This window comes from Sorex araneus, chromosome 1, assembly GCF_027595985.1.
Source record: "Sorex araneus isolate mSorAra2 chromosome 1, mSorAra2.pri, whole genome shotgun sequence".
NCBI classification, from domain to species: Eukaryota; Metazoa; Chordata; class Mammalia; order Eulipotyphla; family Soricidae; genus Sorex; species Sorex araneus.
The window spans coordinates 5,064,957-5,200,640 of record NC_073302.1 but is presented as its reverse complement, the minus strand read 5'-3'; the positions used below and the strand labels follow the sequence as shown (position 1 = coordinate 5,200,640).

The 135,684-nt window shown below is 61.6% G+C and overlaps 6 protein-coding genes across 11 annotated transcripts; 3 read left to right on the top strand and 3 right to left on the bottom strand.

Annotated features, from left to right (window-relative positions):
- Positions 1-19,001: 19,001 nt before the first annotated feature.
- Positions 19,002-78,321, top strand: STXBP1 (syntaxin binding protein 1). Of its 2 annotated transcripts, XM_055126967.1 has the most exons (20): positions 19,002-19,198; positions 49,131-49,180; positions 50,025-50,106; positions 52,394-52,470; positions 53,152-53,230; positions 55,086-55,189; positions 58,623-58,771; positions 59,961-60,045; positions 61,072-61,202; positions 61,327-61,434; positions 63,272-63,332; positions 64,005-64,070; positions 64,792-64,872; positions 67,428-67,566; positions 67,729-67,838; positions 68,585-68,686; positions 70,181-70,266; positions 71,134-71,288; positions 72,596-72,719; positions 76,935-78,321. In XM_055126967.1, exons 1-19 carry the CDS (start codon positions 19,162-19,164, stop codon positions 72,703-72,705), a joined length of 1,812 nt encoding a protein of 603 aa, XP_054982942.1. In that variant the 5' UTR covers positions 19,002-19,161; the 3' UTR covers positions 72,706-72,719; positions 76,935-78,321. The 2 variants fall into 2 exon arrangements, with proteins under 2 accessions (XP_054982942.1, XP_054983001.1); XM_055127026.1 differs by lacking the exon at positions 72,596-72,719 and having other exon boundaries at positions 19,003-19,198.
- A 2,532-nt stretch (positions 78,322-80,853) lies between these two features.
- Positions 80,854-86,697, top strand: CFAP157 (cilia and flagella associated protein 157). Its single transcript, XM_055137622.1, has 8 exons — positions 80,854-81,129; positions 83,686-83,957; positions 84,649-84,802; positions 84,954-85,221; positions 85,448-85,578; positions 85,662-86,153; positions 86,232-86,424; positions 86,565-86,697. The coding sequence occupies exons 1-8, from the start codon at positions 80,963-80,965 to the stop codon at positions 86,634-86,636; spliced, it is 1,749 nt and encodes a 582-aa protein (XP_054993597.1). The 5' UTR covers positions 80,854-80,962; the 3' UTR covers positions 86,637-86,697.
- Positions 86,535-88,313, bottom strand: PTRH1 (peptidyl-tRNA hydrolase 1 homolog). The gene is made up of 5 exons (XM_055137656.1): positions 88,066-88,313; positions 87,547-87,766; positions 87,272-87,371; positions 87,139-87,184; positions 86,535-87,047 (listed from the first exon to the last, which is right to left on the bottom strand). Exons 1-5 carry the CDS (start codon positions 88,177-88,179, stop codon positions 86,865-86,867), a joined length of 663 nt encoding a protein of 220 aa, XP_054993631.1. The 5' UTR covers positions 88,180-88,313; the 3' UTR covers positions 86,535-86,864.
- Positions 88,314-88,583: 270 nt separating this feature from the next.
- TTC16 (tetratricopeptide repeat domain 16) lies at positions 88,584-100,730 on the top strand. Its single transcript, XM_055137612.1, has 14 exons — positions 88,584-88,722; positions 89,119-89,291; positions 89,815-89,905; positions 90,032-90,175; positions 92,183-92,283; positions 92,374-92,503; positions 93,463-93,677; positions 94,804-95,048; positions 95,209-95,350; positions 96,264-96,429; positions 97,398-97,540; positions 97,628-97,766; positions 98,645-98,732; positions 99,380-100,730. Exons 1-14 carry the CDS (start codon positions 88,705-88,707, stop codon positions 100,564-100,566), a joined length of 2,982 nt encoding a protein of 993 aa, XP_054993587.1. The 5' UTR covers positions 88,584-88,704; the 3' UTR covers positions 100,567-100,730.
- A 222-nt stretch (positions 100,731-100,952) lies between these two features.
- TOR2A (torsin family 2 member A) lies at positions 100,953-104,362 on the bottom strand. Of its 2 annotated transcripts, none has more exons than XM_004613307.2 (5): positions 104,134-104,362; positions 103,368-103,633; positions 102,625-102,800; positions 101,511-101,638; positions 100,953-101,337 (listed from the first exon to the last, which is right to left on the bottom strand). In XM_004613307.2, the coding sequence occupies exons 1-5, from the start codon at positions 104,288-104,290 to the stop codon at positions 101,093-101,095; spliced, it is 972 nt and encodes a 323-aa protein (XP_004613364.1). In that variant the 5' UTR covers positions 104,291-104,362; the 3' UTR covers positions 100,953-101,092. The 2 variants fall into 2 exon arrangements, with proteins under 2 accessions (XP_004613364.1, XP_054993615.1); XM_055137640.1 differs by lacking the exon at positions 104,134-104,362 and adding an exon at positions 102,916-103,018 and having other exon boundaries at positions 103,368-104,094.
- Positions 104,363-106,773: 2,411 nt separating this feature from the next.
- Positions 106,774-133,456, bottom strand: SH2D3C (SH2 domain containing 3C). 4 transcript variants are annotated; one of them, XM_004613303.2, is made up of 11 exons: positions 133,341-133,456; positions 125,533-125,572; positions 117,680-117,808; positions 116,287-116,744; positions 114,164-114,288; positions 111,434-111,951; positions 109,801-109,916; positions 109,129-109,300; positions 108,734-108,845; positions 108,311-108,517; positions 106,774-107,233 (listed from the first exon to the last, which is right to left on the bottom strand). In XM_004613303.2, exons 1-11 carry the CDS (start codon positions 133,382-133,384, stop codon positions 107,058-107,060), a joined length of 2,097 nt encoding a protein of 698 aa, XP_004613360.1. In that variant the 5' UTR covers positions 133,385-133,456; the 3' UTR covers positions 106,774-107,057. The 4 variants fall into 4 exon arrangements, with proteins under 4 accessions (XP_004613360.1, XP_004613361.2, XP_004613362.2 ...); XM_004613304.3 differs by lacking the exons at positions 125,533-125,572; positions 133,341-133,456 and adding an exon at positions 121,274-121,466; XM_004613305.3 differs by lacking the exons at positions 125,533-125,572; positions 133,341-133,456 and adding an exon at positions 121,280-121,466.
- Positions 133,457-135,684: the final 2,228 nt, after the last annotated feature.

The following is a 135,684-nucleotide window of genomic DNA, read 5'->3' as shown; positions in this document are numbered from 1 at the left end:
CTGATGGCGGGGGAGCTGGGGGGAGGTAGGTGAGGCGGAGAGGAGGCCCCTAAGGAAGCCGGGGTCCTCCTGGGCCCAGAGGAACTGTGTCCCGGCTGAGACCCAGAACCGCCATCGCCCCCTGGTGGTGGAACTGCTCCTCTGCAGGGCAGCAGGGACCGTTTCCCACAGGTGCGACCCTCCCCCAGCGGTGCCTCTAGGCTTCCCCGAGACCACCTGAGCTGCCGTTTCTCTGCGCCTTTGGTGGAACACAGTTCCCCCCAGGCTGAACCCCTCAACTTCATCCTTGTTTCTCCCAGCCGGCTTCTCTGCCGTCCACTTTGGCTCACTGCAGTCTCCACGCAGCTGGGGAGATCTTTTATTCTTCCTTTCTATTTTTAAAAAAGAACTAAGTTTATGATGATTTTTATAAAGTAGGTTTTATAACAGAACAGAGCACTGCACTACAAAAATGTTTTGTATTGGGGCTGGAGTGATAGCATAGCAGTAGAGGCGTTTGCCTTGCACGCGGCCGACCCAGGTTCGAGTCTCAGCATCCCATATGGTCCCCTGAGCACCGCCAGGGGTAATTCCTGAGTGCAGAGCCAGGAATAACCCCTGTGCATCATCAGGTGTGACCCAAAACAAAAAAATAAGTTTTGTATTAGAAATTGTGTACAAGGTCCAAGGTCCTATAAAATGTGCCTTAACTTTGGCACAAATACAGAGATTTGTTTTGTTTGGGGACCATCAGAGCTTACTTACTTTGCACGCAGGGGTCACTCCTGGCAGGGCGTGGGGAACCATGTGGGGTGCTGGGGATCGAACCCGGGTCAGCTGCAGGCAACACAAGCACCCTTCCTGCTGTACTATTGCTCTGGGCCCCAGAGGGAAAAAAATTTAATTATTTCAATTTACTAGATTAGTATATTCTTACAAATGTGTAAGTAAGGGAGCTAGGGGGGCAGAGCGATAGATAGCACAGCGGGGAGGGCGTTGCCAGGTTCGAGTCTCAGCATCCCATAGGGTCCCCCGAGCACTGCCAGGAGAAATTCCTGAGTGCAGAGCCAGGAGTAACCCCTGAGCATCGCCAGGTGTGACCCAAAAAGCCAAAAAAAAAAAAAGAAAATAGGGAACCAGTTCTGCAGTGAGGGCATATGCCTTGCATACACCCACTATATAGTGGGTGTATATAGTTTGTAAATTGGAGGGTGGGCAGAGAGATGGTGTAAGGGCCGAGACACTTGCCTGGCACCCACTGACCCTGCTCAATCCCCAACACTGTGCATGAGCGTGAACACACACATACATACACACACATACACATACATACACACATACATATGCACACATGCACACATACACACATACATACACACATACACATACATACATACACACATACATACACTCACACATACACATATATACACACATACACATACACACAGATGCACATATACACACATATATACACACATACATACATACGCACATACGTAAACACATACACATACACTCACACATACACACACACATACATATGCATACATATATGGCCCACTGAGCACTGCCAGGGGTTGCATTTTTGTTTATACCTTGTTAAACTCTCTTGTGTGTCTTTTATTATTATTATTATTATCATATAATATTATATAATTATATATTATAAGTAATATATTATTATGGGGCTGGAGCAATAGCACAGCAGGTAGGGCGTTTGCCTTGCATGCGGCAGACCCGGGTTTGATTCCTCCGCCCCTCTCGGAGAGCCTGGCAAGCTACCAAGAGTATCTCGCCCGCACAGCAGAGCCTGGCAAGCTCCCCGTGGCGTAGCAGATATGCCAAAAACAGTCACAACCAACCAGTCTCACAATGGAGACATTACTGGTGCCCGCTCGGGCAAATCGATGAGCAACGGGACGACAGTGATACAGTGGTGCACCCACTCAGGGGTTGATCCCGGCACTACAGGGTCGCTGAGCACCACTGGGTGCAACCCTGGAGGACTCCGAGCATTATCAGGGCTGCAGAGCCTAAGCACACAGTACCCCCGGGCCCTGGCAGTGAGCCACAGCCGGCTGGCAGAACTGCATCGGGCCCCTCAGGCTGCCTGACCTCCAGTGTAAATCAGTGCCGAGCAGACATGGTATTTTCTGGTCCCTGAGCCCTCCTGACGTCACGGCATCACTGTACAGAGGCACTCCTGCTCCCCCGTTACTCTTCTCATCATTCACTCCAGTCAGACGCAGGGGAGGGGTGAAGCACGCCCAGCTTGGTTCCCACGGACACCGCACAGACATCAGGATGCCCAACACTTCCAGCCTCCGAACCTGCCAGAGCCCCGGAGCCCCGAGCCCCCCTCCCTCCCGTGGGAGCACCCGTCCGTCCGCCCACTTCTGCCCCAGGGCCTGTTGGTCGCTGGGCCCGTTGCTCGAAGGCTCCAGAAGGGAGCTGGTCTGAGGCGGAGCCCCGGGGCTGCTTCTCAGGCTCCGAGATTGACCCGCAGGGAGGCCTCGGCCACTGCCCTTTCTCCACGGGGGCAGGATTCCAGGGCCCTTATCAGATCTGTTCTTGATTTACGGTTTGCTTGTTTCCAGCTTTGGGGCCATTAAAAATGAATAGCGGGAACTGGAGAGATGGGGGGGGGGTGGCACATAGACCAGCTCAGCCAGCCTGGTGCCGTCCTGGGTGCCGAGCCCGTGCCACCGCGCCCCGCTCCGAGACCCAGCCCCCTCTTTAGTGGGGAATTAAACAGTGCACGCACCCTCAAAAATAGATAAATAAATAAATAGAAGCTTTGATCTCCAGCATCCCACTGGGTCCCCTGAACCCAGCCAGGAACGAACCCTGAGCACAGAGCCAGGAGTAAGCCCTGCAGAATGAAAATAGAAATGAGCAGCGGGGTGGGCACCTCTGATCTGAGTCTCTGGTGGGCACAGTCTTGGCTGTCTCTGGGGCGCAGGGTCCCAGGAGAGATGAGGTCAGCAGACAGAGTGGGGCCAGAGTGATAGTATAGCCGGGAGGGCGTTTGCCTTGCACGCGGCCAACCGGGGTTCCATCCCCGGCATCCCAGAGGGTCCTCCAAGCCCTCCTGGAGTGACTCCTGAGCGCAGAGCCAGGAGGAACTCCTGAGCACTGCCAGGTATGACCCCCAAACAAAACAGAAAAGGAGCCAGAAAGATAGAGCGATGGATAGAGCACTTGCCTTGCACACGGCAGACGTGGGTTCAATCCCGTAGGGTCCCTGAGCCACACCCAGAGAGATTCCTGAGCAGAGCCGGGAGTACCACTCTCTGTGGCCCCAAAACCACAGAAAGAAAGAAAAGAATACATAATACACACAGCGTGGGAGCCTATATACACCTATACATTAAATATTCGCGTGTTTATCTGCATGCATGTTATTTTTTCTGAATCCTGTGTGTGGACTTTATGTATCATGGTATTTGGGGGATTTTTTTTTTCTTTTTGGGACACACTGGGCAGAACTCAGAGTTTGTCCCTGGCTCTATACTCAGGGATCACTCCTGGCAGGCTCAGGGAACCATATGGGATGTCAGGAATTGAACCCGGGTCAGCTGTGTGCAGGGCAAGTACCCTACCCACTGTACTATGGCTCTGGCCCTTTTTTTTTCCATACCCAGTGATGCTCAGGAGTTATTCTTGGCTCTGCACTCGGGAATTACTCCTAGCAGTGCTCTGGGGACCATATAGGACGCCGGGGATTGAGCCTGGGTCTGCTGTGTACCAGGCAAGCAAGCACCCTACCTGCTGCCTTGCCCACTCCGGCCCCAGTTTTGAGGGATTTCTTCTTTTTTTTTCTTTTTGGGTCACACCCATCGATGCTCAGGGGTTATTCCTGGCTCTGCACTCAGGAATTACTCCTGGCGGTGCTTGGGGGACCCTATGGGATGCTGGGGATCGAACCTGGGTCGGCTGTGTGCAAGGCAAGCGCCCTCCCCGCTGTGCTGTCGCTCCAGCCCCAGGGGATTGCTCTAGACCCCTGACATTTGCCTGTTTATTTCCTAATCCCAGGGATCTTTTCTTACAAAATCCCTCACCCTGGCATACCGGAAGCACCAGTTTGATCCAGCAGTTTGAGTGAATCCACCAGTCTGTTGTCTTATGAACTGACGCATCCGCCAAACTCCTCTCGGGCAGGAACTCTGCTCCTCCCCGTGTCCGCATGCCCCAGGGCCCCCCTCCCCCCGCGCCCCCCCCCCCCCCGTGTCTGCACGCCCCGATCTCCTCCGGCCGGAAACTGCCACAGTCCTGCCCCCTTGTCTGACTGAAGCAGTTTTCCTCAGCTGTGGAATTTGACCTCTGGGGACCATGTCGAGCCACGGGGCCTGTCAGAATCTCTCCGACGCAGACACACATCACTGTGTCAGACAGCTCCCGCCACAGCCACGGAGGCTGCAGGATGTCGTGACCCGAGGCTGGCGTGCTGTGGGCTAGAGGACCCGTCTCAGCTGGTGGGGAACTTGTGGACCCCCAGGATGTTCCAAGGGGGGCACCGGCATGATGCTAGGGGACCGACCGGGAGGGCAGCGCAGGCAGAAGGGGACCTTGGTGGAGAAACACTGGCCTGATCTACTTTAGGTGTATGTATTTTTTTGGGGGGGGCCTACACCAGGCAGTCCTTGGGGATTACTCCTGACTCAGTGCTCAGAATTTGCTCCTTGTGGTGCTTAGGGGACCCCGTGGTGCTGGGGATGGAACCTGAGCCCCCCAGGTCAGCGCACGGAGCTATTTTAGAAATGTAGATGTGAAGTGTGTACTGTAGTTTGGGCCAGAAGGATTTGTTTAAAAAAGCGAGGCATGGGGCCGGACAATAGCACAGCAGGTAAAGGCTTTTGCCTTGCATGTGGCTGGCCAGGGTTCGATTCCCAGCATCCCATATGGTCCCCAAGCATGGCCAGGAGTAACTCCTGAGTGCAGAGCCAGGAGTGACCCCTGAGCATCGCTGGACTTGACCCAAAAAGCAAAATAAATAAATAAATAAAAGGCGAGGCACCGGGCCGGCGAGGAGAGTGGGTATCGCGCTTGCTCTGCCAGCAGCTGACCAGGCTCCGTCCCAGGTACCACACATGGTCTCTGGGCCCTTCAGGAGAGATCTCTGAGCACAGACTCAGCACGGCCAGGAGTGACCCAAGCACGGCCCCCCCGCAACCCCAGAAAAAAAAAACTAGAATAATTGGGAGCTTATTCCTGGCACTGCCCGGAGGACCTTAGGGGGCTCGGGGTCAGTGGCACGCAAGGTAGGGGCACGTGCCGTGTGCCAGGGGTACCCACTCACCAAACCCGGCTGTGGCCCCTGGAACAAAGGACTTTCCCCTCGGCCGGGGGCCTCATCCGCAGAGAGGGTAGGGGCGGGGCCTCTGGCCTCAGCCGCCCTCAGTTCTCAGGAGCAAACGTGTATGTGTGGAGGGGGGGGTGGGGGCTGGGCTCAGAGCGAGGCTGGGGTTCAGACACGGGAGAGGGGAAAGGTCAGGCTGGGCACAGAGCCCAGCCACACCCCTTCCTTCTTGCCCTTTTCCTCTGGGCCGGTTCCGGCCCCTGGAGCCCTTGGTTGAGTGGCTCGATGTCTCGTCAGTGGCGAGCACCTAGGAGTGAGTTAGCCCGGTGCACTGCACGTCACACCTGGCAGAGGCAGCTGGGAAGGGCCGGAGCGACTGTGGGAGCGACAGGGCCCCCCCTCTGGAGCCACAGTGCAGCAGGTAAGGCGCACCTAGGCTTGACCCCGAGCATCACACATGGTCCCCCGAGCACTGTTGAGAGTGACCCCTAAATGCAGTGACATGAGTAGTCCCTGAGCACCACCAGATGTGGCCCCCCAACTCTCCCAAATATATATATTTAGGGGCTGGAGCCATAGCACATCGGGGAGGGCATTTGCCTTGCACACGGCCGACCCAGGTTCGATTCCCAGCATCCCATATGGTCCCCTGAGCACGGCCAGGGGTAATTCCTGAGTGCAGAGCCAGGAGTGACCCCTGAGCATCGCTGGGTGTGACCCAAAAAGCAAAAAAAAAAAAAAAAAAACCTCAAATATATATATTTATATCAACATTTATATATTTATATGCATCTATCTATTTATGTATATAGTTTTTTGGGGGGCCACACACGGAGATGCTCAGGGGTGACTCCTGGCTCTGCATACAGGAATCCTTCCTGGCAGTGCTCACGGGACACATGGGGTTCTGGGGATTGAACCCGGGTCAGCGACAAGCAAGTGCCCTACCCACTGTACTATCTCTGCAGTCCTCCCCTCAAATACATTACCCATTTATTGCTATTATTTCGGTGTTTGGCCCACGCCTGGCAGGGCTCAGGGATCACTCCTAGCAGCGGGGGGGCGTGCGTGGGGCCGGGCAAGGACGCGCCTTACCGTCCGCACTTCTCTCTGGCCCCATTATCTTCCTGTGGGCGTTAAGCCATGAGTGGGATGCTTCTCAGTGATAAAACCCAAAAGTCAAAATAGTCTATGGATTTCCTTTTAATTTGTTTTTATTGATTTGTTGGTTTGGGGGCTTACTCCCGGCCTCTGCTCAGGGATCTCTCTTGGTAGGCTCAGGGGACCTTCTGGGGTACCAGGAACTGAAGCTAGATTAGACCCTCTGAGGCAAGCCCCTGGCCGCTGTTCTACCTCTCTGCCCCCTATCCCCTTCCTTTAAAAAAAATTGTAGGGACTGGAGTGATAGCACAGCAGGGAAGGGCGTTTGCCTTGCTTTTTTTTTTTTTCTTTTTGGGTCACACCTGGCGATGCACAGGGGTTACTCCTGGCTTTTAACTCAGGAATTACTCCTGGTGGTGCTCAGGGGACTATATGAGATGCTGGGGATTGAACCCGGGTCGGCCGCGTGCAAGGTAAACACTCTACCCATTGTGCTATTGCTCCAGCCCCGAGGGTGTTTGCCTTGGGGAAACAGCCGACCCAGGTTCGATTCCCAGCATCCCATATGGTCCCCTGAGCACCGCCAGGAGTAATTCCTGAGTGCAGAGTCAGGAGTGACCCCTGAGCATCGTTGGGTGTGACCTAAAAAGCAAAAATTGTACTTTTGTGCTAAGTTAAAGGTTTAGTGGATTTGAATTTTTTTTTTCTTTTTTGGGTCACACGCAGCGATGCTCAGGGGTTACTCCTGGCTCCACACTCAGGAATGACCCCTGGCGGTGCTGGGGGACCCTATGGAATGCTGGGGGTGGAACCCTGGTCAGCTGTGTGCGAGGCAAATGCCCTACCTGCTGTGCTATCGCTCCGACTCTGGATTTGGAAATTTCTTTCCCTATTTTTCATTCTATTATAGAATCAAATCATTCAGAGGAAGCTGGGGCACCCATATTGGTGCTCAGGGACTATTCCAGGCTCTGTGATGGGGGAACCAGGTACGGTGCCAGGTTTGGCCACAAACAAGACAAGTACTTAAAGTCTGCTCCAGGACTGACCTAATTTTTTGTTTGTTTTGGGTCACACCCAGCGATACCCAGTGTTGACTCCTGGCTCTGTGCTTAGCTATTATTCTTGGCAGTGCTTGGGGGACCATATGGGGTGCCGGGGATGGACCCTGCCCGGCCACAGGCAAGGCACACGCCCCCCCCCCCCCCCGCTGTGCTCTCGCTCCAGCCCCAGGAATGACATCACTCTGAAGGACTAGAGAAGGCTCAGCTGTAAAACCATCTGGAGCCGGTGCCTCTTCCTACCGCCAATTCAATTTTTAAAACTTCAGGATGAGAAAAAAATCTGAGCCTGACCCTCCTAGGGCTGTGAACAGCTGTTGTCACATACCCTCTCTCTCTCTCCCTCTCTCCCTCTCTCTCTGTCTCACTCTGTCTCTGTCTCTCTGTCTCTGTCTCTCTCCCTCACCTCTCTCTGTCTCTCTTTCCCTCTCTCCCTCTCTCTCTGCTTCTCTCTCCCTCTCTCTGTGTCTCTGTCTCTCTGTCTCTGTCTCTGTCTCTGTCTCTCTCTCTCTCTCACACACACACACACACACACACACACACACACACACACACACACACACACACGTGCTCTACCTTGTCCTCTGCCAGCTAACCTTCCTGGAACTGACTTTCCTGAAAGTTCTTCTGGCTGCACCTCCCGCCCACAGGAGCGCCGGCGCGGGCAGCTCTCTCAGGCCCCTCGTCTGCCAGAAGGCCCTGGGCCCCGCACGGCCGGCTCCGCCACCTGCTCCAATCCTCTGCGCCCTGGGGTGCACTCAGCCCCCTGGCCCAGGCCGGGAGTTCCCCCCAGGTGCCCGTGCCCCAGTGTGGCGAGGGGGAGAGCCCGGCTGGCGGGCTGAGCCAGGGCGCTCAGGGCTGGGGCTCGGTATTTATTTATTTATTTTTTGCTTTTTGGGTCCCACCCGGCGATGCTCAGGGGTTCCTCCTGGCTCTGCACTCAGGAATCACTCCTGGCGGTGCCCAGGGGACCCTGTGGGATGCTGGGAATCGAACCCGGGTTGGCCGCATGCCAGGCAAACGCCCTCCCCGCTGTGCTGCTGCTCCAGTGGGCTGTGGCTCAGTGGCAGGGCTCCTGCGAGCGTGAGGTCGTGAGTTCGCTCCCAGCACGGTGCCACAGCACTGGGTAACCGCCAGCACACACACACGGTGCTCAGGGCTTGGTTCTAACTCCATGCCCAGGGCTCACTCTTAGGGGAGCTGTGGGGCCCCTCAGCGGTGTCAGGGACAGGGTCGGCCGTGTGCAAGGGAAGCGCTTGACTCGCTGTACTGTGTCTCCCACCCCCTGGCGAATTCTGTAAAAAATTAGAAAGTAGAGGGGCCAGAGCGATAGCACAGTGGGGAGGGCGTTTGCCTTGCATGCAGCCGACCCGGATTCGATCCCCGGCATCCCATAGGGTCCCCCAGCACCGCCAGGGGTAATTCTTGAGTGCAGAGCCAGGAGTAACCCCTGAGCATCGCCGGGTGTGACCCAAAAAGAAAAAAAATTTAGAAAGTAGAGACTGGGGAGGGCGCGGGCACGCAGCGGGCAGAGCACATGTGCAGCGTTCACTCCACTCTCAGTCAATCCTCAGGCACGGCTGGGTGTGGCCCCCGTACAAAGAAAACAGAACAGGAAAACAGAAGGTCATTCGAATGGGGCAGAAGGGCAGGAGGAAGGTGGTACATTAAAAGGTTTAGAAGGGGCTGGAGAGATAGTACAGCAGGTCAGGCGCCTGCCTGGATGCAGCTGGTTGGATCCCGGGCACTCCCAGGAGTGGTCTGGGCACCACCAGGTATGGCCAAAAAGCTGAACAAAACCAGCGGCGGGATAGCACAATGGGCAGGGCATGTGCCTTGGTTCCATCCGTGGCATCCCATGTGGTCCCTGGAGCCCAGCAGGGACTCCTGAGTGCAGAGCCAGGAGGAACCCCTGAGCATGTAGGGTGTGGCCAAAAAAAGACCAAAACACACACACAAAAAAATCAGAAACAGGGGCTGGGGCGATAGCATAGTGGGTAGGGTGTTTGCCTTGCACATGGGCAACCCGGGTTCGAATCCCAGCATCCTATATGGTCCCCTGAGCACCACCAGGAGTAATTCCTGAGTGCAAAGCCAGGAGTAACCCCTGTGCATCACCGGGTGTGACCCAAAAAGCAAAAGAAAAAAAATCAAAACAAACCCCAAATTAAATAAATAAAATAAAATGGAAATTTAGGGGCCGGAGCAGGTAAGGTGCTCACGGTGCATGTGGCCGACCGGCTTTGATTCCCGGCACTCCTGTATGGTCCCCTGAGCTTTCCCTGAGCACAGAGTCAGGGGGAACCCTCAACACTGCCATGTGTGGCCCCAAACCGAAAAGCAATTGCACTCAGGTGTGCCTTTGGCCCGGAGAGGCAGCCCCCTGTGAGTGACAGAGGCCTGGCTGGGCGCGCCCGGCGCCAGGACCACCTCCCCCGCGGGCACAGAGGGACCACACCTGCAGGAACCGGGAAAGGAGCGCGGATGTCTCGCACTTGGCCCACCTGGGCTCAATGCCCGGCATCCCATATGGTCCCCTGAGCACCGCGAGGCGTCATTCCTGGGTGCAGAGCCAGGAGCAAGCCCTGGGCACAGCCACTGCTAAGGTGCTCGCCTCGCATGAGACCAACACTCATTTGATCGCTGGCTCTGCGGGTGGCCCCCTAAGCATTGCCAGGGGGTCACCTCTGAGGAAAGAGCCAGGAATAGCCCCTGAGCACTGCCAGGTGAGACCCAACCTCTCCCCCACCAGTAATAAAATAAAGATGGATTAAAATAGGAGCTGGAGCGATAGATAGTACAGTGGGTAGGGTGCTTGCCTCGCATCGGCCGACCTGGGTTCGATCCCCAGCGCCTCGGAGGGTCCCTGAAGCACTGCCAGGAGTAATTCCTGAGTGCAGAGCCAGAAGTAAGCCCTGGATATTGATGGCTATCACTGTATCACTGTCATCCCGTTGTTCGTCGATTTACTCGAGTGGGCACCAGTAACGTCTCTATTACACTCAGCCCTGAGATTTTAGCAGCCTCTCCTTACTTGTCTTTCCCAGTGATTGGAGGCTCTTTCAGGGTCAGGGGAATGAGACCTATTGTTACTGTTTTTGGCATCGAATACGCCACGGGTAGCTTGCCAGGCTCTGCCGTGCAGGCGGGATACTCTCTGTAGCTTGCCGGGCTCTCCGAGAGGTATGTATATATCTGTTACTGTATTTGGGATACGAATACGCCACAGGGAGCTTGCAAGGCTCTCCCATGCGGGCAATAGACTCTTGGTAGCTTGTCAGGTTCTCAAAGAGGGAGAACAAGGCTATTACATGTCCAGGCGCTTGGCCTTATAGTCTCTGGATGTTGGCCGTTGGTGGGATTATACAGCGCCAGGGGCAGTTTGTGAATGTGGCTGCCAAGCTACTGGAAAATGGGGGGTCTGGGTGTGGCCAGACATTGATGGGTGTGGCCCAGAAAATAAAACAAAAAAATTTTGGAGTGTGACTTCTGTCACTGTTAACCCGTTGCTCATTGATTTGCTCGAGCGGGCACCAGTAACGTCTCCACTGTGAGACTTATTGTTACTGTTTCTGGCATATCAAATACGCCACGGGGAGCTTGCCAGACTTGCCATGCGGGCGAGATACTCTTGGTAGCTTGCTGGGCTCTCCAAGAGGGGTGGAGGAATCGAACCCGGTCAGCTGCATGCAAGGCAAATGCCTTACCACTGTGCTATCGCTCCAGCCTGAAACAAACAAACAAAAAAAATAGATTAAAAAAAATACAAAGAGGAAAAAAATACACAAAACCCAGTTCCACCCTAACCCAACTGTACCACCCGAGGGTGGCTGGTGGCCCCGAAGGGGAAGTGTAGGGATGAGGGTGAGATGGACGCGGCAGGCAGCCGGCAGGGAGGGTGATGCCACTTTCTTTTCTTTTCTTTCCTTTTTTTGGTTTTTAAATTTTGGGCCAACTCAGCTGTGCTCAGCTCTTACTCCTAGCTCTGTGCTCAGGGAACCCTCCTGGCGTGCTCAGGGGACCATGTGGGGTACCGGGGATTGAACCCGGATCAGGCGCATGTACCCTCTGTACTCTCTGCAAAGCCCTGCACTTTGGGATTTGTTTTTGGGGGGTCACACCTGGCTCTGCACTCAGGAATCAGTCCTGGTGGTACTTGGGGGGGCACAGGGGAGGTGGGGGATCGAACCCGGGTCGGCCACATGCAAGGCCTTACCCACGGTGTTATCTCTCCAGCCCCTAGCCCCGCAATTTTTTTGGTAACGGGAGCAAGTACAATGGTCAGCAACAGAGTGATGGGTAGAGATGGAGCTTCTGAGATCCATCTTCCAAGTAAGACGGGGCTTTATTTTTCCATACCCCAACCTCTCCCCCGCCCCCCTCCTCCCCCCCACCAACAAATCAAAGGAAGAGCCAGAGGACAAAAGCTAGCAGGAACCCAGAATTCAGGGCCTCTCTTCCTCTCCCCAGACAGGGCGACTGGAGACAGAGGGGGTGTGGGAGCCTTATAAATACGCTCAGCAGCTCTGAGGGCCGCATCTTCGCCCCAGAAGGCGGCAGGCATTTATAGGCCCTGGGTGGGATGGAGCGAGCAGATGGCTCAGGGGGTTGCCATCCATTGAACAAAATCGCTGCTATTTTCGTTTTGTAGATTAAACATCTGCTCAAGCCGCCCCTCCGTGTACACGGGGCGGCACTGGGGTGTGCAGGAGGGGGTGGGGGCGGTTGTCGATCCCTGGGGAAGGGGTTCCAGGCTGCAAGGAAGGGAACTCCAAGCGTCAGAGGAGGGGAACAGGAGTTCCTGCGAAGCGGGGACGGAGGGTGAGAAGCTGAGAGGGCCTCACATCTCGCTGACCCATTTCTCTGCCTGCACCGCCTATTTCCCCCAGGCACCAGCAGGGGTCACTCCTGAGCGCAGAGCCAGGAACAGCTCCGGGACCCCTGGGGGGACTATGCAGGTGAGTTCTGAGCGTGTCCGCAGTCAGACTCAGGACCCAAAGGACAGGCATCCCAGATTCCTCCGGGGGTCTGGGGCAGGAGGCCAGGAGGAGGCTGGCCCCCAAGAGAGGGTGGGGGGATCCCTGCCTCCTGGTCTAGGGCAGAGCCAGAGACCCAAGCACCATCCCAGGACCCAGGGTCCCCCCAGGGGTGCACGTGGAAGGTCACCCCGTCAGAGCAGGCCAAGGCCCGAAGCTGGGGGCCAGGCTCGTCTCTGGGGGCAGCGGGAGGCTGTCAGTCCCCCCTCTGCGGGGGGAGGGGCGGGGCGCTGCTGTCACGGGGGTGCGTGGGGGGAAGTCAGCAGACAGAGGTGCGGGAGGAGGCAGCGGGGCGGCAGACAGCCTGTGTTTAGAGCAGCCTTGGGGGCGGGGGCGGGGGGGCAGCCCTGCTCCCTCAGGAGACTGGCAGGGCCCGGGGCTGCGGGTGGGGTCAGGGTACTGCTAGGTCCGTCTCGGAACTCGGTGCTGGGGGGCTGGAGTCACAGCACAGCAGGTACTGGTTTGCCTTACAACGCAGCTGACCTGGGTTTGATTCCGGCACCCCGTGCGGTGCCCTGAGGCCTGCCATGAGTGACCACCGAGCACAGAGACAGGAGTCAGGCCCGAGCACTGCCGGACGTGGCAGGGCAGCGGGGTGGGGTGGGGGGGAAATGGGCGAAGGAGCGGTTTTCCTCCCAGCTTCCACAACAGGTAGGTGGGGGAGGCTCAGGGACAAGGAAATGACCAGCAGAAGTCAGTCTGAGAGGGACGGGTGCCCACTCACCTCCGTCCCGCCCCTCTCTGCTTCCTCCGCTCTGTCACCCTGGTCCTGCCACCTCCCCAGGGGGACATGGGAGCAGCTGGAGCTCAGACAAGAGACTTGGGGACACCTGGGCTGGAGGAGCCCTGGCCCAGCCACTTCCTGTGAGGCCTGGGCCACTGCCTGTCCTCTTGAGGCCTCTGTTTTCTCATCCGTACAATGGGGGGAGGGAACAGTAAAGGCCAAGTACTATAAGCACCTGCAGGGGGCGGAGGTGACCGTGGGGGCCGGAGCACCTGCCCGAGGTCTGGAGTGCCACCCCCAGCCCTGCCCCTCATGTCATGCCAAGCGCCAGCATAAAGCGTCTGCTTTTGGGGGCTGGAGCGATAGCACAGCGGGTAGGGCGTTTGCCTTGCATGCGGTCAACCCGGGTTCGATTCCCAGCATCCCATATGGTCCCCTGAGCACCACCAGGGGTGATTCCTGAGTGCAGAGCCAGGAGTAACCCCTGAGCATCGCTGGGTGTGACTCAAAAAGCAAATAAAATAAAATAAAATAAAATAAAAAGCGTCTGCTGCTTGGGACCCTGGAGCTACTGCAAAGAACGTCAGCTCTGGCCGGCAGCGCAGCGACACTGCACACAGAGTATGACTCCGGGGTGGCCCAAATACCCCACAGTCCTTAATATTATATATTCAGTAATATTCTATGATTCTTTTCACAGAAGCCAATGAACGACTGTTAAAGGGCCAGAGCCATAGATCCATGCATTGATGCCCGCGGGTCCCCTGAACAGCCTGGCAGAGCAGCAAACAGACCTGTACATCCCCACCCCTGTTTCCTCACCCCACCCTAAGCCCAGTCTAAAGTATTGAGTTCAGGAAAATCCTTGGCCCTGTCAGGTGTTTGAAATCTAAATACTTGGGGCTGGAGTGATGGCACAGCGGGTAGGGCGTTTGCCTTGCACGCGGCCGACCTGGGTTCGATTCCTCCGCCCCTCTCGGAGAGCCTGGCAAGCTACTGAGAGTATCCCGCCCGCACGGCAGAGCCTGGCAAGCTACCCGTGGTGTATCTGATATGCCAAAAACAGTAATAAGTCTCATAATGGAGACGTTACTATTGCCGCTTGAGCAAATCAATGAGCAACGGGGATGACATGACAGTAATATAATATTATTGAATATATATATTTTAGGACTGGAGCGATAGCACAGCGGGCAGGGCATTTGCCTTGCACGCAGCCGACCCGGGTTCGATTCCTCCGTCCTTCTAGGAGAGTCCAGTAAGTTACCGAGAGTATCCCGCCCACAGGGCAGAGCCTGGCAAGCTACCAGTGGCGTATTGGATATGCCGAAAACAGTAACAAGTCTCACAATGGAGACGTTACTGGTGCCTGCTCGAGCAAATCGATGACGGGGTGACAGTGCTACAGAGCTCTCTATATCACCAGCAGTGATCCCTGAGCACAGAGCCGGGAGTCAGCCCTGAGAACTGCTGGGATTGGGCCCCAAAACCAACCAAACAAAAAAGTGGAAACTGAGGCTCAAACCGGTGTTGTCGCTTGGCTCTGGGTCTCTTTGCTAGCTTTGCCCACTCCGGAGCAGCCCGCGTTCTCTCTCTCCTCTTTCTAAGTAAGTTTAAATGAAAACTATGTTTCTTGAGGGCTGGAGCAATAGCACACCGGGTAGGGTGTTTGCCTTGCACGCTACCAACCCAGGTTCGATTCCCAGCATCCCATATGGTCCTCTGAACCCCGCCAGGGGTGATTCCTGAGATGCAGAGCCAGGAGTAAACCCTGAGCATCGCCGGGTGTGACCCAAAATAAGCAAAAAAACCCAACTATGTTTTTTAATTAGGGAAAAAAAAATGTTGCTGAACCCACTCAGGTGAGGACGGAGGCAAATGCAGAGGGGAGGGAGCTGAGCCCAAGCCCCACAGGCCGGGGGCGAGGACCCCAAACCCGGGTGGGCAGTAGGCTCGGGGGGGTTCGGAGGAGGAGCCGGCGCCTGGAGGTGGCGTGTCCCCCGTACCCCCCTGGCGGGCACTCCCGGCCTCCGCTCCGCATCTGCCTTCCCGCCGGGTTGGCAGCTCCCCTGTCACGTGACCCGAGCGTGGCTCTCCCCCCTCCCCCCCACCTCCAGGCGGCAGCCCGAGCCCCGCGCCGCGCCGCAGAGGCTGCAGGCCGCGCGTGCGCACTCGCAGACACACCTGCGCTCCGGGCGGGCGGGCGGGCGGGGCTGCCCACGCGCCGCGCGCATCCTCCCGCGACGCGCCCCCACGGGGCTGGGGTCCCCGTGCCTCTCCTCCGCTCGTGAGTTGGCCACACCACGGTGGCGCTGCCCCCGCACCCCCTGAGATCAGGGCTTTGGCTGAGCCCTGGGACTGGCCTTTCTCCTTGGGCATTCTGAGGTCAGAGTCCCAGCTGGGCTCCCGCGACCTTGGGACGTGACCTCCCCGCCCAGGACAATGTAGCATCCACCTCTGGGCTGGAGTGAAGACCCCTTGTGGGGGGGGGGCCACATCTGACGCTTAGATCCAGCAGCAATGATAAGGAATGCAGTGATAAATACTGAAGAATCGGCTATGCAAGGAAGGTGCCCTTCGGGTGGGGGGCCTTGCAGACTCTCGGACCCGCCATCCCCAACCCCCTCTCCCACAACCTGGAAGCTTTGTCCTCCGTTTGACCCGTGGAGGGGGGGAAATCGAGGCCGGGAGGCGGCGTCCAAGCAGGTGCTGGAGTCCCCATCCAGAGTGATTCCATCCTACCGCTGCCAAGTCGGGGGGTGCGGAGGGCCTCGCTGTCTGCCGCCCCCCTTCTCACCCTCCAACTTAACACCACACCGTGCTGACTCGGAGGGAACATCTCGGGTACACAGACACAGGAAACAGGCTTCTTTTTTCGGCCCCCTGCTGCAGAAACCAGGAACTGTGTTACTGGCCGCCTCTGACCTTTGAGGAGGACCCAGCCTTCTGCTCCCTAGTTGTCCCCTCGGCAGCGTCCCCTGGAGCTCTCCTTCCTGGACAGCTCCCCTGTCCCAAGTCCCTGTCCTCTCTGCTCGCGCTGGGCCGGCCAGCCCGGACACACTCCCGGACCTCTCTTCCACCTCGGCCCGCGCCTGCCGGTGTACACCCAGCCAGAGGGCCTTGCGCCCCTCTCCCAGCTCGGGGACCCGCTGGGCCTTGACCAGAGTGGCAAGCCAGGGGGTGGTGGCTCCCCGGGGCCCGTGTGATGTCCCAGCTGGATGAGGCTCTTGCACGGAGGTTGCTCTCCGTGGCTGGCGCCAGCTGGCTAGGGAGAGAGCAGGTGGCATCCACATATATCCGCGGTCCTCTCCTGTTTGCAGACGGCCCCCTCCTGCTCCGGTGCACCCGGAGCCTGTCAGGGGAGGCAGAGAAGAGACTGAAGAAGGGGCTGATGAATATACAGGGCTGCCATATGGGGGTTCCATGGGGGCAAAGCGGGGTGACAGGAAGAAAGAGGGTCCGATCTGAAACAAATGAGCCAAAGATAGCAAACTCTTTATTTTTTTTAATTTGCCTTTTGCGTCATACCCAGAGATGCACAGGGATTACTCCTGGCGGTGCTTGGGGCAGGGTGGGGGGTGGGGGGAACCATATGGAATACTGGGATTGAACCGGGTTTGGTCTCATGCAAAGAAAATGCCCTCCCTGCTGTACTATCACTCCAGCCCCAAGAATAAACTCTTCAACGGTAAACTCAGCAAGCGGTTCCCAGAAGGGAACAGGAGGGATGGGGGGGGGAAGTGAATAGGAGGGAGGGTTTGGGCAGAGCGGAGGACAAGCACAGATGGAGTGTCCATGCCACACACGGGCACCTAGATAGGGATTGCTTATATGGAATGTTAACATGCAAAGATGTGTCATGTGAACATGAAAGGGGGCTGGAGAGACAGTACAGGGGTTAAAGTGCTTGCCTTGCGAGGACCAGGTTCAGGTCACCAGCACCCCCTGAGGTTCTTCTGAGCACCAACAGGGGTCACTCCTGAGCACTGAGCCAGGAATAGTCCTGGAGCCTGACTGCGGGTGGCCCCAAAGCCCAGAGCCCGTCCAAGGATGGAGCTGAAAGGCTGAGGCCAGGCTACTCCGGCTTGAGGCCCTGAGTTTTATCCCTGCCACCCCTCCTCCTTCCCCAGTGAAGTGACCAAAGCTGCCCCTGGAGTTGGTGTCTGCGCTCCTGAGGCCTAATCCCTGAAGGCAAAGTTTCCTTCCAGACCTGGGAAACCTTTTTAGGAAGGTTCTCTGCTCAGGGCGAAGTAACGGTTCACAGATTGCAGAGCTGGTCCTTTCCTTGGTCATAGCAAAGCACTTTTATGTCCTTGCCTGCGAAATAACTATTTCGTGTGGTTTAGTGTTTTCGTTTTTGGACTCTGGGCTCAGGGATCGCTCTGCGGGGGCTTGGGGGGCCATATGTAGTGCTGGGGGTCAGATGCAGGTCAGCTGTGTGTAAGACACTTGCTGTGCAAGCTCTCCCGCCCTTACATTTCTTAACAATCTGGATGAAAGGACTAGGCTGGCAGAAAGTGTTCCAACGACAGAGTGAGTTTAGCTACTGATTTTACGACTAGCTCTCCCATCTTTTTTTTTTTTTTAACTTTTAATTGGCTCAGCGAATTTCTTTGATTAGGTTTTGTTTGGAGGTCACACCTGGAGGTGTTAGCCAGTTGCTGGGGGAGCAAACTCAGATCTTTTGCTTGTCAAGTACGCATCCCAACCCTTTGAGCTCTCTTTCATCCTCCAACTAATTTTATTAGTCAGAAATGAGGCCTGCCTGTAATTTAAAAGTCTTCCTCCTCGGGTCCGAGCGAAAGTACAGTCAGTGGGTAGGGCACTTGCCTTGTAGGTGGTCCACCCAGGTTTGAGCCTCGGCATCCCATATGGTCCTCCATGCACTCCCAGGAGTAATTCCTGAGTAATTCCAGAGCCAGGAATAACCCCCAGAGCACTGCTGGGTGTGCTCCCCCCCAAAAAAATAGTCTTCCTCATCAAGAAAGGAAGTCCAGCAAGAACTGACCTTGGTAATTATAGGCTCCAGGAAGTCAGCCTTGTATACATAACAGTCTTTGAAATACCCAGAAGAGTGGTTTACATGCAGTACAGGAAGAACAAGTATCTGCTAAGGAAGGATACACAGCCTGCGGGCAGACCTGGTGGGATTCACGCACGCTTCCTTGCTGTGTTCAGGCCTCACCCGTGCGCCACGGGGAGCGCCCCGCTGCTGAGACTCAACCCCAGCCCCGGGGCTCAATACTTCTGAACCTCAAATATTTTTCATCCGAAATGGGAATCAAAAAAAAATGTCCAATTATTCTGGATGACTTAATGAGACAGGCGTGTGCGGTGCATAGTACGGAGCCTGACACGTTAATCGGGGCGTAATGAAAGGTGATTTATGGATAGGCACCGGAGAGACGGAAATAGCGTCCGTACGTTGTGCTTGGGAGTGGGGGGGAATCGAAAGCTCTCGAGACAGAGAGGACCGTCGCGGGGGCTCAGGAAGATGGAGCGTGTCAGTCGACTGCGGTCAGTGATTCAGGTGCGGAGGCGACAGATGGGACTTTGGGACCCCGTAGCCCGGGAGCGCGCGGCGGGCGCGTTGCGGCGCGGCGCGGCGCGGGCGGGGTGAGGGGGGGAGGGCGTGGCTTTGAGCCGCCGGCCGCCCAGCCGCATCCCGGAGGGCGGGGCCTCGCCCCCAGGACGCGCCGCGATTGGCGGCAGCGCGCGGCTGACGCTAACGGCAGGCGCGAGGCCCCGCCCCCGGCCCCGCCCCGCGCGCGCGCCGGCGAGTCGGCAGCCTCGCTCCGGCCCGCGCCGCGCCCCCGCGCCGGGTCCGCGCGTCAGTCGGTGCCGAGCGCGTCTGCGGGGCGGCGGGCAGCAGCCGGCCGAGCGCGCCCACCCGGGGAGGCGGAGGGCTTCGCGGGCGTCGCCGCGGCAGGCTCAGAGCCCGGAGACTCGCGCTGCGCCATGGCCCCCATTGGCCTCAAAGCCGTGGTCGGAGAGAGTAAGTGGAGTCGGGGTCCGCCCCGCAGGCCCCGCGCTGCGGCTGCCCGGGAGGGGCCGGCGCCGAACCTGCCCGCGGCGCGCCCCCGCCCCGCCCGGGCCGCGGCTCCGGGCCCCGAGGGTCCCGTTATCACGGCGCCACCCGCGCGGGGAAGTCCCCCCGGGCCTCGGCGCCCGCTCCCCGTCTCGTCGGCTCGCAGTCCCGCATTCCCCCGGCACCCCACCGTCCCTGCACCCCACCCTCCTGCACCCTCTCTGCACTCCATCCCTCCTGCACCCCACCCTCTCTCCACCCCACCTTCCCTGCACCCCATCCTCGCATCCCTTCCCTCCTCTCCCCACCCCTGTTTTCCCTCCATCTCCACTCCCCTACCCCCGACATCTCCCTTCACCCCGGTTTTCCCCTCTCTCCACCCCTTTGTCGCCCCTTCTGCTCGCCCCCTTCACTCCCTGTCCTCTGGCTCCCCTGCAGCCGCGGTACCCCGACCCCTCTCCTCGCCTCTGCCCTTCGGCACCGCATGCCCCTCCCCAGCACCCCGGTCTGCACCCGCATTTCCTCCCCCCCTCCCGCTCCCCTTCCTTGCCCTCTTTATTCCCTACGGCTCCCCGATTCCGCTCTCTTTCCTTCCCCGACCCTCCCTCTCTCCCACCCCCTCGGTGAATCGTGACGAGCGAAACCGCGGCCGGCACCCCCTCCCCTTCCTGCTTCCTGGGGCGCGCGGAGGGGGGGTGGGCGCCGCGGTTGCGGGGCTGCAGAGACCCACCTAAGGAGGGGCCCTGGGCGCGGGGGGGGCGGCGGGGAGGGGTGAGAGGGGCCCTCGCTGCTCCCCCCGCCCGGGTGCGGGGGCAGGGGGCTCCCAGGGGCCGGTCCCGGCGTCTCGGGGGAGCAGGGCCGGGCCCGCAGCGGCGCGGGGCGGGACGCGCGGCGCTGCAGCCCGCGGCCGGGTGCGCGCGGGGGAGGACGCGCGTCGGCGCGGGGTGGACGCGGCCCGGGGGTCCGCTGCGGCGTCGGGCACCGGACTGCGGCCTCTGCGGGCCCGGGCGCCGCCGGCGCCGTGGGTCTAGCTCGGGGCGGGGGCGGGGGGCCGCGTCCTGCGCTCTCTCCTTTGCACCGAAGGTCCAGTTGGGTTTTTGTCTCGCGCGAGGCGGCTGGGGAGGGAAGGGGACCGAAAATGGTGGAAATCGCTGCCTCCTGCGAGTCCCTTATTATAGCATCGCTCGCGCGCCTCCTCGCCCCCTCGCGCGGGGCTCTCCCTTCCTCCCTCCCTAGCGGACGATGTTTGGGCTGTGCGGGGAAGAGGGGTCCTGTGCCCCTCCCAGCCGTCCTCCCCCGTTCCTGCCCCGGATCGGTAGGAAGCAGCCCACTTGTTGGGCAGCCCTGCCCGACCTGCCGCATATCCCATCCCGAGGAACCGGTGACGGAGCTGGAGCCTGGCTGGCATCGGCCGGTGGCCAGGGGGGGGCCCGGATAAGCACCTGCTCTGCCTGTGTTGTAAAGAGCCCCCCCTCTCTCCACCCCCTCACACACACAGACTCACAGACACACACACACACACACACACACACACGCGCGCGCGCGTGCCAGCGGTGTTCAGGTCTTAACACCTGGCTCTGTGCTCGTGGACCACTCCTGGCCTGGCTCTGGGGACGCGAATGGGGGAGGGGGAGACGGGGATCGAACCCAGGTCAGTTCACATGCAAGGCAAGTGCCTCACTCACTGGCTTTACAATCTCTCCGGCCGCAGGATTCTGGTGTTTTTTTTTTTTTTCCTTTTTGGGTCACACCCAGGGATGCTCAGTGGGTTCCTCCTGGCTCTGCACTCGGGAATTACTCCTGGCGGTGCTCAGGGGACCCTATGGGATGCCGGGGATGGAACCCAGCTCGGCTGTGTGCAAGGCAAATGCCCTCCCCGCTGTGCTATCGCTCTGGCCCCAGGATTCTGATTTTGGAGGAGAATCACCTGCTTCAGGCTGGAAAGACCCAGAGGAACCACAGACGACGCCCTCCCTGACCCCTTGGGAAGGAGCTGGAGGCTGAGACCCGGAGTGCTGCCCCAAGTCAGCTCATTTGGAACCTATTTCTTTAAGTTTTTCGTTACTGTGGGGGAAGGCCCTGCTGGGCAGTGCTCCTGAGGCTGGGCTGGCCAGTCCCTCGGGCTGGGAAGGAACCCCGGGCTTTGCCTGTGTTCTTACCTCATGAGCACCCACCCGCTCCAGGGCATTTTATCCAAACCTCCTGTCCATTTCTTTGCAATTTTAGTAAACAAATAACTGTCTTCATTATTCTGTGTTCCATTTCCTTCTTAAAAGGTTACAGGATGTTGTATATTGCATTTTTTTTTCTCCTATTTCTTTTTGGTTTTGGGACTGTACCAGGCAGTGCTCAGGGCTTACCCCTGGCAGTGCTCAGGGGACTCTGTGGGGTAGCAGGGATTGAACCCAGGCTGGCTTCCTGCAAAACAAATGCCTTACTTTACAGTCTCTTGGCCCCTGGAAGTGTTTTTTTTGTTGTTGTTTGTGGTTTTTTTGTTTGATTTTATTTTTTGAGGTACACCCGTGATGTACAGGGCTTACTCCTGGCTCAGGGATCACTCCTAGAGATGCTCGGGGGACCATATGGGGTGCCAGGGATCATACTTGGGTATGGTCGCATACAAGGAAGTGCCTTACCTGCTGTACTATTGCTCTGGCCCTTTCGTTAAAAAATGGTTTTTATTGAAGTAACATCACATTATAGGGCTAGAGCGATAGCACAGCGGTTGGGCGTTCGCCTTTCACGCGGCCGACCCGAGTTCGATTCCTCTGCCCCTCTCGGAGAGCCCAGCAAGCTACCGAGAGTATCGAGCACAAGCGGCAGAGCCTGGCAAGCTACCCGTGCGTATTGGATATGCCAAAAACAGTAACAACAAGTCTCTCAATGAGAGACGTTACTGGTGCCCGCTCGAACAAACCGATGAGCAACGGATGACAGTGAACATCACATTATAACACCCAGGTTATATTTGAATGCTGCGCTTATAAACAGAAGCCTCGGGTGTTTGTAGTCTTTCTCCAGGATTCTTGTTCCCGCAGGAGGTTCCTTACTCATCCCCCTTGCTTGCCACCCCCCACATCTTTTTTTTAGCAGCAAGCACACAAATTTTAAGAAGCCAATACGTAATCTGGCCAGAGAAATACAGGAAGGCCACGGTGATGAGAATAAGGCTAGACCAATTGAACATGGAATGTACCGGGCAGCCTCCTGTCCCTGTACCCACTGAGTTTCTTGTACATTTTGGGAATTTTTCATTGCCGTCCTCCTTAGTCAATGACACAGGTTAATTTTAGCACCAGATTTTGTATGGGGTTTCTGACTCTGCAGTTTTTCCCCCTCCAAAAATAAAAGCCAAGGCATTCCTTGAACTAGCCAGTGTGCACCAGATGAAATGGCACCTTTGCTGCTAAGTGTCACCTTTCTTTTTTTTTTTTTTGGGTCACACCCAGCAATGCACAGGGGTCACTCCTGGCTCATGCACTCAGGAATCACCCCTGGCGGTGCTCAGGGGACCATATGGGATGCTGGGATTTGAACCCGGGTCGGCTGCGTGCAAGGCAAACGCCCTACCTGCTGTGCTATCACTCCAGCCCCCTAAGTGTCACCTTTCGATGGGTCTTCTCAGCTGCCATCAATTCCTGTCTTCATCGTTTATTTCCCTCATTTTCTTTTTTTTCTTTTTCAGTAGGCCAGATCTGGCGCTACTCAGGGGTTATTCCTTGTTTTTGTGTTTTTGGTGTTTTGTCACCCAGCAGTGCTCGGGTTACTGCTGGCTCGATACTCAGGGATTACTCCTAGTGTGCTGGGAACCGTGTGGGATGCTGGGGATCAAACCAGGATCAGCCGCATGCAAGGCAAGCGCTCTGCCTGCTAGACTATCTCCCCAGTCCCTAATTTAATTAATTTTTTGGGGGGTTGTTTGTTTTCGTTTTGGGACCGCACCTGGCAGTGCTCAGGGGTTACTCGTGGCTCTCCACTCAGAGGCTGGCTGTGCTTGGAGACCATATGGGATGTCGGGAATCGAACCCGGGTCAGCTGGGTGCAAGGCAAACACCCTTCTCTCTGTACTGTTGCTCAAGCCCCCATTTAATTTTCTTTCTAGCACTTAAAATGATTGGAATAATCTGGCTCAGTTTTGGGGGGCTCAGTCCGGGGTGGAGCGGGTCTGGTCATGGTTCCATGGTTTCACCTGCTCCGATGTTGCGTGCGGGAGAGCGGGGCCTTCTCTGCTGTCTTGTTGTTGTTGTTGTTGTTTTGCTTTTTTGGGTCACACCTGACGATGCTCAGGGGTTCCTCCTGGCTCTGCACTCAGGAATTACTCCTGGCGGTGCTCGGGGGACCATATGGGATGCTGGGAACCGAACCCGGGTCGGCTGCATGCAAGGCAAACGCCCTCCTCGCTGTGCTGTCGCTCCAGCCCCTTCTCTGCTGTCCTAACCGCGAGGGAAGGGTCGGGACTCAGTGTGACCAAGTGAACGGTCAGCCCCGCAGAGCGTGGGACGCGCCATCCGTGCAGTGGCATCTGCCTCCGGCCCTGCCTCTCTCCTCGGAGGTGGCGGTGGGGGCCACACTCAGGACTCTGTACTCAGGGGTCACTCCTTGCAGACCTGGGGGGCCCTCGTGGTGCTGGGGATCCAACTGGGTCGGCCACGTGTGGGGCGAGCGGCGCCCCCCTGTCGCTCAGGAGCGCGGGGGCGCTGGGTCATTGGACCGTGCTCTGTTGCGTGTTGTAGCCGTGTTTGTCGGGGCCCACGGGGAGCACCTGGGGGACAGCAGGATGGTGAGATAGGGGGGTGGGGCGGGAGAGAGAGCACAGCAGGGAAGGGCTTGCCTGGCACGCAGCCGACCCAGGTTTGGTCCCGGCACCCCTTAGAGCCCCCAGTCCCCTGTGGGAGTGACCCCTGAGCACTGTTGGGCGTGGCCCCCAAACAACAAGAATAGGGCGATGCTCTCACGCTGTTGGGACAGAGACAGCCCTGGAAGGCTGATCGTCACCCGCCCCCTCCCCGCCCCTCTCCCCGCCCCTCCCCGCCCCTCCAGCCCCTCTCCCCGCCCCTCCCCGCCCCTCTCCCTGCCCCCCTCCCCGCCCCCCTCCCCGTCACTCCCCCGTCACTCCCCCGTCACTCCCCCCCGTCACCCTCCACATATACTTAGGGTGACCTTCGATAATGCACTTGTCTGGGTTGCCCAGCGAGACCGGCAGTGCCGCCGGGGTTGTGAGGCTGGTCTGCGGCGGCCGCTACCGGGCCCGTTCTCACCCCCAGCGCTTAGCGGAGTCCACGTAGGCTCCCGCGTGGCGCCCTGCCAGCACGTGCTCGCTGGCGGCTTCGAGTACCAGAGCCTTTTGGTAGTGGGGGTGCGGCACACCCAGTGGTGCTTGGAGGCAGCGCCTGGCTCAGAGCTTGGGGTTCACTCCCCGCACTGCCCAGGGCTCCACCCAGGGCCTCTACATGCAAAGCACGCACTCCGGCCCAGAGAGCTGCCTCTGTGGCCCATGCCGCTACCTTTTCATCTGTAAAATGGGTCAATGCACCACGTGGAGTTCTGTGGGCAGCGTTTAGCGCAGTTCTGGCAAGTCAGTCAGTATGGTTAGGAAGAGATCCCCATAGTGGCCAGACAGAGGGATGCGACCTCCAGCAGAGACGGAATACTCTGTCCTGTGAAGACAGGTAGACCCACACAGTTCCCGAGAGAAACGCCAATGGCCAGGGAACGGAAGAAGGTTCTGAAGGTCGTCTGACCCTCTTCTGTTGCCATTTCTACCCCCTGTTTGTCCCTTCCTTCCTTCCTTCCTTCCTTCCTTCCTTCCTTCCTTCCTTCCTTCCTTCCTTCCTTCCTTCCTTCCTTCCTTCCTTCTTTCCCTCCCTCCTTCCTTCCCTCCTTCCTTCCTTCCTCTCTCCCTCCCTCCCTTCCTCCCTCCCTCCTTCCTTCCTCCCTCCCTCCCTCCTTTCCTTCCTTCCTTCCTTCCTTCCTTCCTTCCTTCCTTCCTTCCTTCCTTCCTTCCTTCCTTCCCTCCTTCCCTTCCTTCCTTCCTTCCTTCCTTCCTTCCTTCCTTCCTTCCTTCCTTCTTTCCCTCCTTCCCTCCTTCCTTCCCTTCCTTCCTTCCTTCCTTCCTTCCTTCCTTCCTTCCTTCCTTCCTTCCTTCCTTCCTTCCTTCCCTCCTTCCTTCCTTCCTTCCTTCCTTCCTTCCTTCCTTCCTTCCTTCCTTCCTTCCTTCTTTCCCTCCTTCCCTCCTTCCTTCCCTTCCTTCCTTCCTTCCTTCCTTCCTTCCTTCCTTCCTTCCCTCCCTCCCTCCCTCCCTCCTTCCTTCCTTCCTTCCTTCCTTCCTTCCTTCCTTCCCTCCTTCCTTTCCTCCTTCCTTCCCCCTTCCTTCCCTCCTTCTTTCCCTCCTTCCTTCCCTCTTCCTTCCTTCCTTCCTTCCTTCCTTCCTTCCTTCCTTCCTTCCTTCCTTCCTTCCTTCCTTCCTTCCTTCTTTCCTTCCTTCCTTCCTTCCTTCCTTCCTTCCTCCCTTCCTTCCTTCCTTCCTTCGTCCTCCCTCCCCCCTCCCTCCCTTCCTCCCTCCCTCCTTCCTTCCTCCCTCCCTCCCTCCTTTTCTTCCTTCCTTCCTTCCTTCCTTCCTTCCTTCCTTCCTTCCTTCCTTCCTTCCTTCCTTCCTTCCTTCCGTCCTTCCTTCCTTCCTTCCTTCCTCAGACACCACATAAAATGCTGGGGTTGGCCACATGCAAGGCAAGCACCAGTCCACCTCCACCTATTTTTTTCTTTCCGTAAAATACGGGTGTGGTTTTCCCTGCTCTCCTCGGAGACTTAAGAGAAGGGAGAATATCCTTTTGGTGCCCTTCATACCTATTTTATATTTACAAGTCATGTTTCCATTACAAAAATTGTGTCCGCTGAAGTTCTGTCAGTAGCAATTCCTCCTCCCGTTGGGGTGAGGAATCCCGTTCTTCCGGATGGTTCCTGCCGTGTGCCGGATATGCCCCTTCTCCCGTGGGGTCAGGCTCTAGCAGCTGAGCACTTGGACTGGAGTTTTGTTCATTCTACATTGTGTGTGTGTTTGGTTTTGGGCCACTCCCAGTGATGTGCAGGGGTTCCTCCCAGCTCTGCACGCAGGAACGAGATGCCGGGGATCGAACCCAGGTTGGCCTCATGCAAGGCAAGCCCCCTATCCGCTGTACTAACTCTCCCGCCCCCATTCTAGACTTTTTTTTTTTTTTCTTTTTGGGTCACACACCCAGCGATGCTCAGGGGTTACTCCTGGCTTTGCACTCAGGAATTACTCCTGGCAGTGCTTGGGGGACCATATGGGATGCCGGGGATTGAACCCAGGTCGGCCGCGTACAAGGCAAACGCCCTACCCGCTGTGCTATCGCTCTGGCACACTTTTTTTTTTTGAAATTTGAAAAACTTTGGTTAGCATTCAAATAGCTGAAGTGTATTTTGAAATACATTCAATACGTGTGCTGGTCTTTTTTGTTTTTTAAGTTAAGGACAATTCTCACTCAGTAAAACTCACCCTTTTTGGAAGTTTGTTTTGCTTTTTTTGCTTTGGGGCCACACTCGGCAGTGCTCAGGGCTGACTCCGGGCTCTACACTCACTCCTGGCAGTGTTTAGGGGACCACATTGGACGCTGGGAATCAAACCAGGTTGACTGCTTCAAGGCAAGTGCCGTACTTGATATACTATTGCTCTGGCCCCAAAATTCACCCTTAGAAAATTTTTTTTGAGTTTATTGGTTATTTGTTGTTCTAGGGCCACACCTGGCATTTCTCAGGCATTATTCCTGCTGGGGCTTGGGAGACCACATGGGATGCCAAGGATCGAACCTAGGTCTGCCATGTGGAAGGCGAAGGCCCTGGGGCTTGGGGGACCACATGACGTGCCAAGGATTGAACCCGGGTCTGCCAGCTGCAAGGCAAGGGTCTATCTGCTGTGCTGTCTCTTCAGCCCCAGTGCACCCTTTTAAATGCATAGTCTTCAAACGTGATGTTCCGGATAGGAACAGTCTTCATCCGAGTCCAGAGGAGCCGGGATGGAGAGCCAGCACAGGGGAGCCGGGATGGAGAGCCAGCACAGGGGAGCCGGGATGGAGAGCCAGCACAGGGGAGCCGGGATGGAGAGCCAGCACAGGGGAGCCGGGATGGAGAGCCAGCACAGGGGAGCCGGGATGGAGAGCCAGCACAGGGGAGCCGGGATGGAGAGCCGGCACAGGGGAGCTGGGATGGAGAGCCGGCACAGGGGAGCCGGGATGGAGAGCCAGCACAGGGGAGCCGGGATGGAGAGCCAGCACAGAGGAGCCGGGATGGAGAGCTAACACGGGCTGAGACACGTCCCGGGCCCCATCCCTGGCCCCACAGCTGGTCCCCCCAGGTACCACTGCGAATACACCCTGAGCACTGCTGGGTGTCGGCCAGCCACCCCGCACGACACACCTGTCATACAGCCCGTGAATCCCGCTCTAGGTTTGTCCTGGTCCCAGCGACATGTTCACACGAATCCCAAGTATGAATTATAGAAACTGTGTAGACGCATTTGAAAGCGCCAGGAAGTGCGAACAATCCCGCAGCCCTATTGCAGTGTGGGTTAGCAGAGTCCCACAGGCACACGCAAGGGGAGCCCTCACTGGCCCCGTGGCGCCCAGCACTGTGTGCTGACTCTGAAGATGCACATTTCAGAAACAGCAGTCAGGGGCTGACGGCGGGGGCAGGGAGTAGCTACAGAGGGGCTTGGGGGGGCATTTAGGGGTGTGACACTCCTAATGTTGGCAAAATAGGTTTTTGTTTTATTTTTTGTTTTTTGCTTTTTGGATCACATCCCAGGCATGCACATGTGTTACTCCTGGCTCTGCACTCAGGAATTACTCCAGTCGGTGCTCGGGGGACCGTATGGGATCTTGGGGATCGAACCCTGGTCGGCCGTGTGCAAGGCAAATGCCCTCCCCGCTGTGCTATGGCTCCAGCCCTCAAAATAGATTTTTTTGGGAGTGGTCCACACCTAGTGATGCTCGGGGGTTACCAGGAATCACTCCTGGGGGTGCTCGGGGACCATAGGGGATGCCGGGGATGGAACCCGGGTCGGCCAGGTGTAAGGCCAGCGCCTCCCCGCTGTGCTGTCACTCTGGGCCCCCCAACTCAGGCTTGTATCTAGCAGAATATGTTCCGTATCTGCTTTTGGAAGCCACAAACTACTGATGAACTAAACAGAAGAAGGCTTATTAAATCAACACAGAACTATACCATGTTCATTGGCTGGAAGAATTTCTTACATTTGTTCAATTTAATGAAATTCGCGCATTTTGCAGAGCCAGGGATCAAGCCCACGGCCTCACATACGGAATGCAGATGCTCTCCTGCGGAAGGGCAGCCCGGCCTCTTTAATTTTTTTTTTTTTTTTTGCTTTTTGGGTCACACCCAGCGATGCTCAGGGGTCACTCCTGGCTCTGCACTCAGGAATTACCCCTGGCGGTGCTCAGGGGACCCTATGGGATGCTGGGAATCGAACCCGGGTCGGCCGCGTGCAAGGCAAACACCCTACCTGCTGTGCTATCACTCCAGCCCCGTAACTCTGAGTTTTTAAGGAAATGCCAAAGTATCCCAAAGTGCTGCCATGTTTTCCATCTTCACCGCAGTGTGTGAGGGTTCCGAGGTCTATTATTTGTCTCGTTAGTTGAACAGTCATCCTGTTAGGTATGAAGCGATCTCCTTTGTTTTGTGGCTTTTGGTTTTGTTTTTGTCTTTGGGCCACACCTGGCGATGCTCAGGGCTTACTCCTGGCTCTGCACACAGGGATCTCTCCCGGCGGTGCTCGGACGAGACCATACGGGCTGCCTGGGGATCTGCCGTGGGCCGGCTGCATGCAAGGCAAACACCCTCCCCCCCACTATCTCTGAAGTGATATCTTACTGATACCTTACTGTGGTTTGCAGTTGCATTTCCCTGATGGCTAACGATGTTAAACATTGTTCCTTGTACTTCTCGGCGAGTGTGTGTGTATGCATATATATCATAGGTTTTATAATACTATATTATGTAAATATGTAATATTTATATTTATGTGTACTATTACTCCAACCCCTCTGTGTGTGTGTGTGTGTGTGTGTGTGTGTGTGTGTGTTTAGAAATGTTTTTACAGATCCTTGCCTTCGGGGTGGTGGGGATTGGAGCAGTATGGGTGACATTTAGCAGTGCTCAGGGCTTACTCCTGGCTCTGTGCTGAGGAATCATTCCTGGAGGGACTCAGGGGACCTTCTGGGGTGCTTGGGATACAACCCGGATGGGCTGCTTGCAAGGCAAACGCCCTCCCTGCTGGACTCTGGCTCTGACCCAGTGAGGCATTTTAAACGTTACTGAAGTTGATCCCAAGTCTACCTTCCTGTTTAATTCCTGGGGAATTCTCACTTCCTCCAGCATCAAGCGTTGGATGGTTTTCTAAGTAACTGGTATTATATTTCAACAGTTTCTTTACGGAATGATCTTGGCGTCTGCGCGCTAACTCGGGCTTGCATTGGAGGGACTCGAGTTTTCAGTCCGCCTCATTTCCAGCGTGTTAGCTGCTTATTGGGAGAAGCAGGGCACTCCTTTTGATTTTTGACTCTGTTGTAAGTGTCAGAGACGAGCATGTGAGTGACTCGTGTGGTACCCGATGGGGAGTCCGTGCTTGGCTTGGGGTGCTCAGGGTTTTTTCCAGGCTCGGCTCAGGGCTACTCCTGGCAGTGCTTGGTGCCCGGGATGGAGGAAACTGGGTCCAACACGTGCGGGGCAAGCCTGAGAGAGCTTCTAAGTATACTCAGGGTTGCGTAAAGCCCCCTCTCTCATTCCACGACCCCGCCGATCTGTTAGGTTCACCCCATTGTGATGCCCCCTGCCTCCCCGAGCCCCTGAGGGTCTATTTTTTGCGGGGGGGGGGGGTGGAGGGCTCACACTTGGCAGTGCTCAGGAGTTATTCCTGGCTCTGCAGGCCGGGATCACTCCTAGCAAGCCGGGGGATCAGACGGGATCCCAGGGATCGAGTCCGGATCAGCCGCGGGCAAGGCAGGCGCCCTCCCCTCTGTCCTGTCACTCCGGCCCCGTCTCAGCAGATCTCGGTTCTCTTAGGACTTCGCATCTGACTCTTTGCGCCGTGTGGTCGTTTGGTTTGGGGGCCACACCATGACCCCGGTGATGCTCAGGGGGTACTCCTGACTCTGCACTCAAGGGCCTTTTCCGATGGGGCTTGGGGGACCACATGGGGTGCCAAGGGATGGTGCCTGCTGTGCTGTCTCTCCTGCCCAGAGCAGGGTGGTCGTGTGCCTGATTCTGTCGCCGTGGTTACCCCCCCATTCAGTCCTCCGCCCCATGCAGGGGCCCACACCTTTTGTTCACCCACTGCACAGTGGGGGGACTGGGTGTCTGCACTTGGAATTTAGGTGTGTGTGTGTGGGGGTGCCAAGAGTGAAACCCAGGGCCTCACACAGGCCAGGCCGGGGCTGCGGCACTGAGGGTCCCTGAGTCCCGTCCCCGGCCCCCGGCTCCATTTTGTCTCAAAGCGCCCGAATGTTTGTGCTGTTGTTGGCGTGTGTACCTAGCAGTGGAATTTGCAGGCCCTGTGGAAACAGCTTCGAGCTTGTCAAGGTCCTGCCAAACTAAAGTGACTTCTTTTGGCCCCTGTTTGGGCTCAGACAGGACTTTGGTCTCTGCACTCCTAGCGGGTGGCACAAAGGGGCCTTCCAGGGCCTGGTGATCTGTGCGGTGACGTAGCCGGTGTCTCCGCCGAGTCAGGACCGGGCCGGGAATGGAACCCAGAGGCCTGACACTCCCTCCCGTGCACCCGGCCCTCCCTCCGCATACTTGCGGGAATGGTTTCCGCAACCGCCCATGCCGGGGGGCACAGGTTCGAGGCCTGGGGCGGGCGTGTGATTCCCGGGTAATATCAGGCCTCAACCGCACTCATGCAGAGCTAGCTCCTGGCAGCAGCAACAACAACAACAACAATTGTTGTCGTCCAGGAGCCAGGCCCAGGTCTGTGAAGACCATATGGGATGCAGGGGATCGAACCCGGGTCGGCCGCGTGCAAGACAAACGCCCTCCTCCCTAGTCTGTGGTTCTGGCTCCGCGAATGGTAGGAATTGCAGAGGAGATGTATCGTTCCTGGCCAGCCCCGAGAGGGACTGCAAAGGCCGGGGGGACACCAGGGCCTCCTGCAGTCCCCGTCCCCCGTTTCCCACAGCTGGTGGGTGCCAGCTGAGCCCCGTCTCCAATGGAAGCTCTGCCCCCCCCCCCCATTTCCGCCCCTGCCTCTCAGATCGGAGGGGAGAATGGGGTCAAGGGGAGGAGGGGTGCGGGGAGGTGGTCAGACTAGAGAGTGGTGAAACGGGGTCGAGGGCCGGCTGGTGGCAAGGAAATGACTGGAGGGAGTCCGGGATGGGACGGTTCTGAACTCCTGGGAAGTGTTTGGACTTGGAGCCCGAGAGCGGGTGGAGGCAGGCCACTCCCTGACGAGAGAAGGAGCCGGTCCAATAGTTAGAACTTTCAGAGGGGGGCGGGAGCGATGGCACAGCGGGTAGAGCGTTGCCTTGCACGCGGCAGGCCCGGGTTCAGTTCCCAGCATCCCATAGGGTCCCCCGAGCACCGCCAGGAGTGATTCCTGCGTGCAGCAAGGAACCCCTGTGCATCAGGTGTGATTCAAAAAGCAAAAACAAAAAAAACTTCTGGGGCCGGAGTGATAGCACAGCAGGTAGGGTGTTTGCCTTGCACGCGGCCGACCCGGGTTCGATCCCCGGCATCCCATATGGTCCCCCAAGCACTGCCAGGAGTAATTCCTGAGTGCAGAGCCAGGAGTAACCCCTGAGCATCGCTGGGTGTGACCCAAAAAGCAAAAAAAAAAAAAAAACCCAAAAAACAAAACTTTCAATGGTGTTTGTCCAGAAGGCGGGTGGGGTGTGTGTGTGGGGGGGATCCCGGGGACGTCAGTGGACGGATTGGAGTTAGGACATCGCATGCCTGAAGCCCAGTTGTCAAGAGCTGTGTCAATCACAGGACCTGAATGAAAGGAAGGAAGGAGGAGGGAGGACAGGCCGCAGGGGCACGGGCTGCCGGGCCTCGTCTTCTAGAGGGACAGCTGATGCCGCGGCTGGACGTGCTGCAGGCCTGGCCCCGGGTCCCGGAGGCCTGGGGCGACGGTACTGTGGACAGGGCACCTGCCACGCGTGCGGCCGACCCTGATCCCATCCCTGCATCTGGACCCCTGAGCACTGTTGGTGTGGCTCAGAAACAAACGGAAAAAGGGGGCAGAGGGATCTTTCCAGCCGCCCATGTAGCAAAGTCTAGCTGGTCCTGCAGAGACACCGCCTTGCATTATGCGCTTGAGTTTTGAATGAATCTTTGCTCACTGGCTATTCAGGAACCTTGATACTGTTCCCCCAACTTTTTGTGGCCCCCATGTGCAGTTCTGGGACTCCTGCAGGGGTCGTGGCCCTCAGTTTAAGAAGCCTGGGCCTGGTGGCTGAGGAACGGGCTGGCTCCGAGTATAGAGGGGGCAAGGAGGGGGCCCTGGGTTCCTCCCGGCGTGTGTCCGGCTGGCCGGAGGGTAGGAGGGGAGAGGCAGGGGGAGACGGCGTCTGTGGTCCTGGGCTCCCGATGCTCCGTTAAACAGTGAGAGTAGCCGAGAGCCTCTCCCTGACGGGAAGGTCTGGCAGTGGGAGACTGCCGGGGAGTCAGTCAAAAGGCCCCAGGTTCAATCCCCGGCATCCCGTGTAGTCCCCCGAGCACCGCCAGACGTGACCCCCTAGGGCAGAGCGAGGAAGAACCCCTGAGCATCACCACGTGTGGGCCCCAGACAAAACCTAAAGGCAAAACTCTGAGCCTGTGGCTTTCATGCTAAGTCACGAAGCTGTCATCTGTTGAATCTCAGGGCCAGGGGTGCGGGGGCAGCAAATAAGACGCTTCCCTTGCACGCAGTAGATCTGGGTTCGATCCTCGGCACCACGGGCCTGTGGTCCCTGGAGCCCAGCCAGCAGTGAGCAGGGCTGAGCACAGAGCCAGGAGTTCAGTCCCGACTCTGCCGGGTGTGGCAGGAATCGCGTGGGCCATTTCCTCTGTGACTGTCGGGGACAGGCTGGTATTGTATGTCCCAGGTCTGGATTCTGGGTTACAAGCGTCAGCTACTAGGAGGGAGGCAGGAAGCTCGGGGCCACGCACAGGTGTATCTCGGGCAGGAAGGAGGGGCAGGGCGGCTCCTCTCTCCCACCCCCCTGGGCCTTGGCGTACCCCAGAACTAGGCGGAGCCACCCCCTGGGGGGACACCCTAGGATTTTCGGCTCCCTGGCAGACCCCGCCGAGGGTAAGAGCGTTAGGATCTGACCCCGACCTACATGAGGCCCCTGAGGGTTCCTTCTTATTTGTTTCAGGGCCACGCCTGGAGGTGCTGGGGCGTTGTGCAGGGCGGGTGCGGGGAGCCCCCTGTTGATATCAGCCTGCCCACTGAGCTCTCCCTGGCCCCCTGGAGGGGCTCAGGATTCTTTCCAGGCCCCTTCCCTGGCTTCAGGGCTCTTCCTCTGGCGGCTGTTTCCCTGCAACATCCCTGCAACATCCTTGCAACAAAGTAACAACAGCTGAAGCTCCGCACAGCCCTTCCTGCCTCGGGCCCTGCCTGTTTCAGCCTCTGTGGCTCAGAGGTGTCGCAGGCCAGGGCTGGGGAGATGAGCGAGAGACAAAGACCCTTCCCGGGCCTGATTGGGGCTGGGTGTGTGTGTGTGTTGCGTTTTTGGGAACCCCACTGCGAAGATCTTTAGATTTTCTGACCTTGGCCCCAGACCCAGCCACCCCCCCCCCCAAGCCTCTCCCTGTCTCGGGCCTGGGAGATCAGATGTGGCAGGTAGATTCTGGGGGCCCAGTGGACGGACAGGGCCAGAGCTTGGGGGGCTTCCAGACAGCCTGGGTACCTGCGTCCCCTCACCCCTCTGTTTCCAGCCTGGACTCACCTGCCTTGGCGCTGGCCACCCCCCCCCCCCCCGGGCCTCTGCCTGTGTCTCCCCTCCCCCAAGAGGAAACAGCCCCCGGGGTGCCACTTTGGGGGGAGAAGGGAGTCTCCCCGCAAAGGATGGGGAGAAGGAGCCCGGCCTGATGTCGGTGCCGCCCACCCGCCTCTGCCCTCTCCCCTCGGGTCGGCGGTCTCCTCGCAGCCGCTCCTGACGCTGTCGGCACGGAGGCTGGGGCCAGGTGCAGCTCGCTTAGGGCCCGGCCGTCCAGAGACGCCCACAGCCCCGAAGGGCCGGGGCAGGCCTGGCCCGTTATCAGAGGGGCGCTCAGGAAGGAAGGCGGGGCGGGCCCCCAGCCGGAGGCTCTGGGACCACCACACCCGAGTTTCTGGAGTTTCTGAATGTGGCCAGACCATCTGCTGTGCTCTGGGTTCGTGCTGGCCAAGAGGAACAAGTCCTGAGGGTCAGAGGCCAGTTGAGCCCCAGCCGCGAGTCTCCGCGAGTCTCCGGAAGCAGGCGCGAGGGCCCCGCGGCGTGGGGAGGCGCAGGCGCAGGCATTTCCCTCTGGGTGGGCTTGGTGGACGCAGGAAGTTCTGTTCCTCGGGGTTCTCTGTGGCCCGTCCCGAGCGCGTCGCCCCTGGAACCCCGTCACACAGTCCGGGGAGCTTCGAGGGGCCAGTCAGGGGCAACGGAGAGGGGGCGGCCGCGGCCGAGCCGGGTTTGGTTTCTCAAACCCTGCCCTCGGTGATCCCTGAGGGCAGAACTAGGAGTAAGCGCAGCCAGGGACGCGCCAAAAAGTAAAAATAAGTGGAAATGACCAGTCAGGGGCCGGAATGAGAGGCCAGAGGGTGATGGTTGTACGTGGCTGAGCCCGTGCCATCTCTGGCATCCCGTACAGCCCCCCGCACCCTGCCCAGGGCGGTCCCTTTGTGCAGGGGCTGAGCACTGCCAGGGGTGGCTCTGAAGCCTAAAGAGAAATAGAGACCAGTCCGGGCCTGCACCCAGCCCCTCGCTGAACTGGGCCAGGGCCCTTTCGCCCCCACGCCCCCAGCCGACTCCCGGGGGCAGGAATTTGCAGGCAGTGGCAGGAGGCCAGGGGAGCCCCCCTCCCCGGCCCACAGTTTGATAGAAATAGGTGATCAGGAGGATTCCACTGCTACCCAGCCCCAGTCAGGGAGACGGGCAGCGAAGAAAACATCTCTGGGGGAGCCGTATGAAGGTCGGCGGGGGAGAGGCACAGAAATGTGGCAGGGGGCTTCGGTGCACACGTGTCCGTGAAGGCCAGCTCCGAGAAGACGGCCCACGGGGTTTCCAGACGCAAGAGTGGCCGGCGGCAGCTCCTGTGCTGGATGCCAGGGGAAGGCGGGGCACGGGCTGCTGGCAGGGGGACACGGAGGGGACGGCCCCGCCGAGCCTGTCCTCCACCTGGGCGCTGGGTGCAGGCGTCCTGTGCTGGGTGGGAGGCAGCTGCCCCCCCCCCCAGCCGCTCTGGGGAGTCACCTCGGGCGTGGCCGAGCTCTGGGCCGCACCTTCTTCCTGTGCTGGCGCGGGCTGGGCCCAGCAGGATGTGAGCCTTGCCCCGTGTCCGCGGGGCCGGTGCCATGGATTGGGAAGAGGAAGCAGGCCCTCCTGAAATCAGGCCTGTGTGTGCACACGTGTGTGTGCCTGCCACATGTATGCATGTGTGTGCATGCGTGTACCAGCATGTGATGGGGGGGTTCCTGCTCCTGGCAGCTTCCGGGGGCTTTTGCTTCATGTCTGATACCCGTGGAATGATCGATGGCATAGAAGATTCACGGGGGCGGGGGGGCAGGAGGGGGAGGCGGAGAGAGAGTACAGCGGGAGGATGCTTGCCTTCATGTGGCCCCGGCGTCCTGTACGGTCGACACCGCCAGGAGTGATCCCTGAGTGCAGAGCCGGGAGTAACCCCTGAGCATCGCTGAGTGTGATCCCAAAGCCAAAGAATAGAAGATTCAGAGGGTCTTCTGCCTGTTGCGCGGTGTGGGAATAAGCTTCCATTTATTGAAGTTTCTGGATTATTCTTACAGGTTAGGGACTGGGTTTACAGTAGTGCTCATACCTCAGCACCAAAGGGCCCGAGACCCCCCCACTCCCGTCTTGTCACTTCTCATCCTCTTCATTGCCCGGCCCCCGGCCCCTTCCGACCTATCTGGCAATCTCAGATGTTGTAATCCATGGCTAAGGCATGAATTTCTTTCTTTTCTTCCAATCTAAAAATGTGGAGCATGGGACTGGAGCAATAGCACAGCGGGGAGAGCGTTTGCCTTGCACACGGCCAACCCGGGTTCGATTCCCAGCATCCCATATGGTCCCCTGAGCACCGCCAGGAGTAACTCCTGAGTGCAAAGCCAGGAGTAACCCCTGTGCATTGCCGGGTGTGACCCAAAAAGCAAAAAAAAAAAACCAAACGTGGAGCAGGTCAGCTTTTAGAGTAAAACTGATTGGGTTGCCGCCATGGGGACCAGACAGACACCCCTTTCCTTTCCAGCAAAGGTGGAGACCCCGTTTCTTCTCGCTGAGCGCCTCAGCCAGTGCTGTAAGCAGACGGTCCTTTTTCTTGCATACTTGCTTGCAGAAATCCGCCTGGCCGTGCTTGCAAGGCCTTTCCTTCCTAGAAGCCTCGCTCACCGTGTTCTGTTTTTTTTGTTCTGAAATAGGAACTAAAGAACATTTACTTTTCTAAGCTCTTTCTGGTTTTGTTTTGGGGCCACACCCAGCAATGCTCGGGGATAACTCTGCACTCAGGAATTACTCCTGGCAGTGCTGGGAAGCCACAGAGGGTGCTGGGGACCGAGCCTGGGTCTGCGGCGTGCAAGGCACGTGCCCTACCCTCTGTGCTATGGCTCCGGCCTGCTCTGAGCTCTTCTACGAAAATAAGAGTAATCTGCTTTCTTTTTTTTTTATATATGTATATTTTTTTTATTTCCCTTTTAATTTGGTGTTTGGGATGCACCCGGCGGGACTTAAGGCTCACTCCCAGCGGGGCTCAGGGTGCGCCGGGCCGTGTCGGGGATTGAACCAGGGTTAACCACGCGTGCCAGGCAAGGGCCCAAACCCCAGGCCCGTCTCTAGCCGAGGGCGCTTCCATATCCAGCGGGGTTTTCTCTGCGTTTGTTTGGTGACGTCCAACGTGTCCGTCCATGCTGAGGGAGAATGAAGGAACCGCGGGGCCTCCCGGTGTGGGCCCAGGTGCTGGGTGGCAGCGCCCGCTCTGTCCCTCCCCAGTTTAGGTCCCGGGTCGGCCAGGTTTCGGCTCTCCTGCTACTCGGCTTGTGGACTTGCAGCCTCCTGGAACCGTCGGGGAAATAGACGGAAATTGAGGCAGCGAGCAGCTGTTTCAGGGTCGGCGGGGAGGACGAGGGCTCTCCGACATCAGCTCCCGCCCCGCCGACACCCAGGACAGCTGTCCCGTGCGAGCAACTGTCCGTCCGTCTCCCCTTCTAAAGCCGGGCTGGCCCCGGCCGCCCCCACGGCAGCCTAAGGAGGATTATCCGATTATCGGAGGTGGAGCAGGTGCCGGCGCTTCCCGGGGCGGCCGTGTGCTGGGCGCTTGTTCGCGCCTTCCCTTGAGCAAGTGTAATTAGACCATTGGTGATCGGTCTGGATCCCTGCGGGGGGTTGCGGGACGGTGCCTGTGTCCTCGGAGCAGGACACCACCGGGTCCCTTCTGTGCCAAGCCAAGCGCAGGGGGCTTTATGCTTGAGTTTAAAGCCTCCGTGGGAGATTCTCTGATGCTTTGGGTGTTTCTGGAGACACCCCCCCCCCTTGGCAGTGCTGGGAGCGAGTCCCAGAGGCGCTGCTCAGGGCCGCGTGCAGGGCCCACCCCAGCCCTAACCGCCTCCGGGCCCCCTCTGGTGCTTTGTGGCTCTTGCTGTTTCCTTTCTTGGCGGTGCTGGGAGTGGAACCCGGGGCCTCACACGCACGGGGAGTGTTCTGCTGCTCAGCCACGTGCCCGCCCTCCAGTGACTGGGGAGGGGCACCTGCTGGCGCTCAGGGGCTGCACGTGGCGGTGCTTGAGGCACCGTGTATAGTGCTGGGGGCAGAGCCGTCGACGCGATGGCCAGACACAGGAGCCCTCACCCCACTCTGGTGGCTTCGCCCCGGCGGTCTCAGATGCAGGCTCCCACCCACGGGTGTCCCTCTCCAGGGTGCCTCAGGATCCCGCACCTAGCGCCAGCCGAGAGCTTGGACCACCCCCAGAGAAAGGCGCCCTCAGATGTCTCCCCTTGTCCCCGCCCACCCTCACCCCCACCGCAGCCCGCACTCATCTTCTCTCTAACAGCTCTGCCTCTGCTGGACCTTCCTTCCTTCCTTCCTTTCTTTCTTTCTTTCTTTCTTTCTTTCTTTCTTTCTTTCTTTCTTTCTTTCTTTCTTTCTTTCTTTCTTTCTTTCTTTCTCTCTTTCTTTCTTTTTTTCTTTCTTTCTTTTTTTGGGGGGAGGCTCTTTGGGTCACACCCAGTGATGCTCAGGGGTTACTCCTGGCTCAACACTCAGGAACTACTCCTGAACCTGGGTCAGCCATGTGCAAGGCAACCACCCACCCACTGTGCTGTTGTTCCGGTCCCCCTTAGCTTGCATTCTGCTTCACTTGTCATGATGTCGTGCTGCCCCGTCCCTTTCTCTGGCTGCATAATATTCCTTTATCTGACTGGGCTTCGTTTCTCCCTTCCTCCAGCCGGCAGCGGTGGGCGTTCAGGCTGGTGTTGACTACTGTGGGTGTTCGTGTGGATCTGTGGCTTCTTTCCTCGACCAGACCCCATAGTGGGGCTGGCGGGGGCTTGGTAACTGGTTCAGCTGGTTCCGGGAGTGTGTGTGTGTGTGTGTGTGTGAGTGTGTGTGTGTGTGTGAGTGTGTGTGTGTGTGTGTGTGTGTGTGTGTGTGTAGGGTGAGGGCGGGGTCACTTTCTACCATCACTGCAGGGGCAACATCCTGTTTCTCCAGCCACCTCGTAACTCCCTGGCGGTCAGGATGTTGATCCTTCCTCTTCTTTCCGGCAGTCTGAAGAGGTTTCCTGGCATCCCCGGTGTACTGAGCATGTGCGAGACTCGTTCACTTCTCTGGACGCCCGATTCCCCCTGGGCAGATGGGAGTGATCCCATCTCAGAGGGTCCCGAGGAGTCTTCGGGATGGCATCACTGAGGTGTCTGGGCAGCGGCTGCCCGGAGGAGGCAAGGGAGGGCATTTGCAAGGGAGGGCATTTGCCTTGCACACAGCCCTCCCGGGTTTGATCCCCGGCGTCCCATAGAGTCCCCTGAGCACCACCAGGAGTAATTCCTGAGTGCAGAGCCAGAGGAACCCCTGAGCATCGCTGGGTGTGACCCAAAATTGGAAAAAAAAAAAAAAAGAAGTAGCTGAGACACAGGTGGGGAGAGGACAGAAGTTTGTATCATTGCAATGGGCCCAGGGGTCGGGTCACGGGCTCCTAGCCCCTTCGGGGGCGCTGGGGGCGCACTTATACTCCAAAACTGCTTTCCAGAGTGTCGGTTGCATCATACACAGTGAACTGCAATTTTTACTGCTGTGTACATCAGAACCAAAGCAAGTTCCCCATAGCCTAAGGACTGGGAGTCACAGGAGATCCGGTCGTCTGCATACACCAAAGTGCAGTTACAGCCAGGCGGCCGCGGTGCTGGGGAAGGGGTGGGGGGGGACGATTTCATGGAGGGAGACCCAGACCCCGGGAGCGAATGGTCCTTCCCGCTGCTCGCCCAGCCCGTGGGCACAGGTGTTTGCTGCAAACGCCACTGTCGCACCAGGCCCGGCTCCTGACACTCAGGACCAGCAGCGTGTGGCTTCCTCCACTCAGTGAAGTCTCAGAGAATTGCAGCAATTCCAGCGTAACAGTTAAAATAATTTTGGTACAGAGCACTTCCTGAAGTGGAGTTACTGATTTTTTTCTTTTGGTGTTTTTTGATTTTATTTTTTTCTGAGGGGTGTGAAACCCAGTGATGTTCAGGGGTTACTCCTGGCTCTGCACTCAGCAGTCACCCCTTGCAAGACTGGGGGGACCATATGGAGTGCCGGGGATCGAACCCGGGCCAGCTGTGTACAAGGCAAGCACCCTACCTGTTGTCCTACTGCTCTGGCCCCTAGTCCTTTATTTTGACTCTTTATTGATTGAGAGTCTGTGATTTGCTGTTAATGATCGGTTCCATGGACATAATGCCAACACCACAGCCATCACGATACACTCACCTGCGTCCCCCCTCAGCCCCGACCCCCTAAACTCCGTGTGTCCCCTCTGGTCCTTTGCTGCTCCCTGGTTGTGTATCCTTAAGTCCCACGTGTGAGCGATCGTTGTGTCTCCCTCCCCTTCCTGCTGCCGCACTCGGCATGCTTGGATTTTGTCTTCTAACATAAGCTTTTAACAGTGTTTGGGCGAAGGTCACTCCCTCCCGAAGACCCAGCTCAGACAGGGCTGGAAAATTAGGGTTGGTGCGGGGCAGGGATGTGCTTCACATGGCAGTGCCCGGGCCTTGCGTGTGAGCGTGTGAGGGCCCCGAGCTTGATCCCTGGTACGGGGGGGGGGGGGGGGGAGCTTGGTCGCAGCAGTAGTGAGTTGTCCCCTGAGGATACAGCATTTCTCTGGAGCAGGAGAAATGCACAGTGGCAGAAACTTCCGGTCTGAGGTTTTGTTTTCCTTTTTTTTTTTTGCCTTGTTTTTCTTTTTGGGTCACACCTGGCAATGCTCAGGGGTCACTCCTGGCTCTGCACTCAGGAATTACTCCTGGCCATGCTCAGGGGATCCTTTGGGATGCCGGGGATCGAACCCGGGTCAGCCGCATGCAAGGCAACGCCCTCCCGCTGTGCTATGGCCAGGCCCCTGTTTGTTTCGGGCCACACCTGGCAGCGCTCAGGGCTTCCTCCAGGCTCTGTGCTCGGGGGTCCCTCCTGGTGGGCTCAGGAGTCAGATGTGGCTCCGGGGACCAGGCCTGGGCCGTCCTGTGCAAAGCACGTGCCCTCCCCGCCGCACTGTCACTCCCACCCCCGTCGGAGCGTTTTCCTCTCCACGTTCACACGAACCTGCACAGACCTCCCTGGATCTGAGGGAGGCAAGTTCAGGTTGTTTCCAGATCCTTCTGGCTTGTTGTCGGACTGACCAGAGGAGAAAGGTCAAGAAGGGTCCCGGGGGGGCTGGAGGAATAGCACAGCGGGTAGGGCGTTTGCTTTGCACGCGGCCGACCCGGGTTCGATTCCCAGCATCCCATATGGTCCCCTGAGCATCGCCAGGGGTGATTCCTGAGTGCAGAGCCAGGAGTAACCCCTGTGCATCACCGGGTGTCACCCAAAAAGCAAAAAAAAAAAAAAAAAAAAAAAAAGAAGGGTCCCGGGGTCAAGAAAGGGTCCCCAGGCCCTCCTTTAGAGCTGTGCTCCTTGTTTGTTTGTTTAGGGTCACGCCCAGTGATGCTCAGGGCTTCCTCCTGGCTCTGCACTCAGGAATTACTGGTGGTGCTCAGGGGACCGTGTGGGATGCCAGGGATTGAACTCAGGTCGGCCAAATGCCCTCCCCGCTGTGTGGTCGCTCTGGCCCAGAACAGGGCTCTTTAAAGGGGGTCCTGGACCCCAGGGCGTCTGTCTGTCTGGCCACTCCTGGGGGTTGGGGGGGGCGGGTATTTCCCAGACCGCCTGCTGCCGTCCCCTCCCATCCTCCACCCCCCCCCCCCAGACCTGCCGGCTTGTCCCCAGCCTGCACGGCGCGTTCTGCTGCTCTCAGCGGTTCATTCATTCTCACATGATTTCGCCTTTGCTAAATCATGATTTTTATGGCAGATTCCAGAGACAGGGCGGGGAGTTGTCAAGTCTGAAGGTGCATGAATGGGGGTTAGTGTTCTCGGAGCCGAGTGCCGGGAGTGACGTGTGACGCGTCCCAGACCGAGCGAGATTCCTGGGGACCTCCCCGAGCACCCCCGCACCCCCCCCCCCCGCGGCCTTGCTCCCTTCGGGGACCAGCTGTCCCGTCACGGTCCTGTTTGGAAGACTCTGCTCCTGCTCTGCTGGGGACCCCCCTCCCATCATCCCAGCCATAGTGTCTCCTCAGAGGACCCTCCCCCAGGCTCTCCTCTCCCGAAGTTGAACCTTCTCCCTCTGGGAGCACTGAGCACGCTCTAGAATGGTCTCGGGCACTTGCTGGCCTTTCCGGCCTGTGCCGCCCTCCCCCGGGGAAGTGCCTGAAGGGCAGGTGTCTTGTTCCCCGGGTTCTTCTGCTTCCGGAAGCTGAGTTTCACCCGTCCCCGCTGGGAATGGAAGCAGGTAGACAGGAGGAGCCCCATGGCCAGCTCCAGGGGGGACAGGAAGAAAGTGACCCTAGACAGCCCGGGTCCTCCTGGGGAGGTCAGCGTCCACCAAAAACGCTGGTGATGCCGGTGGTGAGAGCCGGTGGCCCCGAGCTGAGTGCTGTCCACGCAGGCCCTCACTGACCGCTCACGGACAGCCCCACGGGCGGAGGCAGGTGCTGGGCAGGAGGCTGAGGTCACAGCTCTGGACCCTTCATCGTCTGCCCCCCGAAACCCACCCTGAACCGCGTTGCCTTTTTGTGTCAGGGTGAAAGGACAGAGATAAAGGGGCAGCAGTCCAGCGGGGAGGGCATTTGCCTCGCATGCAGCTGACCTGGCTTTGATCCCCTGCATCCCGGCGGGTCTCTGAGCCCCTCTCGAGGTGGGTGAGCCCTGAGCACCACCGGGTGTGGCCCAGCAAACAAGCCTAAGAGGGTGGGCCCTGGGCCCCCGAGCTGTAGAATAGGGGTAGGGAGTTTGCCTCGCAGCAGCCGGCCCCGCCCTGGTTGAGGCTGATGGCTGGTTGATCTCCGCATCCCCTATGGAGCACTCCCGGGAGTGATCCCTGATTGCAGCCAGGGGTCAGCCCTGAGCACCACAGGGGAGGGCGGAAAAAAAACAAACAAAAAAAGGGGTGGGGCTGGAGCACGTCCAGGTATGGCTCAAAAACAAACAAAGGAACACCCTGCTCAGCGCCAGGGTCTGCCTGTGCCCAGCCCGAGCCCAGGACTCGCCCCGGGGTGCACGTGGCTGGGGCATCGCGGGTTCCTGCCCAGTGGGGGGCCGTGTGTGTTTCGCAGGAATCACCTGGTCCGGTATGATCCAGGAGACTGGACTCGGTGCCATCAGCTCGGGGAGTGCCCGACCCCGAGGGTCTGCACATACCACACCTGTGCCCGTCTGTGCCCAGGGGGCTCTGGAAGGGTGCCCCCCAACTGCCGCTAGTCGTTTCCCCCCAAACGCAGAGAACAAGGAAGTTTCTCTTCTTTTTTGGGGGGGGGTCACACCCGGCGGTGCACAGGGGTTACTCCTGGCTCTGCACTGAGGAATTACCCCTGGCCGTGCTCAGGGGACCCTATGGGATGCTGGGAATCGAACCCGGGTCGGCCGCATGCAAGGCAAACGCCCTCCCCGCTGTGCTATTGCTCCAGCCCTGGAAGTTTCTCTTCTTATTTACCCAGTTCTTCTGTGTGTGTGTTGTGTTGTGTTGTGGACCACACCTGGGGATGCCCAGAGTTACTCCAGGCTCTGCACTCAGGAACTGCTCCTGGGGGTGCTGGGGCAGGAGGGTGGGGACTGTGGGATGCCAGAGATCGAACCCGGGTCATCTGTGTGCGAGGCACACGCCCTCCCCGCTGTGCTTTCGCTCAGGTCCTATATCCAGCTCTGTTATCTGAGCTTTAATCACTAGAACACGTCATACGGCTCAGGGACCCGGTCACACGCTCTGCGTGCAGGAACCCTGGACCGCTGAGAGTGACCCCTGAGCACTGCGGAGGGAGTTCCCTGAATCGGGGGAGCAAGAAAAGAGGGTAGAGGGACTGGAGCGATAGCACAGCGGGGAGGGCGTTTGCCTTGCACGTGGCCGACCCGGGTTCGATTCCCAGCATCCCATCTGGTCCCCTGAGCACCGCCAGGAGTAATTCCTGAGTGCAGAGCCAGGAGTAACCCCTGAGCATTGCTGGGTGTCACCCCCCCAAAAAAAAGAAGGCAGAGTTGAGACCTCTGAACCTCATCCCTTGGGAATGGAGGTGCCCGACCGTGTGGCCTGTGCAGAGAGGGCCACGGAGCCCCGACAGCACCAAGGTGCCCAGGACGTGGGCACTGGCGCCTGTTTCTGCTGCCAGGGCTCAGGCGTCCCACATGTGCCCTGCTGGCACCGTCACCATGCCTTGGCCGGGCTTCAGGGGAGCTGAGGCCTCGGGGGTCCCTGTAGCTGCCTGGGGCCCCGGCTGCAGACCAGGTGCATCTGCTGTTTATCTTGGTCCCTTGGGTTCTGCCGGATGGGAGAGGAAGTTGTGGCTCCTGGGGGAGGGGTCCCCGACCCCCTGCAGAGAACGACCCACCACCTCCTTCCCTCCTCGTGGCATTGTCCCCCCCCCAGGTCCTTGACTGGACTGACGGCCACTTGCTGCCGTTTCTGCCGTGTCCGCCTAGGTCGGGGGTGGGGGGGCATGAGTGTCCCCAGCAAGTGGCAAGTCCCCCCGGGACCCACAGACAGGGCCACAGAAAGCACTTCCGAGAGGACAACACCGGGGTCAGGGATGACCCTGAGGCTGCCGCCGGCTTCCTTCTCGGTGCTAAAACGGGCGCTAATCCGTGTTTCCCAGGCGGAATTGGATTAGGAGAATGTAGGGCAGGATTGGCGGGGCCGGCCCAGAGCCTGGCGCCTGAGACCCGAGTCCCGTCGGTCCTCTTAGGGCTCGTTCCCCTCTGCCCCGTCATCCCTCTCCGGGATTCTAAGTCAGGCACTTATGCGCGGCTTCGTCTGTGGCTTTGGGGAAAGGAGGGTGTTTCCAGTAGCGTCTGGGTCACCGGGTGCCAGGGCTCTAACCCAGGGTCCCACACACAAGCGTGTGCTTCAGTCCTGGAGCCAGCTCCCTGTATGTGTCTTTATGTATGTATCTATTCGTTAAATGAATAAGTAATGTCGGTTTCCTGGGCCACACCGGGCAGTTCTCCGGGGCCCGTGGGGCGCCAGAGATCAGACCCAGGTCTCCGGTCTACAAAACCCATGCTCTGACCACTGAGCAATCTTTCTGGCCCTCCTTGGCCTTCACATCAGTAAATTTAAATTAATCGCGTCTCGTGGAACAAAGGTAAGACAATGAGTGTTCGTCATATCCCAGGTTCAGAGGAAGACAGTGAAATCCACCCGTTTCTGCTCCCACGTCGGCAGAGACTAAAATTAGCCCCAGGTTATGCTACTGCAGCGAGCAGCACAGCGCGCTGTGGGGGTGGGCATGAGTCACACTTCTGAGAAAATAACGCAGGGTTTATCTGGAGCCCAGGATGCTCATACGTGTCATGTGTCACGCGTCTCCCTGCCCAGACAGGCCTCCTGACAGAGTCGTGTGTGCAGAGAAAGCCCCACCCGGGGGGCGCAGTCTCCAGCCAACGCTTTCCCTTCCTTTACATGACAAGCTTGTGCAGAGGTCCTGCGGCCACGGGCAGACACAGGGAGGGTGCTCACGCGGGCACAGGGATGGTGCTCACTGCCGGGCACAGGGAGGGTCCGGGCACAGGGAGGGTCCGGGCACAGGGAGGGTGCTCACGCCGGGCACAGGGAGGGTCCGGGCACAGGGAGGGTCCGGGCACAGGGAGGGTCCGGGCACAGGGAAGATCTGGGCACAGGGAGGGTCTGGGCACAGGGAGGGTGCTCACCGGGCACAGGGAGGGTCCTCACGCCGGGCGCTGGGAAGCAGAATCTCTGCTGAGTTCTCAACACATCGGGCCTTTTAGCGTCACGCAGGCAAGACATGTGCTGGGCCCCACTCCCCCGCCCCGCCCCTCACACTTGGGCCATCCTGTGGGTCCATGGAAACGCTTGTCAGGAGCCACATGGCTGGGGTTCCCCTCCCCCCTCTGCTTCCTGGACTGCCAGAGCCAGGTTTCCCCAATTTAATCTCCTCTCTCTCTTTCTTTCTTTTCTTCTTTCCTTTTCCTCTCTTTCTTTCTGGGGTTCTGAGGTCACCCCTCCCTCCCTCCCTCCCTCCCTCCCTCCCTCCCTCCCTCCCTCCTTCCTTCCTTCCTTCCTTCCTTCCTTCCTTCCTTCCTTCCTTCCTTCCTTCCTTCTTTCCTTCCTTCCTTCCCTCCTTCCCTCCTTCCCTCCTTCCTTCTTGATGGCTACACCCAGCAGTGCTCAGGGGTCTCCTGCTCTGCACTCAGGAATCACTCCTGGCAGTGCTCAGGGGACCCTATGGGATGCCGGGGATAGAACCAGGGTCAGTGCCCTATGACCCCAAGGGCTTTGTTGGTTTTGTTTCGGGTCACACCCAGTGTTGCTCAGGACTCGCTCCTGGCACGCTGAAATTGCTCCTGGCAGTGCTCGGGGACCATATGGGATGCCGGGGAGGGACCCTGGCTAGGCAGCATGACAGAGGAGCGCCGTAGGCCTGTGCTGGCTCTCCGGCCCTCTCCGGCCTCTCCTGGACATCAGATTCCAAGAACGTTCGCTCCGGGGCCGGAGCCACAGCACCGCAGGGAGGGCACCTGCCTTGCACGCGGCTGACCCGGGTTTAGTCCCCAGCACCCCCACGCTCCCCAGAAGCCTGCTCGAGTGAACCCTGAGTCAGAGCCCGGAGTCGGCTCTGAGCACTGCTGGCGGAGGCCCCCAAACCAAAACCAACAGACTAAATGTCAGCCTCAGAGCAGAGTTCCCTATCGCTTCCTGCCGTCCCCGGCCCGCGTCACCTGATCAGAAGTGGGGTTCCGAGGTCACCTCTGCTCACGCACAGCCTTGCCTCGCGCCCAGACCTCCCCCGTGCACGTCTCGGTGTCATCCGCAAACACGGCCGTTCCCTCCAGTTCCCTCCCGGCCCCCCTTTCCCCCCCTGCACCCCTCCCTTGGTTCTGCCTGTCCCTCCCCCACCCGCCCTGGCCCTGGGCCTGCAGACCAGAACTGATCCCTCGAGGGCTGGAGGACGCGACAGGCCAGCTGGGCTCAGGCCACTGCCCTTCCGAGGGGCTCCCGGGCCCCCTCTCCAGGCCCCCTCACCTGGGCCCTTGTGGCCATTCGGCTTCCGGGTGTGACCGCCGGGGGCCGTCCCTGCGCAGCGTCCAGGAGCGCCGTGCCCACAGGGGGGCCCCCCTGGTGGTCACTGACCCCCCCCGCTTTTCCCGCAGCTCCTCAGCCTCCTGGGGGTCCCTGGCCCCCAACTCAGGGCCGAGAGAGTGACGTGAGGAGTGGACAGACGCTCTGCCTCACCGGCCTTTCCGACGGACCCCGGTGTCCACTGCGCGCACGTAACCCCGTGGACCAGGCGCTGCCGCGTCGCTTCCCGGGTTTGTCCCAGATTAGAGGGTCTGATGCAGGCGCTTGCATCAGGGGGGTCTCCAGCCACCACCCGGAGCCTCCGCTGCGCAGACAGTTGCCCGAGTGGAGAGCGCTGTGCCCTCTCCAGAAGGTTCCGTGGCGGAAAGCAGGATCCCGTCTCCCGGAAGTGCTGTGGATGTCAGTGCACTAAGGGCGGGTTATTGTTTTAAATGAATTTATTCAGAGTTTCAGCTTTCCCCGCTTACTTCCCAGGCTGGCACCTGTTCACAGGTAGCTGCCCGCATTCATACCCCTTGGGACCCTCCATTAAAGAAATAAAACCCCCCCAATTTTCTGTTGACATTTTGGGGCTCCCCCGATGCCTCTGTTCGGTTCCTTTGTTCGGTGCTGGCGGCCACACGATGCTCAGGCCTTACTCCTGGCTCTGCACCCAGGGGTCACGTCTGGCGGTGCCGGGGGTCAAACCTGGGTTGGCCGCGTCCAGCACGGGTGCGTCACCCACCAGACTATCGCTCCAGCCCCTCGGGCTGCTGCCTGCGCCGTGCCCGGGGTACCGTGCTCGATCGCTCGCTCTCTTCCTCATCTTTCCTCCCGTTGTCGCCGCTTCCCGGTTGTGGTTCCCTTTGTTGCTCTGCTCTGCCTCTCACACAGCACGTGTGCGGCCTGGGGGCAGCGCCTGTCGCTGTCACACCCCACACCTGCTCCCTGGGACGGCCTTCCTGGCCTCCGGCCTCATCCTTGGAGGGGGACTGCGAGTCACAGCCTCTGGGCTCCTCCTGCTGTGCTCGGTGACCATGTGGGATGCCGGGGGTCACGCCGGGGTTGGCCGGGTGTGAAGGGCGCCCTTCCTGCCCCCCCTGCTGTACTGTCACTCCAGCCCATATGTGTCTCTTTTTTTTTTTTTTTTTTTTTTTGCTTTTTGGGTCACACCTGGCTCTGCACAGGGGTGACTCCTGACTCTGCACTCAGGAATTATCCCTGGCGGTGCTCAGAGGACCCTATGGGATGCTGGGAATCGAACCCGGGTCGGCCGCGTGCAAGGCAAACGCCCTACCCGCTGTGCTATCGCTCCAGCCCCCCGTATGTGTCTCTTACTTACTTATTTGGTTTTGGAGCCACACTGGCAGTGCTCAGGGCTTACTCCTGGCTCTGTGCTCAGGGATCGCTCCCGGCGGGACCCAGTGGACTGGACGCGGTGGTGGGTGCGAGGCAAGCACACTGCCCCCTGTCCTGTGGCTCCAGCTTCTGCCCATCATTTTCGAAGTTGTGACCTTTGCTGCGTCACACAGTTTCAGTTGTGGGACCTCCTGCGCCTGGCCGTGCCCTGGAGACCACGCAGTCTGGCGGTTCCCGGAGCCCAGACACCGGCCCAGCACATGTGCCCTTGCAGGCCGACAGTGACCCCCTGAGCCAGCCCCCGGGACCTGGACACCCCTGTTTCTTTTCCTTATTTTGGGAAGGGACCAACCCATAAGCGCTCGGGGCTTAGTCCTGGTGGTGCGGGGGGGGGGGGGCGGGGGTGCTGGGGATCGAACCCGGGTCAGCTATGTGCACGGCACGCTCCCTACCCTGAAATGACTTTAAAATCCATTTTTCTCTCTCCCTCTCTCCTCCCCCTCCCCCCACCTCCTTCCCGCCCTTCTTCTCCCCCTCTGCAGAGATCATGCACGATGTGATAAAGAAGGTCAAGAAGAAGGGAGAGTGGAAGGTGGGCTCCCGAGGGGGAACAGGGGTGTGGGCGGGCAGGGCCCGGGAACCCCAAAAGGTGGTCCGCTCTGCCGCTCACTGGGTACGATCCCGGGTCCACACGTCTTGGTGCTGGGCAAGAGAGACAGGACCGGGCTTACGGCACCCACCTTGCAGCCAGCCGGTCCCGGCTCTGTCCCCTGAGCCCCGCTGGCAGCAGGTGCAGTTTTCCTTAGAGACGCTGACTTCAGGTAGTGCGAGGGGAGAGAAGCAGAGAACAGTGCTCGCGAGAACATGGCTTCTCCAGAGTGGAAAGGCCTATGCCTATTATTATTATTATTATTATTATTATTATTATTATTATTATTATTATTCGGCAGAGCCTGGCAAGCTACCCGTGTGTATTGGATATGCCAAAAACAGTAACAATAAGTCTCTCAATAAATGAGAGACAAATCAAACAAATCGATGAGCAACGGGATTGTCATTATTATTATTATCTTGCTTTTTGGGCTGCTCTGGCAGTGCCCAGGGGCTACTCCTGGCTGTGCACTCAGGAATCGCTCCTGGCATGCTCAGGGGACCATATGGGATGCCGGGGATCGAACCTGGCAGGCCGCATGCCAGGCCAGCGCCCTCCCTGCGGCTCGGGCCCCTCTCTTACGTTTTGCGTTTCTCACAACCCGTGAGTTGCTTTGTCCTGGAACGTGAAACCCGTGTCTGTCCACGCTTGGAAGATTCAGTCAGCAAGATCCAGCCTGACCCTGCGAAGGCGGGGTCTGGCCAGGGCAGCGGGGGCCGGGAAGGCGGAGAGCAGGGTGCCCGCCCCGGCCCCTGCGCCCGCGAGCTGTGTGCTGTGCTTCCAGGTGCTGGTGGTGGACCAGCTGAGCATGAGGATGCTGTCGTCCTGCTGCAAGATGACGGACATCATGACGGAGGGGATCACAAGTGAGCGCGGCCCCCTCCCTGCTCCCGTCCCCTGGCTCGGCTTCAGGGTCTCCCTGCACGCGGGGTGGTGGGGCCAGACCTTCCCCAGAGGGCCCCACGGCTTCTCATCATCCACCCCTGGCTGGGACCACGCCCCCGAGCCAGCACTCTGTGCCACTCTTAAGTCTGTTAAGAGAGACAGAACCTATGGTATGTCCACACCACGGAATACTATGCAGCCGTTAAGAAAAGTGAAGCCATGACGTTTGCTTAACTGCGAATGGACATGCAGAGCATCATGCTAGGGAAGCGAGTCGGGGAGAAGGAGGGACAGACATAAGGTGATCACACTTGTTTGCCGGGTATTGAAAAAGTGTAGAGTTTGAGAGTAATACCCAGAGGCAGTACAAGTGAGGGCCAGGGAGACAAGTCTAAGGTAGGGAGCTTGCCACAGGGAAGGGCGGGGAGAAGGACCACCGGGACAGTGGCCCCTGGACATGGTCACTCTGGACGAGAGCTGAGTGCTGAGAGGAGGTAAGGGGACGTGCATGATAACCTCTCAGGGACAGACTGCACACCACCGTGCCTGCAAGGATAGAGGGAAAAGGAGCGAGAGAGGAGTGAAGTCTCTGCCATAGGGACTGGAGTGATAGCACAGCGGGGAGGGCGTTTGCCTTGCACACGGCCAACCCGGGTTCAATTCCCAGCATCCCATATGGTCCCCTGAGCACTGCCAGGGGTAATTCCTGAGTACAGAGCCAGGAGTAACCTCTGTGCATCGCTGGGTGTGACCCAAAAAGCAAAAAAAAAAAAAAAAGGAAGTCTCTGCCATAGGCTCAGGCTGTTGGGGGGGAGGGAAACCGAGGACACTGGTGGCGGAAACAGGCCCTGGGAAGGGACGGGTGCTGCAGTGTTGTATGGCCGAAATCCAATTGTGAACAAATTTGTCACTGTGTATCTCACAGTGATTCAATTTTAAAAAACAGAAAAAAAAAAGTCAAAAGATGCTGAAAGGAGAGTTAAATTGAAGGAAGGAAGGAAGGAAGGAAGGAAGGAAGGAAGGAAGGAAGGAAGGAAGGAAGGAAGGAAAGAGGAAGGAGGGAAGGAGGAAGGAAGGAGGGAGGGAAGGAAGGAGGGAGGGAAGGAAGGAAGGAAGGAAGGAAGGAAGGAAGGAAGGAAGGAAGGAAGGAAGGAAGGAAGGAAGGAAGGAAGAGAGGGAGGGAGGGAGGGCCTTCTTAGTAGGAAGAAGGGGTTGAAGGCCCAAACAGACTCAGCCAATGAGCCCGAGTCCTTGCCTCCCCCGTGGCCAGGGAGATGCGCCTGAAAGCAGAGAGTGGCTCAGAAACAAACAAGGCAGAGTGAGATGCCGCTGTCCCTTCCCTGGTTGGATTATTTGGGGGGTGAGGGGCCACGCCGGCATGCTCAGGGCTTCCCCTGGCTCTGCGCTCGCGGATCACCCGTGGTGGGCCTTGGGGGAACATACGGGGTGCCGGGCCCAAACCCAGTCAGTACCAACCGGCTTTGCAAACGGCTGACTGGGGTTGATCCCGGCACCACATCAGGTCACCCGAGCCCGCCAGGAGTGATCCCCAAGCTCAGAGCCAGTAAGCCCTGAGCGCTGCCGGGTGTGGTCCAAAACCCAAAAGCAAAAATAACAAGAAACCCGAAAACAAGACCTTCAACCCCTGTTATGCGCCTGAGGGGTCTGGGCTGAGCGGAGACTCACCCGGGGAAGCCTTCACGCTGCTCCGGGGCCTCGCGCTGAGAGACGCCCCGGCTGCTCTGGCCAGTGTCCCAGGAGGGGGGCACTGTGTCCCCCCTCCGGCTCCAGGAGCTGCTGGTGCAGCCCCAGCTCTGCCAGGTGGCCATAAGCTAGGAACTGTCCCGAGTTGCTCTGTGCAGGGGCAGGCGCAGGCGGTCAACCAGAGGTCGGGGCTCCCTGGAACAGAACACGCCGTTTCAGCCCTGCACTGTGCCAGGGACAGGGGCAGAGAAGGGACCCCTGTCTCAGCTGTTAGACACACGGCCCCCAGTGGGTTAATGTGACCCAGCTGTGGACCGGGGACCCAGCCTGGAAATGCTCGGGACAGATGAGAAAAGCCCGGGAGAGGCTGAGGGCTGTCCCTGGCCCAGTGAGACCCGTTTTCTGTCCAGGCCTCCCAGCATCTCCGGTGTGAGGCCTGGCTGGACGGGGACCCTCGGGCGGGGCCTCTGGGGGCATTCGTGCACCCCGGTGCCCGTGCGGGGGCGGCTTCCGGCTCGGTGACCCCCATCCCATCTCTGACGCCCTGTGCTGCCCCCCACCCAGTTGTGGAAGACATCAACAAGCGCAGGGAGCCGCTGCCCAGCCTGGAGGCCGTGTACCTCATCACGCCGTCTGAAAAGGTGAGGCCCTCGGGGTGGGGGGTGCCCCTGAGCTGTCGAGGGCCCCCCAATAGGAACTCGGGCGCTGGCACTTTCTCCCGCCTGACGTCACCAAGAGGCGGCTGTTGTGTGCAGGGTACCCGACTTAGGCTTCGGTGACTCGCACCAGCATCGGGACTGGGCGTGCGCAGGTGCTGGGTGAGGGCGGTCTCTGTCCCCGTCTCTGTCCCCGTCCCCGTCTCCGTCTCCCTCCGAGGCGGCTCCCGCCACGCCACCAGCTCTCACCGTGAGAGTTCCGGCGGATGCCTCTTGCATTGCCACAATTTCTGTTGGCATCTTCCAGAAGGTTCTAGGCCTCCCTGGACCCAGGCTGGCCCTCTCCTTGGGCACCCCAGCCGTGGTGGGCCCTGAAGGACCGACGGCGACGTCTCGAATGAACCCAGAAACATTTCTTTATCTAAGTCCCGCGGGGTGGGTGGGGAAAGTCCCGAGACGACCCGAGTCAGAGTCGGTCACTCGCTGACTGGCCCAGCCGTGCTGCGGAGAGGCCGGGGGCGCCTGGCCTGGACCGGGGGCTCCCACCACTCCAGCGCGACCCCCTGCTGAAGTGGAGACACAGCCGGGCGGGACCTGACTCGGTTCAGATCCAGGCCCCTTCCGACTCTGGCTTCCGACTCAGGCCCCGCTCTCCCTTCTCCCCAGTCTGTCCACTCGCTCATCAGCGACTTCAAGGACCCACCAACCGCCAAGTACCGGGCTGCACACGTGTTCTTCACCGACTGTGAGTAGGCCCCGGGCCCGGCCAGAGGCCACGGGCGTGTCCACTGCCGGCTGCAGCCAGCAGGGGTTATGTATCGTAAGCCCCAGCCAGCCGGCCATGGGCTTGTATACTGTGGGCCACAGCCGGCCGGCCACAGGTCTGTCCAGTGCAGACCCCAGCTAGCTGGCCACCAACTTGTCCACGGGAGGCCACAGCCAGCCGGCCACTGGCCTGTCCACTACAGACCCCAGCTGGCCACAGGCTTGCCTTACACTTTCATTTTCCCTCCAGAAGAGGATTCATGTGAGAGACACACACACACACACAGTGACAGGCCCAGGCTCCCTCGTGAAAAGTGACGCCTCTGAGGACCAGAGGCTGCACCCCCGGAGCTGTTCCCTGCACCCCCACTTCTCTGTAGGGGCTCCCGGGTGTACCCAGAGATGCTCCACTGGCTGGTCCCCGTGTCAGGGGCCCCGCTCCTCCGCCCAGCGTCAGGCCTTCCTTGGCGAGGGTTATAATCAGGGACGGCTGTCGCCCTGTAACCCCGGAGACAGCCCTCACCCGTGACCAGAGCGTGCCAGGAGCCGCTCTCCCGGAGTCGGGGGGCCTCTGCAGCCCTCAGTGCCGGGACGGGGGCCGAGGAAGCACTGGCACTCTTCGAGCTTCGAGCCCAGACGGTGCCTGGGCTCACGGCGTCCACCACGTCACCCAGCAGCACGTGCCCGGAGCCTGCGGCCTGTCGCCCGGCTCACGAGACCCACTCGAAGCCATGGTTCCCCACGGGGGTGTCCTGTGCTCGGCTGAGATCCTTGAACTCTCGAGGAAGTGCCTTGAGCGCCCCCCTCACCCCCACCCCCACCCCCACCACTCCAGGTTCCGTGCCCGGCCCTGCTGTAGGCTCGGTGCACCTGGGGTGCTGGGGATGAACCTGGGGTGCTGGGGATGAACCCGGGCCCCGTGTCCACACACGCACTCCAGCCCCTCGAGTGCCGCCTGCCTCGTCTGCCTCCTCGGCCTGTCCCGCTTTCCCCCTCAGGACCAGGAAAAGGGTCTGGGGGCTGGAGCGATTGTGTGTGGGGAGGCGCCTGCCTTGCCTGCAGCCAACCCAGGGGTCGTCTCCGAGTGCAGGGCCAGGAGTGAGCCCTGAGCACCGCCAGATGTGGCCTGAAACAAACAAAAAACCTCTCGCCATCTTTTTTTTTTTCTTTTTGGGTCACACCCAGCGATGCTCAGGGGTTACTCCTGGCTCTGCACTCAGGAATTACTCCTGGCAGTGCTGGGGGGACCATATGGGATGCCGGGGATCGAACCCGGGTTGGCCGTGTGCAAGGCAGACGCCCTCCCCGCTGTGCTATTGCTCCGCCCCCTCCCCCATCTTCATTTGCCAGTACGTTGGGGCCTGGCGGATCATTTCACATTCCTTGTACTTCTCACTTTTTTTTTTTTTTTTTGCCTTTTTGGGTCACACCTGGCAATGCACAGGGGTTACTCCTGGCTCTGCACTCAGGAATTACTCCTGGCGGTGCTCAGGGGACCATATGGGATGCTGGGATTCGAACCCGGGTCGGCCGCGTGCAAGGCAAACGCCCTCCCCGCTGTGCTATCGCTCCAGCCCCTTACTTCTCACTTTTGATTTAGTTTTGGTGCGGGGGCTGGGCCCAGCTGCGTGGTGAGAGCTTCCCCTGGGGGCCGAGTCCCTGGCCCTTCGGCCCATCTTCTGTCCGAGATACTGCGGCCGTCTGAGGCTCAGCTTCCTCCTTTGTAAACTCCGAGCAGAGACCCCCCCAGCCCACCCAGACTCGGGCCTCGGCTGAATGAGCCCGCAGAGGGGCGGGAAAGCCTGTTGCCGACTGTCACCGTGTCCCCCTTGCAGCCTGCCCGGACGCCCTGTTCAACGAGCTGGTCAAATCCCGCGCGGCCAAAGTCATCAAGACGCTGACGGAGATCAACATCGCGTTCCTCCCCTACGAGTCCCAGGTGAGGCCCCCGAGTGCCTCCTCCTCTCAGGCGCCCTGGCGAGGCGTGTGACGGGAGCACTGTCCCCCGAGCCCCCTGCGGAGGCCCTCACCCTGCTCTCAGTTACCACACGGCTCCCTGCCCCGCACCTCTGCGTGCATCCCGCCCCCATTGGCTGAGGCCTTAAATAGCCCTCGAGTAGCCGGACAGGGGTGGGGGGGGAAGGGCAGCGCCTCCATCTGCTTCCAGGGAGCCTGTTCTTTTTTGTGTGTGTAGTGATAACCTCAGCTGGTCAGGAACAGATGGCCACCCCCGTCACCAGCCCTTAACTCTTCCCATGCCAAGGGCTGGCAGCAAAACCTTTCTCTCCTCTCGGGAAAAGGCCGAGGTATCAGTCCAGAGCAGGTGAATCAGACGGAGAGAGATGATGCCACATGTGTAGCTTTGCGTTTTCCTTTGGGGGCCACCCCCTGGCGGTGCTCAGGGCCGACTCCTGGTTCTGTGCTCAGAGATCAGTCTGGGGCGTGGGGGACCCTCTGTGGTGCTGGAGACGGAACCCGGGAGAGAAAAGGCGACTGTGGTTTATTGGATCTCCCTCGAGCAGGGGACAGTAGTAGCCTCACGGGCGGTTGGAGGCTCTTCTTGTTTGTTCACTTCACGGAGGTTGATTTTTTTTGTTTTTGTTTTTTTGTTGATTTTGTTTTGTTTTCTGAAAAGGGTTTTTTTGTTTTGTTCTGTTTTGTTTTCTGGAAAGGGGGTTGGCCAGGTAAGCGGGTGGTGGCCAGGTGCCACAGAGTGCCCTATTCTTGCTAGAGGAGGAACGGGTACAGTGAGGAAGGCGCTTGCCTTGCACGTGGGACCTGGGTTCAATCCCTGGCATCCCATATGGTTCCCCGAGCACCGCCAGGATTAACCCCTGAGCATTGCTGGGTGTGGCCCAAAAAGAAAAAAAAAACACGTTGTAATTCATATATTCTTTTTTGTTTAGTTTTTGTTTGGGGGCCACACCGGGTGTTGCTCAGAGGTAGCTCCTGGCTCTGCGCTCAGGAATTACTCCTGGCAGTGCTTGGGTAACCATATGGGATGCCGGGGATTGAACCCAGGTCTGCTGCATGTAAGGCAAATGCCCTACCCACTGCGGTATCACCCTGGTCCCAACTTCATGTATTTTTAATAAGTGATAATTTCCCTAACTCTCTCTCTGCCTCTCTCTGTCTTTCTCTGTCTCTCCCCCCTCTCTCTCTCTCTCTTGTCTTTCCCTCTCTCTCTCTCTCTCTCTCTCTCTCTCTCTCTCTCTCTCTCTCTCTCTTTAATGCTCAAGAACAAGCTTATGTTCCTCTATTTTTTGTTTTGTTTTGGTCTGTCACCCACCAGTGCTCAGGACTTGTTCCTGGTGTGCCTTGGGGACCATGTGGAGTGCCAGGGATCGAACCCAGGTCAGCTGGTGTAAGGCAGACGCCCTACTCACTGTACTGTCTTTCCAGCCTTGTCCTTTTTTGTTTTAAGCTTCAGACTTTCTCAAAAGATCAGGGTACTTTGGGGCCGGAGTGATAGTACAGCGGGGAGGGCTTTTGCCTTGCCTGCGGTTGACCCGAGTTTGATTCCCAGCATCCCATAGGTCCCCTGAACACTGCCAGGAGTGATTACTGAGTTCAGAGCCAGTAGTAACCCCTGAGCATCGCTGGGTGTGACCCAAAAAGCAAAAATAAATAAATAAATAAAAAGGGAATTTTACATAAATATGATTCTAAGAGAATATCGCTTGTTAATAGACCAGAGAGGAAATAATGAACTTGTCGGGCCCTGAAAAAAATAAAGAAAAGTGCTTAGTGCATACTACTGAGGATAGGAACTTTTTTTTTTTGCTTTTTTTTTTTTTCATTGGGGTCAAACCCGGCAATGCACAGTGGTTACTCCTGGCTCCGCACTCAGAAATTACTCCTAGCGGTGCTCAGGGGACCATATGGGATGCTGGGGATTGAACCTGGGTCTGCTGCGTGCAAGGCAAACGCCCTCCCCACTGTGCTATTGCTCCAGCCCCCGAGTGTTAACATTCACGGTTGCCGTGGACATAGCTAATTTACTACACCTGTTGCCACCACAGTGCTCAGTCCCCGCCACCACTATCCCTGTGTCACTTCAGCTTTCCCCTCTTCACTCCCCACCCCTCCACACATACCCCAACCCCCCTGCTCGGGCATCTGAGTTTCGTGGCCAAGGCCAAGTGTTTCCTGTGGTCTAGTCCTGTCCAGCCCCTCGTTTTGTCGTTCTCTACAGCACACATGAGCAAGGTCATCGTGATCTTCCTTCCCCCCTCTTATTCTCTCAACAAATCCCAGCATCCTGGGGCTGGAAGGATGGTGCAGCCGGGAGGGCACTGGCCTTGCATGTGGCTGACCTGGGTTTGATCCCTGGCATCACGTGTGGTTCTTTGAGCCCACCAGGAGTGATCCCTGGGCCCAGAGCCCCGAGTGACCCCTGAGACTTGCCAGGTGTGGCGAAAGAATAACTAACAATGGGGCTGGAGCAATAGCACAGCGGGTAGGACATTTGCCTTGCACACGGCCGACCCGGGTTCGATTCCCAGCATCCCATATGGTCCCCTGAGCACCACCAGGAGTAATTCCTGAGTGCAGAGCCAGGAGTAACCCCTGTGCATCGCCAGGTGTGACCCAAAAAGGAAAAAAAAAAAGAGAATAACAAACAAAACCAGGATTCCCTCCAGTTCCCTCCAGGTCACTGCATGATTTCATCCTTTCTTACAGTTGTATAGTATTCCATAGTAGTTCTTTATCACACCCTCATCTGTTGGACTTTTTGTTCGTGCCATTTCTGCCATTGCACTCTCTGCAGAGAACAGAGGTGTGCAGACAGCTATTTAAATCAAAGTTTTTGTCTTCTTTGGGGAAATCTCTGTATCATAATTGAAACTGTTCTTAGGGCTTTTGTGCTTTGTGGGTTTGGGTTTTTGGAGGTTTTTTTGTTTTTTTTTTTTAGAAATTATTAGAAAGGACCAAAGAATTCTCCTTTTAAAGCCAAGAGGAGCTCCATCTGATGATAGTGGTGCTAATGTCATAAAACTGAGTTTATAACAGACCCTGAGGCCTCACCCCGGGGGTCCCCCATTGCTCACGGACACTCAGGACCTCGCCTGCCTGGGCGGGGGCTCCCCTTCACCCCTGCAGGGAGGACCCCTCCACGGCCTCAAAGCTCCTGCCCCTCCTGGCCACCTTCCCATCCCCTGCCCCCCCTTCTCAGGCCCCAGCTAAGCTCCCTCATCCTGTCGGTCGTGTGGTCCACCTTGCTCTGCTTGAGGACAGGCGTGGAGGTGGGAGCTGGTTCCAGCGGGCCCCCAGGCGGGGGGCGGGAGGGGAAGGGGGCGCGTGTTCTGGGTGCTGGGGGGAAGCCAGCCTTCTTGCCCAGGTGCTGATACCTGGTTCTCGCTCCTGCCCAGGTGTACTCCCTGGACTCGGCCGACTCCTTCCAGAGCTTCTACAGCCCCCACAAGGCCCAGATGAAGAGCCCCATCCTGGAGCGCCTGGCCGAGCAGATCGCCACCCTGTGTGCCACGCTGAAGGAGTACCCCGCCGTGCGGTATCGGGGGTGAGCGAGGCAGCGTGACCCCCCGTCCTGGGTCTCCGGTTTCCCCAGTTGTCTAAGGGGGCCAAGATCAGGGCGTCTCCCTCCGGCCACTCTGTGACCCGTGTTTCTGTCACCGTCCGGGTTTCACGGTGACCGGGACAGCGCCCACCCAGGGCTCCAGGTACAGGAGCGGGGGGGCCGCTGCCACTCAGCCCAGCGTCTGTCAGTGACCCAGTGGCTCTGCAGAGGTCCCTTGGCCCTCCCTGGGGTGGGGGTGCTCTGCCATTCGGTCTCACCTGCGCTAACCCACTTCCGGGACCTCAGACCAGCCAGCCTGGGTCACGTCCCCCAGGGGCTGTCTCTGAAAGCTGCCGGGGGGACGACTCAGACGTGGCCCCGGTGCTGGGAGCCGTGAATTGGATGTATGAGCAGGAGTCGGGCAAGGAGAGATGGGGAGGGAAGGGCCCCTGTGAGAGGGTCTGGGGCCACCACCACCTGCACCAATCTTCCTAGCCACAAGTCCTACCCTCCGGTGGGCGTGGCTCCTAGAATGGGCATGGCTATGCTGTGGGCATGGTCTTATTATGGGTGTGGCCATGCTGTGGGCGAGGCTCCTGCTGTGGGCGTGGTTCTATCTGGGTGGGTGTGGCCCAGCAGTGGGCGTGTTCATGTTGTGGGCGTGACCCACAAGTGGGCGTGTCCCTCTAGTGGGGGTGTGGCCACTGCGGGTGGCTCTGGGCTGTACCAGCCATCAGCCGCAGGAGCGCAGGAGGCTGTCAGGTCGGCCGCCCCCCTGTGTTGGCAGTTACGGCTCTCATCTCGAAGCAGCCCCAGGAACCCAAGTGGGGGGCATTGGGGCGCAGCCCGCCAGCTCGCGGGAAGGGGTGTGTGTAGGACACCAGGCTGCAGCGTGCACCTGTTTGCACGTAGTCGCTGTGAGAAGAGGGAAGGAATGGGCCATAGAGGTTCTACAGGGCCGACCCGGGTTCAGCCGTGGGGTCACTTCTGAGCACGGAGCTAAGAGTAAGCCCCGAGGCACGCAGAGGGGGGGAGCGACCCACGTCCCGGGCAGGGGGCTCCGGCTGTGCTCTGCCATCACGTGACCCATGGGCCAAGAATGGTGACGCCGCCCACCCCCCTCCACTCCGGGCCACGTGTCCCCCCACCCCAGGGCGGCGCCCCAATTCACCCTGTTCCCCTCTGCCCCCAGGGAGTACAAGGACAACGCCCTGCTGGCCCAGCTGATCCAAGACAAGCTGGACGCCTACAAAGCCGACGACCCCACCATGGGCGAGGTGAGTGCCCGGGGACCACTCAGCCGCCCGGCCCGCTCTGCGCGCGCCTTAGGACACACTCGGTGGGTGGCAGAGTCTGCGGCCCCCTCAGTCCTGTTTCCCCGGACTGTCCCACGCCAAGTCCCGAGAGACGCCTGTCCTGGGACTGCCCATAGCGCCATGTCGAAAGCAGGCTGGTGCCGGGACCTTTCCAGGCCTGTCCCGGCTTCCTGTGTGCACCGTGGGCATGAGTTGAGTCTGGGCCCCGGGCCCCTGTCTAGGACTGTTGCCGCCACCGGGCCGGCCCCAGAGGGTCCTTTCTGATGGAGCCGCCCTCCGCCCTGGTGCCCGGGACGCACCTGCCTGGAGCTGGGCCGAGGCTGTTGACAGGCTCGCTTTGGGTGTGGCGTGTAGGCAAACAGGCTCACGTGGGGAGGCAGCTGCTTCTCGTGGTCCCCAGACTGTCACACAAAGCGTCAAGCGAGGCCCCGGCAATGTTTGGTTGCTGGGGACGGGTCCTTTTGGCGAGCCGGGGTGTCGGCCCTGACCTGCGCCACAGCACGTGTCTGAGACACAAGGCACTGGCCTTGGCGAAGAGAGGCCGGGGATGCTGGGAGCGCGGAGCAGGGTGTGTGTCCTGGGGGCCGGGAGGCGCCTCGTGGCACATGCCGGCTTCCACGCTGCCTCCTGGGGTGCTTGGACAAGCTGCCAGTGCTGGCATCTCGCCGGGCGTGGCCTCAGATGCCACGTCCAGCAGCCCTGGTTCTGAGAGTACCCACACAAGCCAGTGATCAGAGGTACCTGGCGGAGGGGGCTAGAGCGATAGCACAGTGGGGAGGGTGTTTGCCTTGCACGCGGCTGACCCGGGTTCGATTCCCGGCATCCCATGTGGTCCCCTGAGCACCGCCAGGGGTGATTCCTGAGTGCAGAGCCAGGAGTGACCCCTGAGCGTCACTGGGTGTCGCCAAAGAAACAAAACCCAAAACCCAAACCAGAGGTGCTGGGGGGCTTGTGGAACCCACTCCCTTGCTGCCCCCTCCCCCCCAGGGCCCGGACAAGGCGCGCTCCCAGCTCCTGATCCTGGACCGCGGCTTCGACCCCAGCTCCCCCGTCCTCCACGAACTGACCTTCCAGGCCATGAGCTACGACCTGCTGCCCATTGAAAATGATGTCTACAAGTAAGAGCCACGCACACGCCACAGGGCTTGGCGTGCGAGAGACGCGCCAACCCCCCCTCTGGAGAGCAGGCCCTGGGGCGCCGTCTCAGGCGGTCCCTGGGCGCTGACTCGAGTGTCTCCGCAGGTACGAGACGAGCGGCATCGGGGAGGCGCGGGTCAAGGAGGTGCTGCTGGACGAGGACGATGACCTGTGGGTGGCTCTGCGCCACAAGCACATCGCGGAGGTGTCCCAGTACGCGCCCGCGCCCGCCCCCAGCCCTGCCCCCTGCACCCTCACCCTGTCCCACACCCCCATCCCACCTCCCGTGCCCCCAGACCTGACCCCCGCGCCCTCGACCCTGTCCCACACCCCCATCCCATCTCCCGTGCCCCCAGCCCTGCCCCCCCCGTGCCCCCAGCCCTGCCCCCTGCGCCCTCGACCCTGTCCCACACCCCCATCCCATCTACCGCGCCCCCAGCCCTGCCCCCCCCCCGTGCCCCCAGCCCTGCCCCCTGCGCCCCCCGCCCACCCCCAGAGACCCCATGTCCCTCCCTGGCTCACCCACACGTGGCCTCAGGCATCCCTGAGGGTCAGTGGCTTTGGCTGAGTGCCAGGATGGTCCTCAGGACTCTGGACTCCTGTGCTGGACCCAGCCCCTGTCACGAGTCAGAATGTCGGGTGGAGTCGGGGCTCCGGGAGAATGTCGGTAGCTCCTTCAGCAAAATGCGTGTGGAGGGTGGTTGGGGGGGGGTGTTTGCCAGCGACACTTGGTGGTGCCCAGGGATTGCTCCGGCTCAGGGGTCACTGCTGGTAGGGGCTTGAGGAACCCTAGTGGGTAATCAGGGCTCGAACCCAGGCCAGCCCCCCATGCTTTACAGACAGCTCCTGGGGGGGACAGAGCAGTGCCCCAGCCTTACTCTTTGCTCTGGGCTCAGGATCACTCCTGGCGGTGCTCGGGGGACCCCACAGTGCTGGGGGTCCGACCAGGGTTGACTGTATGCACAAAAGGGCCTTTTCTCTGTACTCTCTGGCCCCCAAATACAACACTTTTAAAGCTAGTTTGGGGTCCAGAGCATTTGTCCTGCATACAGCCAACATGGGTTGGATGCCTGGACCCTGCAAAGCCCCCCGAGCCCGCCAGGGGTGGTCCTGGAGCATAGAGCCAGGAGTGGGCCCCGAGCACCACCAGGTATACACGTCCCCAACAACAAAGAAAATCTAGTTGGGGGGCCGTGGTGAAGCCCATCACGGACCATCGGTTGTGTATGTAAGATGCCCTGGAGTCCGTCCCAGGCACCAAAACCTTAAAATGAAAAAAATCTCCCATTCAGAATAAAGTTCTTCCTTTCTGCTGAGAGAGCCCGACAGCTCCATCCAGCTGGGCTTTCTCTCTCGCCGTGTGCGCGCTCCCTGGCTTCAGCCCTGTCATTCCAGAGCACGCGTGGCTCGTTCTGCAAGCACTGCCTCGCGTGTCCAACCTCCAGGCACTGTGAGCCAGCCCTGAGCCGCGGATAGCAGCTCTGCGTCTGCAGAGACACTTGAGTTGGGAGCGTGGGCCCGGGAGGGGGAGGAGGGGCAGCAGAGCGCTCTGCCCTCGGAGAGTCTGTGGTCCTGAAGGTCCTCTCCAGAGTTTTCCTGCCCATTCAGCTCTAGGAAGAGGTTTATCCAGGGCCGGAGCGATAGCACAGCGGGGAGGGCCTTCACCTGGCACGTGACCGACCCAGGTGGTCCCCCAGGCACTGCCAGGAGTAAGCCCTGAGCACAGATCTAGGAGCAACCCCTGAGCATCAGCAGGTGTAGCCCCATGCTACACCCCTTGCGAGAAGAGAAAGAAGAGCAGTGAGTCTCTGGGAATCACTTTACCCGTGATTCTGCTGATGGGCAGACAGTCACTCCGGGGAAAGGCGCTCAGCGTGCTTGTGGCACACCCCAGCTCGATTCCTGGCTCCACGTATAGTCCCCTGGGCACAGAGCCGGGAATGGTCCCTGAGCGACCCCCCCGCCCCCGCCCCAGGGAGGAAAGTTGCCCCATGTTCCCGGGGAAGAGCCTCGTGTCCAGAGGCCCCAAGTGTCACCTGCTCTCTTCCAGGGAAGTGACCCGGTCGCTGAAGGACTTTTCCTCGAGCAAGAGAATGAACACGGGGGAGAAGGTAGCCCTGACCGCTGCCCCCGCGCCCTCTCGGCAAGCCCCTACTTTCTCCCCAGGATTGGGGGGCGAGGGGGGTGCTCCTCCACGGACGGTTTGGGAGCTGGGGGTGGTCACTGTCCCCCTTTCGCGTGGCCACCGCCCATCCTGGGAGAGGTGCAGGGGCCGCTCTGATCCACCCAATGTCTGGACACACTGAAAGCAAGAGCCGAATAGTCCTTGTGAGCTAATGGTGGGGTCAGCCCGCCCGCCCGGCCCTCTGCTGGCCCCGGGCCATGTGTCCGAGGGGCCTCCCTCCAGCTGTGTCACTGCCTGGCTTTGAGCCACCTCGTGACCCCCGTGTCCTTCAGCTGACCCCCACCCCTGCGGACGCTGCCAGGTCTGGCCCGGACTCTCGGCCTTCCCGAGGTCCACCCTGGCCAGCCCCCGTGGGGACGGCTGCCCTGCAGGACGCCAGCGCCCCGAGACAGAGCCCTCGGCTTCGAGCCGTGTCTCCTCACTGGCCTGTGTTGTGATTCAGTACGGCGGGCGGGTGGGGGGGGTCAGTGCGTGGGGCCAGTGGGGCGGCCACCCGCCCTCTCCCCTCTGAGGTGCTCGCGCCGTGCAGAGACCTCCCCTCCCCCACGCCAGCCCCCAGTAGAGCCAGCCTGGCTGCAGACGGCCCCTCCTCCCCCAGACCACCATGCGGGACCTGTCCCAGATGCTGAAGAAGATGCCGCAGTACCAGAAGGAGCTCAGCAAGGTGAGACGCTGCTGGGGGCTCTCAGGGACCCCAGGTTTGCTCTCCTCAGTCTGTTTGCACAAAGCTCAGGGCAAGCTGGGCAGCTCTCGCCCCGCCTCCTCCCTCCCTGGCCTTCCTGCTCCTCCCGTCCCACCTCACCTCGTCCTGCTCCAGTGGCCTTTGGCTGGGCTGCTGGCTCCCCTCAGTGAGAGAGCGAGTGGGCTCAGGGGGACCCGTGAGCAGGTGAGATCTGGGGGATCCCCATGAGTGAGTGAGATCTGGGGGATCCCCATGAGTGGGTGAGATCTGGGGGATCCCCATGAGTGGGTGAGACCTGGGGGATCCCCATGAGTTGAGTGAGCTCAAGCTTAAAGGGGTTCCCCAGAAGTGAGAACAGGCTCAGAGGGGCCCCCGGGTGGGTGGGGTGACTTGGAGGGCCCCGTGCCTTCGGGTCCCCACCGCTGTCACAGCCTGTTCCCCACGTGCCTTGCCCTGGGGGTCCTGGGGGGAGTGCGGAGCTCCGGGGCTCAAGGGCTGTCACACAGCCAAGGGACTTGCTCCTGCACACAGCCTCTCCCTCCTCTCGCCTCTCCCTGCGGGGTTGGTCCTGCCCCTCTGTGTGCACACGCGTGTATGTGTGTGTTCGCGCCGTGTGCATGCCCGCTGGGGCATCCCGCGGGGACCCGCCGTTCTCGCAGACATTCCATCGACCGTGAGTCCAACAAACTCTGCTTCCCCCCAGTACTCCACCCACCTGCACCTGGCCGAGGACTGCATGAAGCACTACCAGGGCACCGTGGACAAGCTCTGCCGGGTGGAGCAGGTAGGGCTCCCCGCCCGCCGCCTCTGGGACCGGCCTCTCGGCCGCCGACACTTGCCTTTGGCTTGGCGTGTCCTACCTCCCAGAGGCTCCCGGGAATGGCTAAAGAACGGTGGACAGGTGGCCCGGGGCCCACATTGAGTGACAGGGCCGCCTGCTGTCACTCTGAACACATCCCCTGCTGCCCTGGCCACACCTGGCAGCCCAGGGGCTGGACCCTGCCATCGTGACGCGAATCCACACTTGGCCTCACAGCTCCTCGCCCCACAGCCGAGGTCAGGGTGGAGGCCTGCCTCTCCCTGCCTCCCCCTGCCTCCCACTGCCTCTCCCTGCCTCCCTACCTCTCCCTGCTTCTCCCTGCCTCCCTACCTCTCCCTGCCTCTCCCTGCCTCTCCCTGCCTCCCCTGCCTCCCCCTGCCTCTCCCTGCCTCCCTACCTCTCCCTGCCTCTCCCTGCCTCTCCCTGCCTCTCCCTGCCTCCCCTGCCTCCCCCTGCCTCCCCCTGCCTCCCCCTGCCTCTCCCTGCCTCTCCCTGCCTCTCCCTGCCTCCCCACCTCTCCCTGCCTCTCCCTGCCTCCCCTGCCTCCCCTGCCTCTCCCTGCCTCTCCCTGCCTCTCCCTGCCTCCCCACCTCTCCCTGCCTCTCCCTGCCTCCCCTGCCTCCCCTGCCTCTCCCTGCCTCTCCCTGCCTCTCCCTGCCTCCCCCTGCCTCTCCCTGCCTCCCCCTGCCTCTCCCTGCCTCCCCCTGCCTCTCCCTGCCTCCCCCTGCCTCTTTACCTCCCCCTGCCTCCCCCTGTGCCTCCCCCTGTGCCTCTCCCTGCCTCTCCCTGCCTCTCCCTGCCTATCCCTGCCTCCCCGCCTCCCCCTGCCTCTCCCTGCCTCCCCCTGTGCCTCTCCCTGCCTCTTCCTGCCTCTCCCTGGCTGCCTCAATGGGCCACTTCCCTCTGCTCCCCTCTCCTCGGCTAGTGGGGGAGATCCCCGTGCTGCCCTGCTTCTCGGGGGTCGGGGGTCCATGTGGGGGCCCTGATCTGCAGAACACCACCCTCGTCACAAGGGTGCAGTCATGCAGCCAGGGTCAGTGTGGCAGGGAAGCCAATGCTGGACCCTCTGCAGACAGGGCCCCTTCCAAGAAAAAGCCCCTCGCATCTTTTTTTTTTTTTTTGCTTTTTGGGTCACACCCAGCGATGCTCAGGGGTTACTCCTGGCTCTGCACTCAGGAATTACCCCTGGCGGTGCTTGGGGGACAATATGGGATGCTGGGGATCAACCCGGGTCGGCCGCGTGCAAGGCAAACGCCCTCCCCGCTGTGCTATCACTCCGGCCCCAGCCCCTCGCAGCTTGCTGGGGCCCTGCCCGGGCGTCTGGTCTCAGGCGAGCTCAGGTGCGGGCGGCTGCCTTGACCCGGCCTCCGCACCACTGGGCGTTCCCTGGAAACGCACCTTCCCTCCTTGTGCTGGTGGCATTTGCCGAGCTGCTTACACGGCCGTGGACTTTACATTAGCCACATTCAGCTGTGCCAGCCTGGGCCCAGGCCATCAGCCAGGGGCACAGGCAGCAGGACTGGTGCTGCGGCCCCTTCTGCCCCCGGGCTGGGGCCCCTGTGAGCACAGAGGGGCCCGGCAGAGGCGCTGCAGGTCGTGGGGAGGACACGCTCCGGCCCTGTCCAGTGGCCTCTGCGTCCCCCCTGGCCCCATCAGGCAGTAGCCGGTGGAGGCCAACGGTGTCTCACTCCCGGGACAGCTCAGCAGGCCGAGTGGAAGCTTCGTTTTTTTTTTTTTCCCCCGGTTTTAGGGCCACACCCTGCGATGCTCAGGGGTTACTCCTGGCTCTGCAGCACCCCTGGCAGTGCTCGGGGGACCATATTGGACGCCACGGGTCGAACCCAGGTTGGCCACATGAAAGGCAAACCCCCTGCCCGCTGTCCTGTTGCTCCAGCCCCCAGGCGCAGGCTCTGGATGCAGCGGCCCAGGGTTGATCTCCAGCACCACGTGGTCCCTCTGAGCACTGAGCACAGAGCCTGGAGTGCCCCTGAGCATTACTGGGAGTGGCCCCAAGAGATACCCCAGTGTAGAGAAGGGGCCGGAGAGACAGTACAGGGGCGAAGACTCCTTGCACATCACTGACCTGAGCCCCAGCAGGGGCGATCCCTGAGCACCGAGCACAGAGCACTGCAGAGTGGGGCCCCCAGACCATCAAGGAAGACCCTAGAGAAGTTAGAGCTCAGGAACAAAGTCTGTCCTCCGGGCTTTGGGGGCAGCGAGGGGAGGAGGGGTCAGCAGAGGCCCCGGAGCACCGACGCGCAGGCCTGGGCGTGCCCCGGTGGGGGGCTTCCCTCCCCCCGGCACCATCTGGGCCCAGCCGCCCACCCGCCAGCAAGGTGGCCATTGGAACGTGGGCCCAGGGCTCGAATGGGTGTCGGGGAACCGTGCTGGTGCTGGTGGGGGCGCGTGGAGCGAGAGGACTGGGACAGGACCCCCCGGGGACACAGCCCGTGCTCGGGGCCCACCTGCTCGCGGCGTCCAGACTGCAGCCAGAGAGACCCTCGTGCTGTGTCCCGCAGGACCTGGCCATGGGGACGGACGCCGAAGGGGAGAAGATCAAGGACCCCATGCGAGCCATCGTCCCCATCCTGCTGGACGCCAACGTCAGCACCTACGACAAGATCCGCATCATCCTGCTCTACATCTTCCTGAAGAACGGTAAGGGCTGCCGGGGACGGGGGCGGGGTGCGCACAAGGACCCGAGTGTCCCTCGGCCTTTCCCCTGCTGCCGCTGTGTCTGGGCCTGCCGCGCTGGGCGGGCGGGCGGGCGGCACCGGGCCCGGGTGCCCCTCAGCAGGGCTGCGGCTGGGCCTGTTGCAGGAATCACCGAGGAGAACCTGAACAAGCTGATCCAGCACGCGCAGATCCCCCCGGAGGACAGCGAGATCATCACCAACATGGCGCACCTCGGGGTGCCCATCGTCACCGACGTAAGGGCGGGCGGGGACAGCCCAGGGCAGCTTCCCTCACCCACAGACACACGCACACACGCACATTCACACACGGACACACGAGACTCTCACATTCACCCACACACATATACACACACACGCGCACACTGACAGACACACTTGCATAGACACATATGCACACACGTTCACAGAAACATCCACAGACACGCATACACATGCACACACATTCAGTGTGTACGTGTGCTTATGTGTGCACGTGTGTTTTATATGTGTGTGCATTATATGTTGTGTGTGTATACTTGTGTCTAGGCAGCCCTCCCCACCTAACTTCTGTGTGTGTGCATGTGTGTTGTGTGTGTGTGTCCAGGCGGCTCTCCCTTCTTACATGTGTGTGCGTGCATGCATGTATGAGCTGTGTGTGCCTGTCCAGGCAGCCCTCCGTCTTATATGCATGTATTCATACATATGTTGTGTGTGCATGTGTGTATTGTGTGTGCACATGTACATGCAGCCCTCCCTGTCTCACACATGTGTGCATATATGTGCTGTGCATATGCCTATCCAGGCAGCCCTCCCTGCCTTATACACATGTGTGCATACATATGCTGTGTGTGCATGTGTGTGTTGTGTATGCACATGTACATGTGGCCCTCCCTTACATGCTTGTGTTCAGGCAGCCTCCCTGTCTTACACATGTGTGTGCATGCATGTATGTGCTGTGTGGATGTCCAGGCAGCCCCCGTCTTACACGTGTGTGTTTTCAGTCCACGCTGCGTCGCAGGAGCAAGCCGGAGCGGAAGGAGCGCATCAGTGAGCAGACCTACCAGCTGTCCCGCTGGACCCCGATCATCAAGGACATCATGGAGGTCAGTGCGGGGACAGCTGGGCCTCCTCTCCCGCAGGCCTGCTCTCGGGCCCTGAGTTTCCCGCCCAGGGAGGTGTGGCGCCTCTGAGCGCACCATGTCCTGGGGTGGGTGAGGAGCCCCTGGGGGTCAGCCCGGGGCTGGGGCCCTCCGGGGCCCGCCCAGCTCTGAGTGTCAGAGGCGAGACGCGCCACTCGGGTGTCGGGTCCCACCACGAGGTGCTCTCGGGAGAGTGGGGCGAGAGAAGGGGACCCCGTCTCCCCCGCCCCGCGGGCCCCGTCCCGCCTCCGCGCAGCTGCCGCGAGGGCCTCGCCCTGCCCACGCCCGCTGCCCAGCCTTGCGTCCTCGTCCTTCCGCCTCCCCCTCACCTGCAGCATGTGGGGATGGCCTGGCCCGGCCCGTGTCTGTCCACGGCCGTCCTCTGCGCCCAGCGGGGCCGGTGCCGGGGTCCCCACACCGGGGAGTGATGGGATGTGGCACCCGGCCTCAGGCTCTCGAGAGGTTGTCTGTCTGAGTCCTGCTCTGACGGATGGACGGGACAGGGGCCCAGAGAGCGATGGGCCTCGCCCAGCCTCCCGCCAGCCCTCGGCTCAGCCCAGGCGTGTAAACAGCCCTGCGGACTCTGCAGGCAGTGCTCACAGACAGAGTGCAAGTGATGCGGGAAGCTGGGGGCTGCTTCCGCCTGGAGGAGCAAGGCCGAGGGCTCCCTTGGTTCTCTGCCCCCCCCCTTTTTTTTCTTTTACGGATCACACTTGGCAGTGCTCAGGGCTGACTCCTGGCTCTGCACTCAGGAATCACTCCTGGCAGTACGCGGGGGACTGTATGGGATGTCGGGAATCGAACCCAAGTTGACTGCTTGCAGAGCACACACCCTCCCCCGGACTCTTGCTCCGGCCCCTGTTCCCTGCCCTGCCTTTCTGCCCCCCCCTCCCTGCCCCTGTGGGCTGCGGGGGCGGGAGCTGTTGGGAGCATCGATTTCTAGGCCGTGGGCGTGGGGCCCGCCCACCAGAGGAGCGCGGCCTTGGAAACGAGCTCGAGGCTCCTGCAGGGGATTCTTATTTTTCCTTTTTAAACGCTGTGTGAATCCTGAGATGGAATCCAGAGCAATTGTGAAGAGTGAAGATGGTAATATTGGTGCATTTCCACGGGAGAGAGCACTTAAACGGGGCTCAGAACTCACCCCATTCCCCCCCACCCCCCAGTGCCCCCGCCCATGGCAGGGACTGAGATCTAGGCTCGCCCCAGGCCGGGAACCGGTGCTTGGCCGAGCAAGGTCAGCTCTGGCCTTCGCAGGTCGAGTCCCGCTGCCTCGAGGAAGGGGCTGGCGAGGCAACAGAGTCGTTGCGTCGGTTTTGCTTCTGGGGGACACCAACCCACGGCTGACTGCGGCGCCTGGCCGGAGCGTGGGGGCCCCTCGAGGCTGGGGCCCAGGCCACGGCGAGGCTGACCGGGCCTTGCGGATCGGCGCCTCCTGACCGGTGTCTCCTTTCTCTCCAGGACACGATCGAGGACAAACTCGACACCAAGCACTACCCGTACATCTCCACCCGCTCCTCCGCCTCCTTCAGCACCACCGCTGTGAGGTGAGGGGCCCGGGCAGGCACGGGGAGCCCCCAGCCCTGGCGCTCACACACACACACACACACACACACACACTCTCATACACACACACGCGGGCACAGGTACACTCACAGACACACGCACTCATACACACACATGCACACACACAGCCCTCACACACATGCATACTCTCACACACACACTCATACACACACTCACACACACACACTCTCATACACACACTCACTCACACACACACTCACACACACAGCCCTCGTGAGCAGACTCACGAGGCATGTCTGCCCGGGCATGTCTGCAGGGCGCCCCTCACCCCTCCGCAGGCCTTGGCCCGGGTCCCCCTTCGCTCACACTCATGACCCTCCCAGCCCTCCTCCGAGGCGCGCCCAAGGGAACTCAGTCGGTGAACTCAGCACAGTGACCCCGACAGGAAGGGCAGGGCTGGGGTCAGCAGCCGCGCCGGCCACACGCAGACCACAAGACAGATGAGCGTGGGTGGGGGCAAAGGGGCTGACCACTCACGGGACCGTTTTCCCTGCACTTTCCCCATTTCTCATTGTCCTGGGTGGGACCGTCTCCGAGAGCCCAGGGAGGCCATTCTGGGGAACTGTCCTGCTTCCAGGAGGCCCCCGCGTCCCCCGCCGTGTCCCCCTGCGCTGAGCCCCCCCCCAGGCCTGCTTCTCTGTCCCTGGGCTCCTCTCCCAGTGCTCCTGGGACTTGCGGGGCCACAGCCGTGGGTCCCCGAGAGAGTCCAGCCAGATGCTCAGGGTGCGGCCAGCAGGGGGGCAGGAGTGACCGGCCCCGGCGAGCCTGGACACGAGGGCAGGCGCTGCTGCGAGCTGCCCGCCCTGAGCCATGTCCCCTCCCCGCAGCGCCCGCTACGGGCACTGGCACAAGAACAAAGCCCCCGGGGAGTACCGCAGCGGCCCCCGCCTCATCATCTTCATCCTGGGCGGCGTGAGCCTGAACGAGATGCGCTGCGCCTACGAGGTGACCCAGGCCAACGGCAAGTGGGAAGTGCTCATCGGTGAGTGCTCGCGGCCGGGGCCCGGGTGGGGGGCTGCTGCATGGCGTGCAGGCTCCACCCCTCACCTCCGCGCGTCCCCGCCCTCGCCCGCCCTCACCCCGCACAACTTGGCCTCTGGCCTCGTCGGGGGATGGCGGAGCTGAGGGGCCGAGGGTCCCGCCGCTGCATGCGGGGGGGCCAGGGCACAGCGCTCCCGCCCCCAGAGGCTGCCCGGCCTGGTGGTCACCGCGCGCCGGCCTCCGGGGCCCCTCGGGGCTCTGGGCCCCCCCAGAAGACGCCCGGTGGACGGCGGCTGGGCCTTCCCTGCCTTCACCTGTCACGGCTGTGGCCGGTGCTCGGGCCACGGTTGCCGGGACGCGGGGACGGAGGTGCGGGGTGCTGCGGGGGCCGGCGACTCCCTGCCACACTCTCGGCCCCGCGACTCGGAGTTTGGGGGCCCCCCACTGCCTTCCCGGGGGAGGCGAGGACCGTGTGCGGCGACTGTGGCGGGCTCGGGGCTGCAAGGGCAGCGAGCGGAGGAGGGTCCGGCCTCGCCAGCGCCCCCCACTGCTCCCCCTGCGCCCTTCACGGGCACCTGGCCCCGCCCCCAGTGACGGCTCCAGTCTCAGTGCTCCCGGGCTCTGAGCACCAGCAGGAGCCGCAGCCCAGAGCAGAGGCGGTGGCCGGGCCGTGAGGGGTGTCCGTGCCCGTCCGCCCCACTTCAGGCTCCCACCATCCCGTGGGGAGACCTTCCGACGTCCCCCTCTCCCCCTCCTCCCGGAAGTGCTCTCTGGTCTCTGCTTCTCCCTGGATTGTTTCGTCCCTTTCTGTCACTGGGGCCCCTGTGGCCACGGCGCTGTGTGTCCCCCGCCTGCCTGTGTGTTGCCTGACGGCCCCCTTCCCGGGCCGAAGCTGCCGCGACCAGGCTCGGGCCGGAGTCTCCCTCTTCCTCTCAGACACCGGCTCCGGTTTCCCGTGGGGAGACAAGAGCCTGGCTGGGGTTGGGGCCGGGGGGCGACGGGTAAGGCGGTCGCACAGCGGGGAGGGCGCTGGCCGGGCACGTGGCCGACCACCCCGGATGGCCCCCCCGCGCGTGGTCAGGAGTGACTCCTGAGTGCAGCCGGGAGTCAGCCCTGCGCGTCGCCGGGTAACAGACACGCACCGTCCCCTGCAGCGTCGGGGCGGGGGGTGGGGCAGCCTGGCGCGGCAGCCGACGCCCTGAGCCACCTGCTTCCCGCATGCGCCCCGCTTCCCCCCCCCCTGCCGCGTCGGCATGCTCCCTGCCGTGCCTCGGTGCGGGCAGTCAGCCGGCCTCTGTTCTCCTGCAGGTTCTACTCACATTCTCACTCCCACCAAATTTCTCACGGACCTGAGACACCCCGACTTCAGGGAGTCCTCTAGGGTCTCTTTTGAGGATCAGGCTCCAGCAATGGAGTGAGCCCAAGACACAAAGTAAAAGCAGTTTATCCCAGAAAAGAAACTCTTCCACTCCGAAGGCTTTCTTTGGCTCTCCCATCACGCCCGCTCTTCTCTCCCCTCTTCGACTCTATGATTTCTCTGGTTTGGTCCCCCCCACCCCACCCCTCTGGACAAGAAAATGCTTGCCGTTCTTTCTCGACACCGATTGAAAATGTGTCTGCGGCCGCCTCACTCGGGGGGGCCCCGGTGCGCCCATGGCCTCGCCCCCGCCCCCCAGAGATGGGCGCCCCGGCGGGAAGGAGTGCCGGGGACGCCACCCGAGGGGGGCACCCGAGCCTGCTGGCCCTGGGGCACTGGAGCGGGGGAGGGGCGGGGAGGGCTCTGCTCGGACTGCGGCATCCTGCCTGCCGTGGCCTGTGCGGGCCGAGGCCGCGGGGCGGAGGTTGAGCTCAGGTGGGCGCCTGGCAGTAGAGCCGTAAGACAGGACAGACCCCAGTGGTGGAGGGTGACAGGGAGCCCCTTCCTGGGGCCAGTGACGTCTCAGCCTGGTGAACCCCACGGCGGGGACCCCGGGGACCCGGATCCTGGGGGGGCCGCCCTCGGCCCACTCCCATCTTCGCTGTCCCGTGAGATTCTGAGGAGCTGAGTCAGTGCCCCCTCAGCCCCTCGGAAACACACGGGCCCTGGGGGTACGACCCCCTCTCCTCAGTCCACAGCCTCCCCGGGTCCGGGAGCGGGGCCGGGGGGCTGGAGCTCCTGGCTGTGCACGCAGGGCCCTGGGCCCCTCGGGGACCACCCCTCCCCCCTCAGCAGCAGCCTCCCCCCTGCGCTCTGCTTCTCCCCCCCCCGCCCCTGCCCAGGAGTGCCCAGAGGGCAGCCGGTACCCGTTTCACTGGCACGGCCCCAGACAGGGGGTGGGAGGAAGAGGCTGAACAGGACCAGGACCCCTCCCATGGCCTTCCCAGGGGTCAGCTGTGTGACGAGGCTGCGGCCCTGCATGCCGGAGTCCGCCCCTCCGCCCCCCTCCCACTCCCCCCGGCCCACCCACGCCCAGCGAGGCCCAGAGTGTGAGACCCAGAGGCGGGCTGTGGGGGTCCCGGACAGCAGGACGCCCCCCAGCCGCCGGCATCTGCCCTGCAGACTACCCCGCCCCCCCTCAGATTCTATCAACCCCCGGGGCCAGGCGGGCGGCTCCGAGGGGCCTGGGCTGCGGTCGGGCTGCGGCAGGTGCGGTGTGAGCTGCTCTCCCTGCAGTGGGGCGCTGGCAGGGGCGCCTGCTGACCCCACACGCCCTGTGAGCTCGTGCCCGAGACTGGCCCCGCCTGCCATTGGCGGCCCCCCGGCCCCCAGAGCAAAGCCCGAGCGCCCAGGGCCACTGCACGGCGGCCGCAGTGCCGGACGGTGTCGGCCCTCGGGGGGGACAGCGAGAGGCCCAGGGCCACAGAGGGGAGCGCAGGCTCACAGCAGGAGGCAGCCCAGGGTGACCCCGAGCACAGAACCTCGAGCACCTCCTGAGCACTGCCAGGAGTAGCCCCAAGAACCTACCCCAGAAAAATGTTTTTATGGAGAAAAGGAAAGGGGCCGAGCGATAGTACAGCGGGGAGGCGTCTCCCTTGCACACGGCTAACCCAGCTCAAGCCCTGGCTCCCCGGATTGTCCTCCGAGCACCGTCAGGAGTGACCCTGAGTGCAGAGCCAGGGGTAAGCCCTGGGCATCACTGGGTACGTCCCAAAAACTAAAAACAGGGAGGGAGAAAAGAAGGAAAGAGGGGAGGGAGGAAGGGAGGGAGGGAGGAAGGAAGGAAGGAAGGAAGGAAGGAAGGAAGGAAGGAAGGAAGGAAGGAAGGAAATGAAGAAGGAGGGAAGGAAGGAAGGAAGGAAGGAAATGAAGGAGAGGAGGAAGGGAGGTAAGGAAGGAAGGAAATGAAGGAGAGAAGGAAGGAAGGAAGGAAGGAAGGAAGGAAGGAAATGGAGGAGAGAAGGAAGGGGAGGAAGGAAGGAAGGAAGGAAATGAAGAAGGAGAGAAGGAAGGGGAGGAAGGAAGGAAGGAAGGAAGGAAGGAAGGAAGGAAGGAAGGAAGGAAGGAAGGAAGGAATAAGAGAATGAAGAAGGAGGGAAGGAAGAAAGGGAGGGAAGGAAAGAAGAAAGGAAGGGAGGGAAGGAAAGAAGGAAGAAGGGAAGGAAGGAAGGAGGAAGGAAGGAGAGAATGAGGGACGGAAGGAGGAAGGGGGAGGGAGGGAGGGGAGGAGGGGAGGGCAGGAAGCCCTAAGGGCAGGGTCATCCCATGGAGCTGAGCCCAGGTCGTACCGGAAGTGAGCTGGGTCCCGCACCTTGAGTCCCCCGGCTTGCAGGAGCCGAGCTGGCCCACTCTGGTGGAGGCGGGTGCCCTCGGGGTGGCCCAGGCTCCAGGCTCCCGGCCAGAGGGCGCTGGTGAGGACAGCGGTGCCCGGGCCCCCTCCAGGCTGAGTACTGAGGCCGGCTGGTGCCTCCCAGCTTCGTCCCCTGCGGTTTCTGGCCAGGGCGCTGATGGCCACTGACCTCTGGAGTCCGTCAGACGCCGAGGGAGGAGAGCCGGGGGTGGGGGCCGGCGAGAGGCACTTCCCCAGGCTCGGGGGGACCTCTGCCACGGGAATAGTCGCGCCTTGTACCAGAGCGTGTGTCCGGGCCCTGCCCGCCGCTGGGGGCCTCCCCCTCCCGCCCCCGCCCCCGACCCCGGCCCAGGCAGGGGCTCCCCAGCCCTGAGGAAGAGGCTCAGCTCCTCAGCCCTCAGCCTCACCCGGCCGCTGGTGGGTGCCGAGGATCACAGCCTGGGGGTCTCCGTCTCTCCGCGCCTGCACAGCTCAGGGGGCCTCTGGAGACCCCCCCCATACACTTAGGTCTCGGCATCTCTCGTGGGTCAGGTTAGCGAGCCCGTGGCAGCCAGGCCTGACCTGCTCCCGTCTGGTGCCAGTCATGGGGTCAGGGGTCAGAAGCGTGGGACCCCCAGGAGCGGTGCGGGGAGACGCTGAACCCGCGCCCGATCCTCGGGGTCTCTGCTCTTGCACATACCAGGTACCAGGTGGCGACAGAAAGCCCCAGGCTGTGGCCTCCTGGCCCTCTCCTCACCCTCCCGGGCTGAGTCTGCAGGGAGGAAGGCTCGGGCCCCTGGGGGTGGCACAGCGGGCAGAGGCGCCCCCGCCCTTACGCTTCCCTGTAGAACTGACAGGCCAGGGAGGGGTCAGCACGGATACGAAGGGGGGGGACACGCAGGGAGCTTGGCAAGCACCCGGGACACGGACAACTGCGGCTCTGCAGACAGATGAGTTGGCGCCACGGGCAGCGCCAAGGTCACCAGAGCATTCGCAGGCGCGGGCCGCCAGGGCCAGGACGGGGGCTGGCAGCAGCTCTGTCCAGCAGGGCCCGGGCAGGGGGGGCCCTTCCCTCGCCCGCCCACCCTCCGGGGAGGCACATTTTCAAGTCCGAGCCCCCACGTTCCCTCCGGGCTGCATGCGTGCACGCTCATGCTCGACCCATGTCCCGTGTCCTGTCTCGCGTCCCCTCACACAAGCCATGCCTCTTTCTCCATGCACGTGTCAGCGCTCGCTCCGTCTGTCTTTCCGTCTCTGTCTCTCTCTCTGTCTCTGTCTCTCCCTCTCCCCTCCTGGAAAGGGACTTCATCGGTTTTGGTTTATTTTTGGTTACTTTTGCCGTAGAAGTACACCCGATGCCATTAGCTTAGGGTTTTGCAAGCATTTCTAATCTCTTAGCCGTGCGCGGGCTCCGCAAGGTAAGGCCTCAGGCCCCGCCCTCCCCGCCAACCTGAGGTCCCGGCCCTGGGGCAGCACCGCCCACCAGCCAGCCGCAGGGGGGTCGGCCTTCCTGCAGGCCCTCACGGCCCCTCTCCCCCCACCCCCTCCCAGAGCCCCCCTTTTCCGCACACAGGCCCGTCTCTGGCCCTGCTGTTTGCAGTCTCCTGAGCTGGCCCGAGCTCGGCCTGGGGGGTGGGGGGTGCTCACCCCCTTGAGCCAGGGGACGTGTGTGTTTACCCACAAGCCCCTGGGCGCCTCCCAGGCCTGTGTGACCCGGCCCCCCTCCCCCACACCCCTGTCCCCTCCACGATGCCACAAGCCCCGGGCGGGGGCGGGCGGGGGCGGGCGGGGGCGGGGGCATGGCCTGGTGGGGAGCGGGGAAGGGCAGGGAAGGACGGTGGGGGGCGCGGGGACCCACACGCTCACCGTCTTTTCTGCTCCCCCCTTCTCGGCCCCCCCAGGATCCACGCACATCCTCACCCCACAGAAACTGCTGGACACGCTGAAGAAACTGAATAAAACAGATGAAGAAATAAGCAGTTAAATAAGCTGCTGCCCCCCCAGGCCCCCCCACCCCTGCCCCCGCCCCCCCCGCGGCCGCCCGCTGCCCCCTCCCGCCCCGGCTCTGCACGCACAGTCGCCGCCACGTTCTCGTGTTCCGTGACGCCCCTTCTCGTGTGAAACAGGAGAAAACGATGCATCGTGTGTTCTGGAAAGAGTGTCCTCCGGGCCCGGCCGGGGAGACGCCTGGGGACGCGGGGCCCCGCGGCCGGAGGAGCTGGGGGACGCCGAGTGACTGAACGCAGGCCTGGGGTGCAGCTGGGCTGAGCCGGCGTGGGGGGGGAGGGGTGTCCAGAAACCCGCGTGGGGTGGCTGCGGTTTCCATCGGGAACCACCTCACCAGGCGCCCCCCCCTCGTCCCCCAGGAAGCATCTCAGGCCTGAGACCCCCATGCTCCTGGTCCCACTCCCCCCTGCTCGTCCCCGTCTGTGAGTGGAATCAGGGCTGCCCTCAGCTTGCCCGCAGGGGTGACCAAGCTGCGGCCCCTCAGCCGCTGGCCCTGTCCACGCGCCATGCAGAGGGGGAGGCAGCGTGAGGGTCCGTGAGCCCCCGCACCTGGAGGTCCTGCTCCCCCTCCCCCGGCAGTGCTTCCTGCCCTGGTGGGGTTGCCAGAAAGAGGGCTGGCCTGCCTCAGTTTCCCCCACCCCCAGGCACCCCCTCCCAGAGGCTTCCCGGCTCCTGGTTCCGAGTGGGTGGGGCGGCATGTCCCCAGGCTGGGTGCCGGGAGCCCCCCGCCCCCCCCTCTTTGCCCCCCGAGGCTCCCCCTGGCCGCCCCGCCCTGCTGCCCTGTGGGTCGTGGAGGAGGAGGACAGCGGAAGTCACAGACGCCCCCCGCCCCGCCGCCGCGTGTGTGCTCTGTCTCGTGCCGTGCCGTCCTTGTCGCCGCGTGGTGCGTGCTCGTTCGGCGCTTTCCCTCCCGAGCCTGCTCCCGCCCCCTCCTCCAGGCGCCCCTGCACTCAGATGAGTTGTCCCGCTCCCCTCCGTGTCCCCCGCCCGGCCCCCGCGAGCTGATTTCCGTAGGACTCCACCGTAGGCCCCGCATCGGTTCGTTTCCTGCCCCTTCCCGGAGCCGGCACCGCCCCCGTGTATGGAACGTCGGTTTTCCTTTCTCTGTTATTTATATCAAAATAATTTATCAAAAGGATATTTTAAGAAAGCTAGTCCGTCTTGACACGTGTCTGCCTTGACGTGAGCAGCATCTCGGTGTTTGGAGGATCGAAGCACAAACCTGTAGCCCTGTACCGTTCTGTACCGCAGCGCTGAGTCCAATAAAGAAACCTCCGTCTCTCCGGGTCCGGCGCCTCGGGCAGCGGGCGGGGGGCCGAGTGTGAGTCCCCAGCACCGTGCACGCCCCCCTCTCAAGGTCACGGTCGGGGGGCCGGGGGCTGCCCCCCCACCACCTCCCTCTGCTGCGTCCAGGCCCCGCGGCCGGGAACCCTTCAGGCTGGCGTGTGGTCAGCCCAGCGTGGAGGCCGGCGGTGGACCCCGCTTGGGAAACAGACCCTCAGGTCAGGCCGGGGGTCCCCTCTGTGGTGGGTGGCAGCGGCAGCTGTCTGGAGCTTCGTGCCCTGCGGAGGAAGGGCCCCCCACGAGCCTGGCCTGCGGGGGTCGCCCCTTTGCTCCTGGTCTGTCTTCCCAGTGACGGCCCCGGGGGAGCATCGGCCTGTAGCACTGGTCAGAGGCCAAGTCCACGGCCCGGCACGTGCCACTGTGTCTCCTTCCAGCTCTGCCCACACACGGTCCCCTCCTTCAAGGCTCCTGGGCCCGACACACCCCATCTCCTTCCTGGCCTCTTTTGCGCGAGTACACACACACACACACACACACACACATACACACACACATACGCACCACCACCACCACCACCCCTCCCCTCCAAGTGTGAAGACGCCCCGGGGCGTCAGGACAGAGGCTTCCCAGAACAGGCTGGGCCTTGTGTGGCTCTCCCCGCCCACCAAGCGAATCTCACTTGAAAGCACATCACTGAAAGAAAAAATAATAATACATAGAAAAAAATTTAAAACAATTTATGAAAAAAACATTTTTTTAAAAAGCAAGCACATCATTGAATCACAAAATGCCGGCAGGGACTACCTGCGTCACCGTGCCAGCTCCCCGGGGCCGGGGAGACTTCCTGTGTATCCCGAGGAATCTCAACAGCTGACTCTCGGTGGGGAAACACAGGCACAGAGATACCCAGTAACTCGGCCAAGGGCGTCCCAGCTCTCAGGTTCCATTACGGCAGAGCTATATGAACACGACCAGCCGGTTCGGAGCCACCACTGGGAAACCAGACAGAGTCGAGAGGTTAAGGGTTGTGGCCTACCTCAGTTTCCCCCAGGCACCCGTCTCAGAGACTTCCTGACTCCTGCTTCTGTGCGGGTGGGGCCCTGTGTCCTCATGCGTGTGAGAGAAAAGAGTCATTTTATTCTCTGTAAGCACGTAGCCAAGGGCTGGAGCAGTAGGACAGCGGGGAGGGCATGTGCCTTGCACGCAGCCTACCTGGGTTCAATCCCCGGCATCCCATAGGGTCCCCCGAGCACCACCAGGAGTGATCCCTGAGTGCTGAGCCAGGAGAAGCCCCTGAGCATTGCCAGGTGTGACCCAAAAAGAAAAAAAAAAGCGAATGCAGCCTACAGACCCTTCACCACAGAACTGAGCCGTGCTGGGTGCCGGGAGCACCACAGGCTGTCTGCCCGATGAAGACTCCCCCACAAGTGCTCAGATAACAAAGTGGACTGGCGGCAAAAGGAGACCCCGCCTGACTGGACTGCACCAAACGTCACGTGCCCGCGGTCAGTTCCCAGGGCTTGGTCCCGGCTGCCCCCCACCCCGAGCAGTGAGTGGTCGGCTCCAGCTCAGGCCACTTCCCAGGCCTGGGGGCTGCAGCCGGGACTCCCTGTGGACGAGCTGCTGCACGGCACAGCCCGGGGCCCGCTGGGTGGCGTTCAGACCGCCTGCTTCTCGCTCCTGGTGACAGCTCCCCTCCGACCCCCCAGTGGCCACGGCTTCTCCTGGCAAGGGCTCCGGGGTGCTGGCGGAAAGGGCAGACATGGGGGTACCTTCCTTCGGGCCAGGTTTTGGTGACTTTATCTTTCTCGAAAGTGCTCCTTTCTGGGACCTGAGAGAGCACAGCCAGTAAGGGGGTTGCTTTGCACGCAGCTGATGCGGGTTCGATCCCGGGCATCCTACACGGTCCCCTGAGCACTGCCAGGAGTAATCCCCGAGCATCACCAGGTGTGGTCCAGAAACCAGCAAATCGCTCCTTCCTAGGGGGGAGCCCGGGGCCCAGCAGCCGCTGTGTGGGAGTGACTAGGCTCAGAGGCGGTTTGCCCGGGCGTTAATCCCAGCACTGCAGATTGGCGTCAGCAGCAGCTACCCACTGGTCTTTCGAGAGCATGGGTCTGCGTCCCTTCTCCGTGCCAGCTGCCTCTGGGGCTCTGCGGTGCGGCCAGGAAGGAGACGCCCCCTCCCCCTTGTCACCACACACACAGCCTGCTCCAGGGAGGGGACGAGGGTCCCAGCGTGGACGGCAAGCCCACCCCCTTCCTGCAGAGGCCCGGCCCCCAGGTACTGCCCTGGGCTCCACCTGGCCCTGCACCTCGCCCGCTGCTGCAGTCACACACGCTCTACCCCTTGCCAGAGCCCTGGTGCCCTCCAATGTCCCCGCATCGGTCCCTGGGGCGGCAGAGCCCGCAGAGTGCCCCGAGACCCTGGCGTCCTGGTGCCTGACAGGTGGTGATCTGGTGTCCCCAGGCCAGAAGCGTCTAGGTCGCGTGGAAGAACGGGCTTGTGCTACTGTGCAGGGGAAGAGGGCGGAGCCCCTTTAAGGCCAGCGCAGCGCTCAGCTTGTTGCTATGTCTGGGACCAACTTCCTTAGCAACCACGTAGTCCCTTAAAGGGGCCTGAGCGGTGGTTGCCACCAGCCATGGCTCCCAAAAAGAAGACAAACAAAGCGCCCAATGAGCTCGAGAAGAAGCGGAGAAGCGGCAAGAAGGATACAGGCACCCCCAAGCCCTTGGAGCCACCTTTGAGCGAGGAGACGAAGGAATTCTACCTCATGCAGATCCGAGACCTGGAGGACAGGCTGGCCCGGTGGGTGGGCCAGCGGGGACCCCCCCCCAGGGATGCCAGGCTGTGCTCCAGCCTCCCGAGGGGGTCCGCATCCCACCCCACCGCCGGTCCCTCCCAGGCAACGTGGAAGGCTTTGAAAGGTTGAGGGAAAATGAATTTCTCCAGCCACTCTCGGCTGTGTGCTGGGGTCCCGAACCCAACTGGCCACCCTGGCCGGGCAGGCCTCCCTCCTGCCCACGTGACTCATCAGGGGGCATCTAGCTGGCCAGATGAATCAGAAATGATACCCCAGGGGTTCCTTCTTCCATCTGCCCTACCCTGGTCTGTGGCACTGTGTGCCCCAATAAACTTACCCAGCTGCTGGCTCAGGTATCCATGCAGGGCCTCAGTTTCCCCACTTGTGAATGGGTCACCCCCTGCCATGACCGTGTAGCATGGGGAGGGGGGATCCCTCGCTCAGAAACACCCGCCCGTAGCCTGCTGCACTTGACTGATTGCCTTGGGAGCCCTCCCCGGCGGTGTGCAGGACTTGCTCCTGGCTCTGCACTCGGGCATCGCTCCTGGCAGGCTCGGGGGGGGGCGGGGGACGGGGTACCCCTCCTGCCGCTTGAGACCCCAGTTTCCTTCCCATCGAGCCGCCCCACAGCCTATTGGGGCCACCTTGAGACAGACCTCTTTGCCAACGAGCAAAGCGGCTTCAGATCCTGCAGCGCCCACCGCTTAATGCGTCCCCCACGAGTGCTCACTACACCCTGGAGACTGTGCCAGGGGCCTGGGCCTGCGCCCAGTGCACCGGTGAGGAGACTGAGGCTCAGGGAGGGAGAGTCGCACTCAGGAAAAGGGACCTCCAGGCAGGGGAGCTCCGTGCCTCTCGCCCGCCCGCACCAAAGGTTCATCACTAAGCCCTGAGCCCCCAGGTGGCCATTTAGCTGCCGTGGGAATGCCAGGTCCTCCGGGCAGGTCTGTTCCAGTGTGCCACTGGGAACCGGTGTGTCACGGAAGCGTCCCCGCGAGCGGAGCACCTGTGTGCTTGGGGAATGCACTGGGAGACAGTGGGCGGCTCTCCAGCCCCGCTGCCAAGCCCCGAGAATGCGGGGGAGGGGACAGGGGTCTGCTGGCACAGACAGACACGCCCTCCACTGCCCAGTCCCCGGGGGAGTCTCCGGCAGGGCACCCGAGGGCAGCTCTGGGCTCGGGTAGGAGGGAGAGGGCTGCATAGCATCGCGATAGTGAAGCCGGGGAGGCCCGACCTCACGTGGGTTCATGGCTGGCCACTTTGGGCTGAGCACCTTGAGGACGGGAGAGAGTCCAGTGGCCGGCACTGGCCTTTGCCTGTGGCCAACCTGAGTTTGAGACCTAGCACCCCATAGGGCCCCCGAGCCCTGCCGGGAGTGGTCTCTGAGCAAAGTCAGGAGTCAGCCCTGAGCACTGGCCTGGTGCTGCCCCGATGTTCCCCTGAAAGACTTAACCCTGGGCCAGAGAGGTAGGGGGCTGAGGTGCATGTTTTGCAGCCACCCTCGGCTGGCTCCCTGGCCCACCCCGGGCACGGCACCAGAGCACTTTAGCATCACCAGTGTGCTCTCGAGCACTGCACCGCTCCATTGACTGAGAAGTGCTGGTGGACCTCTGGGCTTCTAAAGACCCCCCAGAAAGACCCTCGATTTGGGGGGTCAGATTGACTTTGAGTTCTGGTTCTGCTGCTCACGAACAAGGAATTTTTTTTCCTCCGTCAGAGCCTCAGGTTTTCACATCTGTAAAAATTGGTATCATATGGGGGCTGGAGCCATAGCACAGCGGGTAGGGCGTTTGCCTTGCACTCGGCCGACCTGTGTTCGATTCCCAGCATCCCATATGGTCCCCTGAGCACCGCCAGGGGTAATTCCTGAGTGAAGAGCCAGGAGTAACCCCTGTGCATCGCCGGGTGTGACCCAAAAACAAAAAAAAAAAAAAAAAAAAAAAAAAAATTGGTATCATATGGGGCTGGAGCGATAGCACAGCGGGGAGGGCGTTTGCCTTGCATGCGGGCGACCCGTGTTCGATTCCCAGCATCCCATAGGGTCCCCTGAGCACCGCCGGGAGTAATTCCTGAGTGCAGAGCCAGGAGGAACCCCTGAGCATCACCAGGTGTGACCAAATAAACAAATAAATAAATAATGGTATCATCATAGCCCCTACTTCCTAGTCTTTATGTTTGGGAATTGGTCTGGTCTTGTTTTGGGCCACACATGGCAGTGCTCAGGGCTTACTCGTGCCTCTGTGCTCAGGTTCACTCCTAGCAGTGCTCGGGGGACCGTAGAGTGTGCCAGAGATTGAACCCAGGTAGGCTGCGAGCAAGGCAAGCGCCCTGCCTGCTGTGCTCCGGAAAGTGCCCTACCCACTGCCCTGTCTCCGTCGCCCTGATCCCTCACTTCTGCCGCTGCTCAACAGGGACGCAGGAGAGCAGCCTTAGGGCCTGGCGCGGCCGTGGACTGACCCGGGCGCTGTCCCTGCAGAGGACACCAGCAGCGGCTGGGCCGCGGGCGCCGAGGAGGGCGGGGTGGGGAGGGCAGGCCCCGACCCCGGCTCTGGCCCGCGCAGGTACCAGCGCAAGTGGGACGAGCTGGCCGTGCAGGAGAAGCAGTTCCGCCAGGAGTTCGAGCAGCTGGCCACCAACAAGAAGGAGATCGTGGCCTTCCTCAAGCGCACGCTCAACCAGCGCATGGACGAGATCGCCGAGCTCAACGAGCAGCTGCAGAGCCTGCAGCTGGCCAAGGACATGGAGAAGGACGCCTTTGAGGCCCAGCTGGCCCAGGTGCGCCACGAGTTCCAGGAAACCAAGGACCAGCTCACCACGGAGAACATCGCGCTCGGTGAGGGGCCGGGAGCCCGGGGCCAGCCCCGCCCTCACCCTCAGTCTCCCACCTGGGCAGTGGGGAGACGATGTCACCCCCCACCACCACTCTTTTTTCGGGGGGCCACACCTGGAAGAGGGTCAGGAGTTACTCCTGACTCTGAACTCAGATCACCCCTGGCCATATCCGGGGGACCGTATTGGGATGCCAAGGGTCAAACCCGGGTCTGCCACGTGCAGGGCAAACGCCTGACCCACTGGACCATCACTCGGATCCCCATGCCCCCCATAACTGCGCGGCTCCCCACACTAACTCATAGTTGTGCCCCCGGTCCTGGAGACAGGATGTTCCATCCCCCCCTGGGAGATGCCCTCGGGCCCCCACAGCCACCGTTTGGGAGGCGATGTTGTGGACTCGGGATGGCATTGGGCCAGAATGGGGCAGAGGGTGAAGGCCAGAGGCTGTTTGTGACACATTTTCATGAAAAGGGTGAGAGGATCACGGGAGGCTTCTTGGAGGAGGTGGCGCCCGAGCAAGGTTTCACGGGACAGGTGGAGGAACGGAGGGAGAGGAACCCAGACCCAGTGTGGGTACATGGGGCAGGACTGAGAACCACCCGCCTGGGGACAGGGCATCTTAGAGACCCGGGACCAGCGTGGGGGGCGGGGCGGGGCGCGCCTCCACCCCAGCCGCCCTGCGTCCTGGGCAGGGGGGAAGCTGGCAGCCCTCGAGGAGTTCCGGCTGCAGAAAGAGGAGCTCATGGAGAGGTTCGCGGTGCTGGAGGACCAGCTGCGGAAGCAGGAGAGCGAGTACAAGGAGAACATCTACAACGCCGAGAAGAAGTCCATGATGGACAAGGACAGGTGGGCGGGGCCCCGCCTTGCCCTGCGCAGTGGGTGGTCCAGGCCTGGGCTCGGAAGGGGGTAGCGTGAGCCCAGAGCCGGGGGTGGCAGCCCCGCCCCGGGGGGGGGGGCAGGGGAGAGTGCGGACCCCCCCCCCCGCCCCGCCCCGCAGGCTGCGGAAGGAGATCACTCAGCGCGTGAACCTGGTGGCCGCCGAGTTCCGCAAATTAGCGGCCTCCCAGATGTGGGACACGACCAAGCGGACCATCACGGAGAACAACGTGGTGACCCTGCAGCTGTCCAAGGTGTCCCGACACGGCCTGCAGCTGCTGCGGGAGAACGAGGAGCTCAAGAGCGCCCAGTGCCACCTGCGCCAGGAGCTGGAGCTGCTCGAGAGCACGCAGAAGGCCATGGCCAAGAACAACCAGTCCCACCAGAAGGTGCCCCGGGGGCAGGGCCGGATCCGCCCCGGGCCATTCCCGGGGAGAGGCGGAGAAGGGGCCGCCCCTCCGGCCCTGCTTCTCCTGTGTGGCTTCAAGCCCCCCCTAAGCTGCTGGAGTGGAGCTGGGTGGGGGGCAGGGGTGGTGTCCAGAGAGGAGCGTCTAGGCCCCCTGGGGACCAGGGGGCGAGCCCTGGGCGTGAGGGAGTGCCCGCCGGCGCCCACAGGTCATCCTCATGCTGACCGAGAAGTGCCAGGAGCAGCAGCTGGACCAGAAGGAGGCGGAGAAGACGCGCGCGCGGCTCAGCAAGCAGGAGCACTGCCTGCAGCAGTGCGAGGAGGAGAACCGGGCGCTGCGGTGCGGGCGGGCGGGAGGGCGGGCAGGCGGGCGGCCCCTTCAGAGGGAGGGCGAGGCCCGGGCTGACCCTCCTGGGGGCGCAGGAAGAAGCTGGAGCAGCTGAGCGCCGGGCTGGAGCAGCAGCGGGCTGAGGGGCAGCGGCTCCAGCAGGAGCTGGCCAAGGAGCAGGGCACCAGGGCAAGGCTGGAGAAGACCGTGACCCAGGCCACCTCGGTCCTCCAGAACATTCTGCAGGGAAGCAGGAAGTGCTTGGAAGCAGGGTGGGGGGTCCTGAAGCCGGGCAGGGGAGCGGGAGGTTGCCCGAGGGGCTGGCCTGCCTCGGCCTTGTCTTCTTGGGGCGGGGGGGGGGCGCGTCTCCCCTGCCGCTGTGGCTGGAGACCTTGGGAAGTGGGGTCCCGTTCCCCTGAGGGCCTGACGGCCGCGCCCTACACCCCACAGATGCGGCCAGAGGAGGGCAAAGACGCCGAGCTCCTGTTCCAGCTGCAGCAGAGGGAGCTGACGGAGCAGCTGCTGGCCATGCTCAGCTCGGCCCTGGTCCTCGGTCCCCTCCAGGTCCCCTGTCCCCAGCAGGAGAGGTGAGCGGTGGCCCCGCTGGGTGGGCTACAGCCTTCAGTGACATGAGGCGACGCGTGTCCCCCCCCGCCCCCGTACAGGAAGGCCAGCCGGCAGTCCCCCCGCACGGCCCTGGTGAAGCAGCTGGCTGGCATCAGGCCCTACCAGCCCGGGGACCTGGGCCTGGTGCCGCGCGGCTCGGGCATCCCGCCCAACCCCAAGGACCTCCAGCTGCTCTCCCACACCAGCCGCGTGGGCAGGGTGGGCAACCTGCACATGCAGAACAACACCGAGGTGAGGGCACCGGGGGGGGGGGGGGCGGCGCATCCGGGCTCTCTCGGGCTCGGGGCCGCGGCTGGACCCCCACTGCTGTACGCACAGGCAGGGGAAGAATGGCCCCACTCGGCTTCATGCACGCGTCTTTAATCGCTCAGATGAAGTTCGGTATGCAGAAGAGAAGGCTGAAAGGCTGCGGCCATCCTGCAGGCTCTCTCCTTTCCAAGTGAAACAGAGATGCCCACCCCCTAGCCCAGAGACGGACTATCCGGCCACAGATCCTGCCCCCCACCCCTCACCCTGCAGGGCGACCTGGGGCAGCCCAGAGACACATTCTATTAAAAAAATAATAATAACAATAATAAAAATAAATAAACGGAAAGCGTGGGTCAGCGCGGCGCTTCCTGGACAGGGTTGGGGTGTGCGGGCAGTGGCGGTGTCTGCTTGCGGCTGCGGGCTCAGAGGTCTAGCGGAACCGCCTGGCCGCGCTCCTGGAGGTGGTCCAGGAGCAGGTCGGCAGCGCGGTCCAGCACCTGGGACAGCTGCTCCTGCTCCGCAGGCGAGAAGGGGCTCATCAGGTAGGTCTGCACGTCTTCTGGGGGCTGGGCGCTCCCGATGCCCACCCGCAGCCGTGGCATGAGCTGTGGGGGAGCACAGGTGAGGGAGTGTCCCTGCAGACCCACCCCTCCAGGGGACCCCACCCATAGTAAGGAGGCGGTGGGGGGCACTCACGCTCGAGTTCAGGCAGCTGATGCAGGACCGGACTCCCTCGTGGCCCCTTCCAGGGACAAGGAACGGGTGGTTAGGACGTGGGGGGTGTCACACCCCCCTACCCCGGCCCCGCCCGACCCCCTCCGACACTCACTTGGGGCTGCCGGCCAGCTTCAGCGCCAGTTTCCCCAGAGGCTTGTCCAGCTCGTCGTGCAGCAGGTAGACCTCATCGGGGGCCAGCCCCAGCATCTCCGCTGGGGGGGCGGGGGGGACCGGTCATCTCGGGTCGCGCGCCCACGCGGGGAGGTCCCCACGGGGGTCCCCGACGGCGCCGGGAGGGGGGGGTCCCCGATCAGCCCCGCACCGAAGCCGAGGGCGCGCGGCGCTCGCTCCCGGAGCTCCCGGCCCCGCCGGCCGCGCCCCACTCACCGGCCCGGGCCGCGCAGCGCCCGTTGGCGTTCACGCGTCGCCGCGGTCGGAGCAGGACCACCTCGGCGTCGGCCAGCGCGGCCCGGGCGAGGTCGGCGGCGCAGCGCGCGTCGCGCGCCCAGCTCTCCGCCACCCCCAGGCGCTGCGCCAGGCGCTCGAGCAGCGCCAGGCCCACGCTGCGCCGCGTGTCGGGCACTCCGGGGTTCCCCAGGCCGACCACCTGCGGGCACCGGGGACTCAGGCGCGCCAGCTCTCGCCCCCGCCGCCCCGGGGCCCCCGCGGAGGACGGCGAGGGGCGGGGCCGGGGCGGGCGCGCGGGGCGGGGGGCGCGGCCGCGGGCGCAGACACCCGCGACAGGAGCGCGGCGCCCGGGGGTCTGGGAGCTGCCTGCACCCCGGGCCCGTGGCCGGGGTCGGCGGCGGGAGACAATGGGCGGGGGGGGTGGGCGGGGCGGCTCGGCCGTGGAACGGGAGCCCGAAGCCCCGCGGAGTCGCCCCCCGCGGCCCCACGCTGACTCACCAGCCACCGCTTCCCGGAGGTCCGGGGCGCCAGAATGTACTCGTGCATGGGCCGGCTGGGCCAGATCATGGGCTGGAAGATGCCCCGCGGCGGCGACATGTCGCGTCCACTCATGTCTCAGACCTCCGACCGTCTGCGTCTCGGTCTCCGACCCGCTCCCCTGACGTAACCGGCCACCGACCAATCACAGTCGCCCCCTGCGCAGGGCGGCCGCCGGCGGCCAATCCAAGGAGACCGAGCTTGAAAGGCGGAAGGGGCGGGGCGCGTCCCGGAAGCGGCCGCCCCCGCACTTGCAGCGCCGCGGTGTGCCCCGGTTTCGGGCACCCCTCATTGTCCAGGGCTCGCGGGGCCCGCGCCTGCCGTCGGGGTCGGGAAGAGGGAGCCCTGTTCTAACCCCCGCCGGCGCGCCGTCTCGCCGGGACCCCCGGCCGCAGCCCCTTCCTCGCGCTCACCCCTCGGCCTCCCTCCGCGTCAAATTTTGCGAACCTCCGATTGGTTGGATTCCAGGGGGCGTGGCCGGAGGGCGTGGCCTGCGGGCGTCCTGGAGATGGTGCCTAGCAACGTCAGGAGTGGACGAGACCCGGGTGGGGGCCTCGAGGCAGCCGGCGCAGGCCCTGAGGGCCTCGTGGAGGGGGACTCATGACAGACAACCGAGAGGTGCAGAAGGACAGAGCAAAGGCGAGGGGCGGGTCGCAGGAGAGGTTCCCAGTACGGGAGCGGCGGGGACCGTCGTGCAGCCCCCGGAGGGGGCCCTGAGCGCTGGGTGCACCGGGGCCGAAGCGCGGAGCTGGAGGGAAATGGGCTGTGCAGAGGCAGGGTGGGGAAGAGGCCGGGTCTCGGAGCTCTTGGACAGTCGGGGGAGGTGAGGCCGGCCTCTGGCTGGCCGCCGAGGTCAGGGGAGGCTCAGTTTGATCCCCTGCTACGGGGCATGAGGTCACCAGGACGCGGGGGCTGTGGCTAGGGAGATCTAGGACCCGGGACTGACGACAGACCAGGGGAGCAGGTGTGCGTGGGGGGAGGGGCCGTGTGAGACCTGCCTCCCCTCATTTCCAGGACGGTGTGGGGGCTGACCAGACTGCCTCAGCGTTCATCCCAAAGCCATGGGTGATCCCCGCCCCCAAGAACAACCTCCAGCGCATCTTTGGCACCAGCCAGGTGTTCATGAACTCCGAGGAAATAAAACCAAAGGAATCGGGGTTCACGGTGCCCCTCAAAGTCAGGGAGTAGTGAGTGTCTCTCTCCACAAGGGCCCAGGTCCTGACCCAGCACAGCCATGGTCACGCATTGGGCCCTGTTAGCCTCCCTCCCTGGGCTGCCATCCGGTCAGGTTCAATGTATAATACAACTCACCCATGTTCGCAGAGGGGAAGCCGCGGACGGGGAGGCACCCCAAGGACGCCAGCCTGCCTTTTCTGACTCTCCATCCCGATCCCTCTCTTACACACACACCCCGCACTTAGCCCCAGCTGGAAGCCCAGAGCTGATTCAAAGTAAAGGCCACAAGGCCCAGGACCAGAGCCATATAGTACAGTGGGTAGTGCCCTGGCCTGGGCCGCGGCTGACCCAGGTTCTATCTCTGATCTCCCATAGTGTTCCCTGGGCCGCCCCCCCCCCAGGAGAGGAGTGACCCTAGAGCACAGATCCAGGAGTAAGCCTTGAGGACCACCGGGTATAGCCCCCCAAAACAAATAAAAGCAAACAAAAACCAAGTCAGGGCCAGCCTCTGTCCCCCCGACCCCCCGCCTGCAGCTATGTCCGCGGAAAGCAGTGCCTGGAGAAAAAGGACTGGGAGATGGCCGTGCTGTTCTTCTCCCGCGCCCTGCACCTGGACTCAGAGCTGGTGAGAGGAAGAGAGCCCGGGTGGGCGTGGGCTGGCACCCGCTTCTCCCTCCTGCCATGCCTGCCAGCCCCCGTCTCCGGACCAGCAGGTGGCAGAGGGACCACAGCTGGGTGCCCTCCCCCTCAGGTGGATTTCTACGTCCTCCGAGCCGAAGCGTACATCCAGCTCTGTGACTTCTCCTCGGCCGCCCAGAACCTGCGGAAGGCCTACTACTACCAGCCCGACAACACCGACTTCCTGAAGCGGCTCAGCCTGGTGCTTTACCTGAAGGTTCTGATGCTCCAGGCCCACAAGAGACCCCCCCCACCCCACCCCCAAACGGCTTGAGCATGTGCAAGCATGTGCAAGCGTGTGCGCATGTGCACACACACGCATGTGCACACGAGCCTCCTGGTTCTCTCTGTAGCCAGAAGGGCCTTCCTCGCTCCTGGCATCTGCTTCTGTCTTCTGGGAGTCTCTGTCCCTCTGTCCTCTCCTCACCTCACCACCTCCCAAGCCGCCTCCCAGCCAGGGCTGGTGAAGTGGTGCAACACTGTCCCATCCACCGTTCTCCCAGGATAGTTGTCTCCTCGGCACTCCCCCCCCCCCGTTTGCCATTGCTCTTGCTACTTGGGCCTCACCCAGCAGTGCTCAGGGCTCACTCCTGGCTCTGCACTCAGGGATCAACTCCTGGCAGTGCTCAGGGGAGCATCTGAGATGCCCCAGATCAAAGCCAGGCTGGCAGCGTGCAAGGCAAGAGTCTGAGCCCTCTACTACCGCCCCAGTGAACTATCCAGTTGGCACATCCAGCGCCACGAGCCACAGACAGGTGGCTGGTGTGACTGAAGAATGAATTCTACAAACTGCATTTCATTTTTTTTTTTTTGGTTTTTGGGTCACACCTGGCGATGCACAGGGGTTACTCCTGGCTCTGCACTCAGGAATTACTCCTGGCGGTGCTCAGGGGACCATATGGGATGCTGGGATTTGAACCCGGGTTGGCCGCATGCAAGGCAAACGCCCTACCCGCTATGCTATCACTCCAGCCACTGCATTTCATTTTTGTTCGTTTGATTTGGGGGGCATACCCAGAGCTACTCAGGACTTACTCCTGCTTCCGTGCTCAGGAATCATCCCTGGTGGGGCTCAGGGGAACATATGTTTGCTGGCTGGCAGTGGCACCCCAGCGGGTCAAGCATAAGGCCAGCGCCTTAACCCCTGCACTGGAGAGCCCCAGAGTACATTTTACATCTGTGGGGCCACAGGGATTTGGTGACTGTTGTGCCAAATAGATCTAGAACCTGCTGGAATCTGGATTTGCTCAGGCCAGAGAGGTGGAGGTCCAGGTACTTTGCTTGCAGGAAGCCTGGGTTCATGGTTCCCTGGGCACCTCTGGGAGCAACCCCTGAGCACAGAACTGGGAGTCAGCCCTGAGTGCTTTCAGGCATGGCCCAAAATTAAACCCCCAAAAGCACAAAAGAGGTAATAGTCCCGTTTGGGGTTTTTTTGTGGGGGAGGGGAGTTCTGGAGGAGAGGCACGCTTGACAGTGCTCTGGGATTACTCCTGGGGGCTCCAGGGGCCACACGGGAAGCCAGGGGTTGAACCTGGGTCAGCCCCATACCAGGCAACGCCCTCCCCACTGTACTCTCTCTCTCTCTGGCCCAGCCCCTGGCCCCCATTTGTGATCCAAAATAAGATATCCACAAAGTCCTGATTTGTTCCATTCTGACAACTTGAATACCTTGTGTTAAATTTTTGGGTCACACCTGGCAGCGTCCAGGGCTTATTCCTGGCTCTGCTGCGCTCAGAAATCACTCCTGACGGGGTTCAGGGAACCATATGGGGTGCCGGGGATTGAACCCAGGTCCGGCTGCACACAAGGCAAGCTCCCTACCCACTGCACTACGGCTCCAGCCCCTAGTTCAAGACTTGTTTGGGTGCACCCAAACCACCTGCTTCACCCATCTCGGGGGCCTGATCTGCCCGGGCCTCGGTGCTGCTTCTTGCCATCCCGTCTTCTCTCCATCACCCGGGGGTAGCTGGTGGCACCTGGATGCGTGTGGCCTGTGACCTGGCCTTACTGTCACTGCCCTCGTGTCTGCGCTGCTGGCTCTTTGCCCTGCCCCCCGCGACCCCTCCCTGGGCAGCCCCCCAGCCCGTTTCCTTCCATCTGTGTCTCTTCTTTCAGTCTCGCCCAGATCCACAGGGCGGCAGTCTGTCTCTTGTCCCTTTGTCCTGCCATGTCAACACTGCCCTGCCCACAGGGCCGGGCTGAAGTGACCGTCCTGTGTCCCCAGGGCCAGTGCCTGTTCGAGCTGTGCTCCTTCTCGGAAGCCCTCAAATACTTTCTGCAGGCGGCTAAGCTCCAGCCCCAGAGATCCTGCTTCCGGTACCGATGGTGGGTGCTCGGCCCCTGCCCCCCGGCCCACACCCTCCCTGTTCCCTCCCCCCCCCGCACAGACGGAGCCTCCTTGTCCCCCCCTCTCAGCATGGCCTGTTACCTGGCCCTCGGGCGGCTGGAAAACTGCCTCTCCTACATCAACAAGGAGATGAAGCAAGGCCTGGTCAGCGCTGACCTGCACGTCCTCCGGGCCAGGCTCTACAACGCCTTCAAGAAGGTAGTGCGTGCCTTGAGGGCAGGGCAGAGGCAGGACGGGGCGGGGGGGTGCCGCTCTCCCCAGACTGGGGCCCCAGTCTGGCTTGTCGGGTGCTGATCACCCCACTGGCCCCCAGGACTCGGACCCTAAGCAGAGCCTCACCCAAAGTGTCACCACCCAGGAACGATGGAGCAGGAGATTACGGGCAGCAAGGGGACTCCGGGGCAGGGGGGAGGGGCCAGCAGGGAGGGGAGGATCCTCTGGGTAAGAGAGAAGGCACAGGAGCGATGCCGTGGGGCACCCAGGTCTGGGGACACGGGTGTCCTGGGGTGTTGGAGGCCTAGTGCCCCTCTCTGGGAGCTGGGGTGGGGGTACCTCAGGGGAGTCTGCTTCAAAGCCAGGAGGGCGGCAATTATTAGCGTTTGCTGTTGGTGTTGGGGGGGGCATTCCTGCTGCCCAGCTCTGACAGCCCGGGCACCCCTCCTCCCCTCCTCCTCTGGGATCCCCTCTCCAGACACCTGGGGGCAGATGCTGAGGGACTCCCCGAGGGTCACAGCCAGTGCGTGGTGGTTCCTGGAACCCAAGAGCACCCACACAGCCCTGTCATCACCGTCTCTGTCACTGTCCCCTCCTGGCCACGGGCTGGTCTGCCCGCTGGCTGACCCAGACCCGCTCATCCTGCGGATGTCCTCATCCGATGGCTTTGAGGTCAGGAGAGCAGGGCCACTGTGCTGTGACCCGTGGACAGTCACGGTCCGATGGCTGTGCCTGCCCGCCCTGGAGTCAGCCTCCCGGGGGCCTTCCCAGGAGAGGCGGCCCCTGCCCCCTACTCTGTGGCAGGGCACAGCACACCTGCTGCCTCCGGGACGTGGGACCAGTGTGTGTGTGGGGGGGGGCGGGGGACGGACTGTGGTGCCAGGGGCCAGCCCAGGTCTGCCGGGCCCCCTGGCCTGCGCCTGAGACCAGCCTGCCCCCTGCAGCCGAACCTCTGCTACCGCGACCTGCATAAGGCCCTGCTGCTGGACGCCCAGCACCCCGAGACCAAGACCCTGCTGAAGGTGCTGGTGAGCCAGTCCCAGCAGGCGCGCGAGGAGGCGGGCATCCTGGCCGTGCAGGGCAAGCTGAACTACGCGCTGCAGCGGATCAACTGTGCCATAGAGAACAACCCTCTGGACCCCAGCTTCTTCCTCTTCCGGTACTGGGGGGGAGGGGGAGGCAGGGGGGGCTGGCCCGGGGCCCAGGTCAGGCCTGCCCTGCCATGAGCCCTCTGTGTGGTTGGTCTGGGAGAGAACCTGTGACTGCCCAGGCCTCAGTTTCCCCATGTAAGCCCTAGTCCTCTTCCCCTAGCCCCCATTGGGCCCGACATTGACTCGGCCCTGGGGGAAGGTGCAGGCAGTGGCCGTCCCGAATCCCGCCCCCACCGGCAGGCCTTGCCAGGTAACTCAGAGCCATTCAGGGCTTAAGGGGGAGGGGGGTCTAGAGGCTGGTGAGCTCCAGGTTCCCCAAGAGAAAGGACCTATGTTTTTTTTTTGGGGGGGGTCACACCCAGTGATGCACAGGGACAACTCCTGCCTTTGCACTCAGGAATTATTCCTGGCGGTGCTCAGGGAGCCATATAGGATGCTGGGAATCGAACCCGGGTCAGCCGCGTGCAAGACCTATTTTTAAAGGAAAATAACATTATCAGTGCCTGGGCCTGGAGACAGTACAGCAGCAGGAAGAGGGTCTGCCTTGCACACAACCAACCCAGCATTTAGTCCCCCGAACACCACCAGGGGTAACTCCTGAGTGCAGAGCCAGGGGTAACTCCTGAGCATCACTGGCTGTGGCCCCCAAAACAAAACAATAAAATACCCAAAAAGCAAAAAAAAAAAAAAATGGGGCTGGAGCAATAGCACAGCGGGGAGGGCGTTTGCCTTGCACGTGGCCGACCCGGGTTCGGTTCCCAGCATCCCAGATGGTCCCCTGAGCAACACCAGGGGTAAATCCTGAGTGCAGAGCCAGGAGGCCAGGAGTGACCCCTGTGCATCGCCGGGTGTGACCCAAAAAGCAAAAAATATATATATATATATATATATATATATACATACCAATGCCTGGTTCCATCCCCAGCACCCCATACGACCCCCAGCACGAGCAGGAGAGCCAGGAGTCTGACCCGAGACCACTGGGTGTGGTGCCCAGGCCAAAAATCAAACAAAGTGACCTTAGCAGGTTATCCGAGTAGCGCTGCAGGGCTCAGGAAACTTCAGAGGCAAGCCTAGCGCGGCGGGGGGGGGGGGGGGTCCAGCGCGCTCACGTGCCCCCACCCCCCACTCCAGGGGCACCATGTACCGCCGGATGCAGGACTTCGACGCCGCCGTGGAGGACTTCCTCAAGGCCCTGGACATGGTGAGCGAGGGCCACGAGGAGACGGTGAAGCAGGCCCAGCGGCAGCTCCTGCTGGCCTACAACGACTTCGCGCTGCACTGCTACAAGCAGGGCGCCTACCAGGAGGGCGTGCTGCTGCTCAACAAGGCGCTCAAGGACGAGCACCTGGAGAAGGGCCTCTACATCAACCGCGGCGGTGAGGGGCGGGCTCAGAATCCCGGGGGCAGGGAGGGGGGTGTCATCAGCTCCCCCGCCCGCAGCAGCGCCAGCCCCGGGGTGGGGACGGGGAGGCGGGCGCGGGCCGGGCTGGGGGCTCCTGGGTGAAGGCCTGACCCAGCTCCCGCCGCGGGCTCCAGATTGTTTCTTCCAGCTGGGCAACCTGGTCTTTGCGGAGGCGGACTACCAGCAGGCGCTGGCGCTGAGCCCGCAGGACGAGGGCGCCAAGCTGCGCATGGGCCTGCTGCAGGAGAAGCTGGGCTTCTGCGAGCAGAAGCGACGGTGCGCGGGGGCGGGGCGGGGCGGGGCGGGGCGGGGCGGGGCGAGTGTGGAGAGGGGCGGAGCGAGGACGGGAGGGGCGGGGCGATGTGGTGGAGGGGCGGGGCAATGTGATGGAGGGGCGGGGCGAGTGCGGGGAAGGGCGGGGCGAGTGCGAGGCGGGGCGGGCCTCTCCGACGCCTAGGCTTGATGGGACCTGTCTGCGGCTGTCCCGTTAGGACTCTGAAATACCCCTGCTTGAGGTGGGGAGGGGGTGTTGGACCGCCCCCCAGGAGTGCTCAGGTCTTACTCCTGGCTCTGTGCTCAGCGATCACGCCTGGCGGGGCTCAGGGGACCAAACCCAGGTGCAAGGCAAGAGCCCTACCCGCTCCAGCCCCTTGAAAATACCCATCTTATTTTCTACGTTTTCAGGAAAAGTCCTTCACTTGAGTGTTGTTATGGCAATGCTCTGGGTTTTTTTTTAAACTACTAGACACTTAGGTGTTATGTAATATATAACTGGGAACACTGATGTTCCATCACCTCCCTCTACCCATTAAAAGCTAGGTGAAGATCCCTCCAAATTGTCTCCCATGCATATACTAATAATAGTGATCATTTACACAAGTGAGATCGTAGGCCAGAGCGATAGTACAAAGCGATGTGAAATTTAACATTTAAAAATATATATCCGGGGGCCGGAGCGATAGCACAGCGGGTAGGGCGTTTGCCTTGCACACGACCAACCTGGGTTTGATTCCCAGTCTGGGCCCACGGACAGCTCAGCTGACAGGAGCGGAGCAGAGAGCATGATGGCATGGCCAGGGACAGGGGGGACAGACACCCACCAGTTTCCCCAAGCTCCCCGATGAGGTCCTCAAGCCCCCATGTCTCCCCAGGGCCCCCACTCAAGGCCTGTGACCCGCTTTTTCTCCAGGCACTTCGACAAGGCGGAGACCCACTTCTCAATGGCCATCCACCACAACCCCAAGAAGGTCCAGAACTACCTGTTCCGAGCCAAGACCCGGCAATTCCTGCAGAACACTTTTGGGGCGCGTCAGGACGTTGCTACTGCCCTGCTCCTTAACCCCAAGCACCCAAAGGTGTGTTCCCCACGGGCCAGGAGGTCAAGCTACAGTCACAGCCTGCACAGGCGGCGCTGCCCGCTGCCCAGGAGACACGGGGTTTCCTGCCAGCACCAAGCACTGCTCAGGATCACTGGCTCGGATTGTGCCACAGCCCTTCCTCTGTGCCGGGCACTTCCCTAACCTGGCACCCTGCTTAACCCTCTCCTGCCTTCCCATAGGGCAAGTAACATCACCGTGGTCCCTCTGCTCCCTAGCTTACAGGAGAAGAGGCTCGGCGAAGCCAGTCCCCACGCCCGGTCGCCCCGTTTAGAGGTCAGACCCGACCAGTGTGGCTCCAGAATTCAGGATTCTCCGAACTGTCCCCTTCCCGAAGTCTCCTGATCATATGGGGGCTAAAGGGCCTGGCCCTGGGGCTGGAGCCATAGCACAGCAGGGAGGGCGTTTGCCTTGCACGCGGCTGAGCTGGGTTTGATTCCCAGCATCCCATAGGGTCCCCTGAGCACCAGGAGTAACTCCTGAGTACAAAATCCAGGAGTAACCCCTGTACATCACCGGGTATGACCCAAAAAGAAAAAAAAAACTTTAAATTAAAAAAAAAAATGAAAATGAGGTGTAGGGGTTGGCAAGAGCACAGAGGACAGGGCACAGGCCTAATATGCACCCGACTCAGGCACGATTCTGGGCCCCGCACACTCCCCCTACTCCACCGTGTGTGGCTCTGGAGCCCCCAGCACCCCCAGGGTGCGCCGGGTATCCCCAGAACCTCAGGGCCCAGCCACACGTATCTCGGGCCTTTGCACTGAGCCACAGTCCCGGCTGGCCTAGAATCGCTGTGGGGCCCCCGTGAAACAAAACGGTTCGAACACCGGCCCCTCTTCAACCCTCACAAAGGCTCGAGGGGCCCCTCACGGCCAGGTAGCACCACCCACCCCTGCTGCCCCTGCCCCGGGCCACTCAGGGCTTTGTCCCCCTTTGCCTGGCAGCTGCTCCCGCTGCTGGAGAAGCTCTTCCCGGGCATGTCGGTGGAGGAGGTGCGCAAGACCAAGGTGTGCCAGCTGGCCCAGCAGCAGCTGCGGCAGAAGCTGGAGGACAGCGAGCAGAACAGCCTCCCGCAGAGCATCCTGGGGTGAGCGGGGCGCCGGGCAGCGGCTTCCTCGGGCGCCCGCCGCCCGGTGCCAGCACTGACGGGCGTTCTGGGCCCCCCGCTTGGCAGGAAGCTCAGGGAGCAGGAGCTCGAGCACCAGAAGGTTCCAGACGCAGAGCAGCAGCCGGAGCTTCTGCCGGAGGCCCCTGAGGTGAATGAGTCCACACCGCAGGCCTCCAGGGCGGAGCCGAGAGTCCCCCGCAAGAAGGTGAGTGGGCTGGGGCTGGAGCGACAGCACAGCGGGTAGGGCGTTTACCTTGCATGCGGCCGACCCGGGTTCGATTCCCAGCATCCCATAGGGTTCCCTGAGCACCGCCAGGGGTAATTCCTGAGTGCAGAGCCAGGAGTAACCCCTGAGCATCGCCAGGCGTGACCCAAAAAGAAAAAAAAAAAGTGCGCATATGCTGCCTGAGCCCATGTGCTGCTTGCACCCACGTGGCCGAGCACATGTGTCGCCCGCATCTCCCCTCTTGAGATGTGTACTTTCATGCTTTCGTACTTTTGTGTCTAAAGCTCGGTTATGTGTAGGGGCTTCCTCCACCCTTGGAGAAGCCCGCGTTCTCTCATGAGCGTGTTATTTTCACTGTTCTCTCTCCCACTTGTCCCTTCTCCTTCCCTCAGAAACCTCTAAATAAAATCTATTTGCTTCAAAAAAAAAAGAAGGTGAGTGGGCCATGCACCGCGGCTGGGGGGCTGGTGGGCTGGGGTGCAGCACCCCAATCCGAACCAGAGCTGGGGGGTCACGGGAGGCTGGAGCTGACCCTCACAGCTGCCTCCCCGCACCCGCCCACACTCACCTTCATGACTGCGGGTGTGTACCAACGTGGGTGTGTGCTCCGGGTGCAATTTTTTTTCTTTTGTTTTGGGGCCTCACCTGGTGATGCCAGAGCCCGTCCACACCGGAACTGACGTGCATCCAGTCTGGAGGAAACTGAGGCCTGAGCCGCCTGCCTCCTGTCATGACCCCTCCTCACCTCCCAGCCTCAGTCCTCAGCGAGCCCCTTGAGGCGCCACCCAGTGTGTGTTGGGGGTCCCCAGCCCCTCGGGCCCCAGAGCCTGGCAGTGGCAGTTGTCTTCCCGTCCCAGGAGAAGAAGAGGAGGCCGGCGCCGAAAAACAAGGAGTCCTCGTCCAACAGCTACCTGGACTCCACCTTTTCAGGCCCCATCTTGGCCAGTAAGTCCCCAGTGCTCTGCCCCCATGCCGGGCGCCAAAGCAGCGGAGCGGGCAGAGGTCAGCGGTCGCAGACTGTGGCTCTCAAGGGTGCAGATACCTGCAACCTGCCAAGGGGACCTGGGGGCTCCCAGGGATGCCCCCGCAAAGCCAGTGGCCCTTTCTCGCTGCCCTCTTGGCCTCTCCCTCTGCCAGCCAACACACCTAGGCACATGCCCCCGGGCTTTCGCCGGTTGGCAGGGGACGGAAGGGACAAGTCCCAGAATGCAGGTGTGAGGCGTCAGAGGCGGCCCACAGGAGACAGATAAGAAGTGCAGTGTGGGCTTCCAGGGGCACGGAGGCCCAGAAAGCTGCGGGTACATTTAACCCCCTTGAGGGGGTGTTCAGGACACCCACAAAGTGTGCCAGGGAGTTGCCTGCAGGAGGGGTTGTGGTAGAGGCGGAACCAGGTCCGGATGGGCGGAGCCAGGTCCAGATGGGCAGGGCCGGGTCTGGATGGGCAGGGTCTCCTGGAGCCCCGCCTTCACTTCCGGGGAGGCGGGGCTCCGGGAGGCCCCGCCCACAGGGTGCTGGGCGCAGGGAGAAACGTCCCTGGCCAGAGCTGCCCAGGCCTGATGGTCTGATCGCTGCTCCCCACCTGTCATTCCTAGTCAGCACCAGGACGTCCCCAGAAACTTCAGAGACATCCACCGTCTGCTGGGACTACAAGAGCACCTCAACCACAGGAATATCCAACTCCTCCGTGAAGGCCGTCCAGTCCTCGGACATGGAGGAGCAGAACCAAAGCCCCAAAAAGACCCAGGGCCAAAGCCAGACCCCCAACAAGAGCAAGGCCCCCCCGGCCCAGAGCCAGCATCCCTGCAAGGGCCCGGAGGCTGCCCAGGAGCCAAAGCAGAAGCACAGGAGCAAGGGGGTGCAGGGCTCGAGGCAGCGGTTCCGAAAGGTGCGGGCTGTCCAGGACTGGGGCTGGAGACTCATCCGCGGGCCCCCCAAGCGCAAAATTCTCCAGGACCCAGGCTTGAGCCCTGACAGCAAAGTCAGCCCAAGCCAGAGTCCTGGCGAGAATGAGGTCACTGATGAGCACACCCAGCGCCCCATAAAGATCAAGGTCACCTACAGCTGTACCGTGAGTCCTGGCAAGATCGAAATTGCCCAAAGCCACAGCCAGAACCCTGGCAAGCCTGAGGTCACCCAGGGCTATGGGTCCAGTCTCAGCAAGCTCGAGACTTCTCAGAACCACAGCCAGAGTGACAGCAAGACCCAGACGACCCCAGAAGAGAACTCAGTTCCCAGTAAGACCGAAGGCACTCAGGACCAGAGTCGGAACCCTAACAAGACTGACGCCACCCAGGGCTTCAGCCGGAGTCCCTCCAGGCCCAAGGTCACCCGAAACCAGAGCCCGAGTCCCACCAAGGCCAAGGGCCACCGGAGCCCGAGTCCCACCAAGGCCAAGGGCCACCGGAGCCCGAGTCCCACCAAGGCCAAGGGCCACCGGAGCCCGAGTCCCACCAAGGCCAAGGGCTACCGGAGCCCGAGCCCCACCAAGGCCAAGGGCAACCGGAGCCCGAGCCCTAGCAAGTCCAAGGTCATCCAGAACCAAAGTTGGAGCCCCACCAAGACCAAGATCACTCGGAACCAGAGCCCGAGTCCCAGCAAGTCCAGAGTCACCTGGAGCCTGAGTCCCACCAAGTCCAAGGGCACCCGGAGCCGGAGCCCGAGTCCCAGCAAGGCCACGAATGGCAACGGGCAGGGCCAAGGTCCCAGAACGACCGAGTTCAAGGGTCACAACCGGAGTCGCGGCAAGACCAAGGTCGCCCGGAACCTCAGCCGGCAGTAACAGCGCCCTCCACGGGAACCACGGAGCCCCTGCCTCTGGCTGGTGCTGGGGGGGGACTGCACCCCCACACACACTGCCCAGCCAGGCAGCCTCCTCCCAGAGCTATCGAAAACCTCAGCCGACACTCCTCTGGTCTCACCGCTATGTTTATTGTGCGTCATTTTACAAAATTAAAAAATGTGAAAGCCAGATCCCACTGGCAGCTTGAGTCCTTCCATCTGTGGGGACTGAGAATCCCCAGCACAGCTGGACAATTCTGGGGTGCGGGGTGCGGAATGTGGGCTCCAGGGGCCAGAAGTAATGGGTAAGCACACACACACCCCTGTCCCTGAGTGACGATTCACAGTTCGGAAGGCCAGCCTGGAGGGGGAGGCCAGGACGTCCCATGGGTTAGGACGCAAAGGCCAGTCAGGCTGGGTAGGGAGCCGGGGCCTGCCCGGCCAACACTCAATGTCACGGTGCCCCTCCAAGAGGCCCCGGGGTGGCCTGGCCTGGGGAGGAGGGCGGCGGGGGGGGCCCCGGCACGTCAGAGGAAGAAGGAGAGGCGGGAGGCGACCAGTTTGCAGCCGTTGGAGGCAAAGAGTTGTTCTTCCTCGGGGAAGAAGGTGGTGCTGTCCAGCACGGCCTGGACCACGTCCTCTCTGGGCTCCAGGCCCAGCTGGTCCAGCTCGTTGAACACGCAGTGGCGCACGTGGTGCCTCTGGAGCGGCAGGAAGGGCACCAGCGTGTCCAGGAGCTGCTCCTCCAGGATGCCCGAGCGCCAGAAGCCGTCTGCAGGGGCAGGAGGGACCCTGAGCAGCTGGCCCGGCGCAGGCCGGCCGGGGCGGCCCCGGGAGAGACGGGAGCGCGTGCACCGGTGCCAGGGCCCAGGCTGTGCCGAGAGCAGCAGCCCCCACCCCACAGGAAGCAGAACCCAGGGGCGTGGGGTCCCGCGGCCCACTCACGGTGGGGGTTGTCCAGCACGGCCTGGGAGATGAGGGGCGCCAGCTCCTGCAGGTGGATCTCCTCGCGGTCCCGGCGGCTGCGCCACGCCTCCAGAACCACCTGGTTGATCTGCTCATCGCCAGCATTGCTAGAATCACAGGGACCCGAACCCAGACTCAGGCGGGGGGAGGTGGGACCCTCCCGGCCCGCCTGGCACCTGATGCGACTGAAGGGGGGACCAGCTCAGGGCTGGCGGGAGCCGGGCCCTCTGGCAGTGCTCCAGAGCTGGAACGCTCCCAGTACAAGTCCCCGCTCCTCCTGTCGGAGCTGGGGTCCACACCCACGGCCCCCAGACTGCCACCCCATGGGCCACGTGCATTTCAGTTGACAGAACACTCCTGGGCCCCTTCACGACTCTCCCTCACTTTTTTTTGGGGGGGGGTCACACCCAGCGATGCACAGGGGTCACTCCTGGCTCTGCACTCAGGAATGACCCCTGGCGGTGCTCAGGGGATGCTGGGAATCGAACCCTGGCGGTGCTCAGGGGATGCTGGGAATCGAACCCAGGCTGGCCATGTGCAAGGCAACGCTGTGCTATCGCTCCAGCCCCTCACCCAGTCTCTAGGACCGCGTGACCCCAAGTGGATGACAGCGATCCCCAGGTGGAGGGAGGGGCCAAACAGAACAGCCCGGGGTGCAAACTCGGGGGCGCTTTCCCCGGGCCCCAGCAAAAGAAGCCCCGGTAAAAGTGCCGACCTCACTAAAAGGTCACGGAGTACTGGGTCGGCCTTGTCAAGCGGAAGTTGCTGGGGTTCACAGCGGGGATGTGATTCCACCAGAGGGCTCGGACGGGCCTAGAATCCTGTCCTGTTTCACCCACATCCTCCTAGCCCCGAAAGGATCACGGGGGGGGGGGCTTCCCTAAAGAAATGATGGGGTGCAAAGAGGTGGGGCTAGGAGGGAATCAAGGGCAGGGCAGGTCCAGCTCCCCACATTAACCGTCTCCAGAGCAGGGGTGAGAGACTGCGAGGAAGCAGCACGGGCCCAGGTTGGGGGGTACCGCATGCCGCCGCGGAGGCAGCTCAGCCCGCAGCCTCAGCCCCCGCCCCGCCCCGCTGTGAAGCCGGGCCCCACCTGATGAAGATGAAGATGGCTTTGCGGTAGTTGGTCCCGTAAACAACCCATGAGGGGCCCAGGAAGGGTCTCAGGACCTCCATCAGGCCTGGGGCCAGCTCGTCCATCTCATCGAAGAGGAAGAGGGAGCGGCCGCAGGCAGTGAGGTTCCCCTGGACCCAGTTCTTAAGATCCTTCTGCGAGGGAAGAGGCAGGAGGTTCAAGGGGGCCTGGAGCTCCGCCCCTCGCCCCACCCCCACCTCCTTCCTCCCAAAGCAGGGGCTGGGCCCCATCCCAGCACCCAGCACTTACTGCTGGCCTCCAGAGGGGCAGAGGCTTGTCCCAGGTCATACAGCGGGTCGTCGGGAGGAGCGGGGCTCAAACCCAGTGGCCTTCCCTGACACCCCTACCGTTTCTACAAAGGGACAAGGTCGTGACCTGTCCCTAAGTGGCCAAGCAGTATTGCCGGCGGCTGCAGGCTCCCGCCTCAACGACCCGCACAGGCGGGCGCCCACCCCGAGAGATGCACGCAGCCGTCCCGCCTCCAGGGTAGGGACCCTGCTTGCCCCTCCACCCCCACCCTCCCACCCCCGCCCAGGACTCCAAGGAAGACAGATCCCTGGCAGGCGGGTCTGGCTCTACAACGGAGGAGGAGGCTCCAACTGGCTGTGTGGCCTGAAGCAAGTGACTACCCCTCTCTGGGCTCGGGGCTCAGTCCCCAGGAAGGTCCGGGCCCCCCCACACCCCCAACCCCTGCCGCCTACCTTGTAGCGATCCATCTGGCTGGGGTGGGGGAAGTGGATGCGAGGGGAGAAGTGGTGCACGTGGGGGCTGTGCAGGCCCCCCCGGAAGAGGTAGCGTGCCAGCAGGGCACTGACCAGGGACTTGCCGGTGCCCGAGCCGCCGTGCAGGGAGAGGACCAGCGGCTTGGCGGGCGCCGGGTCCTGCACGAAGGCCCGCAGCGCCTTCCCCACCAGCGCCCTGGCCAGGGGCTGGCCGGCCAGGTGCTGCGCCAGGTCACACTCCAGACCTAGGGCACAGGGAGGGCCGGTCAGCGCGCAGGGCACGCGCCGGGAGCCTGGCCGGGGGGCGCACCCCCGGGGTGGGGGCTGCTAGGGTCGCGGGCGCCGATCCCGCGGCCCGGGCCGCGCGCACGCCGGGCTCGGCTCGGCAGCGCCCCCGCCAGGCGCCGCTCGGGGTGGCACCCAGGGCGCACGCACCGGCCGTCAGCGGGGGCGCCCCGGGCCCGCGTCCGGACGCCTGAGCCCACCCGCCGGGCCCCGCGCGGCCGGGCCTCGCCTCCCCCGGGCAGCACCTGGTCGGGGCCCCGCAGGACGGCCCCCAGCTCCCGGCCCGCACCCCGAGGCCCGGCTCTCGGGCCCCTCCGGCCAGGCCCACTTCCGGTCCCGGGGTCGGAAGTCGGAGGGGACAGTCCTGCCCGGGGAGGGTCCCGCCCCCAGTGCCACTCTCCGGGTTCGGCCCCGGTCCCGGCCCGGGGTTCGCGCGCCCCCGGATGCCGCCGCGCCTCACCCGGCAGGTCGGGCCGGAAGTCGCACTCGCAGAAGGCGCCGAAGCTGCAGCGCAGCGAAGCCATGTTCCAGGAGGCGGCGCCGACTGAGGCCGAGACCAGCCCGAGGAGCCCGAGGAGCGAGCCCCAGGGCCGGCGGCCGCCCGCCGCAGCCGCCATCCGTGTGAGGCCCGGGCTCGGTCAGGGCGGGCGACCGGCCCTCCCGGAAACTACGACTCCCGGCATGCGCCGCTCCGCCGAGCCCTGGGCTTGTGGCCTACAACTCCCAGCATCCCTTTCGCCCCTCGCGAAGGACCGCCCCATCGTCCCGCTGCAGGGCCCGAGGATGGCCTCTCGGGGGCGCCCGCGAGCCGTCCTCTCTGGGGTGGCGGGTCGCGTTTCCATGGCCACGGTAACGCAGGGACCATCCTGGTAGCACGCAAATAATAACGGATTATGACCACCAAGGGTGACCTCACAACTGCAGAGAAACTTCGTTGGCACTTTACACCTTGCAAAGTGTCTTCCAGTCTCTTTTTCATTTTGTTTGGTTCTGTTTTGGAGCCACACCCGGCGGTGCCCAAGGCTTACCCCTGGCAGGGTCGGGGCATCATACGTGGTGCCCGAGGTTGAATCCCGGTCAGCCGCAAGCAAGGCAAACTGCATCCCTTTTCCATCCACTTGTTTCTTTTGTATCATAAACGAATACTCACCTAACCGTTAGGGATGAGTATCATTGGGGGCTGGAGCGATAGCACAACGGGTAGGGCGTTTGCCTTGCACGCGGTCAACCCGAGTTCGATTCCCAGCGTCCCATATGGTCCCCTGAGCACTGCCAGGAGTAATTCCTGAGTGCATAAGCCAGGAGTAACCCCTGTGCAACGCCAGTGTGACCCAAAAAGAAAAATAAAATGGATGAATATCATTAATGTCTTCTTTGAGATAACTGTCATGCTGAGAAATGGTGCAGTTTCCGTGGGGGACAAACATACCAGTGTTCTGTCAACAGAGGACCCATGTAACTGTTCTGTCTGAATTGCGATGGTCCCTTATGTAATGGTCACTAGTGGTTTACCATGAGCCCAAGAGAGCAAGTTCTGTTACTGTCCCGTAGTACGAAGAGGATGTTGGGAGCCCAGAGGTTAAGCCTCTCAGCCGAGGTCCCCAGCCAATAGGACTAAGCAGCTCTAATGCACAGGGACCAGTTTCTAACAGTTAGAAAACAAAGGACCCCCCCCCCTCTTCAGTGTACAGGCTCAAGGCCTGATGACCCCACTGCCCCCCCACCCTGCCATCACAGAATGGGCCTCCTCAAAGATTCCTGGTCCCCCTCCAGACTGTCACATCCCCACAACCCTGCACAGCAGAAAACTTCTGTGGTCATGTCTCTGAGCCTGAAAAGAAATTAGTTTCCTCTGTTGAGAAAAAGGAAAGAACACCAACGGAGTTTCCAAAGGCGGGAGGATCTCATACATGTCACATTAGAACAATGAAGCAGGGGCCAAAGAGATAGCAGGGCTTTAGCCTTGCACACAACCAACCCAGGTTTGATCCCCAGCACCCCAGATGGTCCCCTGAGCACACCAGGAGTTATCCCTGAGCACAGAGCCAGGAGAAAGCCCTGAGTACTTCCAGGTATGACCTCAAAACCAAAATATAAAAATTAAAAAGCAGGCAAGAGCAATAGTACAGCAAGTAGCGCATTTGCCTTGCACATGGCTGACCCGGGTTCAATCCCCGGCATCCCATATGGTTCCCCGAGCACCGCCGGGAGTGATTCCTGAGTGCAGAGTCAGGACGAACCCCTGAACACTGCTGTCGGTGACCCAAAAGAAAAAAAGAAGTAAAAAAAAATTAAAAAGGACCATAAAAGGTCAAAAAGCATTAAAAGGGGGATATCCATGCAGCCAACCTCAGTTGAATCGCTGCCACCATACATAATCCCCCACCCACCGCCAGGAGTGACCCCTGAGTACGCACTGGGATTTGGAAGTGGCCCAAACACCCAAAAATAATGACCAAAATATGGACAAAGGCTAACGAAACAAATCCTTAGACTGACAACAGCATGAAGGATACGAAGTGGGATGGTTCACAGGGGTCTTGGCAGCTGGCGGGGTCGGTACAGAAAAGCTGTGGCCTACAGTGCGAGCATTTGGGGCCACAGCGCATCCAGCAGGAAAGGCACCAGCCTCGCACACATCCAAGTCAGGCTCAATCTCCGGCCCCCCACAGGGTCCCCCAAGCTGCCAGGAGTGATTCCTGAGCACAGAGCCAGGAGTAAGCCCTGAGCACCACTGAGTGTGGCCCCAAAACACGCACGCGCGCGCGCACACACACACACACACACACACACACACACAGGCCTCTCCAGCCCCTGCACATTTAGGAACCCCTTGCCCAGGGCCGCACCAGCAGGAAGCAGAGAAATGCGAGCCACCAAGTGTCTCTGCCACCAGCTGGACGTGGCCGTTTCTCTCTCCCTGCTGGTCTATCCGGGAGAGGCGCCGGGCTTTTATAAGAGAGGTACAAGTGGCGCTGCTGGGACAGTCGGGGACATTTAAAGGCTAACCCAGCATGTACTGAAGGAAGCTTCCCACCTTCCACCCGAGAAAAGGGGCCCCTCTCCCCGCCAAAACCCCACGAGAGACAGGAAAAAAAAAAAGAGTCATAAAAGTTTATTCTATGAAAGAAAGGGCAGGAGCTCTGTACACGTATTTACAGGACGGACGTATGTACAGCCGAGTGGCAGCCCAGGGGCCGGCCGGGGGCCTCCCGGGGGCCTCAGCAGGCAGGGACGGGGAGGAGCTGGCGGGACGTGCCGGCGGGGGTGAGGCAGGTGGGACGGCGCCCAGAGACCCCCAGCTGCAAGGCACACCCCGGGCTGATGGCGGAGTCCCTGCGAGAGAGCTCGGGGGCGGGGACCCTCCCGGCGCTGCCCCGGGCGTCAGAGCTCGCTGGAGCGGACCGCGGGCTCCAGCTTGTGCGACAGGGCGGTGAGCACCTTGTCGAACTTCTCGTAGCGGCGGGCCTGGCTGCTGGCCGCCCCCTGGCTGCCCCACAGCAGGCGCATCTGGAACTCGGTGCTGAAGACCTCCAGCAGCTCGGGCCGCGCCTGGAACCCTGGGGGTGGGCGAGGGAGGGTCAGGGCACCGCCAGGCAGGGCTGCCACCGCTCCTGTCCCTCCCTGTCCTGTCCCGCCCCGCCCACACACCAGGTCTACCCAGAGGTGTGTGGCTGCTTGTTTGTGACCCGATGTGACAAATGATTTCTAATTTTTTTTTTTTTTGTGGCTCTGCACTCAGGAGTCACCCCTGGCGGTGCTCAGGGGACCCTATGGGATGCTGGGAATTGAACCCGGGTCGGCCGCGTGCAAGGCAAACGCCCTACCCGCTGTGCTATTGCTCCAGCCCCGACAAATGATTTCTAAATGATGAGATGAGAAAATGTTCATGAATCCTGGAAAATTCCCTCTATTATTTTTTTTTTAATTTAAAACTTTTTTAATTTAATTGTTTACATTTTTCTAAAAGTTCTTTTTTTTTTCCTTTTCTGTTTTTGGGCAACATCCGGCAGAGCTTAGGGCTTACTCCTGACTCTATGCTCAGGGATCACTCCTGTGGGGGCTCGGGGGATCCCAGGGGGTGCTGGGGATCAGGCCCAGGTCAGCCACATGCAAGGCATGTGCCCTTCCTGGGTGCCTCATCTCTCCAGCCCCAAGTTCCTTTTTTTCCCCCTAAGGAGCACAAGTGGCATATTTGGGAAGGAGTTTGGGCCCCACCCAATGGTGCCGGAGGCCACTCCCGGGGTACACAGGGCATTGTCCCCGGCCCTGTGGATGATTTGTGTCATCTCCAAGTGCATCTAAGATGAATATTTGTGACTCCAACAAAGCCAAAGCAGTAAAAGATGAACCTCAGCCCTTGAGCCAGAGGCCAAGGGCTTTGCAAACAGCCTTGTAAAGGCTGGATCACACGCCCACTGCGCAGATGGGACAGCTGAGGCTTGCAGGAGAAGCTGAGGGGGAACCTCTTCGCACGGCCTCCATGTGCCCCACCCCACCCTCCAGCTGGCTACAAACTGCCTGCTGGAAGGGCAGGGCAGGAAGACCAGGCGGGAGAAGGTTCTGGAGGGGGGCAGGAGAGGGTGCAGGGGCCGGCTGGGAGGGGCTGGAGGAGAGCCCGGTGGGCGGCGACTCACCCTGCAGCTTGGCCTCGGCGTTGGTGTGGTACAGGCCTCCGTGCTGGGCCACGGTGCGGGCGGCCTCCAGGTGGGCCAGCACCACCTCCACGCCGTGCTCGGTGCTGCCCCAGGGCTCGGGACCCTCGGCCGGCGCCGTGTCACACTCCAGCAGCGTGATGAGGGGCAGCACGTGGGGGAAGGTGGTGTTGCTCAGCGGGGGGCCCTCTGCAGGAGGGAGACGAGCCTGAGTGGCGGGGCCGCAGAGGCCCCCCCCCAGGGTCCCCACCAGGCTCACGAACCCCCCAGACGCACCCTTCCTTTGGGGTCCCTCCCGCCCAGCCCCGGGTCCCCTGAGTGTCTAGACACTCCACACAGGGAGTGCAGTGGCCCAGAGAGGGCCGCCCCCTGCCCGAGGTCACACAGCACTGGGGGCGGCGCTACCTTTGCCCTCGTTGAGGCTCTTGAGGAAGGGCTTGAGCTTCTTCTCATAGAGAATGGCACCCTCCGTGTGTCGCTGCCGCAGCGTCACCCACGTCTGCTCCAGCCGCGCGATCTAAGGGGGGAACCAGACCTGAGCCACCAGCTGGGACGGGCCTGGAGGGACGGGCGAGGATGACCGCGGCCCGTTCCAGGGGCCTGGGGCTGCTCCTCACCCGACAGACAGCGCACGGGCCGTGGGAGGGAACCCCAGCCCAGAGAGGGCAAAGCCTGGGGCTCGGGCGACAAGCCCAAGAAGTCCATCCCGACTCAGGGCACCCGTCACCCCCACCCCAGGGCCACGACCCCGGCCTCTCGCCGGTGACCCGGGGCCTGGCTCAACCCGGGCGCCTCAATACCTGGGCCATGTCCAGGGCGCCCATGACCGCGGCGAAACTGAACATGTTGCCCATGGTGCCCCGGAGCTCCGCCGCCAGCTGGATGGTCTTGTGCAGCAGCGCGGCCCGCTCCTCGGCCGAGCCTGTGCAGCCCAGGATGTCCACGGCCAGCATGATGGACATGGTGTGGAACCTGGGAGGACGGCAGGGCCAGGGGGGCAGGGGGCAGGGTGAGGGCGGGGCCGGGGGCAGGGCCCAAAGAGGGAGCCGCCGAGGGAACGCGGAGCGAGGGCGTGGCCTGAGAGGCTACGGGGCCGGGGCTTTGGATTGGCCCGTGTAATTAGGGGCGGGGCCAGTCCCCCCAGCTGAGTGTCTGGCGGTACCCGGGCTTGGAATTCAGAGGCAGAGCTACAGTGACAAAGAAAGAAACCAGAGCCGGTAAGCTCAACTCAACTTGGTGGGCTCTGACTGGTCGAGAGGATGCAAATGTTGAATCCTTTAGGGAGAGGAAGGATTTCGAACTTGGGCTAAATCAGGAAGGACTGCATGGAGAAGCTGCTATTGGCCAGTGGTGTAGGGGGCGTGCCCAAGACCCGGAGTTGGGGCTGTGATTGGCCAACCGGGCACAGCAAAGGGGGAGCGAGGCAGCCCCCGGGTTCCCCGAGAGGCCCCTTGGGGCCCATCTTGCCTTACCTTTCCAGCAGGTCTAGTCGAAGCTGCCGGCCATGGGGGAGGGTGAGCAGCTCCGTGCCCCAGCGGACTCCCATTAGGGTCTGCATCTCCTTGGTAACGCCCAGTATCCTAGCAACCTGCAAGGACGCCCAGAGGGCTGATTAATTTCCTGTCCTGGCTGGCCCGAGCCGTGTGAGAGTCACGGAGCTCCATCTAGCAGGGACGCTTGACTGGCAGGCCGGGTGTGAATTCTCGGAGCCGCTAAGCTCCAGACACTGAGGGAAGGAGCCTCATTTTTCCCATCGGTGAAGTGGGATAAATGGAGATCATGGGAAGATGCCTGACACGTGGCATATAAGGTAAGGTCAAGGACCCTACTAGGGGGCCTTATTCCAGAACACGAGCCCAAAACCCCAAGGAATGGAGCACTTGACAGAGGTCACTCTGGGCATAGAACCCAAGGGTCATACCCTTCATGCCTGCGCTCTTTCCTTGCTCTTGGAGGTTGGCGGCCACTGACACCAAGGAATTAGTACCCTCCCCCCCAAAAAAAAAACAAGAGCCAATGTGAAGCCTAGAGAATATTAGGGCTCTTCTGTGCTTAGAAAAGCAAAAGACAGTTTTGGCCCTGGTCCAGGTAATGACTTTTGCTTTTGCCCACCAGGGGGCGTGAGGGAGGTTAGTCCACCTGTCCATCAAGACGAGACACATTTTTCCAAACCTCCAGACCCTGCCACACTGACACCTGGAAGAATAGAGAATATTCTGGAGAGGGGCCAGCGAGATAGCACAGTGGGCAGGGTGCTGGTCTTGCATGCAACCCACCAGGATTCAACCCCTGGAGTTCTATAATGGCCCCACTAGCACCTCCAGGAGTGACCCCTAAACACTGCTGGCTGTGACCCAAAAACAACAAAAAAATTCATTTAGGGGAGTTGGGTTTTTTTGGGTTTTTTTTTTTTTTTTTTTGCTTTTTGGGTCACACCCGGCAATGCACAGGGGTTACTCCTGGCTCTGCACTCAGGAATTATTCCTGGAAGTGCTCAGGGGACCATATGGGATGCTGGGAATCGAACCTGGGTCGGCCGTGAGCAAGGCAAACGCCCTCCCCGCTGTGCTGTCGCTCCAGCCCCAAGGGTTTTTTCCTTAATTATTTATTTTGTTGTTGTTTTGGGGCGACCCCTGGCAATCTCGGGGCACACTCCTGGCTCTGGGCTCAGGGATCACTCCCGGCGGGCTCAAGGGACCAATGTGGGGTGCCAGGAATCAAACCTACAAGACAAATGCCCTACCCACTGTTCCATCGCTCCAGCCCCGTTCCTTCATTTTTCAAAAGGGGTAGAAATAAACATACAGTGGGAGAGGAGTTTGTCGAACACGGTCAACCTGTTTGATCCTGGGCACCACCTACGATCCCCTGAGCGCCACCAGGAGTGGCCCCTGAGCACTGCCAGCTGTGGCCCCAAATCAAACGAAAAAAGGGGGTAACTGGAGGTCCAGAGAGGCAAAGTGGCACAGCGTGAAGCCAGGATGCCGACGCACTCATTCTACCTGGAGCATTCAGGGCCGAGCCCTTCCCAGCCCCGATCCTAGTCCCCCAGTCAGAGAGCACTGCACCCGGCTCGCACCCGGCCCTCCGTGCACCCCCACCTACCAGGCAGTCGACCTTGGTGACGTGCCGGGCCAGCGTCCGGGCGTCCGCCTCGGCCAGTAGCTCCTTGACCTTGCGCAGGAGGCCCACCTCCAGGGGCCGGTTCTCCTTGGGGATCAGGAGGGACTGGAAGGAGGCCGGGTCGAAGGAGGAGGCGGCCTCCACCACAGGCGCTGTGAAGGTCCGGCCCCAGTCCCCCTCGGGGACCCCGTTTTCTGACAGTTCCTTTAGCCTCTCCCCGTAGCTCCGGGCCTGCCGGCTGGAGGTCTCCGACGCAGACCACTCGCGGCTGCTGCGGGCGGGGGGCTGCAGCTGGCAGTAATGGCCTGAGTCTGGGTCACTGTAGCTGCTGAGTGACGGGGAGGGGGAGGCTTTGCCGAGGGTGTGGGAGGGGCTGGCGTGAGAGCCCTTGTCCGATTCCCCGGGGGGCTTTGGGGCACTTCCGGAACACAGCTGGGGTTCACTGGAGCGGCGGGCGACAGGAGAGGAGGGGGCCGCAGGGGCAGCGTGGATGCGGGTCACTGCGGGGAGAGGGGCAGAAGATGAGCAGGGCAGCCGCTGACGTCTCCCCGAGCCCCGAAGGACAGGCTCCAGCTGCCCTCCAACAACGGGGCAGCCCCCGCCCTGCCCCGCCCCCACCAGCACTGGGCCAGGCCTGGGACTCGGTCACCTGGGCCCAGGGACTTCCACGTGGCTGCCCAGCAGGTGGCCGCAGCCTGGGAAAGCGCAGAGGAGCCTTCGGGCAGGTCAGGGACACTTAAGCCCTGGCTGAGTTTCCTCGTGCCACGCGCAAGGGCTCCTGGGACTTGTGATTGTGATGTATGACACCGAGGGGGCCAGCAGCCGGCGGCAGACACACGAGTCAGCCACCGCACAGCCCGCCTGCTCCCCAGCCAGAGGTGATGTTTATCGAGCCTCCGCGGCTGGTGAAAGCTTCCTTTGTGCGCGAGCCCAAGGAGTCCCGGAGTCCCGAGAGGGACTTCTAGGATCAGGACTTTTACGGAGAGGGGCGTGGCTCCTGGCAGTCACCCAGCCGGTCGGGCTTAGAGCTGGGATTTAAACCCACGCCTGGGGGGAGGGGACAGGGTGGGAGAGCCAAAGTACAGTGGGGAGGGCGTTGGCCTGGCACGCGGCTGACCTGACCCGGGTTCGATCCCTGGCATCCCATATGGGGCCCTGGGCACAGGCATAACCCAAAAAGCCAAAAATAAATAAGAAATTAAATAAAACCTTTGGGGCTGGAGCGATAGCACAACGGGTAGGGCGTTTGCCTTGCACGCGGCCGACCCGGGTTCAAATCCCAGCATCCCATATGGTCCCCTGAGCATGGCCAGGAGTAATTCCTGAGTGCAGAGCCAGGAGTAACCCCTGTGCATCGCCAGGTGTGACCCAAAAAGAAAAAAAAATTAAATAAAACCTGGCATTGGGGCTGGAGTGATAGCACAGCAGGTAGGGCGTTTGTCTTGCACGCGGCCGACCCAAGTTCGATTCCCAGCATCCCATATGGTCCCCTGAGCACCGCCAGGGGTAATTCCTGAGTGCAAAGTCAGAAGTGACCCCTGTGCATCGCCAGGTGTGACCCAAAAAGCAAAATAATAATAATAATAATAATAAAATAAAAATAAAAATAAATAAAATAAAACCTGGCATCAGGACAGGAGAAAGACAGTATGGGGGAAGGGAGGCCGCTTGCCTTGCAAGAGCCTGACCCTGATCCAATTCCCAGCACTGCTGGGTCCCCCATGCCCTGGCAGGAGTGACCCCTAAGCAGAGACCCAGGGGTAAGCCCTGCACTGCCAGGTGTGACCCCAAACCCCCCAGATTAAAGAGACATAGAGTCCAGACATGGGGTAGGCCTCGCACGAGGTGCTGCAGACCACCCTGCCTCAATCCCGGCACCCGTATGATCCTTCAAACACGCCAGGAGTGATTCCTGAGTGCAGAGCCAGGAGTAACCCCTAGGCGCTGCTGGGGGTGGCCCCCCAAAATACAGAAAAAGAAACGAAACAACCCAGTCTCTGCTCCTGCCCCTCAGCGCCCTGCCTAGGCCATGATGCGGAGAAGTGGTCCAATGAGGGGCTGAAGCGACGGCACAGCGGGCAGGGCATTCATTCGCCTGGCGCATGGCCAACCCAGGTCCAATTCCCCGTACCCATGTGGTCCTGAGCCCCGCCAGGAATGAACCCTGAGCATGGAACCAGGAGTCAGCCTGGAGCACACAACAGTAATGCCCTGAGTATCTCGAGGGGTGGCCCAAAAACAAAATCGAAGGAAAGGAAGAGAAAACGTCAACACAACCATCCTCCCCTGTGCCAGCCATCTGGGATCTGGGATTCGGGGAGTCCCCGGCACTGCAGGTGGGGCACCTCCACATGGCAGCTGGAGGGTTTCTGCGGGACCCACGCCCCAGCCCTGAGCCTGGGACAGTGAGCCTGCAGCAGACGTCCTGCCTTCCAGACCCCCTTCGGACCCCCTTCCGGCCCCCATTCGACCCCCTTTCGACCCCCTTCCAGGGCCCGATCCAGGCCCAGTGATGGGCGCCCACGGGGCCTGCAGAGAGCGCCCTCTATCTGCCACTGAGGCCGCTTCTAGCGGGGCCGCTGCTCTCAGAGTGGGGTGACGAGCACCCAAGACCGACAGTGCCCGCCAAGGCGCACGGGGCCATGTGGACCAGACAGGGTCATGGCCCCCAGCTCGACCCGCCTCCCGCCACCGCGCCCCGTCCCCGCATACCAGTGCTGTAGGCGGGGGAGCTGAGGCTCTCGGAGATGGGGGTCATGGGCGAATGCAGGTCCGGGATCTGGTCCATGCTGAGGGCGCAGTTGCGGATGGGCTCCCGGGGGTGCGGCGCAGACGAGCTGTGGAGCAGACGCCCGGGTGAGGGTGAGGCGAGGCGAGTCGGGGCCGGAGAACACCCCCAGGGCCCGGCAAGAGAGCCGGGAGATAATCCAGCCCAGCTCCCACCATCAGGACCAACACCGAAGCCCAAGGAAGGAAGGGCTGGGCGGACGCCACCCACATCCCCTTGGCGCTGGCTTTGATTGGCTCGTTCACCCATCACTCTGGGGGGGCCTCTCGAGCAGTGCTCAAGGGGCTCGGTGGGGGCTGACGCTGCAGTGTCGGGGAGCAGCAGGGCCACCGGGCAGGGCTGTACCTACCCCAGGAGCCATGCTGGCCTCAGGGATTGAACCTGGGTGCAACTGCCTTAACCCCTAAACCATCTCCCTGGCCAGTCTTTCTCTTTTAAATTTATTATTATTGGGGCCAGAGCAATAGCACAGCGGGTAGAGCGTTTGCCTTGCACGCAGCCAACCCAGGTTCGATCCCCGGCATCCCATATGGTCCCCCGAGCACCACCAGGAGTAATTCCTGAGTGCAGAGCCAGGAGTAACCCCTGAGCAACGCTGGATGTGACTCAAAAAGAAAAAAAAATTATTATTACTTTTTTTTAAAATTATCACTTTTTGGTTGGAGGACCATAGCCAGCAGTACTCAGGGGCCTACTCGTAACTCGGTGCTCAGGGATCACTCCTGATGGGGTTTGAGGGACCATACGTGGGCCCTTCCCACTGTGCTATCTCTCCAGCCTGCTTTTTTTTTTTTTAACGTTTTGTTTTGGGGCCACACCCGGCTCTGCGCTCGGGCATCACTCCTGGCAGGCTCGGGAACCATATGGGGTGCCGGAGATTCTTTCCGGCTCTGTTTTCATTTTTTTCATTTTTATTTACTTACTTAGATCTGGGGACCCACACCTGACCGCGCTGGGGGGAGACTCCCAGCGGAGAGCAGGGGCCCGTGAGGTGCCAGCACGGGGCTTCCGCATGCCAAGCGTGAGCACTGGTTCCTTGAGTCATCTCTCCCACCCCCCCACGGGTCACTGCCTCTCTCTGGTGAGTGGTCCGGGGAGGGGGCAGAGGTGTGGGAGGCCCAAGGCAGCCAGGCCCCTGCCGTGGCCCCCACCTGCTCCCACCCCGGCTTGGGACTCCATCCCCCATGGACCTAACACTTTGGGTTCCCCGCTGCAGTCTGGGCAGTCCCAACCAGGCGGGCACAGACCACAGAGAGGGGACCACGAGGGGCTGCCCAGGGGATGGTGGCATGGGTGGCAAGTCTCTGTAGGCAGTCAGAGATGCCAGAGAAAATGGGGCTGAGAGGTAGCACGGGGTGAGGGCACTTGCCTGGCACCTGCCCCTCCTGGTTCAAGCCCAGGCATGCCATCTGGTTCCCAGAGCCCCGCCAAGAGTGACCCCTAAGCACAGGGCCAGAAGTAGCTCCCAGGTACCATGGGCAGGGCCTGACACGTGCCACACACCCCCCATTTAAAAAATCAGGCGGCTGGAGCTACAGCGGGTAGGCTGACCCGGGTTCGATTCCCAGCATCCCATAGAGGCCCCCGAGCACTGCCAGGAGTAATTCCTGAGTGCAAAGCCAGGAGGAACCCCTGTGCATCGCCGGGTGTGACTCAAAAGAAAAAAAATAAATCAGGAGCACAGATTTTGGAGTCATGAGCTGAACTGATCACACCCTTCTAGCACATGGCTTCCTCTCCAGCCTATTTCCCCGCCTGCAGTGAGGGTGAAGACAGGGTCTCCTGCTCCCCGGGGACCCCCCAGAGCAGCTGGCACCCGGCCAGTGTGCAGTGGAGCACAGAGACAATTACCTGCGGTGGTCCCCCAGGCTCAGAGGCGACCACGTGATAGGACAAGGCAGCCGAGAATGTCAGTTTCCTGCCCCCACCCTGCTTCCTGCAAGGCCCAGCCCCCCTGCCCCCCCCCCCCGCACCGGGCCGCCCCGCACCCCACACACCCCCGCACGCATGCGCATGCGTGGCTGCCGGGGGCGGGGTCCCCGCTGACCTGGCCGGGCAGCCTTCACCGCGGGGGGCCTTGTCCGCTGCCGTGAGCCCGTCGGTCATGGTGACGCTGCGCCGCTTCATGTGGCTGCCCTTGGCGCCCGAGGGGCTGGCGGGGCTGGACGCCTTCCCGCCGCCAGGGCTCAGGCCGTAGCTGGCCTCCAGGTAGCGCAGCGGGAAGGTGCGGTTCACCGGGCAGTAGATGATGGCCCCGCTCTGCTCGGACACGGCCTTGCGGCTGCCCACGTGGTAGCGCACGAGCGCGGGCACGTGGTCGAAGCTCTCCTGCTCGAACAGGTACTGGATGTGCGTGTAGCTCTCGCCCGCCTTCACCACCACCTTGTTGATCTTGAAGTGCAGGGCCTGGTTGCGCCAGCGGCACGTGAGCACGTAGTCGCCCAGGCTGGTGAGCGAGTCCCGGATGAGGAAGTCGCCGTTGCGCTGCACCAGGGTCTCCGACACCTGCCAGAGCACCAGGGGGCCGGTGAGGGGCACAGCGGGCGGGGTCTGGGGGCTGCCCGTGCGCGCAGGGATCGACTCAGCCCGGAGACACGATGAGCCGGCCAGAGGCCCTGGGCCTGGGGCATAGAGGTGAGAAACTCCGCAGGCATAAGCGCCCCCCACCCCCCAGCAGAAGTCACAAGGCCCTGGGGCCAGGGTGCCCAAGGTCTCTGCATCATCGAAAAACTCGGGTCTCAGCCACCACCGCCTCCTCCTCCCCATGGCTCCCCTCCGGTCCTGGGCTGCCACTTCCCCTTCTCCAAGCAGCGAGCCTCCGGGCCAGAGCCATAGTACCGCAGTGAGGGCGCTTGCCTTGCACCCAGCTGACCCAGGTTCGATCCCCGGCATCCCATATGGTCCCCCGAGCACTGCCAGGAGTGATTCCTGAGTGCAGAGCCACAAGCCATCCCTGAGCACCGCCGGGTGTGACCCAAGGAGAAAAACACAAGCACTGTGCCTCGGTGCCCCAAACTCTGCTTCCTCTGCCCAGGGGCCCCCTGCCCGCCCTGCCCACCTGGTGAACTCTCCCCTTCACTCTGCCGAGGCCGCGGGCCCAAGGACCCGTCCTCACTAACTGACATACGAGCACCTGCCGCATCGCCACGGCAAGCAGGAGGGCCGGCTCCTCTGCCCCTCCCGGCTCACGCCTGCCCGGGCAGCCCCGCGCACGCGCACACGTGTGCAGCTTCATCCAATTCTCAGGCCGCCCTCGAGGTGGGCGTTTCTCAGTCCCCCCTCCCCTTCACAGGTGAGGGGACTGAGGCTCGGAGAAGGACAGCGACCCTTTAAGGCCACAGCTAATAAAGGGCGGAGCTGGCCTTCCCCCACCCGGCTGGCCGGCTGGCCGGGGAGGTGGCAGGGAGGGTCCGGAGCGGAAGGCCCCTCGGGGCGCTCACCTCGCGGGGGATGCGGCCGTGGTACCAGGCATGGCTGCGCAGGTCCGTGCTGCTCAGCTTCAGCTCCTCCTCCAGCTCCTTGCGCAGCTTCTCAGGGGACGAGTCCAAGATGTACTTCTCCTTGGAGAACTGCTCGGGAGACAGGCAGGGCTGGTACCCGGCCCAGAGCCCCCGGCCCCACCTCCTCCTCCCAGCCCCGGGCCCTGGGAACTCTCGAGCACAGCTGCCAGCAAAGGCCCCCAGAAACAGGGCCCGTCCGGAGTCCCCTCCCAGCAGGAGGAAAGAAACAGCGACTCATTCTTCCAAGACAGAGCCCCTGCCGTGCGCGCGGGAGAATGATAACTCTGCCACTGACCGCCCGTGACCACCCGCATCCTAACGGGGGGGGGGGCATGAGGCAACACAGATTTAGACAAACAAACAAAACACAGGTCCTGTCCTCAAGGAAGCTCCGAGGCATTCAGGAAAAGAGTCAATGACGCGCTCCGAAGCAGCCGCGGTCAGCACCACTGCCGCGGACAGCGGCAAAGGCGCAGGCGAAGCCCGTTCCAAGGCGGCAGCTTCCCGGGGAGAGAGCCCCGGCCGGCTGGCATGTGCAGTAGCTACGCCAGGCCTGACTCTGCCCCAGCAGAACGGTTTCTACAGGTTTCTACAGGCTGGCCCGGCTTCACCCAGCCCCCCGGGCAGAGTCCTCACCCTGCCCTTCGCCTGGCCTCCTCGATTCCCAAGACGCAATTCCCAAGACGCTCCCTCCCAGGGCTGGCCCTGCAGGGAGGCCCCGGGGGCAGGCTGGGACTCCCTTCCCCTCCCTGCCCATGTCCAGGGCACTGTCTCCAGGAATTGGAGGCCGGCAGACCCTGGGACCCTTGCAGGACGGCGGAAGGGAATTGCCCACGGCCACGTGTGCCCCCAACAGAGTCCAGCCCCACCTTGGCTGGACCTCAGGACCTCAGTTTCTTCCCCTGTAAAATGGGTCCAATGATAGGTAAGAACCTAACCTGCCTCTCTCTGAGGCGAGGGGGCGGATAGAGATGATGCTAAGGGAACTGTGACCTACACAGAGATGTCCTCATCAGGTGACAGCCAGTGATGACTCCCACCCTCCCGCGCCCCCCCCAAAAGATGGCCCTGGGCCTGACAGAGTAAGGCAGGTGACGGGGCTTCTGCCCAGGTGAGTATCTCCCCTCCGCTCCCTGCCACCTCCAACCCGCCACAGACCTCAAACCCAGCCCCTCTCCCCAGGAGAAACTGCACCCCAGCTTTCTAGACTCTGACATTATTTGTTTTTGGTTGGGTTTGGGTTTTGAGACGCACCAGTTCTTTGGGGTTTTTTGGGTTTGTGGTCACACCCAGCTGTGCTCAGGGCTTACTTGTGGCTCTGGTGCTCAGGGATCGCTCCTGGCAAGGCCCCGGGGGCCATACGGGGTGCGGGGGTCAAGCCCAGGTGAGTGTCCTGCCCGCTGCACTGTCACTCAGGCTTCTGTTGTTCACTTGGTTTGGGGCCACCCCTCGAAGTGCCCGGGGGTCGCTCCAGCCTGTCGCCTTCTCTCCCCAGCCCCTGGCTGTCATTTCACACTAAACCCTCGGGTGGCACGCTTCAGCGCCACGGGCCAGGAGTCTGGGGCCATCAGGACAGAGGGCAGCTGCCTGTGGGGCCAGGCAGGCGCTGACCAGGTTCTCCTGACATTCCAAGGGTGCGTCTGGGGTTCCACAGCGTCCCAAGCAGAGGGGCAGGGGCCCGAAACGGGGAGGCCTGAAGGAGCGGGGAGGAGAGCAGGGCAGAGGCTGGGGAGGGCGGTGGGCAGGGGAGACTGTGGCGAGGAGCTTCAGAGGTGCAGAGGGAGTGGGGGGTGGGCGGGGGGCCGCGTGGCGGGGCTGTGAGCCAGCTTGGGAGCTGGCACCCGCCCAGAGGCCACAGAAGGCTCCATCTGCCGTGTGGAGGTGGCCGGGAGCCTTCTCCGTAAGTGCTATCGGGTGGGGCGGGCGTGGGTGGGGTGGGGAGAGGGGGATGCGGAGAGCTGGGGGCAGGTGCTGAGGGGTCAGTGTGGACCCCCCCACAGGGATCCCCCAGGAAGTTGTTCTCGGAGGGGGCTAGCTGGGGCTGGAGCAGCGGGGCGAAGGTGGACGAGGGGACTCTGGGGGCAGAGGGCAGGGTGGCGTGCAGAGGCGAGGTCCATTCTGCTCCCCTAAACCCAGACAGAGAGGGAGGCTGGAGCCGAGCAGAGCGCAGGGCCAGCGCAGACACCCACCCTTCTCCAGGCCCCGCCCCCAGGACACCACACCCTGGGGAAGAGTGGGCGTCCAGGGGGAAGACGTCAGTACCCCAAGTTTATGTCTGCATCTTCACAAGACCTCCCAGCGTCCTCCCTGCAGCACGTGGGGGTGCGACCCCGCCAAGGCGGGGCTGGGTGGGAAGAAGCCGTTCCCACGCTCTGCCTGCCCGTGTGACCTTGAGCCAGTCACTTCCCCTCTCTGGGCCGTCAAAGGGAGAAAGGATGGGGAGTCTCAGAGCTGCTTCCTCCAGCCCTCCTGGGCCCGGAGAAACTCGGGGATCAACTTGGTCCTGCCGCACTCTGGAGACAGGCGCGACCTTCAGGTCCCTGCGTGCCCTCCTCACCCTCGACCTGGGGGTCGCGGACTATCTCAAGTGTTGGGCGGGGGTGCCGGGGTGCGAATGCAGCATCCCTGCGCTCGGCGCCCTGCGATTGGCCAGAGATGATCTCACCGCTCCGGGGCTGCGCGCCCCTGATTGGCTGGCGCGGGGATGCTGCGCTCCGCTGGCGGGGCCGTCATTCCGGCGGGCTGGGAGCGTGCGAGATACAGGAGCGCAGAGGTGACGTGCCCGGCTGCCCCTCCAGGAGCCCGGGCGGCCCGAACGCCGAGACCCCCGCCCCCGGGTCACGGTCTCCACCCTTTGCCACCAGCGCGCGCGCCCAGCAAGCCCCTGTCTCCAGTCTCGCGTCCCCAAGCCAAGACTCCCCAGATGATGCTCTGCAGAGAGGCGGGGTCGGGTCCTCCCCTCCACCCCCTTCCGTTTAACCCCTTCGCCGCCACAACCCTGTCCCACAGTGTCCGGCCAGCCAGGCTGAGAGACCCGTGCCCCAAGCCTGCCCCGAGCTCCCCGAGATGGCAGGAGAGTGGTGGGCGCCTTGGAACGCCCCCCCAAGCGCTGTCCCACCGCAGCCGCCCCCCACTCAGCCTGTGCCCTCCAGCCCAGCGCCCCCCGGTACAATGGGACCAGGCTGCCCGGGGTCAAGGGAAGGCACCGGAGTGCTGGCCTGGGGTCCGGCGGCTTGCCGGGAACCCGGACTCCCGGACCCGCTGTCCCAGCCCAGGCCCGCTCCCTCCAGAGGCAGAAAGCAGAGCTGTGACCGGCAGCCCCCCGCTGCTCCCCCACCCCACCCCCGGGTCCCGGGAGCGGCGTCTGCGACCCTCGTCCCAGGGAGAGCGTCCGGGCGCCCAGAGGTGAGGCTGGGGCGACCCCGCCCCCTCCCGCCGCCCCTGCCTGGCCGGCCCCCTGCCCGGCTCCGGGGCGAGCGCGTACCCCGCTCCCGAGCGCGGGGCGAGACGGGGGTCCCGGAGCCGCCCCCTCACCTGCACCTGCACGAAGGAGCCCCGGTAGAAGCAGCAGGCGGCGGCCGACAGGGCGCTCCACAGGCTGCAGCGCTCCGTCATGGTGCGGCGGGCCGGGCCGGGCCGGGCCGGGCCGGGGGGCGGCGGCCGGCGGGGCAGGGGCGCGGGGACCGACCGGGCTGGGCACCGGCTGCGCGTGCCTCTCGGCGGCGCGATTACCTCATCGCCTGGTCGGGGGAGGAGCGGGGAGGCGGGGCGGGGAGACCCCACCCTCCCGCCGGCCAGGGGAGGGGAGGGGGCCATTGTTCCTCCCTCCGCCCGCCCCCCGCGCCCGCCCCGCGCCCCGCGCCCCGCGCCCCGCGCGCAACCCCGCGGCCCCGAGCCGGGAAGGAGCTGCTCCGAGGGGCGTCACGGGGGGCACCGGGCCGGCGGGGGAAGCCCGGCGCGGGGGTCTGGGCTTCGGTCACTCCCTCGCTGACCCCCAGCCGGGCAGAGACTTTGCATTAAATCACGTCCCAAGCGGGCGCAACCTCCCCGCCTCGCCGCTGCCCAGACCCTTTGTGGCCTCGGGAATTCTCCGGGCGCCCGAGGCTCCTCATTCGTCTGGAGCCGGGACTCCGCTGGGGATAGCGGGGGTCGCCGGACGCCGAGCGCTGGGGTCACGGGGTCGGTAAGGCTCGGCGGGTAGGGCACTAATCTGAGTTCAAGGAGAGGGGGCCCCTATCCCCGCCCCTGCCGCCCGTCCTGGAGCGGACAGCGGCGCTCCTGACCGGCTGTCAGGGTCCAGGCTGAGCCCTGGCGGAGAGGCACAAAGTGACGGTTCCAGAAATCCGCGTTTTTCCCTGGGCATACGCAAGACTAGCGCTCTCGGCCACTGAGCTCGGGCCCCCTCCCCCTCCCGCACATCTTCACGCTGTCTTCACATCTGGACTTCGGGGGGTCTTAGGGGAATCTGACTCTGCATAATTCCACGTAGGGTTCACAACCTCGGGACCAGAGCCCTGGGACCGCGGGGAGGGCGCTTGCCTCGCACTCCGTCAACCTGGGTTCCACTCCCAGCCACCCCTGGGGTCCCCCAAGCACTGCCAGGAGTGATGCCCGAGAGTAGAGCCAGGATCAAGCCCTGAGCACAGCCGGCGCGCCCACCACCAACACCTCCACCAACACCTCCACCAACACCATCCACCCCCGCAAAAAATAAAAAAGAGGTTAAGAATCTATTGACAGGCTGTGTGACCTCAGGCCCTTGAAACCGCCTCCCTGGGTCTCTGTTTTGGCTTTTTTTTTTTTTCTGAAATCGCAGATGAAACCCTGAGGCCAAGGAGCTTGGAGTTTGATCGCCACCCGCTCTCCCACCCCCCAGCCTGGCCCTGGCCCTGGCCCTGGAGGTCAGCATCTCAGGGCCGGAAGGAACCTGGACACTACCGATGCCCCCTCGGCTGAGGCCGGACACGAACACGGGCAGCCCTGAAGTTCCTCCTTGGCGGCTTGTGGACGGACCCGGGGCGCAGGTCGTGTTTCTTTGACGGTACTTTCAAATTTTTTATCCCCTGAGCCAAAGGGAAAACTCAAAGCCAGAAGCCCTCGCCAGGCGGCCGGGGCAACAGTACAGCAGGGGAGGGCGCTGGCCTTGCACGCGGCCGACCCGGGTTCAATCCCCAGCATCCCATAGGGTCCCCCAGGCACCGCCAGGAATGACCCGTGAGTGCAGAGCCAGGATTAGCCCCTGAGCACCGTAGATCTGGCCCTCCCCCCTGCAAAAAAAAAAGTCCTCACAGGGGTCTCATGCCACCTGTAACAGGGACCTCACAACTTGCAGGCAGCTGGGGCTTGTGGGTGCTGGACGAGCCCCAGGGCCCCACCACCCAGTGCGCAGCCTGCTCAACCTCTGTCCCCCTCTGGGGCAGGGAGCGCGAGCTCCAGTTCAACTGGCTGAGCCTGGGCCCTGTGCCAGGGTCCCCCACCTCATCCCTGTCCCCCTCCAGCTGGGAGAAGATGCTGGTGAGCGTGCCTGATGAACTGAAGGGACAGGGCCTTTTCCTCCAGAAAGCCTTCCTGGATTTAGAGCACAGTCCCAAAAACGCCCTAGTGAAGCTTTCTGGTGTGTGTGGGGGGGGGCAGGGGTGGGAGGGCGCTCCTGGCTGTCAAGGGCAACGTCTGGGGGACAGGATGTCAGAGGGTCAGGAGCCAGGCGAGCCTGCTGCTCCCTCCCCGCCTCGTGAGCTCAGTGACCTAGACTGGGGACCCAGCTCTTAGCACACTTCACATCAGTGAACACTGAGGCCCACGCAGGTCACATACACGCTAAGGTCATGTGGTAAATAAATGGAAGGTCTGGGGCTAAAACCTGTAGCTTGGGAGATAGGACCAGGATTAGGGGCGAGCCTGGTGTGCACCGCCCTGGATTCAAGCCCCGGCACCACATGTAGGCCGAGGTCTGGGGGCCTCCCCTGACCACAGGCCCCCGCAGCACTGCAGCTCAGGCCCTAGCGTGGATCACCAGCCCTGTAGGCCAAGTACCAGCCCCCCGCTCCCCCGTCCCCTATGGCGTGCGCGTGCACGTGCGCGCGCACACACACACACACACACACACACACACACACACACACACACACACACACACACACACACACACACACACACAGAGCCCCAGCCACCTATGGCTTCAATCACTGGCAGGACATCCCCCCCAACACCACCAGGTGGCAGCACCATGAGTCCTAAGCACAAAAGAATGGCTTCCGGCCCCTGAGCACTGCCAGGTGTGGACTCCCCAGTAATAAAACATAAAATTAGGGGCTGGAGCAATAGCACAATGGGCAAGGCATTTGTCTTGCACGCGGCCAACCCGGGTTCGATTCCCAGCATCCCATAGGGTCCCCCGAACACCGCCAGGAGTAATTCCTGAGTGCATGAGCCAGGAGGAACCCCTGTGCATCGCCGGGTGTGACGCTAAATAAATAAATAAAATAAAATTTGGGTCTGGGGTTAGACAGATAGTACTGGGGTTAAGTTACTTGCCTTGTTCTATTCCTGGTACCATATAAGGGCCCGGAGTTATCCCTGAGCACAGGGGGTAGGAGACAGGACTGAGCACTGCTGTGTGTGGCCCAGAAAACTTAAAAAAAAAAAAAAGGATCTGCCTGACCATGTATGGAGATCCTGAAACATAGGGCCTGGCGGCGGGGGGGGAGGGGCTGGAGGGGTTGGGGTACGTGGGAGGGAAAAGGCCAAATGAATCCAAGGTGGGGCATGGGGGCGGGGGGGGGGCTCGGTGGTACAGCACATGTGCACTTCCCAACACTTTAAATTTAATTTTAGAAAAAAGAAATGAAGGAGGCAGAGCAATCGCACAGTGGGTAGGGAGCCTGCCTGACACGCATCTGGCCTGGGTTTAGTCCCCGGCACCCCACATGGCCCCCAGCACCCCAGGTGGTCCCCTGAGCCACAGCAGAAGTGAACCCTAAGTACAGAGCCAGGAACAAGCCCTGAGCATCGCTGGGTGTGCCCCGACCACACTCCCCCCTTTTATTTTTTCCCCAAAAAAATTGAAACAGGGAAAAGAAAATTAGATGAAAACCAGTTCACAGCCCCCGCTCTGCCCTCTGGCTGCTGTGTGACTGTGGCCCCATCACTGCACATCTCTGGGCCTCGTTTCCTGTCAATTAAAGAGCGGAAGGTCTCTGCTGTCCAGTGAGACGCGTGTGGAGGAGGACACTAGGGCTGGGGACGTGACGCAGAGTCGAGCACCCCTCTGTGGAGGACCTGGGTTTGCTCCCCAGTGGCGCTAGAAAGAGAAAAGCAGCCCAAACTCCTGCCCTTCCCAGGGCCAGCAGCCAGCCAGGGCCCTGCGCCCAGTGGGCGTCCACATCCTCTATTTTGTGTTATTTCTGCTTGGGGACCACACCCAGCGGAGCTCAGGGGTTCCTCCTGGCTCTGCACTCCTGGAGGGCGCAGGGGGCCACACGGGGGTGCCGGGAACCGGACTGTGTGCCAGGCAAGTGCCCGCCCCCTGTCCCGTCGCTCCAGCCAGGCATGCTCTGTCCTACCTACTGATGCCGCTAGCGTCATTATTCCAGCCCCCCAGGGCCCCGGGATGGACACGTGCATCTTGGAGACCCCAGGGGGGACCTAGCCGGCTGGCACGGCCGGTGGGGTACCCAGCATCGGGACCTCCGGAATTTGCCCCACCTGCTCAGAGCACCCCACCCCAGCGGGACCCAGACAAGGACTCTACTCCCCGAAGCAGTGCGCAGCCCCCCACGGCCCCCGCCGCTTACCTTCACGTAGTCCCCGCCGGCCTCTGGCTCTCCACCGGCCCTGGAAGGGGAACAGAGCGTGAGTGTCCGCGGCTCCGCCCCGGCGCGGCGCCCCCTGGCGACAGAAGAGGGCGCTGCAGCTCTCTGCGCTCCACTCCCTTCTGCGGGCTGAGCAGGTGGGTCATTCACCACCGGACCCGAGTCCGGGTTTCCTCTCCGCGCCTCGGCTTATCCGGGTTTACACTAACAAGCTGGTGGATGTTCGGTGCCCTCCCCACTGTACTCTCTCTCCAGCCCCATCCCTTCTTCCTTTCACCCACCCGCCCCCCAAGCTTGCCCTAGCACCACTGGCCCCTTATCTGCCTCCTTCAGGCCACAGGGCCTTTGCACTGCTCACACCTCTGCTGATAGGCCCGCCAGGGGAGTCATCAGCTTACCGGATCCTGACTAGCTTCTCCCTGGTTCTTCTTCATGGCCCCTCCTCCAAGAAGCCTGCCCTGACTACCCTACCTTTAAGAGTCCCTCCCTGCTCTTTCACTCTGTCCTCCCAGCACCCGTCCTGGCCAGAATGACCACTTTGTTAACTTCCTGGCAGCAATGAGACGAGGAGGCCCACTCACTTTGCCTCCTTCTTGATGGAGCCGCCAGCTTAGCGCCTGTAGGAGCACGGCAGGGCTGGCTAGTGAGCCCTCAACCATGCTCACCCCTGGGGCCAGCTGTAAGTCTGGCTCCTAGGCCTCTGGCCAGCATCAGCCTCTGGCTTCCCATCTGCAAACGTGGGAGAAAAGGAGGCCGGAGCAACGGTGCAGCGGGAAGGGCACTTGCCTTGCACACGGCCGACCCAGGTTCGATCCCCAGCATCCCATACGGTCCCTGAGCGCCACCGGGAGGGATTCCTGAGTGCAGAGCCAGGGGTAAGCCCTGAGCACAGCTGGGTGTGACCTTCTCCCAAAAAATAAAATAAAAAAAGAAGAAGAAGAGAGGAGCTAAGGTTTGGGTCCCCCTAACGCCCGAGGGCCGGCATGAAGGCCGCTGAGGGCAGCTGTCCTCCAAGTCCTTCCTGACCCCGGCCCAGGCTCCCTGCAGCTGGCCAGGGCGGGCTCCCTGAGTCCTTTGGGTTCTCTCTGACCTGTGGCTCTGTGGGGCGGGGGGCAGGGGCCCCCCCTGCTCCCCTCCCCCCGTGCTTCCCGGGTGAGGTGTCCCATCCCAGCCTTTCCGGTCATTCAGGCCCGGAAATCCTCCCGCTGCTGGGAACAGATTGGCCAGGACACAGGGATCGCCCCAGCACTTCCTCCCGCTTCCTGCCCGCTTCCCCTCGGGCACTAAGGCGGGAGGGGGGACTGGCCCCGGGGACCAGGCGGAACAGGGCAGCCAGAGCCCCTGGGGAGGGGTCAGGGCAGAGGCCAGGCCCGGGCAGCCCCCCACTCCCTGCCACACGGCAGGATTCCCAAGACAAGAGTGACACCGCTTGCTACCTGCCCTGGCTGGCCAGGGCCCCGCGGCCACCTGCTCGCTGGCCTCCCGGCTGCCTCAGGGGACCCTGCAGTCCTCACCCCAACAGCCGGAGCAGTGATGTCCACATCACGCCTCCAGCGGGGAGGGCCTTTGCCTTGCACGTGGCCGACCCGGGTTCAATCCCCAACATCCCCCGAGCATCGCCAGGAGTGATTCCTGAGTGCGGAGCCAGGAGGAAGCCCCGAGCATCTCTGGGTGTGAACCAAAAAGAGAAAGAATAAACAATCAAGCCCCTGCTCTGCTGCAAGGCCCCGGCAGGGCCGAGCAGTGCTGCCCGCTGGCCGTGCCTCTGGCCGCCTGCGGTGTCCTGGGCCCTTTCTCACTGCTGGACTCACGTGCCTGCTTCCGGGGAGGCCGCCCAGTGACCGAGGCCGTGTCTCTCCCTGGACTCAGCGCCACACGGCACAGCGTGGGTGCTCAGGGAAGCTTTCATCTTCCTATTCCAGGGGCCACATCGGGCAGTGCTCAAGGGTTACTCCTGGTTCAGTGCTCAGCAGCTGGTCGTGGCAGTACCTCCCAGTAGTCCCAGGGAATTTAGTGGTTTGGTTCAGGACTTACTCCGGGCTCTGCACTTAGGGGTCACTCCTGGTGGGGCTCTGGGGACTACGTGGGGTGCCGGGGATCAAACCAAGGTCCACCGTGGACAAGGCAGGCGCCCTCCCTGCTGGCTCTCTCGCTCTCCGTGTGTGTTTAATGAATCACTGGCACAGGAAGACCCGCCACCCTGGGGACAAGTTCTTTCCTGACCTCTGACCTTCTAGAACTCCCTCCGAACTCAGAGCCTTTGCACATGAGGTTCCCTCTGCCTGGAACCGCCTTGCTCCCTCCAGACCATATTTATCCCCAACCAGCCTTCAGACCTCAGTTTGTTTGGGGACTGCGAGAACATTCTCCCATTGTACTCATCAAATCTGGGAATCAGAAAGCTTCTGTTTAAAAAACCAAAATCAACTCAGCTGCCATTAATTAATTTATTCCTATTTTATGCACTGAAGAGGCACTTTCCCCTCGAATATGGGGGGTGAAATCAATTAATAAACAATAGTGACAACTGAGCCCGAATCGGTCCCATTAATCAGCCGCATTAATTATTGAAATAACCCACGCCTTGAATCGCCTGCACGCGCTGATTTGTCCTGATAACGGGCACCACTCATTGCATACATTAGCTTAATTAATCGAATTAGTGAGCGGTGATTATTGCCCATTAGCCTTCCTCTCCCCCGAGCAAGTTTCCCTGTTGGGTCAGCCTCAGAGGAAGGGCGAGGTGCCCGGGCCGTCCCGGGCCAGCCTCTGCCCGTCTGCCCTCTCAGTGCCCCTGTGCCCGAGGGCAAAGTGGAAGCCCCGTAACTCCCTTCCTGTGAGGCCCAGAGGATTCTGGGAGAATCCCGGCTGCCCCAGTCTCCAGCCCTGGAGAGCCCCTTCCTGTCTTTCATCGAGGGCTGAAGATTCTCCCCCTCCTTCACTCTGACCCAGGCTCAGGTCCTGGGGCCTCCCCACCTATAGAGAGGACACGTGGCTCCGCGCTGGGATGACCCGGGACACCCGCTCCACACACACACACACACACACACACACACACACACACACACACGCACACGCACACGCACACACACGCACACGCACACGCACACGCACACGCCTGCCTCCCTAGCAGGCTGTAGACGGGCCTTTGTCCCCGTCCTGGAGAAATCCCTGCCCCTGTCTCCGCTGGGCCGCAGGAGCGCGGAAGGGCAGGGTCCCTGGGGACCCTCAGCCCGAGGGGGGCGGGCCTGAGTGCTGAGAGCCCGTGGAGACAGAAGGCGCTGGCCTGTGGCCCCCGAGCGCATGTGTCGCCCGCCCCCATCTCCCCTTGCGGCCAACGCTGGGGCGTGTCCCGCGGCTCCCTCTCCGTGCGGGAGAAGCCCACGTGCTCCCTTGAACGCGACATTCTCTTTCTCGCCGCCCTTCCCGTCCTCAAACCTGCACATAAAATCTGTTGTGATTTTGGGGGCTGGAGCGATAGCACAGCGGGTCACCAGGGTTCGATCCCCAGCATCCCATAGGGTCCCCCAAGCACCTCCAGGAGTAATTCCTGAGTGCAGAGCCAGGAGTGACCCCTGTGCATCGCCAGGTGTGATGCAAAAAGAAAGCAAAAAAAAAAAAAAAAAAGAAGGAGCTGCGTGTGTCTGAGCGCGGGGCGGGCGCCCTCTCCCTCCCGGGGGGCTGGGACTTGGCCCGGCTCGTGGCTGCCGAGACTGGCTCTGGGTTGGCCTGACCGTACTTCCTCATGGGCTCCCCAGAAAATGGGGACAGCTTCTGGCTGGAGATGGGGAGACGCTGGGGGGGGGCGTCGAGGCCAAGAAAGGTTACTATTCTGCTTCCTTTCAGATTCTGGTTTTGGGCCTGAGCGGGCTGGGAAGGCAAGGCTGTGTCACCTTGCTCTGCTCAAACCTCAGTTTCCCCTTCCTGCTCGTGGGGGGAGGGGCGGCATGAGCAACTCCTGGTCCTGACATGTGCGCCAGAACCCCCTGGGGAAGCAGGTTGGTTACTGTCGGTGTTGCCTGGATGGGGAAACTGAGGCACAGAGGGGGGAGGGGCCGGCAGTCCCTGAGCTGCTGGCCCTGTGGCCCCCAGCCCCCCTCCCCTGCCCTAGGTGCAGCATCTCTGTGAGGAGTCCCGGGGTGTGGGAGAGGGAGAGGGGCACTCGGGGGGCAGCTCTTCCGCCCTGAGGCAGTGCGTTCCCACAGCCCGCGGCGTCCGGGGGTCTCGAGGACTGTGAGAAAGTCCCCACAGGAAACGAGAGGCAGGAGCAGCTGGGCCCCTCTGGAAGACAAGGACCAGCCGCCCGCCCCGGCCCGGCCCACCGCGGCCCCCTCCCCTGGTGGGTAATCGCTACCAGATGCCCGGCCACTGACGTCACCGTGCAGGCCGGAGGGTCGTGGGACTCTGGGGAGCGCCGGGAATTCTTGGACCAAAATCAACATTCCAGAAGGAAATGGGGGTGGGGGGGCGCCTGGGCGCGTTCTCAGTACCCAGCAGGCTGGGGCAGGGGCAGCCCAGGACCCCCCGGCCCTCGCACCGTCACCTCGCACAGCCCCCTGGGCCGGGGGGACCAGTGGGGACGGGTCTCTGGGTCTCACTTAGAGGGCCGCTGTGAAGCAAGAATCCCCCTGGCCAGGGGCTCCTGGAGAACCCGAGTCAGACCCTCCTCCCCCCGAGGGCCCTGCCAGCCTGCCGTCATCTGTACCCATTTCCCCTCTGCTCCCCCACTCTCAGCCACGAGGGTCCCTGCTGTGTCCCTACCACTGGCCTTCATATAGGGTCATGTCCCCGTGGCCTGACTCAGCTTCCCCAGGGAGCAAAGGGGGCCTCCTCCCGCCTCCGCCCACACCCCACAGAACTTGCTCCTGCAGACTTTTCCCTGACTCATCTTTGCGAACGGCTCATCACGCTGACCCGCCCCAGCCCCTCGGTGCCCCCCACTCCCCGACTTCACTGGAACGTTTCCCAAGATTTCCTTTTTCTCTTCCACTTGAGCCTTCACCTCACCTAGTTTGGGGCCAGAGCGAGAGCACTGTGGGGAGGGCGTTTGCCTTGTATGTAGCCGACCCGGGTTCCATCCCCGGCGTCCCATCGGGTCCCCCGAGCACCGCCAGGAGTGATTCCTGAGTGCAGAGCCGGGAGGAAGCCCTGAGCATCGCCAGGTGTGACCCGAAACAGAAAAGCTTTACCCGGCTTGCCCCCCACTCTCCCTGCACGGGAGGGGGAGGGGGCCTCCATGAGACCTGGTTTGACAGCCACGACCTGCACGGCCTCCCCCCAAGAATAGGGCCTGAGGCATAGCGGGTTCTCAGTAAAACTTAGAACAAGAGGCTGGAGGGCTGGAGCGATAGCACAGCGGGGAGGGCGTTTGCCTTGCACGCGGTTGACCCGGGTTCGATCCCCAGCATCCCATATGGTCCCCTGAGCACTGCCAGGAGTAATTCCTGAGTGCAAAGCCAGGAGTGACCCCTGAGCATCGCTGGGTGTGACCCAAAAAGCAAAATAAAAAACGAGGGGCTGGAGCAATAATACAGTGGGTAGGAAACTTGCCTTGCACGTGGTCCCCCAAGATGAGCCAGGAGTGATTCCTGAATGCAGAGCCAGGAGTCAGCCCTGAGCACTGCCGGGTGTGGTCAAAAAAAAAAAAAAAAGCCCAAAAAATTAAAGCAAGGAGCGGGAGTGATACTACAGTGCGACCTGGGTTCAATCCCTGGCATCCCGTACGGTCCCCTGAGCACCACTAGGAGTAATTTGTGAATGTAGAGCCAGGAGTGTGGCCCCCAAACAAAAGAACATTTAAAAGAATTAGCAAAAATTAAAACCAGGGGCTGGAGCGATAGCACAGCGGGGAGGGCGTTTGCCTTGCACGGAGCCGACCCGGGTTCGATTCCCAGCATCCCATATGGTCCCCTGAGCACCACCAGGGGTAATTCCTGAGTGCATGAGCCTGGAGTAACCCCTTGTGCATTGCTCGGTGAGACCCGAAAAAAAAAAATAAAACCAGTGGAACTCTAATCCAACTATTAAGTTGAATAAGCCTCACAAACATCTTCATAAGACCCGTATCTTTCTCCGCCAATGGGTGCTAGCTGCTTCTTTTCCTGGGGCGGGGGGTGTCTTGGAAAGTTATCTGCAGTAATCGGGACTTTGGCTTGCAGACGGGGAGCTCGGGGGCGGAGAGCTGTTCAGATCTGGTCGAGTCTAGGCTCTGTGACCCCAGGAACATGCCCTTCCTGGCACCCCAGTTTCCTCATTGGAAAAATAATACAGCTGAGAAAAGACCCCCAACCCCCAGGGCCAGTGCTGGAGAGGTCACCCACTGGGTGCTCCAGCCAGCCACGCCCCGTAGGGTCACACCCCTTAGGTGGGCTCCAGGCCTGATAATTCCACATGGGGGGAGCAGGTGTGGGTGTCCCCCCTCCCCTCCCCGCCCAGGCATCTGCCTCTTCCTCTGGAACGCGGCCGAGGGCAGAGAGTGGCGGGCTTCTCCCGCACCATCACGGAGCACAGCTCCCTGGGCACCAGCCGCCTCCCTGCCCTGTACTCACGGCCCCTCCTCCCTCCTTCCTCCACATCCCCCCTGATCCCGCAGGGAACGGGCACCAGGAAACTTCTGTGGCCTCACCTCTTCCCCTTCCTTCCTTCCTTCCTTCCTTCCAGGTGTACCCTGCCTCCGGGGGGTGGGGTGGGGGGGACAATGCTCTCTGCCACTCTGGTGGCTCCCTAGGAGGATTTGAGGACAAGCCCTCAGTCCCGTCTCAGCCCCTCCCGAGAGCATGCACAAGAATGAGGCCCCCAGGAGCTGGAGCGATAGCACAGCGGGTAGGGTGTCTGCCTTGCACATGGCTGACCCGGGTTCGATTCCCAGCATCCCATAGGGTCCCCTGAATACCTCCAGGGGTAATTCCTGAGTACAGAGCCGGGAGTAATCCCTGTGCATCTCCAGGGGTGACCCAGAAAGAGAAAAAAAAAAAAGAATGAGGCCCCAAGGGCCAGCGAGATAGTCCAGTGGGTAGGGTGCTCACGGCTGAGCCGGTCCCGTCCCCGCTGGCATCCTCAAGCCTGCCAGGAGTGGTCCCTTTCCAGAGCCAGGAGTAAGCCTTGAGCACTGCGGGGTGTGCCCCCCCAAAAAAAATAAAGACTCAGACTCAGTGACAAATCTCCAATGTTGTCCCCTTCAGAGACCACCCTGGGCTCTGCTTTGGAGACCACACAGGGGAGGGGGCAGGGCTGAGGCGCGGGGCATCCTGGGAGAAGGGCTTGATTCCTGCCCTGCCGCTTAGCCTGGGTTCCAGGTGGGAGACTGGCTCTCAGAGCACCAGGACGGGCTCATGCTGGACCCCCGACAGCCCCGATGATCTGGCTAGGGATGTCCTCCACCTGCTCCGTCCCAGCCGGACAAGAGGTCAGGAGCCCACAGCGGCGGGAGGCTGGGCACCTCCTGGACTGGCATTCTCAAGGCTTGCCTCAGCGGTGCCGGCAGGGAGTGGGGTGCCCGGCTGCTAAGGGCAGGGGGCACTTTAGGAAAGTGCCCAACTGGGCCAAGGGAGCCCCTTTTTTCCTTATCTGTCAAAGGCAGGGGCAGGGGGAGTGACTAAAGCCTCTCTCCGGGGGCTGCTGAGGAGTGGGCGCCCAGCCCGTGCCGAGCCCTCGTGGGGACAGAGATGCCCCCAAAGGCGGCTTCGAGCTCCGGAGGCCAATTAACCCCCCCCAGGCACCCAGATGGGCAGTTCAGACAGGAATTTCCGCCGTCAACCTCTCCCGTCCCCGGGCCCGGCTCGGTCACTCACCCTCTGGGTCCCACTGCGGGGCACCTTCGGCCCACGGTAGTCATGGCTCTCCGCGGCCGCCGCCTGCAGCCCCGGGACCTCCCAACCCCTCGGCTCCCGCCTTCCTGCGGCCCGCGAGCCGCGGAGCTCACGGCAGCACCCTGGGGGCGTGGCCGAAGACAGCCCCGCCCCGAACCGCAACACCCCGCCCACTGGGGAAGGACACGCCCACCCGACCGCCCATCGCCTCCCGCCTAACCCTGCCTACTTGGGCGTGGCCCGTAGGGCCCGGCCCCGCCCCGCCCCGCCCCGCCCCGCCCCGCGCGCTTCACCTACCGGAGCCCCGCGGAAAGCCACACCCCTTGAGCTCCCTCCTGGCGCCCCGGAACTCTCGGAGCTCAGCGCAGGCCGGGGGCCGCCTCTGAAGGTCCCTAAGCGCGGGCGGGGGGGCCCTCTGCCTGCAGGGAACGGTGGCAGTGGCTGAGGAAGGCAGCCTCCCGCAGCCGTGGAGGGGCGACAGCGAGGAGGGGGCACGTCCCGCGCGCAGCCCGCCGGGACTGGATCTCCGGCATCCCATATGGCCCCCCGCCCCCGAGCACCACCGGGGGTGCCCCCCACCCCCGCAAAAAAAAAAGAAGGGTGCTTTTAAATGGGAGCTATGATCATCTAAACACCATCTGAAAGTTTGCATGAAGTCAGCTCAGCCTGTAATCAAGCTGAGTTGACAAATGGTTTGCTAGGACCCAAGCTGGAAGGTGCCTAGGGCTGGGGGGTCAGGAAAGTTCAAATCCTAACTTTGTTCTCTATTAGATGCCTAGCCTGGGGCGCGGGGCGGGGGGGGCGGGAGAGGGGGCAGGTTGGGGGAAGCAGATGGCTCTTCCTGTCGAAGCTCAGTGTCCCGGTTAAAGTATGAAACTAATAAAAGTACTCCTCACCTGAGTTTTTGTTTTTGTTGTTGTTTATTTCAAGACTTAAGCTGGAGAGACAGCAGGCCAAGTACAGTACTTGCCTTGCATCCGGCTCACCTGGGTTCTGCATACAGCAACCCGACCCTCCCAGGAGTGATCCCTGAGCTGTACAGCGCCAGGGGTAAGCCCTGAGCACCACCGGATGTGGCCCCCAAACCAAAACAAAACAAAACAAAAAAGCTTTTCAGGGGCCAGAGCAAAAGTCCAGTGGGCAGGGTGCTTGCTTTGCACATGCCAGCTCGGGTGAGATCCCTGGGACCCCATATGGTCCCCAGCCACGAGAAAACCCTGAGCACCCCCAGGTGTGACACCCCCCCAAAACAAGCAAACAGCTATGCCCTCGAGGTTTCGTTTGGTGGTGTCCTGGTGTGTGCTGGGGGCCTCTCTAGTGGAAGAAGCTAGAGACTGTCCCTGCAGGCCACCCCCCGCCACCTACCTTTCCGGGAGCATGTTCAGGGACACATCCTCCTCCTCGGTGCCTGCCCCAGGGTCCTTAGGTGTCTCTGTGGGGTCCTCTTCTGTGGTTGGAGGGTTGGTTCCCACAGCGGGGATGGGGGCACTGGTCCCTGCCACCACCTCCTTGGCTGCCTCCGGCCTGGGAGTGTCAGTCTGATGTGGGGGCACCGGGTGGGGTTCAGGGTTCCGCTGCCGAGCCTTCCTGATGCCGGGGCGTGGCATGGTGCCCATGTGGCTGTACATGTCACTGGAGCGGGCATAGGGTGGGGGGCTCGTGGGGATCGTCACCATGTCGTCTTGTGTAGTCTCGAAGGTGTCGGGCTGCAGATAAGATTGGATACTGATGGTGGGTGCCGACCGCCTCAGAGTGAAGGATCGAGGGAGATTGGAGAGACTCCCGAAGCCCTTGAACTTGAAGAACTCTGGCAGGAAAGGGAGGGCAAAGGGTTCACGTCAGTGCCAACATGATGCTGACATGTGTAGTTTCACTCACTGGGGCCCTCAAGCAGGTCAGAGGTTTCCCTGACCCCCCTCTGTAATTGGTACATATAAAATGTGGCCGCGCTGGAGTCACTGTCATCCTAAATTTGAATCCCCGTTTTTCACAGCCCCGCTGTGTGACCTGAGGCAAGTTGCTTGGCCTCTCTGGGCTTCATTCTTTGCCCTAAGAAACAGAGATGAGGAAGCCGAGTTGACAGTACAGTGGGCAGGGTGTTGGCCTTGCACCCGGCCCCTGGGTTTGATTCCTAGTACCCAGTATGGTTTCTTGAGCCCCACCAGGAGTGATCCCTGAGCACAGAGCCAGGAGAAAGCCCTGAGCACTGCAGGGTGTGGCTCAAAACCCAAAAAGAAAAGCAGAGAGAAAATGAAAGAAACAGAGATGACAGGAGTGGGAGGACAGGCTTCCTGCCACAGAGACACGAGTCAGAAGTGAAGGAGAG

Bases quoted from the DNA above. Each gene is read 5' to 3' on its own strand.
- STXBP1 (XM_055126967.1), top strand. From the start codon at position 19,162: ATGGCCCCCATTGGCCTCAAAGCCGTGGTCGGAGAGA. The intron at 49,181-50,024 runs GTGGGCTCCCGA...CTGTGCTTCCAG, and splicing joins AGAAGAAGGGAGAGTGGAAG to GTGCTGGTGGTGGACCAGCT. The intron at 64,071-64,791 runs GTGAGACGCTGC...GCTTCCCCCCAG, and splicing joins ACCAGAAGGAGCTCAGCAAG to TACTCCACCCACCTGCACCT.
- CFAP157 (XM_055137622.1), top strand. From the start codon at position 80,963: ATGGCTCCCAAAAAGAAGACAAACAAAGCGCCCAATGAGCTCGAGAAG. The intron at 81,130-83,685 runs GTGGGTGGGCCA...TGGCCCGCGCAG, and splicing joins CTGGAGGACAGGCTGGCCCG to GTACCAGCGCAAGTGGGACG. The intron at 83,958-84,648 runs GTGAGGGGCCGG...CGTCCTGGGCAG, and splicing joins CACGGAGAACATCGCGCTCG to GGGGGAAGCTGGCAGCCCTC.
- PTRH1 (XM_055137656.1), bottom strand. From the start codon at position 88,179: ATGAGTGGACGCGACATGTCGCCGCCGCGGGGCATCTTCCAGCCCATG. The intron at 87,767-88,065 runs GTGAGTCAGCGT...CGGTGCCCGCAG, and splicing joins CCTCCGGGAAGCGGTGGCTG to GTGGTCGGCCTGGGGAACCC. The intron at 87,372-87,546 runs GTGAGTGGGGCG...CCGCCCCCCCAG, and splicing joins GCGCTGCGCGGCCCGGGCCG to CGGAGATGCTGGGGCTGGCC.
- TTC16 (XM_055137612.1), top strand. The intron at 90,176-92,182 runs GTTCTGATGCTC...CTGTGTCCCCAG, and splicing joins GCCTGGTGCTTTACCTGAAG to GGCCAGTGCCTGTTCGAGCT. The intron at 97,767-98,644 runs GTGAGTGGGCTG...TTCCCGTCCCAG, and splicing joins CGAGAGTCCCCCGCAAGAAG to GAGAAGAAGAGGAGGCCGGC.
- TOR2A (XM_004613307.2), bottom strand. From the start codon at position 104,290: ATGGCGGCTGCGGCGGGCGGCCGCCGGCCCTGGGGCTCGCTCCTCGGG. The intron at 102,801-103,367 runs GTAGGCGGCAGG...CTTCCCTCGCAG, and splicing joins GCCAGATGGATCGCTACAAG to AAGGATCTTAAGAACTGGGT. The intron at 101,338-101,510 runs GTGAGTGGGCCG...CTGCCCCTGCAG, and splicing joins CGTGCTGGACAACCCCCACC to ACGGCTTCTGGCGCTCGGGC.
- SH2D3C (XM_004613303.2), bottom strand. From the start codon at position 133,384: ATGACTACCGTGGGCCGAAGGTGCCCCGCAGTGGGACCCAGAGG. The intron at 116,745-117,679 runs GTGAGCGCCCCG...GTGCTCTGGCAG, and splicing joins ACGGCCGCATCCCCCGCGAG to GTGTCGGAGACCCTGGTGCA. The intron at 108,846-109,128 runs GTATTGAGGCGC...TTCCCCCCTTAG, and splicing joins GCGCCCTGGACATGGCCCAG to ATCGCGCGGCTGGAGCAGAC.